A 144,179-nucleotide genomic window follows, 5' to 3' on the forward strand; every position below is an offset into this window, starting at 1 on the left:
CCGAGTATTTTCCCGCACTAGGGGACACAGCACAAGGCCTGACAGGGTGAAGCAGGTGCAGTAGAGTGCGCGGTTGGCGGCCATGCAAGAGTTCAGAAGGTCTGCGATCACCCGGAGGCGTGAAGCAATAAGAACTCAGAAATTGCAGCAGAGCATCATCTGTGGAAAAATCGCTAAGGAATTTTTTCATCTGGCTTTTGAAAGTGCGGACAAGGCGCTCGACCTCCCTGTTCGATTGCGGATGGAAGGGCGGTGCTGTAACATGATGAATCCCTTGTCCAGTACTAAAATCATGGAAGGCCTGCGAAGAGTACTGAGGGCCATTGTCCGTGATGATCGTGGATGGAAGACCTTCTAGCGCAAAGATTTTGGACAAAGCCAGCATCGTCGCCACAGTGGTGGGCGACGGACATTGAACAACAAACGGAAACTTCGAGAAGGCGTCAATCAACAGTAGCCAATAAGTACCGAGGAAGGGGCCGACAAAGTCAGCGTGCACCTGTACCCATGGCTGCGCCAGATCAGGCCACGGAGAGGGCATTGTATGAGGTGCAGCCAGTTGTTGAGCACACTGACCACACGCAGCAACCATGTGGGCAATGTCCGAATCAATACCGGGCCAATAAACGTCCCTGCGGGCCAGGGACTTAGTCCGAGAAATACCCCAATGGCCTCCATGCAACAGTTTGAGAACATCTTTGCAAAGAGAGGCTGGCACCACGACCCGTGGAGATGCGCCATCCGTGGCCAGAAGAACAACACCATCACGAACAGACAGATGAAGGCACAAGGCATGGTAGTTGCGAAGGGGATCTGATGCCCGGCCCTTGGTCCTGTCCGGCCAACCCCGTTGAACAAAACCAATCACCTGACGCAGGACCGGGTCCCGCGCAGTAGCCGACGCGACCTGCGAACCTGTAAGTGGAAAACCCTCGACCGCACGATGTTCTTCCTCATCAATGTGGAAACAGAGTAGTTCATCACGATTGAAAACCGGGTCGGGACCCATCGGTAATCGCAACAATGCTTCAGCGTTGGCGTGCTGGGCCGTGGGGTGATAGTGAATCTCATAGTGAAAACGAGACAAGTATAAGACCCAACGTTGCCGGCGGTGAGTGGCCTTATCCAGAACCGACGCCGATGGGCTGAACAGAGAGACCAGCTGCTTGTGGTCGGTGATGAGGTGAAACTTAGAACCATACAAAAAAAACGCTGAACTTTTTTAGAGTATAAATGATAGCGAGTGCCTCCTTTTCGATTTGAGAGTAACGCCGTTGTGCATCGTTGAGGGTCTTGGAAGCATAGGTGATGGGTCGTTCCGACCCATCCTCATACCGATGGGCGAGAACAGCCCCTAGGCCATACTGTGACGCGTCAGTCGCCAGAACCAAGTGATGACCCAGACGGAATGTGGCAAGACAAGGCGCCGACTGCAAATGAGCCTTAAGGTGGACAAAAACCTGCTCACACTCGTTGGACCAACAGAAAGGGACGTTTTTGCATAACAGCTGATGCAGAGGATGAGCTACCGCCGCCGCAGATGGAATGAATTTGTGATAATAAGCAATCTTGCCTAGAAACGCCTGAAGTTATTTGACTGTAGACGGCCGGGGTAGAGCGTTAATGGCCGCAACGTGCTGACGTAGAGGATGTATACCCTTATGGGACAAGTGGAAACCAAGATACACAATGGAGGGTTGGAAGAACTGTGACTTGTCCAGATTGCACCTCAACCCAGCCGAATGCAAAACCCAAAACAGTGAATGCAAATTGCAAAGGTGCTCCTCAGTGGAGGCCCCCGTGACAACAATGTCATCCAGATAGTTTATGCAGCCGGGAACGGAAGCCGTGAGCTGTTCCAAAAACTGCTGAAAAATGGCCGGCGTGCTAGCGACGCCAAATGGTAACTGCTGGTACTGATACAACCCACAAGGAGTGTTGATGACAAGAAATTCCTTGGAAGAAGCATCCAACGGCAACTGATGGTATGCCTCCGATAAGTCAAGTTTGGAAAAGAACTGGCCCCCAGTGAGCTTGGTAAATAACTCCTCAGGACGGGGAAGAGGATAAGTGTCAATGAGGCACTGAGCGTTGACAGTGGCTTTAAAATCACTACACAATCGCAGACTCCCGTTTGGTTTAGAAACCACCACAATTGGCGATGCTGATTCGCTGGAGGTAACAGGAAGGAGAATCCCTGAAGCTGTTAACCTGTCTATCTCAGCCTTGACAGGTGCATGCAACGCCACCGGAATAGGGCGTGCCCGGAAAAACTTAGGGCGAGCTGTAGGTTTAAGAGTAATGTGGGCTTCAAAATCCTTGGCACGACGCAGACCAGCAGAGAACACGGACAACAATTCAGAACACAATCCATCCAGCTGTTGATATGGAATATCCTCAGATATGAGGTGCACATCATCATTAATGGAGAACCCGAACAACTGGAAAGCATCATAACCGAACAGGTTTCCAGTGCCCGCATGATCCACCACATAAAACGTGAGGGGCCTAACAACAGACTTGTAGGCCGTGGAAGCATCAAACTGGCCAATGATAAGAATTTTCTGTTTATTATAAGTTCTCAGATTTCGCGTAACTGGAGACAAGGGAGGGGAGCCCAACTCCAAATACGTGTGAGAAGTAATGAGAGTTACTGCAGAGCCAGTGTCCACTTGCATGCGAATGTCTTTATCCAGAACACGAACAGTAACAAACAACTTATTTGTTTGAGAAAGCACACAGTTAACATCCATGTCCGATGCCTTGTCCTCGTCGACAGGAACTTTAGGGGACTGACACACAGAAGCAATGTGGCCCTTTCTTCTACATGAATTACACGTGGCCCAACGTATTGGACACACGGCCCTGTCATGCTGTACAAAACAACGTGGACAAGAAGGAAGTGCGGAACGAACCTCCTTCTGTGGATGCTGTTTTTGCTGCGAGCGTTGCGGCCCAATGCGACATTGTTTATGTGAGTGAATTGCTGCCACATCTTCGTTCTCCTGTGAAACAGGCAAATTGTCCGTGTCGAAAGTTGACTGGACAGCGCCTACATCACACCACGCATCTATTTGTGCGCCAGCAGCGTGAGACACTACAAAGGATTGAGCGATGCTTAGAACTTCTGACAACGACGGGTTTGGCAGTTGTAGGGCACATTGCCGAACTTCTTTATCAGGAGCAAGCCGTAGAAAAACATCCCTAACCATTGAATCAGCATAAGACTCATGATGAGTGTCCGTGACAAACTGACATTTCCTACTCAGAGCATGTAGTTCCGCCACCCAAGTCCGGTAAGATTGATGGGGCTGTTTACGGCACCGGTAAAACGCCACACGGGTGGCAATGACGTGGGTGTTTTTTCGGTAATAGGTAGACAATAAGTCACACATTTCTTGGAAGGACAGAGAGGCAGGTTCCCACAGAAGGGCTAACTGAGATAGCAGCTGATAGATCCGTGGGGAAATCCAAGATAGAAATAATGGCTTACACACAGAAGCGTCGACAACGCCGAAAGCCAAGAAGTGTTGCTGCAAACGCTTCTCATAATCATCCCAGTCTTCAGCAGCCTCATCGTAAGGAGGGAATGGAGGTGGAGAAGAGGAAGACCGACGATGAGTAAGTGACGTCGACAACGCCTGAATAGCAGCCGTCAGCTGTATTTGTTGTTCAATGAGCGCTTGCATAAGCCCAGTCACGAACACACAAAACCACAACGCAGTGTAAATATCCGACCTTGTCGCCAAAAAGTGTTATAACCTTTAATCACCAATAATTGCGTGGATATTCAAACACACTCACTTAGAAACAATAGCTGGTTACATGATAACAACTCAGTATCTCTTATTCGACTGCCGTGCCGTGACATGCGGCCGGCGCCGTTTGTAGCTAGGTGGCACTCCCGCACTCAGCCGAGTTGCGGAGTGCCTCTACCGCCGTTTGCGCGTACTGTCGTGGCGGCACTGTTAACTGTCGTGGCACTGTCACAACAGATAGCAATTACTATGAATCACTATCCTATTCTCTTTCTTGCAGCTCACTCAGTGCAGTTGTTGCAGCATATCACAGCAAACAATTTGTTGATATTTGTTACATCATATATGGTGATCATTCTGAGTCTATTCAGTTCTGCAAACACCTGTCACTAATAAAAAATGATTGAGATTGGCAGATATGAGCAGCTAAATGTACACAGTTTTTGTGCCCATGTGTGAAATGATGGCTGCACCATAGTATTAACAGATTTCCCCAATTAAACTTACTTTCTCAATGCTTCATTTTACTTAATGACTAGATTTAATGTGTACAAGAACACTTAAGTGAAACTGTAAAGTGTTTACTTAAACTGTGTTCCCTCAGTTTTCTAGCAGCTATATATAATGCTTTATTACTTCTTACTGTACTGTAGTATTTCATTTCGTTAGCAGATTAAGTTGTGATTTTTACCTACTCAGTTAGTAATTCATGGACTTTGCTTAAATGTTTAATACCCTTACATGGATAGAAATAGTCAGGCCCCAGAGGTGACCTATACAAAAGGAGTACGAGTATTTTTACATTTGACAGTGCGAAGTGACACGTCTCTGTGGTCCAGATTGTAGTTCTTTATTTTCCCCAGAATCAGTAGCAAAGCAATGCCTCATATGCGAGTCATCAGGAACTTAGTGTGTGAAGTATAGGAAACAAATTCCTCTTGACTAAGAACATTGTCCTTGGTGCACACTGTTGTGTTGGTATTCATTCTCAATTCTTTTTGTCAACTAGTACACTGCCCCTACATCAAAATTTAAATTATACTTTGAACATTGAAATATACAGTTCAGTGGTATTGGTGCAACAAACTGAAGCTATAATGAGACCAACATTATTTGATTACTGACCATCGATTCGGATGTTATTTTTCCATTATATGCCTTAATCACACAGGATGATATTTCCTCACATAAAAAGTGATCCCTCTCTTTCTTTGCTTATCTGACCTTTCATTCTATAATAAACATTCTGTTATGTAATCATAATCTGTGCTGGAACAAAAGTAACCATAGAATCCTCACATTTTTGCAGAAAAAAAGTGACATTATTGAAGAAATGATCTACATCTACATCTACATGATTACTCTGCAATTCACATTTAAGTGCTTGGCAGAGACAGACAATCATACTATCTCTCTACCATTCCACTCCCGAACAGCGCGCGGGAAAAACGAACACTAAACCTTTCTGTTCAAGCTCTGATTTCTCTTATTTTATTTTGATGATCATTCCCACCTATGTAGGTTGGGCTCAACAAAATATTTTCGCATTCGGAAGAGAAAGTTGGTGACTGAAATTTCGTAAATAGATCTCGCCGTGATGAAAAACGTCTTTGCTTTAATGACTTCCATCCCAACTCACGTATCATATCTGCCACACTCTCTCCCCTATTATGTGATAATACTAAACGAGCTGCTCTTTTTTGCACCCTTTCGATGTCCTCCGTCAATCCCACCTGGTAAGGATCCCACACCGCGCAGCAATATTCTAAGAGAGGACAAACGAGTTTAGTGTAAGCTGTCTCTTTAGTGGACTTGTTGCATCTTCTAAGTGTCCTGCCAATGAAACACAACCCTTGGCTCGTCTTCCCCACAATATTATCTATGTGGTCTTTCCAACTGAAGATGTTCGTAATTTTAACACCCAGGTACTTAGTTGAATTGACAGCATTGAGAATTGTACTATTTATCGAGTAATCGAATTCCAACGGATTTCTTTTGGAACTCATGTGGATCACCTCACACTTCTCATTATTTAGCATCAACTGCCACCTGCCACACCATACGGCAATCTTTTCTAAATCGCTTTGCAACTGATACTGGTCTTCGGATGACCTTACTAGATGGTAAATTACAGCATCATCTGCGAACAACCTAAGAGAACTGCTCAGATTGCCACCCAGGTCATTTATATAGATCAAGAACAGCAGAGGTCCCAGGACGCTTCCCTGGGGAACACCTGATATCACTTCAATTTTACTCGATGATTTGCCATCTATTACTACAAACTGCGACCTTCCTGACAGGAAAACACGAATCCAGTCCCACAACTGAGACAATACCCTATAGGCCCGCAGCTTGATTAGAAGTCGCTTGTGAGGAACAGTGTCAAAAGCTTTCCAGAAATCTAGAAATATGGAATCAACTTGAGATCCTCTGTTGATAGCGGCCATTACTTCGTGCGAATAAAAAGCTAGCTGCATTGCACAAGAACAATGTTTTCTGAAACCATGTTGATTATGTATCAATAGGTCGTTCCCTTCGAGGTGATTCATAATGTTTGAATATAGTATATGCTCCAAAACCCTACTGCAAACCGAAGTCAATGATATAGATCTGTAGTTCGATGGATTACTCCTACTACCCTACTTAAACACTGGTGCGACCTGCGCAATTTTCCAATCTGTAGGTACAGATCTATCGGTGAGCGAGTGGTTGTATATGATTGCTAAGTAGGGAGCTATTGCATCAGCGTAATCTGAAAGGAACCTAATTGGTATACAATCTGGACCTGAAGACTTGCCCGTATCAAGCGATTTGAGTTGCTTCGCAACCCCTATGGTATCTACTTCTAAGAAACTCATGCTAGCAGCTGTTCGTGTTTCAAATTCTGGAATATTCCATTCATCTTCCCTGGTGAAGGAATTTTGGAAAACTGCGTTCAATAACTCCGCTTTAGCGGCACAGTCGTCAGTAACAGCACCATCGGCACTGCGCAGCAAATCTATTGACTGCATCTTGGTGCTTGTGTACTTTACATACAACCAGAATTTCTTCAGATTTTCTACCAAATTTAGAGACAATGTTTCGTTGTGGAACCTATTAAAGGCATCTCGCATTGAAGTCCGTGCCAAATTTCGTGCGTCTGTAAATTTTAGCCAATCTTCGGGATTTCGCGTTCTTCTGAACTTCGCATGCTTTTTCTGTTGCCTCTGCAACAGCGTTCGGGCCTGTTTTGTGTACCATGGGGAATCAGTTCCATCTCTTACTAATTTATGAGGTATGAATCTCTCAATTGCTGTTGCTACTATATCTTTGAATTTGAGACACATCTCGTCTACATTTGCAGATGGAGATTGTCTCTTAGGAAGGCTTCTAGTGACACTTTATCAACTTTTTAAATAAAATTATTTTGCATTTGTTTTTGGTGGATTTGGAAGAAACGGTATTGAATGCTATTGTTCCAATGTTACATTATTTCTCAGTTTATCAGTGTTTTGCTCTTTTGAGATGCAAGAAGGTGGAGAAAAAAATTTATCTGTTGAAGTATCTAGGATACCTCTCATGGCATTTTGCCTTTGTAATTATGGTACTACACAGAACTGAATCTGTTTCTATATTTTCTTCAGTGATAGGTTCTTAATTTTATCCTTTCGAAATCACTATTATCTGTTCCAAGTCTGTTTGGACAAAAAAAATGAAGGACGTACAAGAACCCACAGAATAATAATAAGTTTGTGATAGGCAGGCTGAGGTTGTGGATTCACAATATTTTTTGTTTAAACTCAGTTTTCATAACAAGTAAGGGAGTAACATATATGGGTTGTATTGAGATGTTTAACATATTTCATTACTCATGTGTGCTATCAATTCTATTAGTAGTTATAAAAGCCAGGATGCTTGTTGTTGTTAATGGAATTTGATGAGTTGAAGTAAAAGTAGCCATTTAGAAAAACATCTGAAGTATAATCTACAGTATCAGGGAAAAGTTCTTGCAGTACATTATGATATGTTTCCTGTTGATTATTATTGGGTGTTTTGAAAAATATCAGGCTGCTTTCAGTTAAAATTAATCACCACAACTAATATCTATCTCCCTCCAGCCAAATTTTCCTTTAGAATAATTCTAACTAATATTTGTGTTCCTCAAGCCATATTTTCCACGAGAGAAAGAGAAAATGTAAAAGAAAAACTAACAAACCTGTTATATGTAATAGTTAAATAAAAACTTTATCCATCAGTAGAAAATGGAAATAGATAGTTTCCAGAATAATTCTTTCACTTTATTACTCCATGCAAGTGAAAGGTGACAGTCTGGGTTTAAATGCTAGCCTAATACATAGTTTTAATATTTCATAAATATGAATAAAACATTCAGAATTGATCCAGAACACCTGAAACTCAACAAGAGGGAAATTCTTCAGGAAATTTGGTAATCAAATGCAATGAATTGGGAGGAACTTTCAGAAGTACTGAAAAACACTATGAGATTACACAAACCCCCAAGAAAGAGAAAACATGGGTGGTGGTATAGGGCGTGTGATCAAGCACTAGAAGAGAGGATACAAGCATGGAAAACTTTCAGTAGCAAAAAAATTCTACAGAAATGGCAGAAATGTTTGAAAACACAGAAAAGTTCATCTAAGGCAATACAAAGAGAAAAGCGTAGACGTGGTATAAACTGGCTCAAAGATATTGAACAAGAGTTTATCAAGAACAACACTAGAATTTCTTACAAAATTTTCAGAGGAAACCTGACAGGATATCAACCATCTAACCTGTGCTTTCACTGGCCTTATGGTTCACTGGAAATCAACACAACAAATAACTATCAAAATGTAACTAAGAATTTTCACTCACTTCTCAACTGTGAGCCTCCAATGTTGTTGTTGTGGTCTTCAGTCCTGAGACTGGTTTGATGCAGCTCTCCATACTACTCTATCCTGTGCAAGCTTCTTCATCTCCCAGTAACTACTGCAACCTACATCCTTCTGAATCTGCGTAGTGTATTCATCTCTTGGTCTCCCTCTACGATTTTTACCCTCCAATACTAAATTGGTGATCCCTTGATGCCTCAGAACATGTCCTACCAACCGATCCCTTCTTCTAGTCAAGTTGTGCCACAAACTTCTCTTCTCCCCAATCCTATTCAATACCTCCTCATTAGTTATGTGATCTACCCATCTAATCTTCAGCATTCTTCTGTAGCACCACATTTCAAAAGCTTCTATTCTCTTCTTGTCCAAACTATTTATCGTCCATGTTTCATTTCCATACATGGCTACACTCCATACAAATACTTTCAAAAACGACTTCCTGGCACTGAAATCTGTACTCGATGTTAACAAATTTCTCTTCCTCAGAAACGATTTCCTTGCCATTGCCAGTCTACATTTTATATCCTCTCTACTTTGACCATCATCAGTTATTTTGCTCCCCAAATAGCAAAACTCCTTTACTACTTTAAGAGTCTCATTTCCTAATCTAATTCCCTCAGCATCACTCAATTTAATTCGACTACATTCCATTATCCTCGTTTTGCTTTTGTTGATGTTCATCTTATATCCTCCTTTCAAGACACTATCCATTCCGTTCAACTGCTCTTCCAAGTCCTTTACTGTCTCTGACAGAATTACAATGTCATCAGTAAACCTCAAAGTTTTTATTTCTTCTCCATGGATTTTAATACCTAATCCAAATTTTTCTTTTGTTTCCTTCACTGCTTGCTCAATATACAGATTGAATAACATCGGGGAGAGGCTACAATCCTGTCTCACTCCCTTCCCAACCACTGCTTCCCTTTCGTGTCCCTCGATTCTTATAACTGCCATCTGGTGTCTGTACAAATTGTAAATAGGCTTTCGCCCCCTGTATTTTACCCCTGCCACCTTCAGAATTTAAAAGAGAGTATTCCAGTCAACACTGTCAAAAGCTTTCTCTAAGTCTACAAATGCTAGAAACGTAGGTTTGCCTTTCCTTAATCTAGCTTCTAAGATAAGTCGTAGGGTCAGTATTGCCTCACGTGTTCCAATATTTCTACGGAATCCAAACTGATCTTCCCCGAGGTCAGTTTCTACTAGTTTTCCATTCGTCTGTATAGAATTCGTGTTAGTATTTTGCAGCTGTGACTTATTAAACTGATAATTCGGTAATTCAAAACCACAGTCTCTTAAAGAAGTAATGGAAATAATCAACTCTTTGAAGAACAACACATCTCCCGGGGAAGACAGGATCATAGCAGAAATATGGAAATTAAATAACAATAACCTCACACAAGAAACTGGCAGAATCATATCAAACATTTGGGAAACTGAACAAATACCTGCAGAGTGGAAATGGGCATTAATTTTGCCTTTCCACAAAAAATAAATAAATAAATAAATAAATAAATAAATAAATAAAAAATAAAAAAATGAAAACCAATCCAAATAATAACAGGGGAAAATCACTGCTCCCTGCAGTACACAAAATTCTTTCAAAATCCCTGTTAAGTTGACTAGAAGAACAGACAGACCAAGTAATAGGAGAGTATAAAGCAGGGTTTTGCAAATGTCTATCTTGCATTGAACAGATATGGAACCTAAAGACAGTCTTGCAAATGAGTTGATGTAGAAATACTGTGGTACCTTTTGTTGACCTTAGAAAGCCTTCTGATTCAATAAATAGGCAAACATTATTCCTCATTTTAGAGGAATTCAAAATTGACAGAAAAACGAGGTCAGTTATCCAACAGGCATCAAACCTCCAAAGTCAAATTCATGGGACAAATGCCAGAAGTATTTCATATTCATACTGGTGTTTTCCAAGGAGATGGCCTCTCATCCCTTCTTTTTATTATGGTTCTGGAAAAATTGTGAGGATATGGGAAAAGGAAATATAGGGAATTCAACTTGGGATTAAAAAAGAGCAGAGAATCAATGTGAAGTGTCTGGCTTTCACGGACGATCCTTCTATTTTAACCAACAATAGAGAAGAAGGCAAACTTGCACTGTAGAAGCTTCACACAAGCCTGCAGATAGTCTACCCATTACAACTCAGTATGGGAAAGTGGCACAAGTTGTGCACTTCAAAGATATATGTGAGATACTCCAACTATCGAGACTAAACTCCACAGCAAGCCAAGAAAGAATCTCTAAATTACAGAAAGCATATAAGCTCACTAGAATCATTAGAATGAAAAATCTATTTTTGTCAATACAAAACTAAGGCATTACAATGCAGTCATTCTACCAGAAGCTATCTAGGCTGCAGAAACTACACTGATTCGTGGCCAAACCAAAATCAGAGAGATTAAAAAACAAGAAAGAAAAATTCTGAGGAAAGTATTTGGACCAGTGTTTCGTTAAGGAATTTGGATAAAGTGACCAACAAGAGATACCTGCAAAGATATAGAAACAATAACAAATACTTTAGAAAGATAAGGATGAAGTTTTGTGGACATATCAGCAGGATGGACAAGAACGGGCTCACAGAGCAAATCTTTTGTGTAGCAAACACTAGCAAGAACAAGACAAAGTGGATCTCTAAAACAGAAGAGGCCAATAAGGAACTCAGAACCACATAAGACAACATAAACAACTGAGAACAGTTCAGGGACATCATAAAGACACACACACTTAAACAAAAATGTACTGAGAAAAGAACAGGAAATAAATGGTCAGAGGAACACAAGAGAGAGGACAGCAAGTGTATGAAGAGAATTTGGAAAGAATGAAGGAAGAAGAAGAAGAAATCATGACTACTGAAATTAAGTCACTCTCTTAAAAGGGAATAATTGATGCACCCACCCACCCACACACACACACACACAAATACAAACACAAAAAGTTAAGCATGTCTTGAATTGAGATAGATGTCTTATGCTGCATATTTTAATAATACAGAATACTATGCAAAAGAAAACTGCACTATATGCTGTCTTTAAATTGATTATGAAATGAAAAAGGAACATTATTTGAAAAAACAAACAATATTTCAATGTCCCACAACATCAAAAAACATGAAATGGTGTGTTCAGTGCACTGTTCAGTAACATTTAGGTCCTCCATGAACCTTCAGGCACTCTTGAATGTGATGGGGCATGCTAAGTACCAACTCATTGCAGACCTCTTGAGACATACTGACCCACTCCTCAATGGCAGTATTCATAGAATATGTTGATGACTAGAAATCACTCTTTTGAACAAGCTCCATGCATGCTCTATGCAATTCATATTCGGTGAATGTGTGTCAGTATCTGACAGGAACACACGTCCTGTCAGATACTGACACACACTGCGAGCATGATGAGGTTGGGCATTATAATCCTGTAGTGTGAACCATGCCCCTACAGTCTCTGCAAAATCACTAACTACGGGTCAAAGAATGTTGTTTTCAACCACAGCAGCAGTCTGGTTGCCTTCAATTGGAATGAGTGGTGTGCTGTGGCCATACGTGATAGCTGCCCAGAATACGATTGAGGCATTCTATTGTTAGTGAAATTCAACAGTCATTGAGGGATGCGTGCATTCCCCTGTTTGCCTCCATATGCAAACAGAGTTTACATCAGGGTTCAAGCCTATTCGCACTTCGTCTGCAAACAACATTTTGGTCCATTGGTCTTGTAGCCAATGTTCATGTGCTCTAGTCCATCTTACACGAGCATCCTTCTGTTGTGGATGGAGTGTTGGAGTCTTGAGAGGTATTCAGCTCTACAACCCCCCATCATGAAATCTGTTGTAAACAGTTTGGGTTCTTATGTTAACTCCTGTGTCTTCTCAAAGCTCATGGCACAGAGTAGTCACTGTCTTTGTAGGGTGTTTCCATGCAGATATCATTACATACTGGTCCTGAGCTGCTGTAGTTTTGCGTGGATGGCCTTCCATGATGTTGATCTGCTATTGAATGCATTTCCTGGAACTTTTTCCACAGCCTGGAGACAACACTGTGATTAACGCAGACAATGTTTGAAATATCAACTTGTCTCTCATTTTGTCCCATTCATGTGATGATTTTGATACAGTCTGCCATGAAAAGCCTGTTCTGAGGAACTCTGCTGCTCATGGGCAACTGTGCATCCACAGGAACCCAGCTCTGATGTATTGTGTTTGTTAACGAGCCGTGATTGCTCAGCTCCTGATGAGGCAGAGTGACAACAATGAACAAGTTCACATTATGTACACTACCATATTTCTATGTAAACACAAAAGGAATGTTCATAGCTACTATTGGTGGGTAATTTGGAAATATGCTTCTGTGGCTGAATCATTATCATGTATGTCATTTTCCCTTCTAGTCAAGTAATGTATACTGGAGAGCCTCTGTGATATTTAAAACATAAGAGAAAGTCACTTGTACTTTGAAACTTTAAAGTAATCTTTAAAGTATGCCAGAATGGTCAATCAGGGTGGATTAATGACCACAAATGGCATGGCTACTAATTGCAGCTCAGGTGAAGCACACTGCTTTACTTTGGCAGGAACTTTTGTCATGGTGATACAGTTTTTAATAATGGACTAAATCACTAAATCACATTTAGGAGTGTAATGTTAGTTTTCAGAGTCATGACACGTTATTAATTATAATAATTGAAGAATATGCTGGCAAGATGAAAAAGCAGATTGTGTACAACTGAGTGCCAGTAATGAAAATAATATAAATTTCTTTGTAAAGATGTAAAAAGCTTTTGTATCTCCTAAAAATATGAAAACATGTGAACATGGAATACTTTCTTCACTCTGTATTTGATAATGACAGCTATTATCCGACTGTGTAACACAATATATCTGTCATTTTTTGTCACTGTTCTTATCTTTTCACATCGTCCCTTTCGTTATATACCTTCACATTCTGCTCCTTCTTCTTTCTCATTTTAGTCAGTTTGTTCCCTTTTAGTATCTGAATAAAGGACTTTTGTTCTGAAAAAACAGACTTCTTAGGCCAATTACTGATAACTGATGTGTGGTGTCTATTGGTGGTGGGATTCCAACTACATTTAACTATCTTGAGACATGTTTCTACTTCTATTTCATGTGATGCAAATGATGCATTTTGTTGCTGGGAATAACACCATACTGATTACAACCACAGAATCACATATGTTAATAATCTCTAACTTGTACTGAAAATTTTGTTCACAACTTTTTCTCTTAGCAGTAAAACACTGATGTCTTTGACTATCCGTAATGATGTGACCAAGAATTTTTTAAAGAATTTATGCTTCATAAAGAAGTCTGTGCATTTTGCATGGTTCTTTATGGATAATAATGTATGGTTTATTGTGATATTGTATCATGGACATGTTTGAAAAATGTAGGATTGATTACTTACCTTAAATGCAATGTTCCAGTTTATATCACATTTATTTTTATGATCAGAGCTATTTTATTTTGAGCTGTATTTATTACTTTCATTTTGTTTTTTAGTGCTCGTCCTTTTTTTTTTTACTCCTCTCAGTACTATCCACATCAATTTTTTAATTACTACAGTAAATTTCCAGCTATTTATGAATTTTGTAGCACAATGTTGTTAACTGTTTGCTCATTTCTAATTGGCGAGCTACAATTTAAATACAGAATGACATAAGTGTATTGAGTTTTGTGAGTTCAGATTTCATAGGCAGCGTATATAATTACTAACATAAATAATATATCCATTATATTGTATCCAATAGCCACAAAATAATTATACTGCAAGCAGTGATAATTTCAAAACAAACAAAGATATAGTATTAGCAGTACCTGTATTGTAATATTTGTATTTTTACTATTTGAATTATCCTTTGCCATTACTGAGTAATGAACAAATTAAGATTTCACATGTAGCCTACCACAGTTTAGTACACAGATCCTAAATCATCAGTTAATTAAAACATTTATTTACATATCACTTAAATATTACTGCTTGTCTCCACACATGTAGGTATTTGGAAACATTGATCTGGACCCTGAAACTTCCATCACCCGGCATAACAACTTCCGCAGCTTTGTTCAGGGTCTAATGCTGCTTTTCAGGCAAGTTAATTCATATTTTCTATCAGTTTACTGTTTTGGAAATTTTACTGAAAGGAATGTTTCAGTGAAACTGTGGTGTTCAACAACCATTTATATATTAAATGTGAACTAAATCTACGGCCATTAATGTGAAAATATCATGCCTGAAAGCAGAGAAAAGGGGCATTAGTAAGCTCCTGAATCCATTCAGCAATCTTTTATTTGTTGCTACAGTAGATGCGCTTGGCTCGCATAACATTTGTATTGCTAAATTAGTTCCCCTTAAGAAATTTAAATTGTATGTTTTTTGTTGATAGTTGTTTTGCTTTATAAATCTTTGCTGTATCAGTCAGTATATAGTTCATCTGATTGTTTGTGCCTAAGATATTTTTTTTGCAATACTTATTGCTGTAAAGTGATCATAGCAATTCTTGTTATCTGTGTACCCAGTTTATTATGAATGTTATAAAGTAATTAGGAATACATGCTATAACATTTTCACCAGCATTTTGAAGCAGCTTTAAGTCAAACTATGGAAAACAAGATCTGAGTGCTCCTCTAATATGTAAGTCATCATCTTGTTGGTGGAAATTTTGACCATCACCGAGAAGACTAGAGACAACTGTTTGATTTAAAATGATTACAAAAACAAGTAATACAGTTATTGAGTTTTGTAGAAATAGTACAGACTTTGGCTTTCAGGCAGTAAAATTTAATTGAAACTTTGGAGTGGAGTAAATGTCCACAAAGAAATTTGGTGATATCACTGTAGTTGAGCATGCCCTGTTCTTTGCTTGGGATGAAACTTGAGTCATACTTAAGATACGGGAAGCAAACAACAGATTCTTTTAAAAAATAAGAAACAAGACCTTTTCTTCTCAAGAATCGCTTTTGAAAGCAACTTGAAATTGGGAAGGAAATGGGATTTTTTTTTTATATTTTTTTTTTATAGGACAAAGAGACTTTTCTTTTCAAGGAGCACTTTTATAATAATTTTATAACTTTAGATATAAAATAAACAAGCATATGTTTATGGTGTATACACTGTCTTTGAACGGAAGTTCCACATTGCCGGGTGAGTATAATCTGGTGAATCAGTCTGTGTCTGCATTTCGCCACTAAATATTGTTGCATGTCATTGTGCATGTCTGGTAGTTTCTGTTCAAATGTGTGCTCATCTAAAGTTGCAAGTGTTACTCCAATTTTTTTATACCTCCATTGCATTACTTTGTAATCATTTGACCAAAAAGTTATTTGGTGTAGACTTTCTGTGTATCATCAAGATTCCTTATTTGTGTCAGTTACATAAAAATATTTTCCCAACAACATTAATAGTTTTGTTTTATTCATAAGCAATATCACTTGTCTTCATTTCATGTGAGACTCACATATACACTCTGCCAATCATGTTTTTGTATTAACAGTTATTCTTTACACTGAATGTCTGCAACTATTAAGCATAGTAATGTTCTCAAAACATAATTTGGAATTTAGTTTATTTTTGTCAAATTGTTACATACTGTGAATATAGAAAACAACATTTGTCAAATTATCTCCAAGAGTATCTGTCATCTTAGTATTTATATCAGCAATTTTTCTCACTGTGCATTGTCAATAACTCTTCAGATATATGTTTTCCGTAATTGTTGTTATTTTCTTAACATAAAATTAGAACTTCATAAATATGCAAAGAAAAAACCTTGGTGTGTTTGCAGACAATACATTTCTGTTGCCATTTGCATTTGTTACAGCATGAGGTCATGCATTCATGAAATTTTGTTTTTTTATTTAGTTGAGAAATATGTGATGGATGTCACTATCTTGCTGGAATCACATGTCATCTAGATAAGAGTCATCAAATTGACTCAGTTCAAATGGCTCTGAGCACTATGGGACTTAACTTCTGAGGTCATCAGTCCCCTAGAACTTAGAACGACTTAAATCTAACTAACCTAAGGACATCACACACATCCATGCCCGAGGCAGGATTCAAACCTGCGAGCGTAGCGGTCACGTAGTTCCAGACTGTAGCGCCTAGAACTGCTCGACCACCCCAGCCGGTGACTCAGTAATAATAATAATCTTTATTTGTCTATTACAACTTAACAGTCTTGGACAACTTCATTTTTTGTATATTTACGTCAGTCATATCATGCCATAAATACACTGAACATTTACAACAAGGAGCACATTAGATACTGTTATGTAAACATTTACCATTACTAATAAACTGAAACAAAAATAGATCTGTCAACACTGAAGTTCAGAAATCTTGGCGTGAGCAATAAACATCTTTCAATTACAACTGTTCCAGTTTACCCTTAAAAAGATTTCCATTGAGTTGTTTTATACACATATCAGAAAAAGTTTTGCATCACCTTGGTTCCGAGAGTTCCAGAACCTGTACAGAAAATTGGAATAGAGATCAACATAAACATCATTTCCGCCCTTTTTATTGCTCATGAAAACCACACATTGCATGTTGTACCACCATACAGCGAGACCATCAGAGTTGGTGATCCAGATTGCTGTACACACTGGTACCTCTAATACTCAGTAGCATGTCCTCTTGCATTGATGCATGTCTGTATTCGTTGTCACATACTATCCACAAGTTGATCAAGGCACTGTTGGTCCAGATTGTCCCACTCCTCAATGGTGTTTCGGCATAGATCCTTCAGACTGGTTGGTGGGTCACATCGTCCATAAACAGCCCTTTTCAATCTATCTCAGGCATGTTTGATAGGGTTCATGTCTGGAGAAAATGCTGGCCATTCTAGTCGAGCATTGTCATTAGCCTGAAAGAAGTCATTCACAAGATGTGCACAATGGGGGTGCAAGTTGTCATCCATGAAGACGAATGCCTCACCAATATGCTGCCAATATGGTTGCACTATCTGTCGGAGGATGGCATTCACGTATCGTACAGCTATTATGGTGCTTTCCATGACCACCAACATTGTAAATCGGCCCCACATAATGCCACCCCAAAAATCAGGTATCCTCCACCTTGCTGCATTTGCTGGACAGTGTGTCTAAGGCATTCAGCCTGACTGGGTTGCCTCCAAACAGGTCTCCGACGATTGTTTGGTTGAAGACATATGCGGCACTCATTGGTGAAGAGAATGTGATGCCAATTCTGAGCAGTCCATTCAGCATGTTGTTGGGTCCATCTGTACCACCCTGCATGGTGTCGTGGTTGCAAAGATGGACCTCGCTATGGATGTCGGGAGTGCACATCATGCAGCCTATTAAGCACAATTTGTGTCATAACACAACATCCTGTGGCTGCACAAAATGAATTATTCAACATGGCGGCATTGCTGTCAGGGTTCCTCTGAGCCATAAGCCATAGGTAATGGTCATCCACTACAGCAGTAGCCCTTGGGTGGCCTGAGCGAAGCATGTCATCAAAAGTTCCTGTCTCTCTGTATCTCTTCCATGTCCAAGCAACATCGCTTTGGTTCACTCCAAAATGCCTGGACACTTCCCCTTTTGAGAGCCCTTCCTGGCACAAAGTAGCAACACAGACATGATTGAACTGCGGTATTGACCAGCTAGACATGGTTGACCCACAGACAATAGGAGCTGTGTTCCTCCTTCTTGGTGGAATGACTGAAACTGATCGGCTGTTGGACCCCCTCTGTCTATTAGGCGCTGCTCATGCATGGTTGTTTGTATCTTTGAGCGAGTTTAGTGACATCTCTGAACAGTCAAAGGGACTGTGTCTGTGATACAATATCCACAGTCAATGTCTATCTTCAGGAGTTCTCGGAACCAGGGTGATGCAAAACTTTTTTTGATTTATGTATTTTTTTGGCAACCTTGATATAGATTTTTCTTCCAGCTGCTAGTGGACTTCAGTTTTCAATTCTTTGATTAGACCATATCCTATGATACTCACCTCTTGTTGTACTGTGTAATTACAAATGTCTCTATTTATAACCCTTAGTTCTTCATTCTCTTTCATAAACATAGTTGTCTTAAGGACATACAACGAGTATGCAGTCAGTAAATTATACTTGATGAAGTAACTCCTACAGGACTGGTGTTTGCTTGTATTAGCAATTGTTCTAACTGCCATCTTCTGTAGCCCAAATGTCCTCACTGTGTAGACATTTCAATCCCATATTTATTTATATATTATGAATTCCATGAATCCATATTGTGATGAATCGCAAGAAGTGGATTAATCTCTAGCATTCTTGTTTAAGGTCAGGAGGAGTTATTATTTTATGAGACATTTTTGTGCAGTAAGTAAATGTTGCAGCTAATCATTTTACAGATGTAGTTGATATGTTCTTTCCATGTAACATGTTCATCAGCCATCAGTTGTGGACAGTGATTCAGTATTTATGTTCTCTTGTGATTGGCTATAATTTAACAATAAGTCCACCACAACAGCCTTGTCCTTATTCTGTGTAAGTTTATCCATAACAAGGTATTCTCTGATGAGGTCAGAGTTGTGTTTCTTGGTTTGCACTGCTATCTGTTCAGTATAGCCCCAGCTAGTAAATAATGTATTGTCAGGGTAATTCTCTAGCCTTTAGTTTTGTGGCTATGTCATTAATATATACAAAAAAAGTCCCAAGAATACTTCCCTGGAGGACTCTTGCATGTTGGTGCTACTGTTAAGATCTTGCCTTCATTCTTATAACATGTCAAGTAAAACAACCTCTCTTCTATCTTGCAGTTAAGAATTTAAGAAATTTACTTCCAATCCTCCTATATGAAAGTTTGTAATTTTGATAAAAATGCTATATAATTCACAGAATCAAAGGTGTTAAACAAATCTAGAAAAAGACTTGGTTTTCCTTAATCTAGTTTGTTTAGCAGTTCATGAAAGAAAATTACCACTGGTGTTATTATTTATCACACTTTTTGGGATCAATTTTGTGAGTTGTTTATTGAGGTTTATTCATAGAAAAAAGATTCCATTTGGTCTATGATTACTCTTTCAAGTAACTTTGCTAAGTGTTGAAGTCAATGAAATTGACCTGTAATTGTTTCTACCTCTGGTTGATTCATTTGTATACACTCATTATGTGTCTCAAATTTTCAAAAAGTCAGGAAGTGTTAGTAGTTTTATTAATTCATTTCTGCATTCTTTAAGTAATATAGATCATATATCATTGTAACCACTAGATTTTTAATTTTAATATTGAGATTGTTTGTGTTACATCTCATTTTGTAACACTCCTTGGGAAAAATGAATTACTCATTGTAATGGACTTCATTTGTAGTGTTGATTCATCAGTTTCTTCTCTGCATGATTTACTAAACATTCTATGAATGCCTCATATACTGTCTTTTGCTCACTCACCAACGTTTCATTTTCTCCTGGTGCTATATTACTGCAATCAGAATACTCTCTACATTCACATTCTTTGTTTACAACATTCCAGGCTGTTTTACTAACATTACTGGATTCTCTTATCTTTTCAGCATAATAATGTGTTTTTAGAGATTTTTTGGGATTCCTTGTATATTTATGTGCTGCTTTCGTACTTTGTTAAGATGTCCTGCAATTTGGTGTCCCTGAACAGCACATATAAGTTTTTCATATTTTCCTTTAATTTGTGGATGTATGAAGTAATTTTAAGAATGTTCCTATAACGCAGTAAATATTATAAATAATAAATATTCAAATAATAAATTACAATCATATTCTTTTTAACAGGACATGACCAAATGTCACTTTTTCCAAAATTCTGCAAATTAAAATTACAATAACATTTAGGTTTGCTAGGTGTACATAACAGCCATCAAAATTACATTTTTTATTCAAACAGTCAAAAAATTACTTCCCTTGCACTTTACATTAGAATGAACAAGTATGCAAGAGTCCTCACATAATTTTCTTTTCTACAATTATATTGTTTTTAATTGAAGATGTTGGAGACAAGTTTTATCTACATAAACATATGAAGCATGACCAAATAAAGTTGTCACTGATAATTTTTGGACATGTACTCATGCACTTCTAATGTAACTAAAAGTAGCATTTGACACAGAGTATTCATTTTACTACTCATTTTTGACATTTCTTACATGATGCACTGTTTAGTTTCAACACTTTTGTGAGTGTTGTGTCCCAACACTGCTCATCAGACACCATCCAGAACCTATAAGGGTAAGAGGACTCGGTGAGCAGGCAGAATGGAAGATGATTGTCTAAGAACAGTGTAGACTAGGATACGTGCATCAGTGAAGCTAAAGTGAGAAGCAGAAGGAGGAAGGGGAAGGAGCCGAATTTGGAATGTGAATAGGACTGAGATAAATGAAGATATGAACTGGTGTTGAATGAGATAAGTACATCTGTCTGACTAAAGGATGCATTGGTGGGTCAGTTTCAAATTGTGCAATTCAGAGTATTTCTTAGAAAGAAGGGATGTCCGGTATTTGAGATGTCCTGACATTATTTTCAACCAAATCAAAAACTTGAAAGTGAGTGTCACAGGGCTTTTTATGGACTGCTTGTCAGTCTTTGTGATAAGAATTGCTTCTGCAGATGTCCATGACAAAAATTTATCCTGTTGTTTCTCAAAAATTGTAATAGACTGATTTGCATTCCACAGCACTCCACAAACAGGAAATAAAATGCATTGTTTCCAGGTGATTCCATGTCTTTGCAGATTCTGGTACATAAATGTATGGTAAATACCACTGAATAAGAAGCTTTGGCTGCTACTGTTTTATCTCCTATTATTCCTTGAAGCATGAAACCACTGGGAGGAAGGAAAGCAAGAACAATGTTTTGCAGTGAAACATCTTTCAGATAATCAGCACAGTTATCTACAAGAAGCACAATCATGCAGCTTTCTTTGATCATTTTGTGATCAAATGTTTGCAGACATGTGGCAAATTTTACTTTTATCATTCAGCCTCATTGCTGTTTTATGTAGGTGAATGGTAGTTTATACATGATTCTGAAGCAATGGAAATTTACTGGTTTACTGATGTTCAGTTTCTCTGTCAGTCAGCACTGGCACAGTTGAGTGCTGATAGTATGTTGCATTATACCAACTTTCATTTTGTCAGATATGAGTCTGAAAAGCATCCCAAATTTTTCTGCATGAAATATGTCACACTTTTCATACTGTGCTGTCAGTATTGTTAAGACATCATTTTCCCTGGCAGCAACATCATCTTCAAACACGGAATCAGCCTCAGGACTGAGTTTTCAATAAACAATTAGAACATGCTCCTTAAACCTTCAAACCAGCCCATAAATGCAGTGAAATGTTGTATTTGCAATTTCTAGAGCATTAAATTCAATTACTGGTCCACTTAGACAGACTGATGAAGTCCTAACTTGGAGTATCCATTGAATTAAAATATGTTTTAGCTCATCATACCTTTCAGCTCTCACTTTCTTGCCCTTCTTTACCCCTGCACAAGTAATTTGTTGAAGCATTTTTCCTTTCCTAACAATGTCTCACAAAGCAAAGATGGCATTCCAGGATACTGCACAAATCTTTTATGTGAAGATGTTTTGGTCTTGATGTACTTCCATATTGTAGAATGGAAGGAGAGTTGACTGATACAGAATCAATATTCACAACATAAATTAAGAATAAGGACTCGAAATGAAATACTGGAATGGAGCAGCATTGGAAAAGGGTTACAGGCATGTCTGAGAGAACAGAGACTGTTGACAATCCACGGCTGTACGAAATACTTCGAAATTAATTCACGGACTGTGAATTTCTTGATATCAGCTGTATTAGGTATAGAACTACCACCTAATAGTGAAAATTTGTGTGGGACTGAGACTCAAATTCAGATTTCTGCTTATCGCAAATAGTCATCTTAACCAATCTGGCTATCCATGCATACTCCCTGGAACGACTGAAAATTCAGTGTGTCACTCAGTCTACATCCTTATATTGTAGTCCACTAAATTCATCACCCAATGCTCACATTATTTGGATTGCCACAATAGGGAGAATGGGACAAAGATGAATCCAGACGAATGTGCAGTCCATTCGAATACAACTGATTTCAAGGAATTCGCAGTTAGTTATTTAATTTCGAAGTATTTCATACAGCTGTAGACTGTCATCAGAGTCTGTTCTTCCAGGCACACATGTAATTGGAAGAGGAGATTAGTGGTTAACGTCCTTTCGACAATGAGGTCATTGGAAACGGAGCACAAGCTCGGATTAGGGAAAGATTGGGAAGGAAACTGGCCATGCCCTTTCAATGGAACCATCCCGGCACTTGCCTGAAACAATTTAGAAAAATCACAGAAAACCTAAATTAGGGTGTCTGGAGATGGGTTTGAACCGTCATCCTCCCGAATGTGAGTCCAGTGCTCTAACCACTGCGCCACCCTGCTCGGTCACATGTAAGTGCTCCAAATCTATATGACCACATGATATACGTCATTGTCTCATTCTCCTTGTTGCAGGAACCAAGTAATGTTATGAACATTAGGTGACAAATTTAGGGGACTATGTTATTAGGATGTAGACAGTGTGGCATATGGAAGCTGTGGTCAGTCCAGGGAACATGCATGGTTAGCCAAATTGGTTACAGTGACTACTCACAATTATTGAGAAATCCAGGTTGCCCATATGTCACTGTTGGGTAGTAGATCTATACCTAATACAACCAATATCAAGGAATTTGCAGTCAGTGAATTAATTCTGAAGTATTGCAGGAGGCATTAGACAAGTTTGTCTCCTCTCCACTTTTTTGTTCAACTTATACCTGGAAGAGATTACTTTCAAAGGCTTCAATGGAAATGGGGAGTATGTATTGGTGGGAAGAAAACAGAGTGTATAAGATTTGCTGGTGGCATGATGTTAGTGGCAGAAAGTGAACAAACTGTAAATAAAATGCTAAAAGATCTAAATTATACTTGGTGGAATGTGAGATGAGAAACAGTACAACAGAAACTAAGGTTGGTAACTGGCACAGGAAGGAGACTGTCAAATATTAGGAGAGGAAAAGTTATTATTAGCCAAGTAAGATCATTTAAATACCTTGGAATAATTATCACTGAAGGCTTGAGATGGCATCACGAGGTGAAAACTCACATTGCTATAGTGAAAGAGGTGTTCAGTAGAAAGAGGAAATTATTATGTGGCTCACTAGATAAAGGCCTGAGGAAAAGGCATGGTAAGGGTTTTATCTTGAGTGTGGCTCTCTATTGGGCAGAAACGTGGAGATGAGAGCATGAAAGAGTCTAGAAGAATTTGAGATGAGGATATGGAGGAGAATTGAGAGGATAAGCAGGATGGAAAGACTGAGTAATGAAAGAGTGTTGGAAATGGATGGTGAGGGAGAAGTCTGCAGCTGGTTATAAAAGAAAAGAGACCTTGACAGGACATTTATTGAAATGGAAGTGCTCACTAACAGACACCCTGAAGGAACTAGCTTGTGGAAGGAGGTTGAAAGGAAGGAGGAAATACAAGATGACTGACAACATAAAGGGCAGCAGAAATTATGTATACCTGAAGAGGATGACAGAAGAACATAGAAAGTCACTATGTAAAAACATGCCTTTGGATGGAACACTGATGATGATGATGTATGATTTGCAGTTTCTTGACCACTGAAAGTGCTCACTTTTTATACTAAACAGCCATTGTGTGAAATTCGAAACACTTTACTCTAACAGAAGTGAAAACTGTGCTCGTTCGCAAAACTTAAAGATGATGTGTCACTGTCAACTAACATAGCTTGATGATACTTGAACTATACATAGAAAGATTTGCTGTGGTATAGCATGGTATAGCATAGTATACTATAATATAGTATAGAAGGTAACTGAAGAAAATATGCAATAAGATGAGGAGGAATGACACTTTTATTCAAAGACAATAACTGCACTGAAGTCACTGTGATTTATTATGGTCCCGTGCAGATTACAAAAGATGAGACATGGTTCTTAATATGATGTGTGATCACCACAGACAGAAATTCAAGTTGTGCAACATGCTTCCATGCTGCCCACAAGGTTGGGAAGGACTTGTTGTGGCTAGGCATTCCTTTTCTCCACCAGCACAGTTGATAACTTCTGCATGTGGACATGTTGGCAATACATCTCTCCAATGGATCCCACACATGATCAATGGGGTTTAAGTCAGGGGAATGAGCAGGCCAGCCCATTCACTGAATCTCCTCTCATTCCAAGAGCTCTTCCACCTGTGCTGTTTGATGTGGTCACACACTGTCATCCATAAAAATGAAGTCAAGGCTGAATGCGCCCCTGAAAAGACACACATGGAGAAGAAATACAGTGTCACAATAACATTGGCCAGTGAGCGTACCTTGGAGGTCAGTACGCCCATGTACCATTATAACTCTCCAGACCATAACACCTGGACCAACAAAGTGATTGTATAAGTACCAAGTTATTTGAAGAGGTCTATGCACTGTGTTCTGTAACATATTTCTGTATTCTGTAAATACTGTTTTTGTAAGCTGAATATTACCAAAAACTGTTTCCATAAAACATTAATACATGTAAATTGCAAAATCAAATAGTTCCTTCAGTTTTGAACCACCTATACCAGAAACTATGTGCACTGCAAATGTAGCTGTAGTGATGTACTTAATTAATCCTGGGTTGTGGATTATCTAATTAAAGTTGTCATTTTCTGCAGTTAAAAATGCTTAAATCATCTACTTCTTGTACATCTTGTTTGAACTGACCATTTTTGTAATTTGATGAGTTCTGTGGGAAGTACTGAACTGTACTTACTGGGCCTTGTCTAAGTGCAATAAAAATCTGTTTGCTTAGAAGTTTTCAAATGTTTCAACAGCTGCCTTTTGTGCAAGAGGACTGGTATTACCTTTTGTTCCTATATTTGTGTCATCTACAGAAAATGACTAAAATTACATCTGCTGGTAATACAAGCTGAAGACCATTTATGTCTATCAGAGACAATAAAGGATCCATAACACAAACCTGTGGTATGCCTTGTCTGATGCTTCAAATTATGATTGTCAGTTGCCGTGAGGTTGGCATGGAACTGATACAGTGTTGCTCCCTGTCATGCAAATAAGATAAAATACACAAACTAGCCTGTATCAATAACTTAATAATTTTTTAACTTTTACATGAGGGTGTCATGGTTCACATAATCAATAGCCTGTGCCTTGTCACAAAATATTTCCAACAGTTATAATTTTTTGATGTATTGAGTCTATTGTATCATCTGGCAAAGAAAATACAATCTGTTAAGTTAAGAGTTCTTTCTGAAATCCAAACTGGTCCCTACTGCGAGGTTATTACTCAAATCAGGACACAATGAAGTGTAACCAGAGGCCTGATGCAGTGTATAGATTATCTCTTCCTTTCTGGGAGGGATGCTGGGTCATATCTTTGTGGCTAATATGCAAATATGATTTTCTATGCAGGATGCCAGACAACATGACACATGGTATGTGTTTTCTGTTTAACACAACAGACTCATTCTCCATAACTGGCAGAACTGTAGAAGGGGGACTTATTATATGGAATTGGTGGAACTGATAAAAGTGAGGGGATTCATGATGGCTCGTATGCTTGGTGAGGATTCTCAGTTTCTAGGGCTATCACAAAAGTGGAGATTGATTTGCAGGAAGATGACTTATTAAGCCAAAGGTGGCCAAGTGAAATAGACTGAAGAGAAGGTACTGATATTGTTTATGAATCAGAATAAAGGATTTTAGCTAAAGGTCTGGTTCATGAAGACATTATCAGTCAATATGAATGACAGAGTGTTTTAAGGTCTTGGGCACATTGGAAGGATTCTAATGAACAAATGGGCCATGCACAAACTGGCCCACTAGTGTGCCACGCAAGTGTTCACAGCTGTATTGTATGTTAATTTATGTATATCCCCATGAAAGCATAAGAAATTGCAGTGGAAAATATGGTTGTTAGTGTGTATAAGGAATAAGGTGATGTGGATACAGCCAGATGCTCAAGAAGACAATATTGAAGAGTGATAAGGCCATGGACTTGTGACAAAACACAGATAAGCTGGGACACTTATTGTGATTGTGTAGGAACCATGGAGAAACAATGCAGGAAATGGTAGGTGATAAGAGGGTAATTTGAACTGTTGTTCTGCTGAATGTGAGTCCAGTGTGCTAACCACTCCACTGCTTTGCTCAGTGAACTGCAGGTCATTCTTCTAGAGACTTTGACCAACAGGCCAGAAATCTCTTCCGTGGGGACACAGTAATAAGGTGCAATATAATGGGCCTCTGAGATAACTAACTCTGTAGATTTTGAAAAACATATGCAGTCAGCTAGTGAAGGTAAGGGAGGATGTGAATTCAGTTGAGAGAGAGAGAGAGAGAGAGAGAGAGATTTTATCATGTATGGAAAGCATGTTGGACTACTATATTGTAATACTTGCTGCAAATGCATCAAACTACTGATGGATATTTCTGCATGACTATCACTCTGGTTCATGAAGAGAGTGGTGGAGTTGATGTCTGCATACAGATGGCTGTTTGGAACAATCATTACATTGCAAGTGGGTTCACTTTTATTGGTCATGAAACTGATGTCATTTACAAAGGAAGATATGCAAGAAAAATGAGAGATATTTGTAGGTGAGGAATTACTGGAAGGTTATCATGGAGTAACTGAGTGTGAGTGAAAGTGGAAGATGAGTGTGCTTTAGGTTCCTTGTAATCAGTAAGATGGATGCAACACATATGCTTTCACTGTTGAGGACAAGTGAAGGAGAGCAAATGTTTACCTTGTCCTGTGCAGATGATTTGTGTTTATGGTTGAAGGTCTGGTGTTTCAGTAAGAGTAAGCTTATGAAGGATTGGTTACTCACTGTGTTACAGGTCCTTTCAGGTTTCATGTCCTGTAAGTTGTTGGGAGTGAATTTTTCATGTAGTGATACATGAATTAGGTTTACAGAAAATGATCTGAAGACAATGAGGGGCTAGTGGTTGAGAGAGATAGAGAGTTCTATGCTAAGATTTGAGTAAAATGTCAAAAGATTGGATAATTGCATCAGATGGAGTTTAAAATATTGCTCAAATCAATAAATGTCAGGTAGTTCAATTAAAAGCTGAGATATTTGAATTCAGGATCATGTAGATGTATCTTGTTTAGATGGTTTAAAGGTATCTTTGCCATTATAATCAGTTTCTGCATGACAAGGTTGATGATGGAGAGTTAATTCCTGAATTTCAAAACTTGAAACTTTGCGGAAGGTTGAGTGACATGTGGACATAGGAACTTTCGTGGTCAGGGTATCAAGGAAGATTCCATGGAATCAGCAGCACATCTACACATTAACCGTAGCTATTCCATCCAAAACACTCATTTGTCCCAGTCAGGCCATAGTTTCAGGAGCAGCACATGTGTGCATATCCACAGCTTGACACCTCCTCTGCTCAGTTGCTAATTGTCTTTATACATTCTATGTTCCACACATGTGTTATGGTAATATCATACATACTTTTAAATCTTCCTTGGCATGTTTTTAATCTGATATTGATTAAGAGACAGATATTATGTCTTGTTTCTTATGTTTGTTTTGTTTTGCTTTATTTTTAAGTAGTTCACTTTCAAACACAAGTATGAGTAACAAAATGAAGCAAAGTCTGTACCTCTCACAGAGTGCAGCACTGTGCTATATTGTGCTATGGAGCACTGTTAGTATGGTCTTGGCAGTTTAAAAATTAAATACTATGTATTTACTTGGCCAGAAGATTACCAAACATATTTCAACATATATTACACAGTTTATGACAAATGATTTTTAGTACCTACTATAAAAATCATTCTGGTAAGAATTTGAACCAGTGTTGATCCAAACTCCATTTTGTTTAAAATAATGTGTGTACTGCCAATTTAGTTTAATTGTAACACTCAAAAATTGTGTATGCATACAGAAGTGACTCATTAAATCAATAGAATTAAATTAATTTTTACTTTCTCACACACCAGCTTTATTATTTATGTAAGGAACTGCAAACAGAATGTGGCACAATAAATATCTTATTACATATTTATTTGTACATTTAGGTTTAATTTTTATGTTTATCTCCTTCCAGGTGTGCAACGGGGGAAGCCTGGCCTTCAATAATGTTGTCCTGCATCAGTGGCAGACCATGTGATAAGCTTGCTCGGAAACCAGGATCTGAATGTGGCTCCAACCTAGCTTATGCCTATTTTGTTTCTTTTATATTTTTCTGCTCTTTTCTTGTAAGTTGACATCACAGTGCTCATGCAGTTTCTTGCTAATATTGCTAATATAAATTACAATAAATCTGTGTAGTGTCTATGTAATGAATATTTGGAGAGAGAGAGAGAGAGAGAGAGTTCAGTTGGCTATTTCTATTACATCTTTGGCCATTTCATCAACAATCACAAAGTTCTAATTTGATAAATTTACTTACCTCAGCTCAGTACAGCCGATAGATACACAAAAAACAGAACCGAAAATTTACGTTCCTAGCTTTCGGAACAAATGTTCCTTCATCAGGGAGGAGAGAGGGGAAAGAAAGGGAAGAAGGGAAAGTGGATTCAGTTACTCACAACCCAGGTTATGAAGCAACAGGGAAAGGAAAACAGGGAGGGTAGCAAGGATGGAGGCATGGTTGTCAGGGGGAAGCCAAAGATATTCTACTGTAAGTACTGTGCCAGCTCCAAACCAAAGAGGATGCATACAGAAGTAAAGAGGTATACAGTATAAAGATAAACACAACTATGTAGGATGAAAAGATGCGTGAATGGCTAAAGACGAAAGGGAAAGAGGAGAAGACTGAAGAGTAAATGGGAGTGAGGTTGTTTAACATAGGTTCAGTCCAGGGGGATGGCGGGATGAAAGGATGTGTTGGAGTGCAAGTTCCCATCTCCACAGTTCAGAGGGACTGGTGTTGGGTGGGAGAAGCCAAATGGCAGATACGGTGTAGCAGGTTCCTAGGTCCCTAGAATTATGCTGGAGGGCATGCTCTTTCCTTTCCCTGTTGCTTCATAACCTGGGTTGTGAGTAACTGAATCCACTTTCCCTTCTTCCCTTTCTTTCCCCTCTCTCCTCCCTGATGAAGGAACATTTGTTCCGAAAGCTAGGAACGTAAATTTTCGGTTCTGTTTTGTGTGTATCTATCGGCTGTACTGAGCTGAGGTAAGTACTGGCCAGCCCCTCTATCTCTTTGTTAGTACTTGTTTCACATCTTTATATGAGATTTTCCATTAATCATTTTAATTTGATAAATTGTACTATTTCACAACACCACAGCTAAATTTCATTTGCACATTTTATAGTTTCTGTTTATGAGCCAAACTACTCTGATCACAAAACTGCATCTTTTCGTAAGTGGACATTCCATTAATGATAGCAATTTTATCTTGCAAGTTACCATGGTTCTGTGTGATTCAGAGTACTGAGTGACACTTGCATTCTGATAATCCAACATTCTGAATTAGAAATGGACATTGATGTTAGAGCACTTTTCACCTTTGGCTGAAGTGCTGAGTTGTTGGGGGACGTATATAATGATGAAATGTGTGCTTGCTGCAGTGTTTCAATACCTTCTTTATCAAAACTGAAAGCTTTACTATGTTATGGCATAAATAGCTTGATTGTCAAAGCAAATAAGAGTTGAAAAAGAAAAAAGTGTGTTGAATGGAAGATAACAGAAAGTCATTGGGGCACTGAGAAAGAGGAAAGGTACTGAAGGGCATTGAGAATGCAAGGACAGCTTTCATGGACAAATGAAAGTAGACAGCTGATCCATCTCAGTAAGAGAATTCAGGGAGGAGAGAGGTAGCCAAGAAACAATAAGTAAGGAAAGAAAAAATGAGCATAAAGAATAAGATATACATTTTTTGGGTGAAATAAGTAAAAAAAAATTTTTTTAATAGCAAGATAAAAGGAAATTATTGAGTTTTGAATGCTGCTTGAGAAAGAAGTGGATAAGGAGCAGGAAAGGAAGTGAATGTTTGAATGCAGGGCCTGAAGAGCAGAGAGATAGCTATAGTAGGTGCCAGGAATCAGCTATGATGTTTCAGACCAGCAGACATGCAGGATCAATAGAGCATGGGTATATATCCAGGAGTGTAAACTATGATAAACATAACTGATAAAAAATTAGTCATCACCCAGAGACATCATCTTAATAACCTTGTTAACACTTTGAGGGCCAGCCGGTTGGAGACATTCTGGGACTGAAAAATTGGCTATTTATTGCATTTTTTTAAAAATGACATTGGCAGGATTGTGTTTGACGTATCTTAAAGAGAGCTACATGTTATGTGAGTACAATCTTTATTTTACACATTTATGTTAGTTCTATATTTGTTAGCAACATTATTAATAACAAAAAGATGAAGCATTTTTTTTTCTAAATAAAAATAATTTTCAGTCTTTGCACACTGTCACAAATAATAGGCATTGGTGTAAAAGATTCTGAAGAATGCCAGCATCCAGATCATCAGCTCATTTCCTTGATACCTGCTTTTCTATTAGATTCTTTCATCTTCTTCAAACAAACTTTCCACACTCTTGTTGAATGCACCTTCTTCTCAATAGGTGGGATTTTTTTCCTGGGAAGTATCATCCTAGATTTCTAGTGAGTAAGTCCTTCACCAATTTATCACAGAAAGTTATAAAAATGGGAGCTGTTCCATTGATTTGGATTTTGTGTTTCTTGGTACAAAACAAAAACATTTGTTGCAGTTATGATGAGTAGGTGGAAGAACAGTTTCTTCCACCAGTTCATCTGTTTTCTCCTGAATGCATTTTACATCATTTGATCACGTCAATCGACCTCTGTTTTCTAGATATTGTAGTTAAGAGTGGTACGCAGTTTTGATCTTAGCTTGATAACATTCTTTGTACAAACAGAAAAATTGGAAATTGTTATTTTGTGTACTGAGGCCAAGTATAGCACATCTCTTGTGTCTTTACACTTCAAACAAAAAAGGCAATTCTTCCTCATTAACAAAGATAATGCATTTTCAGTTTCTTTTGGCAAGTCTTTATGGTGAAGCATGCTTCTTTCTATAATTTCTATAAAACTGCATTGTAAACAGTGCCTTCTCCCAAGTGATCAGTAAGCAACCTGTGAAATTGTGGTATTGTGGAGTTGACTGGTAACCCTTTACCAGGTGATGATCCATTTCAGGTGAAATCCAACAATCAAACCCATCGTGAAATTGCAGACAATAAACATCTTCATTTCATATTTATCACACTGGTTTTTTATTTACACATGAAATACCATTCTTCCATGAAAGCCATAAATACCTTATTCAGTGGTGTGGTTTTATTCTGGATAATATGATTTTTCAAATTTTAATAAGTGAACAGAAGAACCTGATTTTATTCATGGAGTCATTCTGAGACTGATTTTTAAGAATGTAGTTGGAACTGTCTTTCAATTGTAAATTGACAGTATTGCCTTGAAACCATTTCTGCTCAATACTGATTCTAGGAAAAGGACCAAGACAAAACTGTTAGCAGACAAGTAGTCTGTCAATTTTTAATTCCTTGTGAGACAATTGTGACTAAATATTAAAAAAAAAGCTTTATTCCCATTCATGAATTCTGGGCACTTTGAGACTTCAGCTTGGATGCCATTTTCAGTTTATAATAAACTGATTGCCAGACCTTTTTGCTTCTGATTTTATATGTTTCACCACAAACTAAAGAAGAAAAGTTGAAAATATTTTCACAGACAGTAGAATTCTCATCAACTACTGTTCTTATTCCACTTTTCTCTAAAGACTCTGGCACAGTAGGGTGATTGGCACAGTAGGGTGATGGTCAGCAAATGTTCAGCATAATTCAGCATTATTTGTGCCTCTTTCTTAGATATGGAACAACTGTGTTACAGAGGGACAAAACAAAAATGAATAAGTTGTATGCTAACCAAAACACCATCAAAAAGGTTCAGCAATAACAGTGTAGCAAAATTCTACATACCATTCACAGACAGATATTACTCCCACCAATCCATAATCATTCAACTCTTCCATAGCTTCTAAAAAATTTTGTCCACTCAAAAAAACATGACTCATTTGAGAGAAGGATTAGTGGAACAACAAAAACTAACAAGAACCACATGAATCACACAATGAGACAAGATCACAATGCTCCAGTCACTGTAGCAGTTCTGCATCACTTATTGCATAGCAAGTAGAAGAGAGACTCACTTGGCATTTATTTTGAAGCACTTCTATAACCAGGACACAGAGAGCAGCACCAGCCATGGAGGAGGTAAGTGGATGATGTGCAAAAGCCTCTGGTTTCCAGTCCTTACCTGGCTTATGTGTCATGCATAAACATGGCCTGAACTAACGTGGGCACTGTCTTTTCAAAGCAGTTTTACAACCCGAGCTACATTTGGACTTGGTCATGAATGTTAGTGGCATCAGTTGAGTGTGGAACAGAGTCCAAAAATTTCTTCAGGTATGCCACAACCAAATGAAACCACCCATCACTCATTAGATACTGTAGAGCTACCAAAGTGTAGGAATGCTGATTGCTACATTTCACCCACTGATGCAAATACTGCCATGTAGTTTCATGCGATTAAGATCAGATGCTTTGACAACCAATTCATGGTGCAGTATGCCTGCAGCCCTATGATTATGGCTGTTGTCATTTTGGAAGATGAGCATGTCTACAACACACTCATCATGAGGATGTAGACGAAAGGTCAATTGATTGGTCACTACAAATGTTGAAGTAAACGCCTGGTTTGTGTTCACAGTAACCTACATGAGTGGTCCCAAGGCATGGTGCAGATAACAGCCACATTTTCAGTCACACTACACCCTCCACCAACTACAATTAAATGCCACATTGGGTTGTCAGTGCACTTGATGCCTTGCACCTACATCTTCATCTCTATACATACTCTGCAAGCCACTGTAAGATATGTGGCACGGGGTACCCTGTACCACTACTAGTCATTTTATTATCTGTTCCACTTGCAAATAGAGCAAGGGAAAACAATTGTTTGCATGCCTCTGTAGAAGCCCTACTCTCTCTAATCTTATCTTCATTGTCAATATGCAAAATGTGTGTTGCCAGCAGTAGAATTGCTCTACAGTCAGCAACAAAGGCCAGTTCTCTAAATTTTTTCAGTAGTGCTCTTTGAAAAGAATGTCACGCTTCCACCAGCGATTCCCATTTGAGTTCTCAAAGTATCTCCATATTACTTGCATGTTGACTGAAACTACCAGTATCAAATCTAGCAGCCCACCTCTGAATTGCTTCAGTGTCTTCCTTTAACCCGACCTGATGTGGATCCCAAACACTTGAACAGTACTCAACAATGGGTCACATTAGTTTCCTGTATGTGGTTTCCTTTACAGATGAACCACGCTTTCCCAAAATTCTCCCAAAGAACTAGAGTTGACCATTCACCTTGCCCACTGCAGTCCTTACATATTCATTCCATTTCATATTGCTTTACAGTGTTATTCCTAGATATTTAATCAGCATGACTGTGTCAAGCAGCACACTACTAATACTGTATTCAAACATTATGATTTTGTTTTTCCTACTCATCCACATTAACTTACATTTTTCTACACCTAGAGCTAGCTGCCATTCATCTGACCAACTAGGAATTCTGTCTAACTCATCTTGTATCCTCCTACAGTCACTCAACGATGGCACATTCCCATACAATATACCAGCATCAGTATGCAGTACTGCTGCTTATCCTGTCTGCCATATCTTTTATATACATTTAAAATAACAGTGGTCCTATCATACTCCCCTAGCTCACTCATGATGATACTCTTGTCTCTGAAGAACACTCACTGTAGAGAACAACATACTGGTTTCTGTCACTTAAGAAGTTTTCAAGCCACATACATATCTGTGAACCTATACTGTATGCTTGTAACTCTGTCAACAATTGGCAATGTGTTACTGTGCCAAATGCTTTATGGAAATTTAGGAATATAGAATCCACTTGCTAATCTTCATGCATGATTCACACGATCTCATGTGAGAAAAGGGAAAGCTGAGTTTCGCATGAGTGATGGTTTCTAAAGCATTACTGATTTGTGGGCAGTAGCTTTTCCTTCTCAAGGAAATTTATTATATTTGAACTGAGAATATATTCAAGAATTTTGCAGCTAACCAATGTTAAAAATATTATCCTTTAATTTTACGAGTCCATTATTTTACCCTTCCTGTATATAGGAGTCACCTGCACCTTTTTCAATCACTGGGTGAGTGATTTATGATAAAAGCAATGTATATAAGGGGCCAATCCTGTAGAGTACCCTTTGCAAAACTGAATTGGAATCCCACCAGGACCTGGTGACTTATTTGCTTTCCACTCTTTCAGTTGTTTCTCTACGCCAGCAATGTTTGTTACTGTGTTGTCCATTTGATGGAGGTCTGTGTGGTGGTCAAACAATGGTATGTTTGTATGGTTAATGTGCGTGAACAATTTCTTAAATCCAAAACTTAAAATTTCAGCTTTACTTTTGATATCTTCTACTGCCACACAAGACTGGTCAATGAGTCACTGGATAGTAGCATTACAACTACTTATTGATTTTACACAGGACCAGAATTTTCTCAGGTTCTTGGTAAGATATGTTGCCAAGTTATGATGGTGGTAGTTCTAAGATTCACCCATTGCTCTTTTTACAGACACACACATTTCTGTTAACTTTTTACTGTCAATCATTTGCATGTTCTGTTTTGAACCACTTACACCATTTGAAAAAGATGAAATCATGGCTCAGTCCTCTCTATGTGCCTCTAGTTTTCAGTCATGTACCATTCAGTTTCTGTGTTGTCTGATCTGTTGAAGAAATGCAGCTTTATGTGATGCTGTAAGCATGGCCTTTTGTAAGGTACCTTCACAGTGATCACTTGGAATCTGCTTGAGACAGACTGCATTCACTGACAGTGGTAATTCCTGTCAGGTTTGAAACCAACTGTTATTGACAGCATGTGGCACTCATTACCAAGCCCTGTCAGCTATGATCTTTATACAGCCACTGTTTCAGGGCTGTGAGTGGCACACTATTCCATATGACCATTATAAGATTAATATTTAGGTTGACTTCCTCAGTAGCACCATAAACCCATAGTCTCTTGCTGAAAATTGCTTGGACTTTTATGAAAGTTCAGCAATAACAGACACAACACCACTGACTTACAGTATTCTGATTAAGTCACAGATAACCAATGACCAGTATTTTGTATAGTTCTGCATTAGATTAGCTGTATGTTAATGGGAATTCCACTACTAATCTTTGTGTAATAAGTGCAGTTTCCTCCATAATAATATTAATAATCAGTGAAGTTAGTGGTCCTACATACTGATACAAGACAGTGGTATGATACTCCAGTGGCAGCTTTTGAACAAGCTCATTGCTGATGTCTTTCTTTATATCAGTCTCACATAATGCTAATTGAGTGTCCACTGAATTCACATCATAATAATGTCTGTATAAATACTCACACATACGAGTTCATGAGCTATTCATTATATACATAATAGTTTTCTCAGACGAGAGTTCACAAAGAAGACACAAAAGAGTAGAGGGAATTCTTGTACATAAATGTCCAATTATTTGTAGCTAATCCCATTGACATGAGTGACACAGAAATGTTGCTTAAAAGAATTCTGCCCATGTATTTCAACATAGAGATGCTAATTGATGGGTATTTGAACAGGTACATTTTATGCATAAATGTGGACACTGCAGTAGGCATGTAAGCAGACTGAAAATCAGGTTCTGACTGCCAACTTATAGTATATACAGACAAGTGTATGAATGTTTTGAGAAGTTGGTAGTTACATTTTAGTTTATAATACTGTAAGAGTCGTATTTAAGATTGGTTACAACCTACTGAGTCCAACAGTAATTTTTTTTAGTGTATGATAGATAATTAGAAAAGCTCAGGGTACTATTTGACTGATACACTGTACCAATGTGGTGGCTTATCAATTTTCATGTAAAATTTTCAGGTTTCTAATGTAGGTAATTTATTCAAATTCTTGATTAGTGGCTTGTTTGCATAAACAAATGCATTATCTGATTCAACTGCATTATCTGATTATAACAAAAGTATAGTGTCAAACCTGGGAAATAAGCAAGCTTAAGGTTTCAAATAATGAAAGTATTTTTGGGTGGACCAAAACTTTAAAGTTATTAGCTCATACTATTTTTACAATTGCATGCTGTTGCAACAATTGTAGTTATGAATTGCACTTAATTAACAGAGTTTTAAGCAAAACCAAATATACCAATAGAATCAGCAGATTTTACATTATAAGCCAGATAATAAGATTATCTAAAATACAGCATGAATAATAATTTGGCAATTTTATATACACACAGCATACACATTACATGTGTAAGTAGAATCACTTGCCAGACAAAAAAAAGTTAGTTATTAAGTTAGGTATTTAGGTAGTAGTAGTGCAGAAAATGGAGTAGTCATGCTTCTGTTGGACAATCTGCATTGGGACACCAAGACATTGGGCAGATTCATTTCTGGTGTGGTCCAACAGCATACTCTGTGCTGCTAGTCAATCATGTCTTTACATCAACCCATATTACTGCACTGATTATATATAACCTGTTGAGGGCTGTATAACTGCAACACCAGTACACTTTGTACAGTGCTCCAAATCACACAGTGTGCTGGAGCTGCAGGAAGTTTATTAGGATGTATGTTCCTGTTTTTGACGTGATACAAAGTAACGAAAGTCTAGGGCAGTACTTTGTGACAAGGGTAGTGCTTAGTTTTGTCTCATTGTGGTGTGTAGAGAGTGAAACAATATAACCTGAGTATTAATGTATACTCAATTCACTCTATGTCTACTAAAATTTGATTTAAGAAGAGCATAGTGAAGTATATTATTTTTTCCTTCAATGTTACTTCTGTTAATGTCTCTGCTGTTCTACAGTTAATGAGAATATTTTATAATAATATTATGAGAAGGAAAGTTGCTATGCACCATATAGCAGAGATGCTGAGTCACAGATAGGCACAACAAAACTTTCACAATTAAAGCTTTCAGCCATTGGCCTTCATCAACAAGACACACACACACACACACACACACACACACACACACACACACACGACTGCAGTCTCAGGCAACTGAAACCACATTGCGAGCAGCAGCACCAATGCATGATGGGACTGGCAACTGTGAGGGGGTATGGAGGAGGCTGGGGTGGGGAGGGGGGGAGGGATAGTTTGGTACGGGTGGCAGACAGTGAAGTGCTGCAGATTATACAGAGGACAGGGGTGAAGTGGGGGGGGGGGGGGGGGGGGAAGTAGCAGAACAGGAGAGAAATAAAAAGACTGGGTGTGGTGGTGGAATGACAGCTGTGTAGTGCTGGAATGGGAACAGGGGAGAGGCTGGATGGATTAGGACACTGACTAACGAAGGTTGAGGCCAGGAGGGTTACGGGAACGTAGGATGCATTGCAGGGAAAGTTCTCATCTCTGCAATTCAGAAAAGCTGGTGTTGGTGGGAAGGATCTATATGGCACAATCTGTGAAGCAGTCATTGAAATGAAGGATATCATGTTTGGCAATGTGTTCAGTGACAGGGTGGTCCACCTGTTTCTTGACCACAATTTGTTGGTGGCCATTCATGTGCACAGACAGCTTGTTGGTTGTCATGCCTACATGGAATGCAGCAAAGTTGTTGCAGCTTAGCTTGTAGACCACACGACTGGTTTCACAGGGGATGTGATAGGTGATGTTAGTGACCGTACTGGAGTAGCTGGTGGTGGGAGGATGTATGGGACAGGTCTTGCATCCAGGTCTATTACAGGGGTATGAGCTATGAGCGAAGGGATTGGGAGCAGGGGTTGTGTAAGAATGGAGGAATATATTGTGTAGGTTAGGTGGATGGCGGAATGCCACTGTGGGAGAGGTCGGAAGGATAGTGGGCAGGACATTTCTCGTTTCAGGGCACAATGAGAGGTAATTGAAGCCCTGGCTGAGAATGTAATTCCTTTGCTCCAGTGCTGGGTGGTACTGAGTTATGAGGGGAATGCTCCTCTGTCATTGTTGGTGGGACTTAGGGAGGTGGTGGGAGACTGGAAAGATAAGGCATGGGAGATTTGTTTTTGTACAAGGTTGGGAGGATAATTACGGTCAGTGAAGGCTTCAGTGAGACCCTCAGTATATTTCGAGAGGGACTACTTGTCACTGCAGATGCAATGATCGTGGGCGGCTAGGCTGTACAGAAGGGACTTCTTGGTATGGAACAGGTGGCAGCTGTTGAAGTGGAGGTATTGCTGGTGGTTAGTAGGTTTCATATGGATGGAGATACTGATGTAGCCATCTTTGAGATGGAGGTCAACATCTAGGAAGGTGGCTTGTTGGGTTGAGTATGACCAGGTGAAGCAAATGGGGGAGAAGTTGTTGAGGTTCTGGAGGAAAGTGGATAGGGTGTCCTCATCTATGATCCAGATAGCAAATATGTCATCAATGAATCTCAACCAGGAGAGGGATTTAGGATTCTGGGTTTTTAGGAAGGATTCCTCTAGATGGCCCATGAATAGGTTGGCATAGGACGGTGCCATGCGGGTGCCCATAGCCGTACCCTGGGTTTGTTTGTAGGTAATGCCTTCAAAGGATAAGTAATTGTGAGTGAGGATATAGTTGGTCATAGCGACTATGAAGGAGGTTGTTGGTTTGGAATCCGTCGAGCACTGGGAAAGGTAGTGTTCAATACTGGTAAGACCATGGGCATTAGGGATGTTAGTGTAGAGGGAGGTGGCACCAATAGTGACGAGCAGGGCAGCATATGGTAAAGGGACAGGAACTGTGGAGAGTTGGTGGAACAAATGGTTGGTATCTTTTATATAGGAGGGCAGGTTTTGGGTAATAGGTTGAAAGTGTTGGTCTAAAAGAGCAGAGATTCTCTCAGTGGGGTCACAGTAACTGGCCACAGTGGGGTGTCCCGGGTGATTACGTTTATGGATTTTAGGAAGCATGTAGAAGGTAGGAGTACGGGGAGTGGTAGGGGTGAAAAGAGAGATGGACTCCGGGGAGAGTCTCTGGGATGGGCCTGAGGATTTGAGTAGTGACTAGAGGTCCTGCTGGATTACTGGAATGGGGTCACTGTGGCAAGGGTTGTAGGTGGAAGTATCCAACAGCTGGCGGAGTCCTTCTGCCGGGTAATCCTTGCAGTTCAAAACAGCAGTGGTGGAGCCTTTGTCCACAGGTAGGATTATAAGGTCAGGAATTAAACTGCAGTGTGGTGGTTGTTAGTTTTTCCAGAACCAAAGTTGGTAAAATCTATATTCACATTTCTTTCATATAATTCTAATTATACACTTATTTCAAATTAATTATTATTCTTTTGATGTAAAATTAGTTCAACATCAGCTTCAGGACACCCTTGTATCAAAACACACAAAATTCGTTAAAATTATTGTTTTGTACATCTACAAAATTGGGATTTATTCTTATAAAAAGAGAACTGAGTAATTTTAAATCGCCAGAATCTGTCTCATCCACCTTAAATTCTCGTGAATAAACATACACAAAATAAAATGGTTGTTGTTCAAATAATACGGGATAAGCAGAGGATCCATAAGCGAGATGAACTATGTAGAGAACCTGGTTCACATATTGAAGAAATATGTACTTCATTTAAAAAAAAGAACATTATATAATATTTCAATTTACTGTTTGCATTTCACCTTTCTTTTCAGATGTTGAATCTTTTTGTAGCAGTTATAATGGATAACTTTGACTATTTAACTAGAGATTCGTCCATATTGGGCGCACATCATTTAGATGAATTTGTTAGAATATGGGCTGAATATGACCCAAATGCTACGTAAGTACTCAAAAGGTTGTATTTGAATTTTTTAATCTTTTAATTTTAATACCTTCTAATAAGACATTATTTTAATGATGTGCAGGGGTAAAATACATTATACTGAAATGTATGACATGTTGAAAAATATGGATCCTCCTCTGGGATTTGGCAATAAGTGCCCTAATCGCCTTGCATACAAGAAGCTCATAAGAATGAATATGCCAGTTGATGAAGATGGAAAGGTCAATTTCACCACCACATTATTTGCACTTATACGAGAAAACCTTAGCATCAAAGTCAGAAGTGGTAAGTTATGACAAGACATAAAATATTGAGTTAATACGTTATATTTTATATGATTTTTCTGTTGGTCTTGAGTGGATGATATATAACATGTCAGTATCAGCTGTTCTGAATTTCTTTTAGTTTTATTTTTCAATCATTCTACATCAGATCACTTAATGTAACTAAATCATGTGAACAGTTATTTGAAGAATTTTCCTTAAACAAATGTGATGCAGAATGTTGGAATATCTAATATACAATGAGACGTAATTTTGTGTATATGTATGTATCACACGTGAAGCAAATTGAATAATTTCCATCAACAATACGATCATTGGTATAGAAATCATAATTTGGTTTTCTTTAATGGGTTCACTGTTCATTCGTACTCAAGTAGCCATATTTTTCTTCCATCACTTTCATTTGTGTACATAACAAAATTCAGGCTTCTAGTAGGAATAGAGAGAAGTGCCAGGTAAGCAAGAGCCATTACATTACTTATGCTGCCATTGACATTCAAGAACAAGTGCTGAATCTATGTTTGAAATTAAGGCAGTATAAATATAATGCATGGCTCTTTGTTGCCACAATTCCAGACATAAATAAGGGGAGTTGAGGAGGCTGCACTTACAAGAAAAACTGCAAATTGAATGTTGCAAAAAACAAAGCAAAAAACTAGTGTACAGTGCATCAGAAGAAGTCATAGTCAGCAGCATAGGTGCTATTGAACAGCAGTGAAATTAAAAAAGCCAAAATGAAAAAAATTAAAGTAACAAACATAACAAAACATCAAACAATTAACCAGTAGTTACGAAGAGAGAAAAATTACTAAAGGAATGATAACAGGAATTTTCTTTGTTTATTGAATTTTGTTGAATTGGTTCTATGTGTCAGTGACAGGACATAGATTACATTGCATCATATGTAGAAAATTTTAAAAGACAACAAAATATAACTATAAAATACATAATTATGAAATATCTTTATGAAAGTAATACTGCAAACAATAACATCAATAGTAATAAACATACAGGAGAATGTTCTACTTTGTTTTTCAATGCTTAGTAATGGGAAGGAAAAGGGAAGGTGTCAGCCATAGACTATTAGTACAAACCATCATGGCATTCACTAAAAATGATTTGGAGAAACCTCTGGAAACCCAAATCTGTATGACTGGATCAATTAAACAAACCCATGTTCACCACATGCGAGTAGGGGAATACAAATACAAAGACACCTGACAGTGAAGAAGCTGTGAATGGAGTAGCAAACAAATTACAGAAATTAAAGTCTGTGAGCAATGTATCATTTGTACTTGTATAAAAAATATTATAAATCATAGTGAGATGGCTAGTGCATACCAGAGGAAGTATATCCAAACAATAATTTTAGAAAGATGAAACAACAATGAAAATTTGTGCTGTAGAATAAAACAAGAGTTAAAAAGGTAAGAGGTACTGTTCAAAAACAGTCAGCTCTCTTTATTTATATCTTACCTGCCACCATACTTATGTTTCTTGCCTATGAGACCAAGATACCAAACAGTGAAATCAGTGAAGCTGAATGCATGTGAATTATTGTTTAATTTATCAGACAGTAACAGTCTCACATAAATGCCAATAAAATGTGAATGTTCACTGCTATCTGTCTCTAACAATGTTTACAAAGGTGAATACCATTAAAATTTTAAATAGGTATTTTTAAATCTCAGTTTTTCTTGAAATGGTCCAGATGGATTAGTTTTCTAAAATTTTTTCTCCTCCACTAGTGGAAGAATTTCCTCATTGACGAAGTGTGTATATCAGGTTACCTTCCATTTAGAAAAAAAAGTGTGTATACTTATGTAAAAAAGTGATTTAATATATGTGATGACACATGCACTATGCAACATTTGTTTAAATTGAAAGAATATCGTCCTTTCCTGATGCCTATTTGAATGGCTGAAAAAATTGAATCATCAGCAAAATCAGGGGATCATGATGTCTGCTGTATGTGATGGATGGTAAAAACAATGAAAGTGTGCCAATGTGGTGTCCTCCGGAGTCACAGCATTATATCTGAACACAGAAAATTTCAAATGGCTCTGAAATTACAACACTCATAAACTTCTTGATAAATTGTCATCAGTAAATAATATATTTCATCTTATTCATATCTCAAATTCATCATATTTCACACTTTTAGATTTCAAAAAGCAAATAATAAGAAGCTGCTGAAGCAAGGTGCAATTTTCAAATAAAGCAAGCATCTTAACTTTGAAACTGTGATGGATCATGTGTGTTTGCATCTCTTACCTTCAGAAAGATGTACTTTTTGTAATTTATAACAATATTTTCAGCTTGCAGTGTAATGGAACTTAAGAATTTAATTTGACACATCCTAATATTTCCTGATAATGTGAACCATCCATTTTTGCATGAGTAAAGTAACTGAATATAATGTCAGAAAAATGGTAGTAAATTTTCTTTTTATTGCATCCATGAAATGAATGATTCACTAAAGTATACTAAAAATGAGTCTCTAAAATAACAAAATGTCTGAGCTGAGAATATGAAATTTATTACGAATTTGCACCAACAATCTCAAAGTATTTATACTTGCCTTTGAGTAAAAATTTGAAGTTCTTTGTGTAGATATTGCGCATTGAAATATTGTATGATAAATATTTCTGAAGTTGAAATATGCAATTATTAGCTATGTCAGGAAGTGAGAATAAAAGTAGGCCAGTTCATCATCAGTTGTCAATAGAGTTAATATCTTTGGCCACAGTAATTTGCTCAACTCTCTGAAGTGCGAATGGATATGTTTGTGTATTGAGAAATGGTGTCCTAGCATGGTAAGTGCATAAAAGATACTGTTTATAAATGTGCATGGGAGAGCTCATTTAATCAAATTACCAATACACTACACTGATGGAATGGATGGGTTGCTACTCATCACATAGAGGAGGCACTGAGGTGCAGACAGGCACAATGAAGTAGACTGCTAAAGTATTTAATTGTAAGCTTGCAGACAGAGTCCTTCTTCTGATGTCAAATGCAGACACATTGACATAAACTCAGCTCACTCACACATGACCTTGTCTCAAGGCACCGGGGCCCAACTGTGGTGAGGCAGGCTTATTTGATTATTAGGTCTCAAATTCCCCAACAGGGTTTTTCAGAGATTCCCATTTAAGTTCCCTGATGAAAGCTGTTAATCAATTTCTATTACACTTTCTTCTGTGTTATACGAAGCTGTCATGATACTAGCAGCATATGTCTTGATCTGTTCAGACTCTGCTGTCATGCCTACTAGATAAGGATACCAAACACTGGAGCAATAGCATAGAATCTGTTGCACTTTTCCAGAAATCTTCCAACAAACCTGTCTTCCAAGCACCTTCCATATCTAATTTTACATGTTTGTCCCATGTAATATTTTGCTTACAAAGGGAGGTCACGACATTGGGATCAGGGATTTACTTCAAACTTTGTACACCTTTAGTAGGCTATTAATGCAATATAATGTGCAAGTAGTAAGGTGCTCTACTCTGGCAACTCATAGAAAATCGCAAGAAAAATCTTACACATCTATTATGTAACTGATGTATCTGTGCTTGTAGGTGCCAGACGTCAGAGTTCGTGGTGGTCAAGTGGTTAGCAATTGAGCTTTGTAAGATGAACATGTAAGAGGCGACGGTTCGACTCTTACTCAAACCTTTGTTTTTGTAGTGCAAGTGTAAATTCTGTGATATTAAAAAAATTTGCATCTACATTATTTTTTCTTGCTACATTAGTAACGTCTCACTGCTACACAGGTTAACTACCAAATGGGGCCTGCCTCTGTGTTTACAGCTCAAAGCATCGAGGCGCAAAGTAGTTCCGGGTACCTTAACAGCTTCACGAATAAGGGATTTCGCAAATCTTGAGAGGCATAAATTTTCTGGAAAACTCTGTGTTTCTTCATTTACTTGTCAATAGTTATAAATAAGTTTGTTCTAATAATTAAATTTAATTAAAAATAGTAAGTAGTCAAATAACATATAATTCCCTGAAACATAATGCAAATATATGTGGTTTTCTAAATTATATTACCTCTCAAATGTCATATAAATTAAATAATATGACCAATAATGAAAAAAATTGAGATTAAAAATTAAATAAGAGCTGGAGTCAAACCATCGCCTCATACACATTCGGCTTATGAAGCTCGAATGCTAACCACTTGACCACCATGAACTATAACATTGAGCACCTATGCACAGATGTATCAGTTACATAATAGATGTGTAAAACTTCTCTTGTGATTTTCTCAGAATTGCCAGAGTAGTGCCCCTTACTACTTGCACATTGTTGTTTTAATGGCCTACGAAAGGCGTACAAAGTTTGAAGTAAATCTGTGATGCAAACATTGTGGTCTCCCCTTGTTAGGTATTCACCACTAACCTAACAATCAGATAATATTGGAGTCTTTTTATTTGTTATAAGCATTATCTTGAATTTATGTGTGTTTAAAGGGACCTGCCATTCATTAAACAAAGTGGAAATTTTGTGCAAATTTTACTGCCTCTCCTTACTAATGTCCAATGATATTACATTTCTGTACCTAACAGCATTATCAGGTACTAAAGTGATGCTGCTGCAGACACTATCTGACAAATTGTGTATATATACTGAGAACATTACACTGAGGTGACAAAAGTCATGGGATATCTCCTAATGTTGTGTTGGACTTCCTGTAGTGTAGTACAGCAACTCGACATGGCATGGATTCAACAAGTTGTTGGAAGTCTCCTGAGTCAAGCTTCCTCTTTAGTTGTCCATGATTGTGAAAGTATTGCCAGTGCAGGATTCTGTGTACAAACTGACCTCTCGGTTAAGTCCCATAAATTTTCAGTGGAATTCATGTTGAGCGATCTGGTTGGCCAAATCATTTGCTCGAATTGTCCAGAATGTTCTTCAAATCAGTCATGAGCAATTGTGGCCTGTTGACATGTCACACTGTCATCTATAAAAATTCCATCGTTACTTTGGAACATGAAGTTCATGACTTATTGGAAATGGTCTCCAGGTAGCTGAACATAACCATTTCCAGTGAATGAACAGTTCAGTTGGACCAAAGGACCCAGTTTATTCTGTGTAAATACATCCCACACCATTATGGATCCACCAGCAGCTTGCACAGTGCCTTTTTGACAAGTTGGGTTTGTGGCTTTGAAGATTCTATACCACACTCAAATGCTACCATCTGCTCTTACCAACTGAAATTGAGACACATCTGGCCAAGCCACAGTTTCCCAGTCATCTAGGGTGGAAGCAATATGGCTACAAACCCAGCAGAGGTGCTGCATGTGATGTCATATTGTTAGCAAAGGTATTTGTGTTGGTCATCTGCTGCCATAGCCCATTAAAGCCAGATTTCGCCACACTGTCCTAATGGATACATTTGACGTATGTCCTACATTGATTTCTGCCATTATTTCATGCAGTGTTGCTTGCTGTTAGTACTAACAACTTTACACAAATGCTGCTGCTCTCAGTCATTAAGTGAAGGCTGTCGGCCACTGCTTCGTACGTGGTGAGAGGTAATGCCTGTAATTTGGTATTATCGGTACACTCTTGAGACTGTGGATTATGGAATATTGAACTGCCTTACTATTTACAAAATGGAATGTCCCATGCATCTAGTTCCAACTACCATTTCACATTCAAAGTCTATTAATTGCCATTTTGTGGCCATAATTATGTTGGAAACCTTTTCACATAAATCACCTCAATACAGGTGACAGCTCTGCCAATGCACTGCCCTCGTGTACATGATACTACCACCAACACCTCTGAGAAAACAAGGCCACCCAGCAGTGTTAGTGACATCACACTAAGCGACCCGTAGCCAACGCAGCAGTCCACGGACCCCTCCGTATAGACGCACCTGATGCTAACGATCTTCTGTCCGTCATACAGAAAGGAGCAAACTAATCGATAATTCGAACCAAAGACCAAATTATATATATTCTTGTAAACAGCATAAAGATTCATAATGAAATACCAATTACATATATGGACAGGAATAAGTTTAATCAATTGAGGAACTTTGCCATTATTTTATAATTGTCAGAACACTATTTAGCTTTAAAACTTGCATACAGGTGGTGAAAAATGCTAACTGACAGCAGGGCTTAACATTTTCAAGCCATTACACTGCAAGTAAATTATCTTAAACACTGTCATACGTAGCAAAACCCTCACAACTTTCGTTTACAATAAGGTAACAAGAGTTTGCTTTATCTCATAAAACACCTGACCATTGTGAATTTACTCATTTGTTCATGGTGACAGCTCTTTTCAAGAATTTTTACAAGTGTATCCCCAGTAATAAAGAATGGAAACAAAGGATTGACATCAAATATTTTCCTTTTTAACATAGACATCACTGAACACAAGATTCTGTCTTGCACTATGATACTAAGGGACTGCTCTTTCCTTTAAGAAAAGCTTGACAATTTGAAGTTCATTCTGCTATTGAAGATACACTTCTAGAAACAATATTAAAAAATGTTATGAAAGGTAATATTAGTAGGAAATGAAAAACAAGCAAGTGCATTACATGTAAGAATGTGAGCAAAAGGCTGAGGCTCTCTTTACTTACCATTTTCAATCTCTCTACAGGTTACTTCCTTTGTCACATAGAAATCACCAACTACATGTTTCATTACTGCTGTCTGGTACTAACAAAGTGCTTTTCTATTTAGAAAACCTGACAATTTGATGTTCATTCTGGTACTGAAGATAAACAATTTTCAAAGGAGTTCTAGAAGTAGCAATATATCACATATAGTAAGAAATGTTGAACAACCAAGACCACCTGATGTGTTACTAAACTATTAAGCCTTTCTTTGCCTGTCGTAGCAATGTACTGAAGTAGCAAAACATTGGATGTTAGAATATGACATCTGTGCGCTCTAGACAATGGAGTTTTCTTAGCAATCAATGACAACAGAAGCCAGCAATGTATGTTAAAACTGGTACATCTGTTTCAACATTTTTTTTGATCATCATCACTGACACATATCACAAAATGAAGCACCATCAACATACACATTGCTGGATTCTCATTATCACCATTCATCTGTACAATTTTCAGTTTCCTATCTGGGTGCACATTTAATTCTAAGATACTCATAAGTATTAAATTCTTTTCTGATTCTAACAACTACCTACATGATATATGATACTGACTTCCACATAATCGCCAGTAAAGTTCAAATCAAGCTACCAGTATCTAGTGAGTCAGTTTGAAATTTACCTTGCAGGATATATGACATATTTAGTTATAAAATAAGATGTTCAAGCTGTGCCAAGAAGACTCAGTTTTGTTTCTTACAATTTTCAGGAAACTGTAGAGCACATACATTTGGTTTAACACTTGAAAGAGCATAACATCATTCATTTAGACATCGAAATAAGTGTCCAAGGAATAGAAAAGCAACTGAAATCACTCAACAGAGGAAAATCCACTGGATCTGATGGGATACCAATTCAATTCTACACAGAGTATGCGAAAGAACTTGCCCCCCTTCTAACAAACATATACCGCAAGTCCCTAGAGGAACAGAAGGCTCCAAATGATTGGAAAAGAGCACAGGTAGTCCCAGTTTTCAAGAAGGGTCATCGGGCAGATGCGAAAAACTATAGGCCTATATATCTGACATTGATCTGTTGTAGAATTTTAGAGCATGCTTTTTGCTTGCGTATCATGTCATTTCTAGAAACCCAGAATCTACTCTGTAGGAATCAACATGGATTCGGGAAACAGCGATCGTGTGTGACCCAACTTGCTTTATTTGTTCATGAGACCCAGAAAATATTAGATACAGGCTCCCAGGATGATGCCATTTTCCTTGACTTCTGGAAGGTGTTCGATACAGTTCCGCACTGTCACCTGATAAACAAAGTAAGAGCCTATGGAATATCAGAACAGCTGTGTGGCTGGATTGAAGAGTTTTTAGCAAACAGAACACAGCATGTTGTTTTCAATGGAGAGACATCTACCATTATGTTATAGGACCATTGCTTTTCACAATATATATAAATGACCCAGTAGATAGTGTCGGAAGTTCCATACGGCTTTTCGCAGATGATGCTGTAGTATACAGAGAAGTTGCAGCATTAGAAAATTGCAGCGAAATGCAGGAAGATCTGCAGCGGATAGGCACTTGGTGCAGGGAGTGGCAACTGACCCTTAACATAGACAAATGTAATGTATTGCGAATACATAGAAAGAACAATCCTTTATTGTATGATTACATGATAGTGGAACAAACACTGGTAGCAGTTACATCTGTAAAATATCTGGGAGTATGCATACGGAACGATCTGAAGTGGAATGATCATATAAAATTAATTGTTGGTAAGGCGGATGCAAGGTTGAGATTCATTGGGAGAGTCCTTAGAAAATGTAGTCCATCAACAAAGGAGGTGGCTTACAAAACACTCGTTCGGCCTAAACTTGAGTATTGCTCATCAGTATGCGATCCGTACCAGGTCGGGTTGACGGAGGAGATAGAGAAGATCCGAAGAAGAGCAGCGCGTTTTGTCACAGAGTTATTTGGTAAGCATGATAGTGTTACGGAGATGTTTAGCAAACTCAAGTGGCAGACTCTGCAAGAGAGGCGCTCTGCATCGCGGTGTAGCTTGCTCGCCAGGTTTCGAGAGGGTGTGTTTCTGGATGAGGTATCGAATATATTGCTTTCCCCTACTTATACCTCCCGAGGAGATCACGAATGTAAAATTAGAGAGATTTGTTTGCGCATGGAGGCTTTCCGGCAGTCGTTCTTCACACGAACCATACATGAGTGGAACAGGAAAGGGAGGTAATGACAGTGGCACGTAAAGTGCCGTCCGCCACACACCGTTGGGTGGCTTGTGGAGTATAAATGTAGATGTAGATGTAGATGAAAAGCGGTTTACTTATCTGGAGGTTAGTGACAGGGAGCGAGCAATGTATTTTAAGCAATATTACAAAAATGTTGTGGAATTGTGGCCATTAAGAAGTAGATTTTTGATTCTTAGTACTTTGAAGACACTGTACAACACTTGCATTTGATTTTACACAAAGCACATTTCATCAATGAGTAAAACATTTTGTGTTGGGGACTTCAGAAGTTCAGTAGGAGGTAGCAATAAAATACAGATTAAAGATATTAAATTTAAAAAAAAAGTTTATTTCAAATTGGGGCATAGCGTTAGAAGTTTCCTGTTCTTAGAACTTTGGAGAGACTGCACAGAAGTTTCATCATTTTTCTTTTTACAAAAATTATTTAGTACTATATTTACAGTGGTCCATATAATTTTCTTACACATTTCTGATACAGTGTGCTGAGGACAAGAACTTTCGCACAACAGATCAGCAGCCATAACTATTTTCCAAATTAGTTCAGCTGCTAGTGCTCTTTGATTCAGCAGCTTCAGGAATGATGATGTTGCCAACAACTTTTGTAGAGTCAAGTAACTGTACATAACTACCGTCACAGGAAATTCACATGCGAATTTCAAACTTCCTCTGTCCAATTGTCTAATTAAATTAAACTGTTTCTCATTTGTCATTGACCTATCCAGTATCAAAAAATCTGTGCAGTCACTGCACTGAAGTTTCCTAATCAATGAGTGGCAACAGAAACCAGCAATGTAAGTTAAAACTGGCAGTTCAGATTCAACATTTTTTTAAATCATCTTCACTGATATTGACATTAAAGGTATATTCACTATCATTCACACTGCTGTCAGTACTTTCATCACAACTATGCAGCTCTACAATTCTCAGCTTCTCTTGTGAGTGAACATTGAGTTCTAAAACGGTCATGAGTCTTAACTTCTTTTCAGTTTCTAACAACTGCCTAAGTGAGATATGATACTGACATCCTGATAACTGTCTATATAGACCAAACCTTGCTTCCAGAGAATCAGTCTGGAACTTACTTGGCAGAATATATGACATATTTAGTTCCTTGCAACAGTATTCAGTTACTTGCATTAAGCCATGTGTTGTGAGTCGAAGGGCTGTGTGTGTTTCCACAGACAATTTACCATTCCGTGACTCTAAACTTCTCCATTTATCTAACCAAGTAAGAAATTTATCAAGAAAACTGTAATGTATGTCTCCTGCTTTATTGGTCAGAGGCTTCTGCATTCCTTCCTTATGGTGAAGTCCCTTCAAAGGTGTATTAACATTGACAATCCCCCACCAAGTCCTAATAAGATTTATAAATTTAGCAGTACCTTCCCAGTTTTCTACATTATGAACTGGCCCCAACTCAACCATGCTACTTTCTACATAATCACTGAATATTTGAGTCATCAGCTTAACATTTTGCGTTTCTAAAGACAAAGGCCACAGGCCTTTCACAGACAACACATAACCATATTTTAACAGATTTTGGCTTTCTAAGTCATGTACTTCTCTAACTGCAGCAAAAGATGCATACCTAACAATATCAGAATTATCAAAATCTGGATAACAAAATGTTTGCCTGTGGTTTTTCAGATTTATCCAATTGTTCCTTATGCACTTAAAAATATGGACAGTGTCATGCAGAAAAAACATTGGTCATTTACTATCTGTAGGAGATGAGTATACAAAACTGGCTTGTGGTGGATTTGCAAAGTATGTAACACATTTTCTGTTAATGGCATTATTATCTGTAACAAGTGAAACAACCTGAAAGCCAGCTGCTTCTATACCTAATACTAAAGTTCTTACTACATTAAACAAGCTCTCTGCATTAATTTTTTTCACAGGCAATACATGTACATCAGTTTTGAAAGGAGAAAGAATACTCTTATGGGTTTAGTGTGGTAGGGTTGCCGAATCCAATGATGCACGCTACACCACGTGTAATAAACACCATTTTTATTTCTCGTAAGCACACATATACAGTTGTTTACATTCTCAATTCTCGGTACACGTCCGTACACTTTCATGCGCGACCACAGACTGGGCAAAGAGCTTGCCAAAAACAAAGATATTACCCGCGACTTGGTCGATAGTCGCCACATTAGCCCCCCCCCCCCCCCCCCCCTAGAGTGTGGAGCACAAACATAAATATTGGGGCATACATGTAAAGGGAACACCCAGGGGGGAGGGAGAGGGTGTTTAATCAGAAACCATACCTTACATTACATTACATTAGTAATTGAAGTCTTCGAGCCAGCGAGGGGGGCGGATGGTCCTGCCTGACTGGGTGAATCCTCGTACAGCAGTTGAGGGATCTGGGGAGGGGATGGTGGGTTGTGAGGGGCCAGGATAGCGGATCTGAATGCCTGTGGCGGTACGTAGGACTTTGACCGTTGATGGGTCAGTACCAACAGGCAAGGGGACGGACTGGAGGAGATGAATGTGAGTTAAGTTGTCACTGGGGAAGCTGGCTTGTTCGTAGAAGATGTACACATTACCCGGCTGCATAACAAAAAACACATTAGAGCTGCGAATAAGATCTGTGTTGACATTCACTACCACTTCCTTATACGGGTTGACAGAATCTCCACACGAGTCGTCATCGGTGACATCACACGCTCTGAGGCTGGTCCCTGATACATCACTGAATCCTAACAGGGGAGAGGCGAGGGGCTGCCTGTAGGAGGGTAAGTCATCACACGCATCACTCTGCATAGGAATGTCACACGCACCTGTAGCACTGTCACACGACTGGGAGTGGGGAACGTCACACGTGTGGGAATGGGCGTCGCTCATCCATGGACTGTCGGTAGGTGCCTCATGCGAGGTGGGTGCAGCAGGGGATGGGGTCTGACTGGGTGGGGTATCGGGCAGTTCTCCCAGAGTCCATGCAGGTTTGAGGCGGCAGACGGATACCGTTTGAGGCGTGCTGTTAATGAGCACTTCGAACGTGTTGGTACGCCGTGATATGACTCTGTGCGGGCCCGTATATGGAGGTCTGAGTGCCGGTCGGATGGTGTTATCACGCACCATGACATGAGTGCACGACGCCAAGTCCTTATGCAGAAATACGGGAGGGGGCGTGTGTGGTCGAGGAGGCGGCACGCGGATGTTAGCAATTAGCTCCTTGACCTGCCCGACGAATGTCGAGTCGCAGATTTGATCTGGAGGAAGTGAAGGCTCGACTAACTCTGCTGGGAGTGTGAGGGGTTCTCCATACAGTACCTCTGCCAGGGATGCGCCAAGGTCCTCTTTGTACGCGGCCCGAACGCCTAACATTACCCATGGTAAGGCATCGGCCCACTCACCTCCGTGGCACATCAGGGAAGCTTTAAGCGTTCGGTGCCAGCGTTCCACAAGCCCATTGCTCTGGGGGTGGTATGCTGTAGTCCTAAATCGTTTCACCCCACACAGTTCACAAAGCTGTCGGAAGAGGGCAGACTCGAACTGGCGGCCCTGGTCGGTGGTGACAGAGACTGGGCAGCCGAAGCGCGAGATCCACATTAACAGCAGGGCTCGGGCCACTGCATCGGCTGTGATAGTAGTGAGAGGAATTACCTCTACCCAGCGGGTAAACCTTTCAATTGCGGACAGTATGTAACGGAAGGGGCCTGAGGGGGGTAAGGGCCCGACGATATCGATGTGTATGTGCTGGAATCTTCTTTTTGCCACATCGAACGTACCCATGGGGGGCTGTGCATGACGTCCTACTTTTGCGCGCTGACAAGCCACACATGCTCGTGCCCAACTGCGACACTGTTTTATCACCCCGGGCCAAACAAAACGTTCAGATACCAGACGTGCGGAGGCGCGAATGCCAGGATGTGCCAAGTCGTGGATACTATTAAATATGTCCCTGCGGAGAGGTGCAGGAATCACCGGGCGTATGCGTCCTGTTGAAATGTCGCACCAGATGGGTGATGAAAACCCAGGAAGTGTCCGTAACTCTAGTTTGAGTCCTGTTTTGATATCGGAACGCAATGCTGCGAGTTCAGTATCCTCTGTCTGCAATTTAGGGAGCTCACTGAGGTCCAGTTGTGAAGATAAAACCGACACCCGAGACAGAAAATCAGCGACGACATTGTCTGCGCCTCTGACGTAACGTATGTCATTCATAAACTGACATATAAGGTCCATATGCCTAAAACATCTCTGGGATGAGTCCTTACCTGGGTTACGGAAAGCGTAAACCAATGGCTCGTGGTCGGTAAATACCACGAGATGGCGACCTTCGATGTCGTCTTGGAAATATTTGATAGCAGCGTAAATAGCAAACAGTTCCCGGTCGAAGGTCGACCATTTACGTTGGGAAGCGGTCAGTTTGTGGGAGAAAAATCTGAGCGGCTGTACAACAGAACCCACGGATTGCTGAAGTACTGCCCCCACTGCTGTATCACTTGCGTCTGTAGTAAGCGAGATGGGAGCATCAGGAATGGGGTGAGCAAGCGTAACAGCTGTCTGTAAGGCTGACTTTAGATTATCAAATGCGCGACGCATATCTGGAGTCCACGTGACCGCCCGAGACCCTGATGTGTTTTTTCCTGCGAGGGCATCCGTCAGTGGGGCTTGTATGTCGGCGGCGCGGGGAATATGTTTACGGTAGTAATTTACCATTCCAAGGAAGCGGCAGAGGCCCTGAAAATCTTTGGGCAAAGGCACCGTACTAATGGCCTCCACCCGTTCAGTTAGGGGGCGGATGCCGTCGCCAGAAACTCTGTGGCCCAGAAAAGTGACACTGGTGCGGCGGAGTTGTGACTTAGTATTGTTCACTGCGATACCGTTTGCTTTTAATAGTTGGAACACTGTATTTAAATGTTGTTCATGTTCCTCGAGGGAGGAAGAAAAAATTAACAAGTCGTCCAGGTACGCATATGCAAAGTCCAGTTTTCCAACCAGCGAGTCGATGAACCGTTGCCACATCTGTGCAGCATTTTTAAGGCCGAATGGCATAAACAAATACTCGAACAACCCGAACGGGGTGATGATAGCGGTCTTTTCAACGTCCTCAGGTGCCATTGGCAGTTGGTGGTACGCCTTATGACAATCGACTACACTGAAAATTTGTGTCCCATGTAGCTGGGAAGCAAAGTCTTGAATATTTGGGACGGGATAATTATCTAAAATTGTTCTGGCGTTAAGCGCCCGATAGTCACCGCAGAGGCGGAAAGTGTCATCTTTCTTGGGCACCAAATGAATGGGTGACGACCAACAACTAGAAGAAGGGCGGATAGTCTTATTATCTAAAAGTTCCTGAACAATAGCTTTAGCGTGTTTAAGTTTTTCCGGATTTAAATGCCTAGCCTTTGCACGTACCGGTGGGCCTTCTGTGGTATTTATTCTGTGGACAGTACCGTTATTGATCGCGAACACCGATGGGGATGCTGGACCAGCACCCGTTGCACTGTGACTAACCTGTAATGCACACGTGTGTGTGTCCAAGGCCTGCAGTTCAGCAGCAGTGGCGGTGATCCACTGGTAGTCCTTGTCGAAGAGCTCGGTGGGGTACCTGGTAGCGTCGCGGGTACAGCTTCCGTCCGGCAGTAGAAATGTCACGCGGCGTCGGCTGCAGGTGCGAGTAAGTGGTCGGGGGGTTGGGGGCGTGGCCGTGTGCGACAGCTGGGCGGTCTGCTTACGCGCGTCTGTGAGCTTGGCTTGCACAGCGGCGATGCGTAAGCGGAGGGCCCCATTGCTGTCCCGAAGTTCGTCGTTGTGTGATCTAAGAGAAAGCACTGCAACAGCAGTTTCTGCTAGCTCACACAGCAGAATGGCGCTTTCGGATGAGAGGGGTAAGATATCTGAACCGGTGGTACGGTCTCCCGAGTTAAAGGTTAGTGTACCTCATTGTAGGTTGGCTGACAGTGCGTGGGCTAAGAGAAAATCTACCCCAAGCACGGGTTCATCCACATCCGCGATAACGAAAGTCCACTGTAAGGGCGTATTAATGTCCTGCAGTTTAAGGCTTAAATTCGTTATTCCATGAGAGCGGTTCAGGGAATTATTGGCGGCTCGAAGCGGGGGGCAAGGCTGAAGCTCGAATTTAATACCTGCGGACAAAGGTATCACACTAACCTCGGCCCCCGTGTCGACTAGAAATGAAAGGCAAGACACTGCATCTTTCACGTTTAAGCGTCCTGGCGCGTGAGGAGAAGAAGTATTTAGTGATAGGCGTCTGTGCGGTGCAACGCGGCCCATAGCGCCTGAATTGGGTCGCGTTATTAATTTGGGAACGCGCATGGAGAACGACATTTCTTAGCCGCGTCGCCAAAGCGGGAGTGGAAATAACACCAAGCGGGGCGGCGCGTGGCGTCGCCCGTCGCGCTGGTTGAGGTCGAAGCGGCAGTGGAGGGGGACTTGTTTGTAGTTCCCTCCGATGGCGACGCTGCAGTAGTCCTGGTAGGAGAGGAGTTACTGCGGCGGTTGCCAGGCGGCGTTGGCTCCGCGCGCATGCGTGGAGCGAGTCGTGCACACTCTGTACTTAGCGTTCTCGCTTCCCGAGCACGGGGTCCCGGGTTCGATTCCCGGCGGGGTCAGGGATTTTCACCTGCCTCGAGATGACTGGGTGTTTGTGTTGTCCTCATCATTTCATCATCATCCAGGAAAGTGGCGAAATTGGACTGAGCAAAGATTAGATAATTGTACGGGCGCTGATAACCACGCAGTTGAGCGCCCCACAAACCTAACATCATCATCATCACACTCTGTACTGCAGGATGGGAACTGCCGCGCAGGTGTGCCAACCCCTGAGGCCTGAGGGCACCCTGGGGGGGTATGCGGGGGGGGGGCAGAATGTTGTAAACCTGGTCTGCGATCTTCAGTTTGGCATCTAGTGGGGCCGAAGTTACATGTAGAAGGTGAAGTTGAACTTGCGGGGGAAGTTTCAGCAACCAGATGGTCCAAAGTGTAATGTCCGGCATGTGATGCGTGTCAATCATAGCGCGGAGATGACGCCAGAGTTGCGACGGGGACCTGGATCCCAGCGATTCCTGACTGATGAGGCGGATAGCTTCCTCTGTCGATGTGGATAGTCGCTCGAGGATGGTGCGTCGGGCGAACGCATATTTGTCCGTAGCGGGGGGCGAAGCCACAATGTCGCAGATCAGATCCAGTTCGTCATGGAGGTGACACAGTAAGCATAGGAACTTCGAATTATCGTCGGCGACGCCGTGTAGCTGCAGGACGTGGTCGACCAAGGCAAACCATGTGCTCCGCGCGCATGCGTGGAGCGAGTCGTGCACACTCTGTACTGCAGGATGGGAACTGCCGCGTTGGTGTGCCAACCCCTGAGGCCTGAGGGCACCCTGGGGGGGTATGCGGGGGGGGGGGGGGGGCAGAATGTTGTAAACCTGGTCTGCGATCTTCAGTTTGGCATCTAGTGGGGCCGAAGTTACATGTAGAAGGTGAAGTTGAACTTGCGGGGGAAGTTTCAGCAACCAGATGGTCCAAAGTGTAATGTCCGGCATGTGATGCGTGTCAATCATAGCGCGGAGATGACGCCAGAGTTGCGACGGGGACCTGGATCCCAGCGATTCCTGACTGATGAGGCGGATAGCTTCCTCTGTCGATGTGGATAGTCGCTCGAGGATGGTGCGTCGGGCGAACGCATATTTGTCCGTAGCGGGGGGCGAAGCCACAATGTCGCAGATCAGATCCAGTTCGTCATGGAGGTGACACAGTAAGCATAGGAACTTCGAATTGTCGTCGGCGACGCCGTGTAGCTGCAGGACGTGGTCGACCAAGGCAAACCATGTGCGTGGGTGATCCTTGCGAAGGGGTGGTAGCTTCGGCCAACGGGTGGGAAAGTCTTGACATAAATGTTTATCAGAAACTGTCTCTCCCTGTCCATAGTTCTGCAACGTAATTGTCTCAGGTGCAGTAGCGGTGCACCAGCTTCCGCCACTGTCAGTGGCACGCGGCACGGTAGGCGTGGCTGGCTCGACCTTGCTCGAGAAATCAACGAATCGAGCGGTCGACGGAGTAACGCCGACGGGCGTAGAATGGACCGGCGCGGTAGAATCGACCGTAGTCGACCGATGTGCGGCGAACGACGGAATACGGTTTCCGGGCCCCTCCCCTACAGGTGCATTAAAATAGTTAAAATCCTCTAATGTTTGTGGAACACACGCGGCAGGAACGGCGTGTGCCGTCGGAAACACTCATAAAGCGGACGCTGGTGGTGTAGGGGGGGTTGGTGCAAAATCCGGAGTTCCGGCAGAAATATGAACTCTCCTGTCTTGAGCGTCCGGCTCGATTTGTACAGTCACTGATTCGGGTGGAAAATTCACACTTGCACTTGGGAAACGTGTAAACATAGTCACTGGGGTTTGAGCACATTGCGTCGGCTGTTGAGCACTCGGAACACGTGGCTGTGGAATTGTATAAACACTGTCCTGTTGAGTGCAGCTAGTCGATGTGTTCGGAAACTGCGTAGAACTATTGCGGACGCCCGGTGGATAATTGTAAAACCATGCCGAAGCGTCCGTTGGAACACTTAGTTGGCACGTGTTCGGTGTAGCAGGCGGCCAGCGATCCATTGTGTACTGCTCGATGGTATAAGATTTTGTTGTAGCACTCGCGAACAAAATTCGGGGTCACCAGTATGGGTTTAGCGTGGTAGGGTTGCCGAATCCAATGATGCACGCTACACCATGTGTAATAAACACCATTTTTATTTCTCGTAAGCACACATATACAGTTGTTTACATTCTCAATTCTTGGTACACGTCCGTACACTTTCACGCGCGACCACAGACTGGGCAAAGAGCTTGCCAAAAACAAAGATATTACCCGCGACTTGGTCGATAGTCGCCACACTCTGAATCATGAATACATGTGCACTGGTTGCTATTTCAGCAGTATCCAAAGTCATTCCAGTAATATTCCCCCCTTTATAATCTACATATGGTTTGATGTGGATCTCATCTAGCATAAAGGTAACAAACAGTTCATGTGGTTCCAAACATGAAACTTCATCTTTCAAATGACTTAAAAAATTTGGATTACTTGGGTTCACATTTATATTACAACTAAGCTTTCTTAATGTCTTTGGACATGGTAGAATGATCAAAACCTCTGGATAAAATTTATGGTGTGTCTTGGATTGAAGACATAATGCACATTGTGACAGAATGAAACAACCTTCCTCTTACCTTCTTTCACTGGTAATGCTTCAAGAAGGGAGTGAATAATGGACATGTGTAAATCACTTTCCCTGCCACTAATATAGTCTGTACACAGCTTAATCACATTTTCTACTTCAGTTACACTGCAAAATTTCTCTGGAAGTGTGCTGGCAACAATCTCAACACCATTTACATACAATTTAACACTGAGGTTTCTACAATCTGTTAAATACATGATATCATATGGAGTTTTCTCAAAGTTAAGGCAGAGGAACAACATACAGTCTTCTTTCAGAACTTTACTCCACTGTTGATTTAATGTAACATTCTTACTTTTTTTCAAAAATTCACTATAATCTTGAAAACTGTCATTTTTCCTTTGTCCAGAAGCTGTCTCTATACTTTCAGATATAGCTTTACTTAAGGCATCTGCTTCTAGCCGTTGTCTTCTTTGACTTGGGAGCTCTCGTTGAACATCTTGTCTTGAGCTTAAATAACTGGGACAGTTTGGCAGGACACATGGCGCTGCATTTTCTTTCAGTCTTGGTTTTTCTAGAGGCAATGTCAAAGATCTCCCTGTTTTGCAGTCAACTGCTGTGCTTTGAAGAATCAGATCACTCTGACTGCAGTGTTCTTGACAAACCTGGAAAGGAAATGAAAAGAAAATTGTTCCATAATAATTTTGAAATTAATTAATTGTACTTAAGATATAAGGATTTCACATTAGTGAAAGTATGCTGCACATCTTTGACACAATGTGAGATAAGTACTTAACATTACCTTAAAATGTTTTGTTGTTAGTAATGCAAAAATGCTACTCATCAAATGAAAAAACTTTAGGGCCAGGGCATTTGGTAGCCTGACTTGCATTTGTAACTGCTAGCCTAAATCAAATATACTGCTTACATTGTTATCTATAGTTTTACGTTAACTTACACACTTTACAGTTAATACATACTGAAACATTCTAAATCGGAACAATAAAAATCATTTAAACAATACTTTCAATGAAAGTAAACAGTGGAGTCTTTGTAGTTGTAATTTATTCTTACGAAATTAGCTTCGGTTTTTTGTTAATAATGCAACTTGTTACTGCTTACCACCGAATGTTCAGAGGGAGTGAAGTTCTGCTGTCGAATAGTATGTGTCCACTTCTTCCTCAGTTCAGCGTCCTTTGGAAATCTGAACACAGATATCTTTTTCCCAGTCTGGTAGGTGGCAGTACATCTCGGTACACAGCACTTATTCACCATAGTGTAACGGACAAGTACTTTGTGGTGGTGAAAGAGGTATCAAAATAACAACAGTTTCAGCAAGTCACAGCTCGACACTCGAAAGCAATCCACTCACAGGAATATACTATCGCCATATTGGGCCACTTGTCGTGACGTCATGGTGACATAGTAACCCTTGTTGGTTGGCCTTGTTTTCTCGGATGTGTCGCTACCACCATCTACATATGTACATATCCCTATCTCATGACTTATGTCACCTCAGTGTATTATTACACCTCCTTTGGACATGTCCATTTTTGCTTAAAAAATCACCATCCTGTGTAATGAAGTACTCAGATAGTTGTGAAGATATTTGATATGATCATATCCCAGCTATTACTGAAGAATGTGGTCTAGTGTCAGATGTCTTTTAGAAATTAAGGAAGTTGGAATTTACCTGTTCATTTGCATCTACTGTTTGCTAAATAACGAGTGCAAATAAAAAAAGCTGTGTTTCACACTAGTAGTTTTTCCTGAATTCCTGCTGATACTTTTAGAGAAGCTTCTTTTCCTGCAGGAATGTCATAATGTTTGAAAATAATGGTCTGTATTTGTGTGCATCTGTTCGTGTAGCCTGCTGGAAAACAAGGAGTGATGTGCTCTTAGGCAGCAATGTGGAACTGTCGGGTGCACTTGAGATGCTCATTAAATGTGAACAAGAAAAAGGACAAGTTTCCTTAACGTATATAATGTAAAATCAAATTTTATTTCTGTCAGATCCCAATGCCTTGTTTGCTTTAAATAGTCTTAATTGTTTTCCATTTCCAGGAGTTATTATATCAATATCCCTCATTAATACCTTTTTAATAGCTGAATGTCATGTTTTAGTTTTCTGTAAACTGTCTTCTGTTTAAACATAAGATGAATTCATGAGAGATTGAATGAGACATTTGGATCCATTCACTGATAGTACATATGACCAGAATGTCCTAGAATTTTGTGTTATATATTTTACCAGAGATGATTGTATGTTTCATGCAAAGCCCTGCTTGAGATTTTCACTCTGCAGTGGAGTGTGCACTGATATGAAACTTCCTGGGAGATTAAAACTGTGTGCCGGACCGAGACTTGAACTTGAGACCTTTGCCTTTCATGGGCAAGTGCTCTGTCAAGCAAAAGCTTCTGTAAAGTTTTGAAGGTGGGAGACGAGGTTCTGGCAGAAGTAAAGCTGCGAGGACGGGTCGTGAGTCGTGCTTGGGTAGCTCAGTTGGTAGAGCACTTGCCCGCGAAAGGCAAAGGTCCCAAGTTTGAGTCTCGGTTCAGCACACAGTTTTAATCTGCCAGGAAGTTTCAAAGCCCTGCTTATTTATGGCTTCATGATCTGCTAATAAGTGTTCTCTCATCAGTTTCTGTGCAGCGCTTTTGTTACAAGTGTATAGTAGAATCTGTTTTTGCAACATTCTCCAAATGGAATAATTAAACCAAGGTTTTTGTTGTCTTTTATTACTTTGCTTGGTATATATTGATCTAGACCACAGTTAATAATGCATTTGAGCTGTAACCACAATTGTCATGTGTGTGTGTGTGTGTGTGTGTGTGTGTGTGTGTGTGTGTGTGTGTGTGTGTGTCGGGTTTGAGGTCAATTGACTCAGTTCATAATTCAAATAGTAAGATGATCTTTATCCTTTTAATGATCATCATTCCAGGATGTCTAAAATATTTCTTTTGCATGTGCACTGTCAGTATAGTTGTTCAAGACAGTTATCTGAAAATATATTAACTATTACTTTGCAGAGTTGACTGTCATTACTGCTGGTAATGTCTACATAATATTCCCAGTTGATACTGAGTATGTTAAAATGATCACATAATACTACTGTAAATTCAGGATACTTCTGTGCCAATGAGTTTAGGCTGTCTTTGAATGACTCTGAGACCAATATTTCTGAATCTTGTGGCCAGTGGAAGCATTCAGTTATGAATCTAACAAAGAAACACCACTAACTTGACCTCATATTTTAAGAAGGAAAAAGCACACGTGAGATATCAGCCCAAGAAATGGAACCTGTTTGAAATTTTTGGCCTTAATTCAAATAGTACGCAGTTATGGACTTCTGAACATACATCTTTTAAACATGTAGGTGCATTGATTACCAACTGCTCTGAACTTTAAATTACTCCTCTCCAGAAATATTTCATGCAAATAAGACAACTTATAAATTCATGAACATGCTTTTTGTAAGCTTCTTACATCTACTCCAGTGTCACATCAGGAAGAAGGTACTCAGTATCAAAAGGTTCTCTTTGGTAGACTGACTTGTATTTAATTATTTGAAGAATCAAATTGCTAGCAATTCTTTTTATTACTGTGACTGGTTTCAATAGATCTTGTAACATTATTGTTTGTACATGCTTGTTACAATACTGAAAGTCATATATTGAAGTTGCATCATTTAAAATGTGGCAGGGAACATCACCTTGTCACAAGTAAGATAACACACAATTAAAACATACAGCCTGTTGTGCTGACATCCCCAGTATACTGAGAACCTTCCACTCTATGGTGTAGTACACATTATTTTGAAACTTCCTGACAGATGAATACAGGTCTTGAACTCTGTACCTTGCCTTTCATGTATATTAAACATAATGGCTCAGCTATTCAGAAATGATTCACAAAACCCATCCTCACAAATTTCAATTCTACTCGCACCTCTCCTCTACTTCAGAGAACCTCTGCTACATACTTAGCTGAGTCAGCATCCATGGAGGATAATATATCATGAAGAAATGGCTTAGCTATGGTTTAGGTGTTGTTTTCAGACTGAATCATTCAATTTGTTATAGGTTGTGTATAGTTTTGAAACCTCATACAGATTAGAACTGTATACGTGACTGAGAATCAAGCCCAAATCCATGCTTTTCATGGGCAATGAATTTCAACAATCCTAAACTTGGAAAAAGAAGAAAGGGATGTAACTGAAATACTTTCATTTTGTTGATGGTACCTATAGTACACATGAAGTTATAGAAAAATTCCATACAGAAAATTTAAAAGTAAAACTCAAAATCAATTATAAAGAGACTAAAATAATATATAATCAGTGCAGTAGAAGAACTTCACATGTAAATTTTAAATTTAATGCTCAAAATCATTTGTAATAAGACTGAACTAATATAAAATCAATGCACTGAAAAGGAAATTGTATGAATTAATAATGTATTCATGAAAATAGTTGAAGAGATTTGAATGTAAGATTGTTAAAGGGCATGGCATAATGGACAGCAAAAGAACTAAATGGAATAGTCAAGTGTCTTGGACACTTTCTGCCAATTAAATAGAGTTTCAAAAATAAGTTTCTGAAGTTTAGATGTTGTGTGTATTACTAGTTTTGATGTGTGGAAGTAGACATCAAATTTTAACGTGAATACCATTCAAAAACTAAAGGTTGCTTAAATGGAGTGAAAGATGTAATTATGACTGTCATGAATACAAAATTGAGTTTGTGGGCTTTGTAACCAGGAACTGATTATAAACGCACCAAAATATTTAATTGCTATGTATTTGAAGAGATAACAAAACAACCAATTTGAAGACCTTATGGCAGGTGCATAACTGTCATTAGAAAACATGCCACAGTGAAATGAATTCATATGACTGAAAACCATAATGTACAGAGAAGTCTAGATGAGGGTTTCTCCAGTAGAGGATGTCACATAACTGATGCTCATGCTATATAAGCACTTTTTTCAGTACACGTTCTTCTAAAAGTGATGATTTTACTGTGTGTTTTTCCAGAAAGCAATGGACCATCAATACACACTTATTAACCTATTGAAAAGACCTTGTCCTCATGATTCATTTCTTCAGAAATTTAATAATACAATTTTCTGCTAGGGCTTTATTTCTTTGAGTGAAAGTGGCAGTCACTCTCAAAGTTAGGTTGGTTCTTTTTGCACAAGTTAAAACAGTGTTTAGATATTACACCCAAAGGATCAGTTGAAAAATGTAATTTATGTGGTATGGTTCATTTCTGCAGCATTTGATGTAATTATTTGAACCATGGGTATATCCACTTATGAGGTATAGGTCATTTCTACAGAATTTGATCTATAAGGGGTGTTCAAAAAGAAATGAGCCGGAGTCTGGAATGTGCAAACCAGTGACAGGAGGGTAATATTGTGATGTGTGTAATGAGATGTGGTTCCGACCAGGGTGTGAAAGTTCACAGCCCATTGCTATAGGGCAGGCGTGCATGTCACATGACTCTACAGAGCTAGCAGCAGCATGCATCAATCATCCAATGCTGCCAGTCACATTGCAGATAGTGACATGGAGGCATCAACAGAAGAGCAAAGAGGTGTTGTTCATTTTCTGACAGTGGAAGTAGTAGGAGGAATGGATATTCATTGACGAATGCCACAAGTGCACGGTGAGCAATGCATGTCCCTTGCAAGGGTCAAGGTGTGGTACAAGCACTTCAGGGAAGGACAGGTGTTGTTAGCTGATGATGCATGGTCTGGAGCCTCACACTGCATTACCGATGACATCATCCAGCTGGTGGATGCTCTCACTACCCAGGACTGCTGGGTGACAGTGAAAGCGATAGCCAACGTAGTCAGATTGAGCATCAGAAGTGTTCACACCATCATGAAGGAACGACTGCACATGAGCAAAGTGTGTGCCCAATGGGTGCCCCACAGTCTTCAAGCACATCAGGAAGCATGTCAAATGGCCCACTGTCTTGCTCATCTGCAGTGCTATGCTCAGGAAGGGAATGCGTTGCTGGTATGAGTGGTGGTTGGAGATGAGTCATGGTGCCATCACTTTGAACCAGAATCAAAACAACAAGTTCTCCAGTGGAAGAATTCAGGGTAAAAAAAAAAAAAAAAAAAAAAAATCCAAGGCCATCCGCATGAGTGCAGGAAAAGTTATGCTGATGTTCTTCTTTGATCAAGATGGCCCCCTTCTGATACACTTCCTGCAGCAGAGGACATCAGTGAATGACCAGTGTTACTCACAAACCTTGACCATCCTTCACCAAGCAATCAAATCCAAATGACCAGGCAGTCTCACCTGTGGGGTCATTCTGCTCCACAGCAATGCAAAGCCTCATATGGCAAACACAGTCATGGCACTCCTGCAGAAATTGAAATGGAAGGTTCTTGGCCACCCTCCATACAGTCTGGACCTCTCTTTCTGTGATTATGCCATTTTTGGTCCCCTTAGAAAGGCTCTGAGGGGCAAACGATTCACTTCAGACAACGACATCCAGCAGTATGTGCAGAACTGGTTAACATCACAGCCCCGGGAATTTTATGAGACAGCCCCACCTTGCGTCACAGTGGGACAAGTGTCTCAACAGCCAGGGTCAATACTTCTAACATACAGGTATTGGTGTCTGTAATTATGCTTCTGGCTTGTTTCTTTTTGAATGCTCCTTATATTATCTGAACTGTAGGTACATTCCTTGAGTAATTATACAAAATTTTACAGTGTACACGTGTCAGTCAAGAGAACAATTTTGTACATTATACAAGTATATCTTTCTCATCCACATTCATACAGACTTTTTTTTATGTCATTAGTTATGAAATTTCCCACCAGAATTGCATAAGAGATGAGTGCCTAAATAGAGAAAATTTTCATTGTAATGAAATATTTTAAAATGTTGTTTTCTGCTTATTCATAAACAGACTCTATTCAGTTACCAATCATTCACCATGTGGGAAAAATGCCAATTGTTACCAAGGTCACTGATTAGTGATTAATTTCATGATAGGCACCTTTAGGTGGAACCAGCAGCGTATCAGATGGGTGGCTATGTATAATGCTCTACATTTAAAGTTTAATTTCAGTGCATTAATTAATAAATATCTCTTCAACTTAGACATTGTCTACCACATAAAAACAATAAAATGTGGTATCAGAGCAGAGGAGAATAAATGTTTGCCAAACTTGTGAAGCAGAGTTAACAAATTCAAAACCTAAGCTGAAACAACTGAAATAAAGTGGGAACTCGATTACAGAATAGGATGATTTAGTTATTAAAGAAAATGGCCAAATGATACAGGCATTACATATGCTTTTTAAAAGCAAACACTTGCACATAATGAATAACATTTTAAGCAAAATGTAAACTACCTATTTATTGGCATAGAGGCTGTACAGCAGATATCAACAATTTTACCACCAGCACCACTGTTAAATTATGTGTGTGTAATTTTTGAAAGGGTAATATGGTCAGTAATGAGCAGTCAATTGCATATAAGGTTGTAGATAATGAATTTCTATTCACAACTGGCTTGAACTACATAAAGATCATCTGCACTACAGAAGACTGCCTAAAAGCAGAGTTGTATAGTTAGTTGCATTCTGCACCTGGCCTTACATTAGGATCTCATTATTGCAGAGATAGTCAGAATGGTGGACGTACTGCCATATCTCATAAAAATTGGGTAAAATATGGGGGTTTGACTTAGTTATTGAAATAAAGGTAATGATTTCAAACTTGAAGTTCTAGAAACCAATATATTTATTCCCTACCTTTATTGTTTTGCAACTGGCAGTATTAACATATTGTACAAAAATCTTGGAATAGTTACAAATAAATTTCACCAAAACAAAGACATTCTTTTTTTATATTAACTTCAATGTTGATTTTCAAACTTCAAGTAATGTGAGAGAATCTCTGTTGTCTCTCACAAGATTGTGCAGTCTGAAAGATACTGTAACATTTCCCATGAGATGCAAAAACCATTCCAAAAACAACTTTAGACTAAATATTTTATGTAGCTGTTTGTTTTCTGGGATGGCACAGAATTATCCAACTAAATTTACTTGCTAATAACAGTATTTTGTTATTTCGATAAACATCCCTAATGATTGTCACATAAGCAGTGACATAAAGGTAGAAAATTCATGTTTTTGAATCCAGAAAGCTCTATGCAACGGAAACTGCAGATCTTTTCGCCATTTTCATTGTGAAATTGCCGGCTTATTCATGTCTGGGGTAGTAACAGAGGGCTGTTTGCCTGAGTTTCCTGCTAGCATAGTGAAAGGTGTTTGCTACTGCAAGGGAGGTCTTGTTTGTTTTCTAATCTCGATGGAGGCAGATAGAGTATCAGTAACACAATTTTAAGAAATTCTTGCTCCACCAATTTGTTTTATTGCTACCTTTATTCTATACTGGCGCCCTGTGGATGTCAATATGAAACTCTTGTAGAATTTCATACTTGTTACTGTCTACCTTTTTCCACTTCTGTCAATAATTGAATTGACCTAAGTGTGGTACTGAACGATTTTTAACTGAATTTCATTATGAATCTTCACGCACTAGTAAATTTGCACACTTTCATCGTAGGTCAGCACAGGGAAACCGGTATGACTGGTCTGAACTTTGAAACAGATGGCCAAATGCGGATAAAATTTTCCTAATTTGTAATGATATGGGGTACTTTGTCTTACTAAAAGAGTTATATTATCTGGATAAGCTGAAATTCATTTTTATTAGTACAGTGCATACTAATTAGCGTTTCTTCGTTCATATATATCTTATATTTATGTGTTGTGTTTAACACACTAATCAGCATTAATATCATCTTACACATGATTGAAAACAGTCTGACAAAGTCTGGATGGTTTTTCAATTTCACGTCTGTGCATAGTATGTTGGTAGCACTTTGTTGCCTTACCTGTTATGCTGTGTAGCAGACTTTATCGCTGTGTGGATCAGCATAATGAAAAGGCGAGGGGTCTCGCTCTTTTTGTCCATGACTGTACCATTAATTTTTGATAGAGGTACAGTTACTGAATGTCTGTAAGTTGACAAAGTTATTCCACTCTTTAAAAAAAGGTGGGAAAAATAATATAGGAAATTAAAGACCTATATCATTGTTACCTGTGGTCTTTTATTTGTGTGGGTTCACAGCCACTATGCATTTCTTCAGGGAAGTCATTTTCCTGTCTCAACCATTTTATTTTGAGATAACCTTTTTATTTCATTATTTAGTGAATAGCTGATTTCACCCCCTTCAGTATTATCAAACTACTATCTCATACATGAAATTTGTGTGTAAATAGGAAAGGAAAGTTACCCTCTTGTGTGTTTTGCCCCTGTGGCAGCATGCAACACATCAATGTGTATTAGTGTAATTATTTAAAATGGAAATTACCCATGGTATGGTCACAATCTTAAAATCAAATGGAGTGTGTATTATGACATAGTGACAAAGCTTTGTGTGGTCCCATTTTTTTCCATTTTCCATATGGATTTCATGTTTGAGATATTAGCTTGGTAAAGCACAAGAGAGAAAAAATTAGCTAGCAGCTAAATAATGAGATAAAGTGGTTATTTAAAAAAGAAACAGCCTTTGCAGGAAAATGACTTCCTTCAAGAAATTGCTACCTGTGTATGGTAAACTTCTGGAATGATTAACTGATTTTCTTGAAAGAAACCAAATCCTATCTAATGCTCAACATGACTTCAGGAAGAATAAATCTGCAATAAGTGCTATAAAAGAGTTCATACACTGTACCCTAGTTGCTCTTGTCAACAAATAAAACAAAACAAAACACCTGGAATCTTCATAGATCTATAAAAAGCATTACATGTCAACAACAGCAGAATTTTATTAGAGAAATTGTAGTACTATGGCATCAGAGACATCCTTTTGAACTGGTGTAGGTCACATCTTAGAAACAGGAAACAGGAAATGGCAATAGAACGCAATTAACAAGGGTGTGTTGGAACTTTCGCCTCTTATTATTGAAATATTACATAAAGTGTGCTCCAGGGTTTAATTCTGGGACCAGTGCTGCTCTTTTGATATGAAAAAAGTACCACTGAGTATAACTGCTACTATCAGTACACTCTTTGTGGATGATACCATTATCCTCTTTAGTAACAAAAATGATCATAATCTTCAAGAGACCATAAACAAGAAACAAGTGATTTTGGTGATTAATTTAAATGAAACAACTGTATAACCACCATACAAAAAAACTGCCTTGCTGTACTTTCATCTAAGAACCGAGAAAATTATGCCCCATATGAAAATTAATGTCTCTGAAATTCCCCCACATCAGAAACAATGGTGGTTCCAGAACTGAAAGTATATCAACAAAAATTACATTTTGAAACTTTCAGAATTTGTATTTAGAAGAGCCTTTTCACTAAACATGCCATGTATGTTTTCACCAACCATGTAAGAAATTAATTTAAATGATGAAATATGGCCAATAGTACTTTACTTTGTCCTAAGGCAAATCACAACATTCTGTAGGGGAAACATACTTTATGGTGCTGAATGTGCAATTTTTACTTCAGTTGCTTCATATTTAACTAAGAAAAAGTTGAGTATCATGAGAAGCTTTTTCATTTGTTCAGTGAGGAAATGTGTGACCAAAGATTATAACACCTGATACAAGGTCCACATCTGTTTTTTCTTCTGTTGCATACTGATAAACCAGAGTGCTTCTCTGTGCTGATCTGAATACTGCCATCTAGAATAAAAGAAATTCACAAACTGAAAGAATTACAGAAGACAAAATATATGCAGTTTTATACAATGCAATGTTTGACTTCATAGATAGCAATGCAGCCTTATGGAAAGGGAATATGTTAAACAAGGTGTGTGGTTATAATTTATCTGTAATGCTAAAAACATGTATTATAAGTCACATATTACACTCCTTTTCAACACTAAAATTCCATGAGTTTTCAGCTGTGTGTGTTTTCTGCATTTGGTGTCAAGTACAGTGCCATTAAAAGCAGCAGACACACACAGATGAAAACTTACAGAATTATTGAATTTCAGTGTCAAGTACAATGCCATCATGACCCCCCTCCCTTTCAACCACAAACATTTCCGACTTGGGGCTGTTTGCCTGCCTCTCTGATATGATAGCGTACTGCAAATGCAATCACAATGGAGTGGGTATAGCAGTCTGGATGATTGACCGATGTTGCCTTGTAACATCAGCCAACGTGGGTGTACTGTGCTGTCAGTGCAACTGGCCGAAAGCAAAGGGTAACTGCAGCTCTTTCTTTTTCTGAGGTCCTGCAGCTGTAGTTTATGGTTAAATGATGATACCTTCCTCTCAGGTAAAATATTCGAGTTAAAATACACCCCATTTGGATCTCTGAGCAGACACTACTCAAGAGAATGTCATCTTCTGGAAAAACAAAATGGGCATTCTACGTGTTGGACTGTGGAATGTTAGATCTTTTAATGGGTAGGTAGATTAGAAAATTTAAAAAGAGAAATCAATTGGTGGGATTTAGATATAGTGGGAATTAGTGAAGTTCAGTGTCAGGATGCACCTAACTTCTGGTAATGTGAATACTGGGTTATAAATACAAAATCAAGTTGCGGTAATGCAGGACTGGAATTCGATAGTAGGAAAAGGAAGTGAAGCAAAACTAGTAGGAGAATAGGTAATGGAAGAAAGGAATTAAAGAGGAAGCTACATGGTAGAATTTTACACAGATGATTATTTAATCATTGCAAACATGGTCTAAGAATCATGAAAGAAGGTCTATATGTGGAAGAGATCTGGAGAAACTGAAATGTTTCAGATTGACTATATAATTGTAAGACAGAGATTTCAGAACAATTTTAAACTGTAGGACATTTCTATAGACTGGTGTGGACTCTGACCATAATTTATTGGTTATGAGCTGTAGATTAAAAGTTAAGAAATTGCAAAATGGTAGGAAAATAAGAAGATGGGACTTGAATAAATTAAAAGAACCAGAGTTTTCTGAGAGGTCTAAAGGGAGCATTAGACAACAATTGAAACAGGGGAAAGGAATACAGCAGAAGATAAATGGGTAGCTTTGAGAGATGAAATAGTGATGGCAGCAGAGGATCAAATAATTAGAAAGGCAACACCTTGTAGAAATCCTTGGATATCCCAGGGGGTATTGAATTTAATTGATGAAAGCAGGAAATATAAAACTCCAGTAAATGAAGCAGGTGAAAAGGAAAGCAGATGTCTAAAAATGAGATTGACAGGAATTGCAAAATTGTAAAGCAGGCATGGCTAGAGGACAAATGCAAGACTCCAGAAGAATGTATAATGAGGGGAATGATAGATACTGCTTATAGTAAAATTAAAGAGGCCTTAGAAACAAAACAAGCAGCTGTGTGACTTTCAAGAGCTCAGATGGGAAACCAGTACTAAGAAAAGAAGGGAAAGCTGAAAGATGAAAGGAATATAAAGAGAGAGGTATACAAGGTAAGTGAACTTGAAAGCAGTTTTATAGAAAGGAAAGATGAAATGAATCTGAAGGAACTTTTAAACACCAAGATCGCTAGTAAAGCATTTATTAGATGTAGGTAACTGTTTTTAGTATACAATGTTGCCATTTTTGGATCTTAAGCCTTATAACAGCCAAAGATGGCAAATAGTCTTTGCTGAAACCAGTTACCTAAATCTGATAAATACTTTACTAGCAGTCTTGGCATCTGAATGTTCAGAGTCTACACTATTGCAGATCGCCCCCACACTGATTCAGGGAATGTAGAAGTAGATGAAGGTGAGATACAAGATATGATACTGTGAGAAGAATGTGACAGAACACTGAAAGACCAAAGCTGAAGTAATGCCCCGGGTGTAGACAAAATTCTGTCAGAACTACCAATATCTTTGGGGCAGCCAGTCATGAAAAAACTATTCCATTTGGTGTGCAAAATACCCTCAGACCCCAAGAAGAACGTAATAATTTCAGTTCCATTGAAACCAGATTCTGACAGGTGTGAATATTACAAAACTATAGGTAATGACTGGAAAATAATGACAGGAATTCCTTATAGAAGAATGGAAAAGCTGGTAGAAGCTGACCTTGGGGGAGATCAGTATGGGTTCTGAAGGTCTATAGGAACATGTGAGGCAATATTTGCCCTATGATTTATCTTAAAAGATAGATGAAAGAGTGGTGAATCTGTATTTGTAGCATTTGTAGACTTACTGTAAGCTTTTCATAATGTTGAAATTTGAAAGGTAGAAGGGTTAAAATACAGGGCACAAAAAATCTTATATACAACTTCTACAGAAACTAGATGACAGTTATATAAGAGTTGAAGGGCATGCAAGAAAAGCAGTAGTTGAGAAGGAAGTGAGGCAAGGTTGTAGTCTATCTCTGATATTATTTAATCCGTACATTTAGCAAGCGGTGAAGGAAAGCAAAACAAAATTTGGAGAAGGAATTAAAGTTCAGTGAGAGCAAATAAAATTTTTGAGGTTTTCCAGTGACTCTGTAGTTCTGTCAAAGACAGCAAAGGACTCTGAAGAACAGTTGAATGGCATGAACAGTGTCTTGAAAGGAGGTTATAAGAACAACATCAACAAAAGCAAAACAGGAGTAATAGGATGCGGCCAAATTAAATTAGGGAAAGCTGAGGAAATTAGATTAAGAAATAAGAAACTATTAGTAGTAGATATTATTTGCTATTTGGGCATTAAAATAACTGATGATGGCCAAAGTAGTGAGGATATAAAATGCAGTCAGGGAATTACAAGAGCTGTGTTTCTGTAGAAGGAAAATTTGTTAACATCTGATATAAATTTGAATGTTAGGGAGTCTGCAGTGTAACTATGTCCAAAACTGAAATGTGGGTCATAAGCAGTTCAGTCAAGAAGAGAACAGAAGTTTTGAAATGTGATGCTATAGAGGAGTGCTGAAGATTAGATGTGTAGATCATGTAACTAATGAGGACGACTCGGAGAAATGCATGATACACACTGTGCTGTCTTACAATATGTTTATTCACAACTGGTTTCGATCATGGACCATCTTTACAGTGTAAAAATATCTATTGTGGCAACTTCATGTGTCATACATGCTATTTAACCAGAAAAGTATACACCATAAGTGACTTGCAAGTGTGAGAAAAAGATACTTAATATCAAAATACTGGCTGAAACATTGAAAATATGTAACAGCAGTAAGTACGCAATGCCATTGCTCAGACACTGCTAGCCACTTGGGATTAGCCGAGCGGTCTGAGGCACTGCAGTCATGGATGGTGTGGCTGGTCCCGGCGGAGGTTTGAGTCCTCCCTCAGGCATGGGTGTGTGTGTTTGTCCTTTGTTTAGGTTAAGTAGTGTGTAAGCTTAGGGACTGAGGACTTAGCAGTTAAGTCCCATAAGATTTCACACACATTTGAACTTTTTTTTTTTTTTTTCAGACACTGCTGTTACATGTTTTCTAGTTTTCAATGTTTCCTGCTTGCTTAAGCCAGTATTATGGCGTTAAGTATCTTTTCCTGACATTTGCAAGTCAGTTATCGCATATACCTTTCTGGTTAAATAGCATATAGGACATGTGAAGTTGTCACAGTAGATACTTTTCCATTGTGAGTGTGGTTCATGATCAAAACCGGCTGTGAATAAATATATTGTAAAGCAGCACAGTGTGTATCATGTATTTCTCCAAGTATATCGATGCTGTTGGTGATCACAGTTAAGTATTGGACAGAAGTGTGTGTGTGTGTGTGTGTGTGAGAGTGTGTGTGTGTGTGTGTTTGGTGGGGGGGGGGGGGGGGCGAAGGAAGGGAGGTAAAATAGTCATTTGGAGATGAAGAGCCTTACACAGGATAGTGCAGCATAGAGAGCTGCAGCAATCAGTTTTCGGACTGAAGACAAAAAAATAAACACACACAGTGCCATTAGTACACTTATCACAAAGTATCACAAAAAAGCAGTAGGGATAATATATATCGTGTGCATTTTCAGACTACATATAAACAACTGCACTAGCTTTCAAGAGTTGAGCATAATCAAGAGAACATAACATATTTAATGCCAGACGAATTACAGAACAGAGTAAAACTTAGTTGCAAGGAATTTGAAATAAAACAGTATCTGAAACAAATAATTAGAAAAGTTCTCTAATTGAAGATATCTATTTAAGAAAAGTAATGATACAAACAATACTAAACCAGTTACATGTGGTACTGTTCCCCATAGCTGGAACACACGATAGACAATAATAGCATGCTCTCTTTGATACCAAATGTTTCGAGAGCTATTGTCTCATTCCTGTCATAACAATAAGTTATGAGGATGCATGAAAGAGCTCTTCATGGTACTTGATAGTATGTAATTTGACTTCCCAATACATCTCAGACATGATCAAAAGGAGTTAGGCTTGACCTTTCATTCATGTGGTGTATGTTTTCAACTGCACGAAATTCATCATCCACCAGAGCTGTTCAAAGCATACAGATATTATTGCCTATGAAGAAGTTGTACATGTGACTGCAGTACTTCATCCCTATCAGAAGCTTGCATCTGACTACCAAAGAAACAGTGAATATCTGAATGCCGAGGTAATGGAACTGGTGCCCTCACTAGGACTCCCTGATGACAAAATTGTTTTCCTTACATTATGTACTGGCTCCTACTGTCTTCCCAGACAAATGTGGAATTAATGGTGTTCATCTGAGGAAGACACATTCATTCTTGCCAAAATAAAGCAAACAGGCCCTTCTCTGTAATGCCCTGGATGGTAGAGAACATTTTTCACATCTGGGATGTAAATCAACTGTTCTGAACTCAAATACATACATTAATCCTTGTTCCACAGATCATGAATATGACATTTTGTAATGATGTGGAACGTGTCACTTTAACATAAGTTTTCTTTACACAAAATATATTTTTTTTTTCAGTTACTACTTCATTTCTAAAAATTCATCTACTGACTAGAAGGTGTCGTCATTCAGAAATTCTTTTAATTTGCTTTTAAATCTTGGTTGGCTATCTGTCAGACTTTTAATGCTATTTGGCAAATGACCAAAGATCTTTGTGGCAGCATAATTCACCCCTTTCTGTGCCAAAGTGAGACTTAATCCAGAATGGTGAAGATAATCCTTTTGCCTAGTATTGTAGGTATGCACTTTGCTGTTATTTTCGAATTGGGATGGGTTATTAATAACAAATTTCATAAGTGAATATATGTACTGCAAATGTACTGTGAACATCCTGAGTTCCTTAAATAAATGTCTGAAAGGTGATGGTGGATTGGCTCCAGCTATTATTTTGATTACAAGTTTTTGTGCTATGAATACTTTCTCTCTTAATGATGAATAGCCCCAAAATATGATGCCATATGAAAGCAGTGAATGAAAATAGGCATAGCAGGCTAATTTACTGATATGTTTATCACCAAAATTTGCAAAAACTGTAATAGCATAAGTAGCTGAACCTAACCATTTCAGCAGATCATTGATGTGTTTCTTCCAATTCAATTTTTCATCAATGCACACACCTAGAAATTTGAATATTCTGCCTCAGCAACAGACTTCTGTTTATAGTCTATATTTATCAATGGTGTTATGCTATTTACTGTACAAAATGGTATAAACTGTTTTTTCTCAAAATTTAGTGAGAGTCCATTTGCTGAGAACCACTAAATAATTTTCTGAAAGACATTTGCCTGTTGAGTGTGATTACTATACTTGTATCATGAGCAAAAAGAACTAGCTTTACATCTTCATGAATATAGAGTGGAAAGTCATTAATATATATTAAGAAAATAAGGAACCCAAGACTGAACCCTGTGGGACACCATTCTTGATACCTCCCCAGTTAGAGGACTCTGCTGATTTTTGTAGGATATCTGTACTGATAATTTCAACCTTCTGCATTCTTCCAGTTAAGTATCAAGTAAACCATTTCTGCACTGCCCCACTCATACCATAAAAATTCAGCTTATCTAGAAGAATTTCAGGGTTCACTCAATCAAAAGCCAATGAGAGATCACAAAATATCCCAGTGAGTAATGTTCAGTTATTCAATGCATTCAATATTTGATCAGTGAAAGCATATATAGCATTTTCTGTTGAAAAGCCTTTCTGAATATCAAACTGACATTTTGTTAGTAATTCATTTTTACAAACATGTGATGCTACCCTTGAATACATTACTTTTTCAAGAATTTTGGATACAGCTGTCAGAAGTGAGGTAGGGCAGTAATTGTTAGCATCAGACCTGTCCCCTTTTTTATGCAATGGTTTAACAATAGTGTATTTCAGTCTATCTGAGAAAATGCTGTTTCAGTGAGCTACTACATGTGACTGAGAGTTCTTTCTTTCCAAGCATTAATCCCAACTTTGCGGGGTCAACCAGATGTGGCATGTTAATTTGAAGGGGTGGCCAGATGCCCTTCCTGTCACCAATGTGACTGAGAATCCTACGTATTAAAAGCTTTTAGTGCTCTGTTGGAAATGCCATCAATTCCATGTGAGCTTTTACTTTTCAGTTAATTTATTATATTCCTAATTTCAGTAGGAGGGGTGGGTTGACTTACAGTTTTATCAGATTGCATAGGTATTGCCTCTTCCATATACTGCCTTGCATTTTATAATGATTAGCTGGATCCTGTTTTCTCTACTACACTTAAAAATGATTGTTAAAAATGTTTACTACTTCTGACTTCTTGTTAACAAACTTCTCATTGACTCTGATAGAAATATGGTCTTCCTGTGCTCTAGTTTGCCCTGTTTCCCCTCTAATAATATTCCAAATTGTTTTAATTTTATTACCAGATGTGCTAATCTCAGACATAGTGCACATACTTCTGGACTTTTTAATAACTTTTCTTAATACAGTGCAGTAGCTTTTATAATGTTTCACTGCTTCGGAATCAGTACTCCTCCTAATACAAGATCCATTTCCCTTTTCTGTTTACAAGATATTTTTATCCCTTTAGTAATCCATGGCTTTTTACATAGTTTCTTACAATTATATATCAGTGTTTCCTTAGGGAAATTGTTTGCAAATATTCTCACAAAGGTATCATGAAATAGGTGAAATTTTAAATTAGCATCAGGTTCCCTATACACTTCATCCCAGTCCAACTGTTGCAAGCTTTCCCTAAAATTTTCAATTGTTAAATCATTAATTGAACACTCTATTTTAGATGACTGTTTTGCATTACTGTATGGAGCAATATTATGTACTGTAACTAGCTGTGCATTATGACAGACCTTTCTTTACAGAAAAGTTTTTATTTCATTAAATTTATCATGATCTATGAAAAAATTATCAGTGTGCTGCTTTCCTATACCACCCGAGTGGGAAAATCGATAACTGATGTCAAATTGAAAGAACCAAGAAATACTTCAAGGTCAAGCTTTCTATCAGACTCTTTCAGAAAATCTACATTGAAATCCCCACAAACAATAATTTGCTTTCCTCTATATGACAAATAGCACAACAGAGAATCCAAGTTTTTAAAAAATTGTTGAAAACTTCCCAATGGGGACCTATACATGGCTAAAATTATAAAAGTGCCATTATTTAGTTTAAGCTCACACACACATTCTATATGTTGCTCTACGCAAAATTTTTTAGTTTCCAAATTTTTCACAGTGTGGCAGATTTTAACATATATGGCAACTCCTCCCCTGTCGATAGTATCTCTACTTACATGACCTGAAAGCTTATATCCACCTACATTTACCATTTCCATTCATGTGACTACATGATATCAAACATGCACCCAGTCAAGAAACTGCAACTCTTGAGATAGCTGTGTAGACTATTATATGCCAGTTATTTGTCCTGATTGTTTGGCCTGACATTGGCTTCAAATCATAATTTTTCATGCATTAGAGCTCTCATCAAAGCCTTGAAATGCCATTTTGTGATACATTCAGTGCCTTTGAGTTTTGAGTATGTTTTGGAAGAAATGCAAGACATGCAAGAATATCACCAAGCATAAGAGCATGCCGATTGGGTCTTTGTGGTACTGTATAGTATGTTACACCAAGAGATTGTATTCTGGTCACAGCAAAAATGCAGGTATCACTTACACACTGTGTGTCCAACACACTTTTTTGTTCTCTTTGTTGAAATATGTAATATTGTTTTCTTATACAGGTGGTACAGTTCTGTTTTGTAGAGACACTGCTTGTAGAGACAGTGTTTGCTCACCTTTTCTCTTTCTGTTTTCATTTTATTTTCCCAGTTATGCTTAATTTTTTGACTCGGGTGCATTTAATCAAGTATACGTGATGATGACAATTTTTCTGTATGTTTACTCATCTGAACATGTATTATTAACTGGTAACAATTTCAGAACAACAGCAACACTCACAAATATATGCATAAATAAAAAGACTTTTCACTATGTGTGTGTGTGTGTGTGTGTGTGTGTGTGTGTGTGTGTGTAGACACATGCATGTATATGCAAGTGTGCATACATTAATAAACTGAAATCTTGATTTATAGCATGAATATGCATAATTATATCGGGATATTCATTGCACTTGAAATCTTTCAGCTGATGAAATGGACCAGGCAGATGAAGAGCTGAGAGAAACAATACAGAATATTTGGCCTCTTCAAGCAAAGAAGATGCTAGATCTTCTGATACCTAGGAAAGAAGGTGAGTAATGGGTGTGAATTTTACACGTGGATAAGAAAGCAGACATGTTATACAATAAAATAGTGTACATATATCCTCTCTCAAATTCGAAGCCTCACAATTTTTATGATTACCACAGGTCAAAAGGTTTTTTTATGTTCCATGGATGCAAGTTGTGGGTATATCACTAGGATGCAGAACAATCAAATTAATGGATAGTTTTTCCCCTAAAAGCCAACTATTTACATCTATGTTAGCTTAAGCAGTAAAAAATATTTTTGATAATTTTGTCTTGAGCAAAATGCTATTTTTTTCTTGGTCATTATTGCCCATACATGTTTGAGTGCTATTACACCATCCTCAGCATGTTTCTATTTCATTAGAAAAAAATATAAATATTACAAAAAATTTGATTGTTGGCATCACTATTAGGCTGTTTGGATTACAGATGATATATTAATACTGTTTGTTGTTTCCAACTCAGTAATTATTTTTTTAGTATATTCAAGTTTTCATATAGTATATTCTCTTGGTAGCACTTAAATTTCATCACAATTCAAAGTCTTTATGCACTATCCAAAATTTCCTGTAAAAAGTGGAAAGACTTACCGAGAAAAAAAATGTTTAACTATATATTAAATTTAGTAAGTCCACCGAAAGCTGATCGGACATAGACTGATATTGCATTGTATACCTCTATGCATGAATATTGCACTTCTGTCAGTAATCAGGTTGAAAGTTTCGACTTATGTGTGTAACTCATGTTTATGTGGTGCATCATGAACATGGTATACAATGTCCATTTGTGTATAGAGTAATTCTTGGCAGTGGATCACATAAAAGCAAATATGTATCAATGTGACATCGTCAGTATCCTGAGATAATTGAATAAGTCCCTACAGGAGAATGTAGCATAACCCTGCTCATGATTCTTTATTTTCTTGTGATTACTTTCCTCAGAATATTATAGCATATAGCACAAGTGGCTGCGAATAACCTATGTAAGCAAATTTTTTGTGTTGAACTTAAATCATTCATAATTTTTTGTATGAGGGATTGAAAACATTGCACTCTCAATATTTCTTGGTCTCTACATGATATAATATGCTTAAACTCGGTAAGTAAATGTGCATATATATTACGATGTACAGCTTACAAATATATTCAGTCACAGCTTCAACTATGCCTACATACATACTCCACAAGCCACCATGCCATTCATGGCGAGGGGTACCTTGTACCACCCTCTCCTGTTTCAGTCACAAACGCAGCAGGGGAAAAATGACTATCTACATGCCTCCATATGATCCCTAATTTATCTTGTCTTCATAGTACTTACACAGAATGTACATTGGTGACAGCAAAATGACTGCAGTGAGCTGCAAATGATAGTTCTCTAAATATTCTCAGTAATGTTCCACATTGTCTTTCATACAGGGATTCCTATTTGAGTTCATGAAACATCTCTGTCAGTAATAAATCTGGCAACACACCTCTGAACTGCTTAAATGTCGTCCTTTAGTTTAATCTAGTGAGGGTCCCAAACATTTCAGCAGTACTCAAGAAAGAGTCACACTTGTGCAGGAGTTCCCAAACTTTTCCTCTGATGGAACACTTTGAGAATCCTGTTACTTTGTATGAAAACCTTGTTCATTTTGAAGGTTAATAAAAATTTTAAAAAATGGGAACAAGTTTAGTTTTAAATTGTAATTAATAACACAGACATCATTAAAAAATGTAAAAAATAAGGAAAAAATGTCAAAAAATGCCATGTTATTAATAATTTTTCAGAGAGCACTTATTCACTTCCTGCAGAATGCTAGTGTTCTGCAGAACACAGTTTGGGAAACCCTGCACTGGTGTCCTATCTGCAATTCTTATAGATGAGCTACACTTTCCTGAAATACTCCCAGTGAATCAAAATCTGACAATTGCCTACACTACTACTGAACTTTATATCACTTTGAAATGATATGCCTAGATATTTCATCCAGGCTGTGTCAAGCAGCACACTACCAACATTGTATTCAAACATTATAGGATTGTTTTCCTTGTGCTCTGAATAAACTTATATTTTTCTACATGCAGAGCAGCTGCCATTCGTAACACCACATGAACATTCTCTCTAAGTTATTGTGTATCCTCCTGCAGAAACACAAGGCTTACACTTTCCCATACACTATGGCATCGTCAGCAAACAATCACAGATTGCTGCTCACCTTATCCATCAGATCATTTATGTTAGTATAGATCAAGAGCAGTCCTATCACACTTTTCTAAGGCACTCCTGGTGATTCACATGTCTCTGATAAACATTTGATGTGCAGGTTAGAGCCACCCACATGTGTGGGAAATTGTTGTGTATGCTCAGACCTTCATTAACGGTCTGCAGTGGGGCTCTGTGTCAAACACCTTCCAGAAATGTATGGTTATGGAATATGCCTATTTCACTTCAGCCATGGTTTGCAGGATATCATGTGAGAAAAAGACAAGCTGAGATTTGGATGAATGATGCTTTCTCAATCCTTCCTGATTAAAATTTAGGATATGCTCAAGAATTCAGGAGCAAACCAATGCTAAGAATATTTGTCTGTAAATTTCTTTTACTCTTCTTATATACAGGTATCACCTACGCTTTTTTCCCAATCATTGGAACTATGTGCTGGATGTAAGAATTGATAAATCTGGGCTAAGTAATGGGCTGATGCTGAAGAGTACTCATGTAAAACTCTACTGGGATTCCATCTAGATATGACAACTTATTTATTTTCAATTCTTTCCAGTAGCTTTTCAACAGCAGGGAAGCTTATTTGTGTGTCCTCCATATGGGAGTCTTTGCAATGGTCAAACAGTGGTGTGTCTGTATAATCCTCCCACATGAATGATTTTTTTTAAAGTGAAATTTAAAACTTCAGCTTTCCATTTGCTGTCTTTTATTGCCCTACCAGATAGTCAATGTGTGACTGAATAGAAGCCTTTGGCCTGCTCAGCGATTTTATGCGGGACCAGTATCTTCCACATTTCATGGTGCCCTAGAATGAAGAACATTCCTAAAATCTTTCCAACCTCTTCTAGGGTGGTATTTCCCATGCAATTTATAAAATATCATAGTCCATCCATGAGCCTTATCTTCACTCAACCCAATGTCGCGTGGGTCAAAATCCTGTGGAAAGTTCAGCTTCAAGGCTTATCCTACACAACCACCCAGCACATCATATTGAAGTCACATTGCAGGCATATCCTATATCAACAGTAGGTACCATCTGGGATAGCAATGATGTCATATACCATCTCTGCTGTAACATGTGTGCAGTCTCATGCTGCTGTAGGATATGGGGCTCATATCTGATGGAACAAACTGAGGACATTAAGCGTTATCTTTAACATTCTGTGTATAAATCATGTAGATATCAAAGGATAAAAATAGATTACACAACTCCCAGGGAGACTTGTAAGTAATCATACTTTCCACATTCCCACATTCTGTGTGTGAATGGAACAGGAAGAAACCATCATATAATGAAATGTCAGTCTGCTATTATTTTCAGAGTCTAGTTTTAAATGTAGATGAGTTGCTTAACATTTTAACAAGTGATTTTGTGATGTCACAATGTCTATTCTCGATGATGCTGCATAAATAGTTATTTAACAATCCTGATCACATTACTGAGTAACTATTTGCTACTGCATATTTGTGCATGGCTGTTTAAATTAATCAGTGTAATGTCATTGGATGAGCATTTTACTACAGAGGTGTTCATGTGCTTGCCCTAAAATGCTATGTATTAGTACAAATGTCAAATGAATTAGACTGATTTTATTTTCTGTGTGGTTGTACCTGAGCATCATTGTTTTTTGTTTACCTGCAGTGTGCAAGAAGAAACATTTACTAAACTGTTCATCCATTGCAGCTGAGTTTATTCACTTTGATGATACTTGTCACATCATAAAAACAGTTAAAGATTGGAAAAACCATTGCACACTTGTATGCCACAGCTAATAGTTCCTTAGTAATCAAGCATCCTCTTCTTTCTGTGTTAACTATTATTTTGTCATTTTATGATTTCATTCACAGATGGTAAAATATATATATCTTTTTGAATCTATGGTTTAAGAACTCAGAATTCATATGGCTTCTCTTCTTTAAGGAACTCAGGTATAAAAATTAAAAGGAGACCTTTCTGTACATGCAGTTACCTTGTTTCATCAGACATTCATACTGATGATAGTTATCAGAATGACTTCTCAAGACTTCACTGAAATAGAGAAAATGTTGCTTCTGTTGTTTTAACTGAGTACACTTACTCCTGCTTATAATTTGACAAGATTTGTGAAACTCTCATTTTAAAAGATTTTGTGCTTGCAATTTTTTTCAAAACTTTTTTATTATTTTGTGTAAATGATCTGAGAGACCAAGGCCTGCTTAAATAACATAATGCACAGCTCACTAGTTTTGGTCCTGTATTAAATGATGGCATGATACATGGGCCAATCAGGTGTGGGTTCTAGCTAATTGCCATGTTCATTGAGGCATATGCAAGGTTGATTCACAGTCTCTGCCTGAGAACACAACTAAAATATGATAATATGCATAAGAAACTTTTTATGATTCATAGGCGAATGAAAGTCGTATATTTCCTCCCTTAAGTTAACTGATAACTACAGTATTGGGAAGGGAATCTGGTAACAGAGTTTTAAAAAATGTCAAGTCATGAAATACAAGTGTACCCAATGGCCATGGGTACCCAAGCACTGGGAAGAAAAGATCTGAGAGATGAAGATCTTAAACAAATACAGAACATTTGTCTCCATTCACATTTGTAACTTCTTAGTGTATTACTTATGAAGAAGTTGTAGATGCCTTTGTTGGGAAGTTGACAATTATATGATGCCAAAATTTTCTCAAGTTGTGTAAAAATGCTATTGATCTCTTCTACAGTGCTTCTGTTTGTATTTATGTCTCAACACTAAATGATGCTATGTTTGACCAGAACATTACTTAATTTTTTAATATTGTATCCTAACGTTATACCCTCTGTGTTCAGTTGCCATCTTTGAAACTTTATTATTTTTATGAGCCTAATACATCATCCTCCACCCTTTAAGGAAAACTTAGAGTGTAGCCTGCTTGTTTTTATGAGAAAGTATTTTGCCTTTGAGAGATTTAACTTTTTATTTTGTGCAGAACGAAACTAGCCAAAGATTTTTCTAAGTATTGTGATTTCATCATTTTACAAGAACAATTTTCCGTTATTCTGAATGACAAACAGTAACAGCATATCTAAATAATCAATAGAAATGTCTTCATTTGGGATCATTCTTTGTGCTTCTGCTTCTACAAAATGAGCTATTGTGGTTGGTGATATCATATTTGAAATACTTGAAGGGCATTTGGGAGAAATGGTGTTCAAATACCCATCCAGACATTCCGATTTACATTTTTTGTGATGTCCTGAAGCTGATCGATGAAATGTTCAAATGGTTCTTTTTGAAAGGACATCTATGATTTTCTTTCCCAGTCTTGCTGTGACTCACCTCACTCTCTCTTTCAAATGACCATGTTAACCCATGATTTTCCTTCCCTTTCCTTCCAAACAAACCTGTGGAGTAATAACAAATAATGAGTGCCTGTGGACTAAATATTGTTGAAAATCAAGCTATGTTATCATTTCACACTATGGAAGTCAGTCAGAAAAGTATTTCATTTTCAACTTGAATAAATCTTATTTATCTTGCCTGTAATTTTGAAGAGGATATTAAAAATGAAAATTTGTCACAGGCTTAATTTACTAAAGATGAAAACCAGATTTAGTCATATATATTCATACATTAAATAAATTTTTCAGGTTATCATAAGTAGAGAATTTAGAAAGGGTACGCACGCACATTTAACATAAAATCGAAAATTCTAAATAGAAAATTTTCATAGCTGCATCAGTTATCAGAAGTTCACGTTTCTCAAAGTAGCTGCTCTATCACAATAGAATGTGTGATTGGCTGAGGGAGGGTGCTAAGGTGTCATCATGGTACATCTACACTTTTTTTTTCCTCTAAATTCTTCTGCAGTTCTACTATATTTTCTGTTGTCTCCTGCCACTCAACTCCAATGTGTATTTTCATCATTTCTTTGTTCATCCCCTTTATGAAAGTGATGATGATGATGATGATGATGATGATGATGATTAATATTGGTTTAAAGAGACTAAAATCAGTCTCTTATTCATCCCAGAAGATGGAACCCTATCTATGTGCACCTAGAGTAGATCTCATGTGCAGGTGTGCAAACATTTACGTAGTGGGTTGTGGGAAACCCCTAAAAATGACATTCAGGCTGGCCAGCTAACCAGCTATTGTCATTAGTCTTAAAGATGAATTTGGTCTTGTCAGGCTAACTCCTCGATTCCAAACATGGCATGTTAATGAGATTGGTTATCCAGGCAGGTTTCATCCCCTTCTTCCATTATTTTTATGTCTTTACTACATGGTGTCCTCTCCTTTTACCCTCTGACTTTCCATTAGAAAATAGTTAACAGTTGTTTTTTCAGAACACTGTATTCAGTGGAGCATAGTCATAACTGAAATACATTTGTACACTATTTCTCTCTAATGAAACTTACATTTTGTACAGATTAATGTGGCCAATAATGTTCTATACTGACCTTAAGCATAAAGAGACTCAGTGCATTGTCTAAAATTACTTTCATAAATAAGTAACTTCACCTCTCTTCCCAGCCAGCAGCGGCTACAATTTCATAAATTGTTCCCATTTCTTTGAAACTTTTGAAAGTTTCTTTTGTTTCTGAGGTTAATTTTGATTCATAGTACACTATTTTTGCACCAGTTTGCTAGTTTAAAAAAAGTAAGACTGTGGTAACTGACAGTGTCAGTGCTGCTATATTGGTCAGAATGGGAGGTCAGTCTGTAGTAGGCTCAGAGAATATAATAGAAGCTGGAGATTACAGAAGCCAGATTCATCCTATGCTGAAAATTGCTTAAATGAAAACCACAAATATGTAATTGATGTGGAAGTCCTACAGATAGAAGAAAAGTGTGTAAATCTCACTCACTCAGTCAAACATACTGTAAATTAATAAATAAATGTGTGTATCACCACATTTATCATTAAATGAGCAAACTCAGTTCAATTACTCACCTCTTTTAGTCAATGTTACAACCTCTATATAGGAGAAGAACCTTGGTGCCTCCATTCACAAGTAGATAATTACACAAATTCCCTTTGCTGTATACACAGATTTACTCTAATGTATGTTTATTGACAGTTATTGCCTCCATAACGATTTTTTTAAAAAAGACTTATGTAAGTCTATCAAAAGTGTCAACATAGGTAACTTTTCTAGTTTTAGTCAAGAATCGATAGGTTAAGAAATTGACGTGTTCATCTGTGGTTTGTTTCAATTTTAGGGATAAGTTGGGTACTAGGAAATGGGCTTATAACCTGAAACCTAGGTCATACAATAATAATAAAGTTTGTGAAACAAGACTAAAAAAATGTTTTGTTCAGCTAATACAATTATCAAACGATATTGCATTTTCTGTAGTGAGTTATATTCAGAAAACTGAATAGTCATGGCATTTGTAAATAAAGTCAAAGACCCTAAGGCTGTTTTCCAAACCAGCACACAACTTTATCCACCAAAAATTAGTTTTTAAAAATTTATATATTGAAATAACTGTTGAAATTAGTGATAGCTTCCTTTCTTGTTAGACAAATCAAAAGGAATGGAAGAATAACTATTCAGAAATGATGAAGCTAGTATACATCAATTAGAAGTTAGAGTAAGAGAGAATCTGAAATAAATGTTTCTTTACCCATGAGTGTTTCTATGTGAATAGTTTACTGTATACAGTTCTGTAATGTTTTTAACTTAAGGTTTGCTACATCCCCTTCCTTAATTTCTTGCAAGTCCTTCTTAAATTTTAAAAGAAGACTTTTGCTATGAACATTCAAAATTGAGACATCATTTGTCCTTTTTTTATCCTTTTCCTTCATATTTATAAACTATGCATTCTGAGTAAACAAAACTATTTCTTTTCCTCCAGCCATTGCCAGACAGAAAGGGCAATTAGAACTTACCAGCTATCACAAAGACTGCTAACCCTTTGACTACTGACAATATATAAGATGCTACTGATGTCTTATCGCATGCTGCCTGCCTTTCTCTCAGTCTCATGAATGTAAATACTCTCACTGCAGGGTCAAACCCTGAATGCTGTGGATCCATTTAAATTTCATGTGGTTCAGGTACCTCTGTGCTGTGGACTTTCTTAACAAACACAGCTGTATTTCTGTCTCATTCACACAGTAGCTCTTCAAAGTTTGGACTGTTTAATTGGAGTATTTGTGTATGTGTGCTGTTGGGGCTGCATGTTGTCATGTTTGTGACTCTTCATTATTATTGGCCTTGCAATCTTGTTCTATACATTACTCTTATTTATGCAAGTGGAATGCATTTCAGGTTTGCTAAGAACATGGCATAATGACAATAATCTCCCAACTGCACCTAGTTGCTGTACCCTTTCCCATGTTATCCCTGTATGCTCCCACAAGCAGAATTTCACCATCTCTCACCTCACCCTGCTATCCCTTCCTCTCCATGCCCCAGCCTGCTTCTTACCCCCACCATCTAGATGACTTCTCCCATCATGCCCTGTTACTTGCAGTCTGGCCTCAGCAGCCGGAGACAGTGGTCATGTATGTGTGAGTTGTGTTTGCATGAATGTGTTTGTGGGTATGTTGTCTAATTCAGAAGAAGGCCGTCTTGTGTCCGACTGTGACTCATTGTCTCCACTACATATTTTGTTCTTTATATCTTCCAAGCTGTCATATCAAATTTTATATGTATACATTAATATGTGTATTATTATTATGTATTGTTTATATTTTTGTATATTAACATAGCCACTGTGTGTTTTGACACAATATTTGTGCAGAATTTTAGTGTCTACTTTCATTAATTAATCATCTAAGGCAAAAGGTACTTTACTGTTGTAAATACCCAACTTTTTTGCTGTTGCAAGTGTACTATCTTCATGTCAATAATTTTACTATATATTTAACAATTTAACATCATCACCCCCATATTTCTGTGGTACCTGAATATAAAATTAATGTCCTTCAGTTAACTAATAAATCATAATCATACATTTTTCTTCACAGAACTTGGTAAAGGGAAGCTTACAGTTGGCAAGATCTATGCTGGCCTGCTGATTTTGGAAAGCTGGAGAACAACAAGGTTTGGACAGATCGAATCAGCTGGTGTGCCGGTAAGTAAAATTCTGTTTTATTAAAGCATACTTTTTTCCAGTGTCATGTACTTTGGCAAATGAATTCTTATTATCTGTATTTATATAGGGAATATCCAGTCAGTACAACTTGAAATAATACATATGAAGTAAAATGAGACAACTGTTAATGTACTTTCCTAGACATTATTACTGATAGTTAAAATCCTACTACATTTCCTGCAATAGCTACATTTGAATAGACAGAATGAGACTAAATGTTATACCTTTGAAATAAGACATTTTTAATTATTTGTAAATAAATTTCTCTTACTGATTCTTAAGTTAATTTCAGCATTCACAGTGTACCATCAGAAAGTGCCATAGTATAATAAGTCAGTGTATGAAACTAAAACTGAATTGGTGGTATATACTGGACTTCTGTCAAATATTTTCCACTTGGAGATTCAGTGTAGGATTAGGAAAACTTATGTTTTATTTGTTTATATCCCTCTTTGATTTTTTAAATACTGTATTTTGTCATAAAATCTGTTTTATACCAGATTAATGGATACACACTATATACAGAGCCTATACAAGACAATATCACCAACTGTGACTGGCTGTACTTATTATGATGTCATCAGTTCTTTTACATACAGTTGTTTACCTCATAAGCCTCAATGGCAATTTATAGTTTTGTCAGTGACTTCATTCTCCTTGATTATTGAAAAGAACATATTGCCTGCACAGTGGTTGTTAATTTAATTTGGCGTACCTGAGATGCCCCCTGACAATTTGTTGAGCTGCAATCTCCATTCCCCTAACCTGCATTTGAGATGACACTGTTTCATTAATTGAATATCTTAATAATGTGGCCGAGAGGTTATAGGCACATCAGTCTGGAACCGCGCGACCGATACGGTCACAGGTTCGAATCCTGCGTCGGGCATGGATGTGTGTGATGTCCTTAGGTTAGTTAGGTTTAAGTAGTTGTAAGTTCTAGGGGACTGATGACCTCAGATGTTAAGTCCCATAGTGCTCAGAGCCATTTGAACCATTTGAATATCTTAATATCAGGTGTATTTTAGTTACTGCTGACAGGAACAGAAAAAAAAAAATAGATTTGAACACTCCTACCTTCTGGAACAAAACATTCATTCTTCAGGACTGGTTGAGGGTGGTCAGACAGTGTGGCAGTGGGATGTAAGTCACCCAAAAAAGGCAGTGGGATGCAAGCCACCTCCCACTGCCTCCCCCCCCCCCCCCTCACCCACCCACACACACACACACACACACACACACACACACACACACACACACAAATCTAATAGGGAGCCAGAGCTACCTGGTAGGAGGAGTAAGAGAGACAAAGAACTTTGTCGCTCTTTCTTCTTCCATTGCTGTCAATGTGACACATTAATATACATCACAGCACTCCAGGTTTTAGGAATTATGGAGGAAGAGCAACAAAGTTCTTTGTCTCTCTTACTCCGGAATTCCTAAAACTAGGAGTGTTGTGATGTGTCACATTGGCAGCAACGGAAGTTGAGCTTTCTGGAGATAAATAGTCCCCATCATTTCTGTATTTTTGTGAGTTTGATGATTTTATAGATTTTGTTTTCCCATTTTTACTGTCATCATCATTATTATTATATAGAAAAGGGCTGCAATAATACTCAGAGATAATTTATTCTTGATAATATTTGTTCCCACCTCTATGCCACTACGCTGTTTATGAGATTTTATAAAATAATGTAGTACTGATTTGAATTCCTCTGGGGTATTGAGGTGTCTTGGAATTTGTTGAAGTGACAGGTTGGTAGGGAAGGAAAGGAATCCTAACAGAAGGCTGTAATAAATCTTCAGTGTGTTTATTAAAGTAGCCAAGTAATTAAATAAAGTAATTAAAACTGTATACACATTGTGTTTAAGTGATTTAGTATCACTGCCATTGGATATCGAAATGGAAGCAGATGAGCTGGCATGGTTATCACAGCAGAATAGTGCACAATGCTGCCACAGTGTGTGTGAGTGAGACATTGCCTGGGCAGAGCCACAGACCCAGATGTTTACCTTCTGACACTAATAGGCCTGGCCTGGCAGTTAATATGTGGACATCAACTACCTCAGAGCTGGCCTTTGCCTCATGCCAGGCTCTGTTTTCCATGTAGTAATTTATTCTGTCATTTGTACCAGTTGCATTTCGTTTGCTCCATGCTTGTTCATATGCAGTGCTCTCTGTTCCCCCGTAGACTGACTCAAATACTGAGTTTAATTTCCTCTTCCTGGTTTAAGCTCCAAAGGTTTGTAGTCAAGCTACTGTCAGCATGTATAGTAATATTTTGTGCTGATAGTGAAGGTTCATGATGTTGGCATGCCTGTGCAGATACAAAAAGTAATAATTTTCAATCTTCTGGATGAATGCCACAAGTGTAATGATACACACCAATGGTCCTAAGCATGTGGAGGCCATTAGTCAGTCGATGTTTCTCCATGGCTGTGCTTTTATGTTTCATCATCCTAATGAATCACTGTTTTTGCTGCTGAACTCCTTGCAGACCCTGTCACACCATAGAGCATAAGTAACATGACTGGAAGGCTAATAATGTAATTTTATACATTTCACTTTGATAAATGTGGACCATTTGACAACTGCAGCATTGAGGAAGCCCACTCTGCACTTGCAAAAACATGCATACTATTTGTCTTTCATCAGGATATGAGTTAATGATGGAATGCAGGAAAATGTGGGAACTGACAAATTTGTCAAAGAAAGATAACACGGCTGCATACAGACCGTATGTTCCACTCTCTTGTGCAGCACTGTCCCATTGTTGAGATAAATAGTTATCATGTCAGGAGCAAAACAGGATAGTTGGAGCTAAACATTTAATATCATGTTAACACTGAGGTCATTCCAGATGGTTGTTTTGGCAGAGAATTAGAAAATGAAACCCTATGTGAAACATAGTATTGTGTATCTGTTGAAGCCATTGATGTGGTGATGTAGTAGATCTATCTAACCATTTAGATGAGATTAATTTGTGATTTTTTTCCTCTACACAAAGGTAACTGTCAATCAATGCACTTCTATGAAATGGCATTGGTACTAAACATTAATGTATGGCATATTGGTTTAGTGCATGACATTTTTAACTTAAAGAAATTATATTTCCAAACAGCAGAACAACTACTGAATTATTTTGGACTTAAGTTCTACTTTAAATTACAACATAATTTAGATTTAGGACCTCTCTGGAAACTTTCAGTTAATACATTGAATTCATATTCTTGAGGAGTAGAATTTGAATCCTTGTCTGACCAGACAGGCGTGTGTATTACTCATAATTTCATTAAATCACTTTAGGTGAGTGCCAGAATGGTTTCTTTGTAAAAGACCCCAGCTAGAATTTTCTGCAGCATTGTTGCTCATTATTAGTCATCATTGTTGCTCATTATTAGCTTGTATTCCAACTCTAAGTACCTCAGAATGGACGTAGTGTTCAACCCAAATCTTCCTTCTGTCATCCTTCATCTTGTGAATTCAGGTTAAAGAAATTCACTAAATATCATAAATCTAATATCTGAATAGCTTTAACCTCTCACTTCATGTTGTTATGACTGTTAATAATGGTCTTCTACAACTTTGTGTATGGTGAATATGCTAACATGATATTAATTTATAGTATTTATAATGCAAGTGTGGTTGCTGCTCCTAAAGAATACTGATTCTGCATCAAAACAAGATATGAAGGATGATGATTGTCTGTACAGTTTGAATGTAAGAAAGAGATATTCTCTGATGAAAGCTTTGAGTCAGGTCCCAGGCCATGCTTTGATAGTTCAGTTGGTAAAAGTACCGTGAAAGGCAAATATCTGACAATGAGACCTGGACTAGCATACAATTGTAATCTGCTAGAAGCTTTTAAGGAACAGTTGTTTAAAAGAGTGCAAAACAACTTCTAGTTTTCATTGATAATGAAGCAATATTAGGGGGTTTCATTTTATTTTTCGTATTAAATATATTTCAGCTGATTTGTCTACATTTTTTCATTTGCCTTTCCATTTGATTCATGCTATGTAGCATTCCAACTGGAGTGTAAAAAAAAGTCTCTTAACTTCAAAAGCTTCATGAGCAACAAAGTGTAGGTCCACTATTTATTTATACTGATTTCACTTCTTAGAAAAGTGGATTGTTCATTTCTGTAGCTATTACTGACAGCCATGAAAGTACATCAGTGAATACGTCACTGAATTTGAAGCTCTGTCATAGACCATTTTCCTTCAATACCAAACAATTTTAGTGATATTGCCTTGGGGAAGAAATACAGTTTCACTGGAATATAATGTTATTGAACCTACATCTTAGAATTATGAGAATGAAATGAAACCTGCAATCAACAACCACATCTTAATATTCTAAATTTTACTTAGTGTTTACTCTTAAAATTCCAATGAGGACAGGTGTATGTTCTTTGCATAGGGGTGTAGAACAATTTACCATTTAAGTTGGTCAATTGGGCATATGAGAATTCTTGGTAATGCAATTAAGATGTGGAATATTGTTGAACAATGTGCTAGCCAGCTGTCACCAACATCAATAATGTAAAAGATAATATAGCCATAGGAGGTTTTATGGGTCATGTAACCTTGCAGTTAGCTTTTGACCATTTTGTAATTTGTGTGGAATTTCAGTAGTGGGATTTCTGTTGCATTAAACTTCATCATTTCAGAAATTGCTAATTAGGTGGATCAATATTGTCACATCAAAGAAAAATGCATGCCAGTTGTATGTATATCTGTTACAAGCTATTTATTTTGAACAAATAAAATAGTTTGTAAGAAATTACCTGGATACATACAGTGACTTAGTGATTCTTAATGCATTTATGGAGACCACAGTAGATTACAGGTTTCAAAGTCTTTGGCTGCTGGAGAAAAATACATCAAATGCCTTTATAATTCTGGGCTTACAATCAGAAGGAAATGTAAACAATAGGAGGAGATGTTTCTGTCAATAAGCATTCTGATGAATTGCGTGGAGTATACCATGGAAAAAAGATCTGTACAACGTAAAATGCTTTATTTAGTAAACCATAATAAAATAAGTGCTACATATATGAATAATAATTATGATACAAGTTGTATGAAGTGCAATCTGGGACATTACATCGCATAAATGACTGAATCTTACACCTGCATCATCCTACATATTGACAATTCAGAAAAAACCCTTAACTGATCAACAGTTAGTCAACTTCAACCAATTTCAAGTTGCTCTGTATTATTATCTATTTCACAAAGGTTGATCCATGGATTTGAGCTCCTATTCTGGCTACAGTAAATTATGAACATTGGTGTATTGTACCTCTGTGGGATTGTGAAAATGTCTACCTTTTTTCGTATGTGCACAAGATATTTCGGTTGAGAAAAGATAATGTATGTGGAAATATTTACAAGATAAAGTGTTTTATGATCATTTTTTTAAGTGTTAACATTGAAGAGATGTAGAACCTTGCTAATAATTATGTGAATAGTTTCATTAGCACAAAGTAAAGATACAGTCATTCTTTAATTACAGGTGGATTTTAATTGTTGTCTGATTAGTAATTTCAGCACAATAATGTCAGCAGCATGATGCTGCAATTGAGACTATTTTAGCAGAGAAAACATGGGAGTACTGCTTGAAGTATAATTGGCAACATCATACATCATTACTAACAAGTAATCTTCATTATTGTCAGTTAAGAGTTTTAAAAGCAGTTGCATTAATAGCTGTACTCTATGCACAACTGTGCTGGAGTGTAGTTACCATAGAAATGCTCTGCCACTGTTGTAATGTGTGATATGTGGTAACTCCACCAATGAAGTGTACAACTTTGTTTTTGTGTTCAAATACAACATTGCAGTGCTCAGTGGCTGTTGCATGTGGAAGGCAAAATTGTTCTTGATGCAAAATGGCATGAATTACTATGAGACTTAAAAGGATAGTGACAACTTTATTCAAGTGAAAATGTATAAGCTTATTTTGAATACTTTAATCTGGACATCACGTTTTTTTTACATTTGGGGTTAACATGAACAAATACATACTACCTGAAAAAGAAAATGTAGCACCCAGAATGGTAGGAGGAAAGGAAATGAAACTTAATAGTTTGGCTGGGAAGAGTGTCATAAATCCATTGCATCATCTCCTAAGGCAAGCTGACCTACAATGTTGTAACTGTTCCTCGATATTATGGATACTGGTTCCAGGACAGAGATAATGTCTGAGATGGACACAAACATGTCCTATCAGGGACAGATCTGAGGCTCTTGCTGGCTGTGGAAGTGCCTTAAGATCACGCAGACAGTTTATAGAGACAAATGCTGTGTGTGGATGGGCATTGTCCTGCTGAAAAATGATACCACAGTACTGTCACATGAGACATAACAGATGAGGATGCAGAATTTCTGTGGCATGCCATTGTGCCAACAGAGGTACCTCAGTCACAACCAGCTATGACTTGAAGCCATACCGAATGGCTCCCCACACCAAGACATCCGGTGTAATGCTGCTGAGCCACTTCTAAATTTTGGAAAAATGGGACCTCTCCCCAGGTTGTCACCATACTTGCCTATGATGTTGAACCAGAGAAGTACTGAACTGTGATTCCTCATATCTACATCTACATCTACATCTGTACTCCACAAGTCCCTGACTAATGGTGCTGGATGGTGCAGGATGTTGCAAAATCTGTTTATTGCAGGATTCAACAATCTGGCCAAATGGAGACCCATGATGAGGCCTCCTTTGAAACACTGTCAGGTGTGACAGCGATCGCTCAACATCTGAAGCTGTTAATGCCCTTATATACCATACCAGACCTGCTAACAATTGGATGTTAGACTTTTTGTTGGGCAGTGTAAATAACTATCAGGCAGAAGGATGACTGTCCACTGTTAAATTGTGAAAATTGAATTTGTACCCTTCTGCACTGCAGCTCTCAGTAAATGAGCAATGAATTATGTTATCGATTAGTAATAGTAAATGGAAACTCAATCAATGATGTGCAGGAATCAGCTGGAATAAATTTTCCAGGACGGAATGGTCAGTTAGAAACATAAAACTACCTTAATCATTTTTTCTGCTAGCGTAGGTCTCACTGGTATCAGAGTTGTCTACTTGAATCAGCCGTGTTTCTCTTACCATGTTGAAACAATGAGCTCTTTATCCATACACATAAATTTGAATTACTGAATTCCTCTAGACTACTTGTGGATCATTTTGTAAAGTGGGTGGCATAGCTGTAGAGGATCATGTACCTCAAAAGTCTTGTTTTATCTTGTTCTTGATAATGGCTCAAATACATAAGATGAGGTCGATTTTGCTTTGCAGTGTGCCTCAGGCAACTGCAAAAGTTCAATTTCTTTGTCTAGTGAGTGCAATGTACTCTCCAAAAGAATTCTTGTGACCTAAAGTTCCTGTTAAACTGTAAATTCCTCCAAGATGTTGTATTAGATCAAAGTTTTATGTTACTGTTTTTGAGACATTCTATAATAGAATTATTTTTCCTTTTCATAGACACCTGGCCATTAAAATTCTCCAAACATACTTCTGTTATGTACCAGACCTCTTTTGTTAGTTATGCAGAACTTGAAGATGCTCCACATTCTCTTGAAATACGATTACTGCATGTTAACTAATACTGAGTAATAATCAGTTCTCTTTACTGGCTGTGAAATGGAACTGTTGATGCCCTGTTCTATTTCAGCCTAACAATAAACATACTTTCTGATAAGCATGGGCCTCTCTCACTTCAATAAGTGATGTATGGCCTCACACAAGTATAAAGCAACAAAATGTACCATTGGTGACTACTTCACACAGCTAAAAAACAACAAATGTTACTTATCTGGTAAGAATGGCGCATATTATTTTTCTGACTGGAAAAAAAAAAAATCTCAGGGTGTTCCAAAAGGCTCCACATTAGGCCCAGTCCTATTTCTCTTCTATGTTAATGACTTACCATTAAATATCAACACCTCATCAGTTCTGTTCGCAGATGATACTGCTGTCTTAGTTGAAGATCAGGATTTGGAAAAAATTCCCAAATCTGTGATCAGTACCCTCAGTACCTTAGAAACTTGGTTTCAGCTAAATGGGTTGAATCTAAACATTTCTAAGACTCACATAATGCAGTTCAAAACCAAACAGTCAAAATGTGAGCATATTAAGATTGTACACAACAACCAAGATATAGAAGAAGTTGACTCAGTCAAATTTTTAAGTTTAAATGTAGATAAAAATTTGAGCTGGCAGGCACACATTGAATACCTGGCAAACAAACTGAGCAGCTTTGTATTTGCAGTGCAAATATTATCAACTGCAACCAACATGGACATTCAAAAGGTAGCATATACAAGCTGCTTTGAATCCATTATTAGGTATGGTACTGTTTTTTGGGGTAACTCAACAAACAGTGCGGATACTAGAAATACTGAAAAAAATCATTCGAAATATGTGCACTGCAAATCACAAAGAATCATGTTGACCATTATTTAGAAAACTTAAAATATCAACTCTGCCATCCCTATACTTATACAAAATTATTATATTTTTGTACACTAGACGTGAATTATTTGAGGAAAACCATTTTGTCCATTCTATTGATACTAGAAACAAAGAAAATTTTATGCTCCCCACCCACTGCCTCAGACTGTTTGTCCAGGGACCTCAATACATCGGAATAAAAATTTGTAATAAATTAAAAGGGAACAAGTTGATGCAGATGAATTTAGGTTCACTTAAAAGAAAGCTATATGAGGTACTGACACTGAGGTGTTATTACTCAGTGGATGAATTCATGCAGGACAAACCGGAATTTTTAGCTGGATACAATGTGTTACATATTCCAAGAAATATCCTTATACTGTTATTATTTATTGTGGTGCTATTATTTAATGATGTAAAAATCATTGTGACTGTATTATAAATTTTTGACATGTCTTCTGTATGCAAACCAAATGGATTGCAAATGTATGTCATGAGATGAATAAAACACAATTCACAATTCACAAAGAATCCCCCAAGTAAATACAACATAAATCACAGGTGAAATGTAGCTCAGATGTCTGCATGGAGATGCAAAAACAAAATAAATTAAGCACATGAGATTAACACTTAGAATAAGCTGTATTATATTAATTAAAATATTAAGGCTGTGTAAAACAACAGCAGGAATTGCATTTCCACTTTTTGTCTGGTCCATGTGTTTCGCCATAGGACAGACTGCAACAATCTACATCTGCTATTATTTTTCTAAAACAACTAACTGGAAAGCAATAAACCTCCACCAATAACATATAATTTTTATGTCCTAAGCAGTGCACAGGAGATTATTCTTGAAAGTACAGTCTCACAATGGCGCCCCTTTAAAGTACACTTCTACATTAATATTTCCATGTATATTGCCTTGTTTCTGACCAAAATAGGATATTTACACATCATATGAAAGAAGACATTTTTGCACTTTAGGAAAGGGGCAACACATTAATGCTCATTAGAAGAGGATCTTGAAGACATGAATCAATCATTAAGAAATGGGTAATAGTTCTATACTGGCTAAATAAACCGCAGAACAATATTCTGAAGAAAAAATATACCCTTTATTATGATAGACCTTTTCATATCAATATCAAACTATGTGAAAGATGAATAGTGTTGAGGGATAATATGTAACTAACAGCTGGGGTAAGTTCTGTTGTGTTGCTGCACAATGTAAAAGTCAAGTTGTTTAGAGCAGAATTTATCCACACAAAAATCACAAATTTTATGGTACTTAATGTCAGCATTTCTGTATTGTCAAAAACAAGGGCATGTGTGTACATGTTTGCTTGCTTTTGAATCACTTTTTAAAGTCAATTGATACATTGATTTCATAATGTAACTCTATCTTTGATTAAACTTGAATTGAATGTGAACTCTCCTATTTAAACTGTGTAAATGTGTGCATAATCCAGTGTGTTGTCTTTGTTTTTACGCATATCTGCACATGCCCAGATATTGTGTGTTAGTGGCAGATAGCTCATTTAGCCTGTAGAGCTTAGAATGATTAATGAGATATTAGTGGAAATTAGGAAACTGCATGAGTACTCACTCTGTATCGTTTTACCACATTAGGATGTTGAATACTGAGATTTCATGTGTTTCACATACTTATTTGTGTTTCTCAAATCCTGCTCTTCCTCTCTTGTTTTAAGATGGTGTATTGTGTGGAATGTTATTTAGTTGCATAGATAGATTCAGAGAGATTTTAACCATGTTATTATCCTTTTATACTGAATGGAAAATGAGACGTTTCAATCAGAAAGTATTGTATGGTGAGTTTATGCTTTGGAATAGCTCACAATACCACCTACTTCCTCTAAGTCATATGTAAATTTGGATTGCTATACATGAGAGACCAGTAAACACAGCAGCTGAGCTATGTAACTCAGGAAATCATAAAACAGTCATCATGTTGTTTTTTTATAGGTTTCTTTCAGATTAAATAACCAGTTACATGTATCCTAACATATTTTCACAGTGAATATGTGCTGTTTAAGAAAATATGGAGAATTAATTCCAACACCTCTAAGTAATCCTAACCATTTTGTTATGTTAATTCAGTTTGATAACTTACTCTTTACAAAATTAACTTTCCAATACTAATTTAGTATGCATGTTTTACTGAATTTATTTCAGATTAATTTATAGTTCCTAATTTTGGCTTGGTATTTGTTAACTATAGAAGTCTGCTGTGGTATGTGGATTGTTATTCAGGTTAGCAATCCAATAATATGTGTGTTTGGTTTCAGGGATTTGGTGGTCATAGTCCTTCCAATAATGAGGCGGTAGTATTCTTTCAATAGACCTTTTATTCCAGTCTTTTGTAGATAAAATTGCAGTTATTTCAATTTTCCATTAATTTTTCTAGCTATATTCAATTTGCATGATTTTGTAAACCACAGATCTGATTTTAAATTTTTTAAAATTATTTTTCACAAGTACCTATGCACATTATTTCACTTATAGTATAGTTTAGAATTTCGGCACACAGTTTGGGGAAGTAAACTGATTTTTTTATTATAAACATCACCTTTTGATTAATTTCATTCAGTTGCAAGTACTTTTGTTTTGCTTTTATTTCTTCTATAACATTTTGGTAAGCCTAAGATAGCAAAGACTGGAAACTGCCTCCAAAAGCCATTGTTTTAACGCAGAATAACACCTTATTAGGAATCATATTAGTATTAAAAAAGTCTTAGATCCACACTAGTTAAATATCCTTTATTCTTCTCACCTATTAATGAACAAAACTTGGAAAATCGATTTTCAGCACTGAATAGTGATTAATTTAAATTTTGATAAGACATCCGAACATACTTACGTTTCTAAAGTGCCAAACTGTGGTCAGTGTTGTTGATTAGGCACTTTAGTGCTAAATATTAAGTTTAGTATAGCTATGCCATCTATGTAATGATATAGGTCCCTATGTATTGATTTGATTGGCAGTTTGATATAGCTGTAGACACTTTTCCAGTTGATCGCCTCTGGCTGCAGTTACTTGAAGAGTGACTTCAACATAAACAGACCAGTCACAAATTGACTAATGAACAACTCAGAAGTTCATTCTGTATGTAACTAACTGTAGATCATGTTATGAACCTCAGTTTTATGTTTTGTTTAAGGCCTGTTGGAAGTGTATTAATGTGTTATTACTTTACATTAATACTGAAAATTTTTGCCCCATCCAGCTTTGAGAAGAACTAACATAGCTTAAGAAGGTGATTTTAATTATTTGAAAACAACATGAATGAGACACTTCAACAAAATTTGTAGTGAGCTTGGGCTTGTAGTGGTCGTTAATGAAATTATGGAGGGAAGAAGTTATTAGGTCCAGAGTCATTGCCTGAAGCCACATGATGTTTAAAGTGCTACACTGTAGAGATGGCTTTTGAATTTTGTCACAAGAGTATACTGAAAAGAAGTAAATGGCTAACTGAAACTAATAGCACCATTGATTTCGTTAGTAAAAATCAGACTTGTATCCGAATAGGCTTCTTCATTATTTGAGAAAATGAGAAACAATTTGTATCCTTAACACAAAAGTCTGTCAGAATTGTGTTAAATATGATTGCAGCAATTAACAGTAAAATTTGATTTCTTCATACTGTTTGTTCTTGCACTGTCTTTATTATATCATTACACATTAAACACATATCGGAAGATTAAATCTTTAATTTTGATTAAAAATTAACTTTTATTTATTATGTAGTGAGAAGAAAAATAGCTGTTCCATGATGGGGCATGGCCTGTACCCATACTGCATACCTCCATTTTCAAAACACACTAAACTCATAGCATTGCAGTAGTTAACAGTGGTTGCCATGAATATCAGTGACTGGAAATGATCATTCAGTACCCTCAGAACATTGTCTTCATTAGATTCTTGTCAGAACATACTCTCTCTATGGATACAGTGTAGTTATTACTTCCCTGCCTAATTAAAATTAAATTAAAATGTACAACTTTCACCCCTTTCTTCTCACTTACACATCCACTTTGTGTCACACATTATGTGATGCTCATTCTCCCTTCTTTACAGTATGTTTGCATTTTTGTCAGACTTCTACAAAAATTTTTCCAGTTTTAAGCAGTAAACACTTTGCCAGATTTTAATGTCTGCCAAAGAGTACTTATTTTTTTAATCTTCCACCTGAAGTGTCTTTAACAAGATGAAATTCTATTGCTCATTTTGCATGTTTGATCCACCATTTGCCAAAGTTCATTTATTAACAGTGTTGCTGTAATTCACATGCTTTTCAATACAGCCAGTGTTGCTTAAATTATCCTGTGACAGTAAATATATATTGTCACACCATAAGCACAATAAACTTTTCCTTTATGAACACTTCTGATGTTTGCATTAAAACAAAGGTATGATTGATATATCGCTTCTGTATCCACATATAGTTTGACAAAACAAGCTAACAGTAACTTCTAATTAGAGTTGTTCTGCATTCAGTAGTCATGTAATTATTTATGTACAAATTGGAATACTCTATGTTGTACAAAGGCATACACATCTATATTTTCAAGTCATAAATCATTGTGAATTAATTAATAATGATGGAGACACTCATAATACATAGAGCTGTAATTGAATATCTCATTCCTATCTTGAAAAACATGAATAAATCATGCCTCAAACTCTCACCCCTTCTAATTCATCTTTTTAATTTTCCTCTCTCTGATGAATTGCTTCTGCATTTTACATCATTTAATGAATAAATTTTTGCTGCTATTCTCATTATTCAAATTTTCTGAAGAGAAACAAAACAATGTGTTATGTTATGAATTATTTTAACAATGCTTGAGCTCTGTTTCTCAAAAGTTAAGAAAAATTTTAATTATATAAGTTCTACTTATTACAGCACATCACTGTTGGTATTATTAAAGCTAAATACTCCACCACTGTAAATAAGTTGCACACAAAGCATTTATTGTTCCAGATATTTAGTTGTCTCAGTAGTTAAAAAGCATGACTGCATGCTGTTTAACAAGTGAAGTTGGCTAAAAGTAGTTTTGTTGATAAATAATTTCTCTTTCATGGAATTGTTTTGCAGCTATAAGCCTTCTTGTTTAAAATTTTCATTAAATGCATTGCTTGAGCTCATTAATTGACTGCACAGCTTCTGCACCATTGATACGTAACATGATTTCACTACTATCATCTGCGAATAAATCTATAATCTTGGTGATAATAATTTCAGTACGGTGTAGTTTATGGTCCAATTCGTGCTAATTTCTTACTAATCTTTTTTTAAAATAATGAATAGGAAATAACTACTATTACTATCATATGGTCAGAACAACATGCGGAGCCTATTCATGTTTTCTGATCTTATAGTTTATCAAACAACGAAGTTAAAAACCTACATATTTATTAGCAAAATAATCTTAATTTCTTCTGTACATTAATTTAGTAAATCCAGTATAGCACTTTCTCTCTCTCTCTCTCTCTCTCTCTCTCTCTCTCTCTCTCTCTCTCTCTATCTCTATCTATCTCTCACTCATTGTGTGTGAGCGTGTGTGTGTGTGTGTGTGTGTGTGTGTGTGTGTGTGTCTGTGTGTGTGTGTTTGTGTGTGCATTATGTTACAACTGTGTTAGTAGCCTGTATTGTTAAGTAATGTAGTGCAAAAACTCTGCTCTGGAAATATGAGAGATATTTTGCATTGTGTATGTGAATACAGTTTATGCAAAATTTGTATGAAACTTTCCTATGTGTTTACCCTCTCTGAATTCTGTTTTACAATTGTTGTCTAGTATTTGTTTCAAATCAGATACACAAACATTTGTAAAATCACTGCAGATCTTTAATTGTTAAGTAAAATGTAGTGTTTAACACAGACAAATTTAAATAATTATATTTGATTGGACGAACCATGCACAGTAAAATGTAGGCTTTTCTCACATTATGGAGTTGTTTTATGGACAGAGGGCATCATTTTTTAACTGCCTGATGGACATGGCTGGCCAATGGACGGGCACATCTCGAACTGGCAGTCTGGAGCCTGAATTAGCTGAAGAAACAGGCCTCCTCTCCAGAAGAAACACTCATCGCAAGAGCATCAGGTATGTTTAAATCAGTCTCTCATACTGTCCTGCTTGAATGCATAAATGACATACAGACAGGAAATGTGGCAAACCTCAAGATTCATATTTATTAGATATGAAAAGAATCATCTTCTGTATCATTATCTGCTTCAACATGAGAAAATTGTGCCAGTTCTTTTCATTTCAGATATTGCCGTACAAGTCTTAGCTAATCTCCATTGCACTTTTTCAATAATCACATTATGTAATATGCATAAATGTACAAATACTCATATGGATCTGAGTGATAGTGTTGGTGAACAGCTGGGTGCTGGGAGAAAACCTCATGTTCATTGACTATTTTTTTGTCCCTCCTCATTTTTTTCAACAGGACTGCTTATGCTATTTCATGTTTACTACAGTCTACATCATTTTATGCTACCCAACTACTAAGGAATAGTTTTAAATGTTATATTCTCTAAGTCAGCCAGTAGTGTTCCATTAAGTCAAGGAGGTCTCTGAATCAAAACACACTAACTTTTATGCACAGTGTAAAAAATGGCACATATGCAAAATTTTAGTGCTTAAAGGAGATAAGAGGAAACACAGTTTTATTTGATAAAAAGGTCAACAGATCCACCATTTCTCTGATAGAGGCCCATGAACATTTGGACACTACTGATTTTCAGAGATGATGTATGAACTGTAGTGAGATGAACATTGTTTTAGAGATGTTGCTGGTAAAAGCCATAGGACTGAGGTTAGGAGAACATGGTGGCCCTGGTACTGCCCGCTCTCCCCACCCCCAAGTCTTCCAATGCAACAACTGTAGTAAACATTGTCTAAATGCTTTTTGACATCAGCAGCGAAGTACAGTGGGCCCCATTTTCAGAAAGATGCACATCATGCTGAAAGATATGGTAATTTCCTTCACTGAGCATGTCATACAGAAGATAAGGCCCTGTCGGACTGTTGCAAATGATACCAGCCCATACACTTGTCGATGGTGGAACACACGCATTGCCTTAGGGCTTTCCAACTCCCAGACATGGCTTTTGTGTCTGTTGAACATTCCATCCCTTATGAAGGCAGCTTTGTCAATAAACAGAATGCCTTTTTAGAGGTCAAGGAATTTTACAAATTGGTGTAGATATCATCGATGGAAATTGATGTGCTGGAGAAAGTCATCAACTGACAGGTCTTGTACCTTCTGGTACTTGGATGAGAGCATGCCTGTATTACTTAAGACATTTGACACATTGATGTTGGAGGTATTTAGTTCCTTGTCTAGAGATCATGTTATGGTACTGGAGTTGCCCTCAGTGTGCTGTAGCACAGCTTCCTCAGTCTGAACAGTTCACTGCAAGTTCTTATCTAAGGGACCCTGTTTCATTAAGATGACCATCAATTTTTGGAAATGTGACATAGTTTGATTATCTCTACTCTGGAAATCATTCAGTATGCAGGCACCTTGAGATGCATGCCAGCTAATTCAGTTAGAGTGTAATTAGCCATTAAGAATCTTTAAACCCAAGTAGACACTTACATTTAAACACAACATAACATAAAGAATAATAATGTAATTGCTTATCAGTGGATGTGGACACTCTTAGTAGTAATGAAAGCTTACCCTCCTTATCTGTAAGATGTAAATTGTGTTGCAAATCAGACTCCAGTGTCAACATATTGATAAAAAGCAGTCAAAACAACCATGAATGTTAGTCTAAGAGAGGTAAAGTATCAAACCCCTCAAGGATCCCTAGTGGAGAAATGATGTGCTAGTGACATATGTGTCAGGTAACAAACACAATTATTTTTATCTCCTCTGATATCCCTAAAAGTTTGCATATGTAGTTTTTTGTGCCTTGTATAGCCTTTTCATACAGTTATTTTAGTGATGTTCAAATAAAAAGTTGGCTACTTGATGCATTCTGTGCCAAGAGACCCCGAGAATTCTATGTGGCAATGCCAGTGTGCTCTGTGTCTCTGTCCCCTGGCACATGGCACACGACACTCTCTCCAACCATTGTCTACCCTTGTAACTGGCAGTGCCAATGTGAGCAGCACATTCTGTTTCATCTGACACTCCCTACAAGTTTCATATGCTTGGGAAACTACTGCTGCCACTTCTTAACCCTTTTGCTGCTACAGATGAGCTCTTTGCATACCATGCTGAGACTGTCTTTGCTACGGCTGTACTGCTTGCTAAATGCTAGTGCCTGTGCTGAGATATGGTGTTCTGGCTGATATGAAATACTCCTCATCCAATTTTTTGAAAACTAGTAGGTGAAAAAAATTGATTTTTGCACATTTTACAGTCTGATGTTATCACTTGATAAACAATTTCTCCCCCCCCCCCCCCCCCCCCCGATTATCTGTCACACTTACTGCACTGCGTCAAATTAAGTAAAACATTGCTCCAACTTTTAAAGAGTTCACAGAGGTAAAAACACATTGTGTAAACTTTGCAGATAGTTGATATTAGCTGATACATTGCAGTGAATGAAATGTAGATAAGATATCAAACTTCATTTAAAATTCAGAACAGAATGATAATTCATTTTGTTCTTGAGTTGTTAGGTTAATATCTGACGGATGTTCGGGTGCAATGTGCAGTTCCTTCCGTGCAGACTTGCCGGTTGCTAAGAAATACATATTATCCATTTTTAAGAAAACTATTTGGCAAAAAAATTAGATTTTTGCACATCTAACTGCCTGATATCTTCACTTGATAAAGGACTGAATTTCTTTTTGTTATATGCCATAGTTACTGTGCTGCATCAAATTAAGTAAAACATTGTGCAGTATTTTAAAGATTTTACAGAGGTAAAAACACATTGTGTAAATTTTTTGTATGGTTGATTTTAGCTGATACATTGCAGGTGATGACATTTAGATAAGACATCGAAATGTTATTAAAAATTGAGATCAGGACAAAATCTCATTTGTTATTTGGTTTTATATCCAAAGGATAGTTGTGTGTGATACACCCATTCACATCCTTGCTCATCACAAATCATCTGATCATAATGAATGTCATATACTGTAAATGATTAAAGATATTGAAAGAGGATTTTCTCCAAATGGTAGCACACAATGAGGCAAATATGTTGTATGATAAATACTCAAAATGGTTTTATTCATTGAGATATGGAAGTTACTCATCTGCAGCAGTGAGAGCTTGGTGACTCAGGATACATTCAGACATCTATAACACTGTAGGAAAATGCAAGTGGCTCATGTATACTCACCCACAACACCTGGGGAATGCCATAGCAGGATGTGTATACATGCCCACAGCAGTGAAAGGGTTAATGTAATAGTTGTTGTGTTTGGTTTATGCCAGCCATAATGAAGACTGCAGTGCTAAGTACCCCCAGGATAACTAAACTAGTATGTAAACAGTATCTTTTTTAGTCTGTAGTCACAATTTTTTATTTTGCCGGTTGTGTACCAGTTTCAGTGTGTAGTACCATACTTCGGCCATCTTCTGACATGCAATCATCATGCTCACTTCCCAAGTAGGTGTATCAAATACTTACACATACTAGGGAAATGAATATGACAGATGCATGCCAGGGTATTACCTGAGGATGGTACTGCATATCAAAACTGGTAGTCAGTAGGCAAAATAAAAAATTATGACTATAGACTAAAATAAATAGTTTTTCTGTGTTGGTCACTGTTCCAACCAACTGTATGTTGGGAATATGTAATATGTAAACCAGTGCTGAAAATTCTATGCACACCACCTGAAATGTGCACTACAGACAGACAAGGTAGGATGACACTGTTGGCTGGACCATCATGTAATACACAGTTCTTTGCCACTGAACATCACTCCACCACCCACCTCCTTATGTGCATACCACTTTAGTAAAAGTAGACATTGCAATTAAACCTAAATTTCTGGCTCTGCTCACCACCATCGAAAACCAAATCCTAAAAACTCATTGAGTTCATAACCGGAAAATGTCAGCCATCACATTGATTCAGCTTCTACCTCTATCATCATCTCCATCATTTACAAGGACACAATCTCCCCTAAGTAAGTCCTTCTGGTTACTTTGTTTGACCTGGTTGTTGATGAGAAATTATTCCTTAATCTTTCTTTCTTTCTATCTGTTTGTGTGTGTTTGGATTTCTGATGTATGAAAGTTATAACAATATTGCCTTTAGCCTTAACTAACTTCTGTGCAATAATTTTATTACTGCATACCAAATGCCACAGTGCTAGTGGCTAACTAGTGTCTGGTAAAATATTACTTCATGCCCTCTTGTGCTGAAATGAAAAATTATATTAATTCCCTGAAGATAATTCCCTGAAGATAATAGTTTTCTCTATCATTATCATGTATATGTGTATACAAGGTGTTTAACTGGTGCTCCAATTTCATTTTGGTATAATGTAAAAAAACATGACACATAATATCTCCCCTGCTCCAATAAAGTACTTGGATGTCACCCTTGTACTAACTGATATTTGAGGCTCCACATTATTTCAACCTCAGTACTTAATTGTTGCATAAGATCATTTGGATCCCCTTTGAAACAGGCAAAACATTGCTGAGAAATTTGCATTCACATTTGGGTTTTGTCAATATTGAACAAATGCAGCTCTCATTTTGTTCAGTCTTTCAAATAGCTAATTATTAACTAATATTCTGTATAATTTCTTCTGACTTTTCTATGAAATAAGCTATTTTATCTATTTTTGATTGCTGATAATCCAACATTGTGTTTCGAATCTTCTTAAAGTGTTACTGGGTTTGGAGTTTGGGGACATCCTTCACATGAATCATCTTCTGGAGAATTACTTCCATATTTGAATTGAGGCATCTATTTTCTTAGTTATCCAGGTGAAGAACTCAAATTATCCATTTGAATGTATTATGACTTTTAATTAATGTTTATGCCAAATAAGCAATGAAGAAAGTGAAAGAAAATTTTGCAAGATGAACAAGGCTCCTTGGGGAAGAAATGCCCATGCCAAGGTTTCAGGAACATATAGCTCTTCTGATCAGAAGTAAGGATGACTTGTAAGACCTGTTCAGTATAATGGACAGCACACTCAACACAAAATATTGCCTCATGGTAAACACAGCTAAGACAAAGTTGATGAATTAATAGAAGTAAGAGAAGGGACATGATTAAATAAAAAATTAAGAATCAAACAACAGCAGTAGAAGTGAATGAATTCTCCTATACAGGAACTGACATTACAAATAATGGGAAAAGCAAAAAACATATCATAAGTAGGACACTTAGCATGTTTGGGGTTTTTGTAATTGAATGTGTGTTTTTAATACCACTGTTAATGGACTGATTCTTATGACAGTTATGACCAAACATGAAGAAAAATTAGATGTGGTACCTACACAGTGACCAGTAACCTGAGTAATTCGGTGCCTTACTGCTTATCTGCCACTGTAGGCTGCATGCCAGCAGTATTATTACATACTATTAGCACCTTAAGCACCGACAACATACAACTTGCTGTTATCATTGAATCCAAGAGTAGCCCTGCTACTCTGCTGTCATTGTTACATGCTGTAATGACCCTGTTTCACATCTTATGAAGAGGTGGCCAAGGACAGAGGGGTTTAGTCACTAAAATAATATTGCTGAGACTATAATGAAGTGGGTATTTATTGTTGAGGCTCATTCACTTCTCATGATTGGAAGTAAACAAGATACTTGATATGGTAATAAAATCATGTTCAGCACCTAGAAATTTACAAGAGTTCAAGAAAGACATTGATCTCACACGCTTTAATGAGATGGCCATTAGTCTTGCTTACACTCAAAATTTGTGAATGTAAATACTTACTAAGGAATAAAAATCAAAATATTAGCAAAACATGATAAAAAGTAATCTCTACCAGAATTTAGAATTGAAGATACACATAGGACTCTCATATTGATAACACTAGAAATAAGAAATGCACTGCCATACAGATCATTTGATTGTTCTTTAAAATCTAAAATTTGAATTAAGCTTCACACTGCACTACTTGGTCAGCACATATCCTCTAAGCACTTCCCCATGACAGTGTCATTCTGAGAATTTCCCACAGTATGGAAAGTCTGTATGTACTATGAACCTTATAGAACATTTGCACAGAAACTTTTGCCCATGCACAATATATTCTACCCATTCTGACCACATGTGTTTGTGATAGCCTCGCCACTCCGTAGTGGCTTATTGTCTTCTCTTATTATTGTTCTGTGTATGCCTGAATACTGCTAATTACTGTGCTCTGTGCAACCACACTTATTGAAAGATATCAGTTTACAATGAATAGGTGAATCATGCACCATACCGAGCGAGCTGGCGCAGTGGTTAGACACTGGACTCGCATTCGGGAGGACGATGGTTCAATCTCGCGTCCCGCCATCCTGATTTAGGTTTTCCGTGATTTCCCTAAATCACTCCAGGCAAATGCCGGGATGGTTCCTCTGAAAGGGCACGGCCGACTTCCTTCCCTAATCCAATGAGACTGATGACCACGCTGTCTGGTCTCCTTCGCCAAACAACCAACCAACCATGCACCATATGCAAAGTGTGATTATTTCTGTAAAAAGAGAGTTACTGAGGTTCTGGAAGGTACCAACAGGGATGTGAAGCCATGCTGATTCCAGTGCCATGGTCACCTACATTAGATCTCTCAGTTGAGGATCCTTTGTGCCTTCTAGAATGACAAGATCATCCAGAGGATGCCACAAAAACATTCCCCAGGCCTTAATGCTCTCTCCCCCGTTCTGGACTCTGCAAACGATCCGACGACCATTTATGCTATAGAGCATAAAACATGATTTATCTGAAAAGGCCATCTTTTGCCATTCAGTGGACATCCAGATGCAGTATTGGTGTGCAAGTTCCAGCCTCCATCACCAATGAACAGCAGACAGGTACATGAACCAGGTGCCTGCCACCCATATGCAGCAACATTCACAGAATGATCATTGAGGAGACACTGTTAGTAGCCCCTTGGGTCATATGGGTGGTCATTTGCTCAACAGTTGAACATCTATTCACCTGTACACATCTTTGTAGCCATTGTTCACACCCGTTACCTGCAGTTTGTGGTGCACCACAGTTGCCTTGGCGTCAGTTTCGAATAGCGCCATTTTGCCATGCATCGTGACCAATTTACAAACTTAGCCACTTCAGAAGTGCTTCTACATTTGGTCTGAAAGCCTATGATCAGTTTCTTTTGGATTTCAGATACATCACTCCATTTCCACATTATGACAATGACTGCACTGTTTTCCACGTCCCCTGGACAAACTTTATATACTCTGCATTGCTAATGGTACCACTTACCACCTGTGAGTGATTATTGTACATTGACGTTGAACATAGGTGGTGGTCACATTAATGTGAGGTGGCACAGTGGTTAGCATACTGGACTCGTATTCTGGAGGACGATGGTTCAAACCCCTGTCCTGTCCCATCCTGATTTAGGTTTTCTGTGATTTCCCTAAATCACTTCAGGCAAATGCTGGGATGGTTCCTTTGAATGGGCATGGCCGACTTCCTTCTCCAGCCTTCCCTAATCCAGTGGGACCAATGACCTTGCTGTTTGGTACCCTCCCCCACATCAACCAACCAACCAACAACACTAATGTGATTGAGCTGTATGATACTATTCACTGTTACTGTGCTGCAATCCACATGAGCAAAGAAAGCTCTATCCAATGAAAGAACTTCTTGGTATCATATATTAATATGGGGTTGTTGTTAAAATTTGTGTTTCAAGCACAGAACTGCATGCAACTGAGATGTGGAGCATGGAAGAGAAGAATTTCGTGACTGGCTTGGAATACCTGCATCTGGGCCTATACATTGGTTGTAGATTTTTGCAGTCACTGTGTTCTTTAGAATAACTCACCATGTCATGTTTATTCCTATTTGTATCTGTGCCAACAGCTGTTCCACTATTCACTTGAAAATGTATTCAAAACACTTAGTTTCTTGAGGATGGTGATAAATGCAAATTAGTTGAGGTAAAATTGTGGAAGTGTTACAGAGAAATAAGATTGAGAATGTGAAACATGATGTAATAAGGATGACAGACAGTGCGAAAGAAGCAGCCAAGAAGTACAGCAGTATTAGGAAAGAAAGGGAAAATTGAAAAGATAGAGTAACTTGTGAAATGTTGGCATCCCTTCTAAGAGTCACCATGCACATTTTCTCTGGTGTTTTGATAGATATTTGCAATTTCATTTTTGCAATACATTGCTCAAGCCAGCCCAAACACAATACTGTTTATCATGTCTTTCATGTGATGCCCAGTGGTGACAGAAAGTGTCAATTTGTTTTTGTGCAAAATTTTATGTGCACATTCAATAGAGCAGTCTCAGATTAGTTGTTTTTTTATGTGTATTAACAGGAACAGTAAAATGTGAAGAATAACCAGGACTCCAGTGGCAACTGAGCAGTGCTGCTGCATGGCAGTTGCAATCAGTGTGGGCCAAAGTGGTGCTGTTGCTGCTGGATTACTGGTTATTCTTCATGTTTTATTGTCCTGTTAATACATATCAATAAAATAAGTATCATAATAGACTATTTTTGGACTGCTCTCTTGAATGGACATGTAAAATTCTGCTTTAAATATCATTTAGTGTGCAATGGGAAAGAAAGCAACACTTTCACTTGACACTGGGTGTGGCATGACATATGTGAAGAGCAGTAAGTATTTTTGCTGACTCCAGCTGCACATAGCAAAAATGAAATTGCAGATATCTGCTGGAACACCAGAGAAAATGTACCTGATGACTCTAAGGAGTAACACCCTGTATAATGAACTTAGATGTGACACAGTAAAATCAAAAGAAAAATGAATGAAGAATAATGTGTGGATAAATAGAGAAAGTAGAAAACCAAAGGAATTAAGAAATTGTCTAATGGAATGGTAGGGAGATTAATTTTTGAAGACATGAATAGTGATATTCATTGAATGCTAATTACATGTAAAAAGATAATTATCATCACTGAACAACAAGAATCCTTGTGAAGATGGAAAGGTAGTTTGAAGTGCTGCTTGAGATGAAATGTAGAGAAAAATGCATACACACTCTAAGAAACAAGTGTGAGATGGAAATGAGAAAAGCTACTACATTCTGAAAGGAGAGGTAGCAAAGAATCTAAATGAATAGCAGAGTACATGAGCTACCACCAGAATTAATTAAGGGTCTTAGAAGTAAGGGAATGATAATGAACATATACTTACGTAATGAAATATATAGGACAAGTTATTATTAAGGAAAAAATTAATTAATTACATGATATTTGCTGAGAGTCTATGCACTCATTTCATATGTTTTCTGTTGTTATATATCAATACGTCCCTTCATAAACATTTTTTGACCTTCTATAACACTAAAAATTGTGTAGGGTAAAAGTTGGTGACTGGGTTAAGTGAAGAATAATTTTCAAGCTCAGATTGTTCGTTTTTTACCTTGACAATATCCAGTATGTGAGAAAGTGCATTGTGTGTGTGTGCAAGTTCAATTTTACGTATACTGACATTTGTTGCTTCTGTCTCATCTTGTTACACAAATAATCCAATAACATCACATTGTAAGAGCCAGTTAGTGTTTTATCATTTTTCAAATAGTCAACAATAATGCTACAATGTTAGTGCCAAAAAATTATCACCGTAACTTTTACCAATGTAAAAATAGTTTACACTTCATTTTTCGTACTTTCGACATAAGCAACCCAATATTTTACTTGCAGCTTTGTGCCTGGGATGTACTGGTTGTTCCGTGTTTTGCCTAAAGTCTAATAACAATTCCTGGCATTATTATATTATTCTTCAACTACTCCAGATACTATTTAGAAATGCTTTTCCTTCAGTTTGTTTGCTCAGGAGTCAACAAAGACAGGAAATGTTGTACACAGTGCATGGAGAATTTTCTACAGGATATGATGTTCCTCTTAATGGGAGATGCTTACCATCTTAATAATTTAACATATATTTATTCAGTAACCTTTTATCTCTGTACCATGAATCTTGATGCTGAGTGCTGGTTTAATATTAGCCTCAATTCAATTTGTATGTGTGCTGCAGTCCACATTTTCAACCAAAAGACTTTTTGAAATAGTTCAATTTCACAGACTTTGTTGGTCTCATACAGATGCAATTTTATGTTTCTGTTTTTGTGTAAGGGGGAATTTGAAGTAGACTGGAGTGGCAGTGAGAATTTGAATCAAGGAGGGAGCCATGCGAGGGTATTCCGTACATGGTAGCGAAGCGTGTTCGGTCAGAGGGTTAGCTACTCTTTGCAATAAAAAAACTGAGTGAATGGATCAACAATGATCTTGAATGAATACAACGAACAAAATTAGTAAAAAAAACAAACACAAAAAGTGGTTAGAGCACTTGCCTAGTAAGCAGGAGACCTGGGTGCGATTCCTGCCCTTTATAAAAATTTTTGCTGACTGCTTCAGTCTATACACATAAAAACATTTTTTTCATTTCACCATACCAGCTCTTATTCTCTCCCATGAAATGTGTGAAACACTGATCATTTAATGCGACAACTGAAAAACAATTCCATACATATATATGATAGAAATTTAAGACACTAATGAAACTGCCATCATATGATCATATAACTCACTTTGCTTAAGAAAAGAAATGTAATTCAGCAAACAACATATCTTAGCCTTATCAAAAATTCATCATCCCAGCTTAGATCAACAGCAACGGTCAGTTCACATAACAGCATTATCTCTCAGAGAACTATTTTCTTCTCTAATGTGTGGTTGGTTTAATGGAGAATATGATATGCAAACCACATATTTTTGAACTGTAATATTTACTGAGTGATTTTGCCACATTTTTGTTTGTAACTTCGTTAATAAACAAAAGTGCTTGTCATGTTACATTTTGTAATATAAATACACTACTATTATATTTAAGTAATCATATAATTCACGGCTTTTGCTTCAGTTACATTTTTAATGCAGTGCTATTTTATAACTATGAAAAATAGGGAAGCGTAGGGTGGGTTAAGTATTGGTTGGTATCATTATGTACCTGGAGTAGGGTTCCCATCTAGCAACACCTGTAAATAATAATGAGGAACATATCAGTTGTATCAGCTTAAGTACTAAGTTATGGTCACCCTCACCCATCCATGCAGCAGCTGTAAATCATAGTCTGGCATATACTGGTTACATCTACTGAAGAGCAAGTCTAGATTACCCATCCAAGCAGCAGCTCTAAATAATAATGAGAAACATACAGCTTATATCAACTGAAGTATTTATTTATTTACATGTGTAGTTCCGTAGGTCCAAATTGAGGAGCAAATCTGTGAGGTCATGGAACGTGTTGGTACATGAAATTACAACATAAAAGTAATAACAGATAAAACAAAATATTTATGAATCCAAAAAAAGTCAAGCCATAAGTTTAAGTAAACACAATCAACAATATAACATAAGAATGAGCTTAATTTTACAAGGAACTCTTCAACAGAATAGAAGAAGTGACCCATGAGGAAACTCTTTAGTTTCCATTTGAAATCACATGGATTACTGCTAAGAGTTTTGAATCCTTGTGGCAGCTTATAGAAAACGAATGCAGCTGTATACTGCACACCTTTCTGCACATGAGTTAAGGATTTCTGCTGCGTATTAACTGAGTGAAAGCTGCTAAGTCTTGGGAATAAGCTCATGTTGTTAACAAAAAATGACAGTAAAGAATACATATATTGAGAGGCCAATATCAATATACACAGCCTAGCAAACAGGGGTTGACAAGAGGTTCACAAACTTACGCCAGTTATTGCCCGAACTGCCCATTTCTGAATCAAAAATGTCCTTTTAGAATGGGAAGAGTTACCCCAAAATATAATACCATATGACATAAGTGAATGAAAATAAGCAAAATAGACTAATTTTTGTGTCAATTGATCACTTACTTCAGAAATCGTTTGAATAGTAAAAAGGGCAGCATTAAATCCTTGAACAAGACCCTGAACATGGGCATTCCATGACAATTTACCATCTATCTGAACACCTAGAAATCTGAACTGTTCAGTTTCACTAATCATATGCCAATTCTGTGAAATTAAAACTTTGGGTTTTGTTGAATTGTGTGTTAGAAACTGTCAAGACTGAGTCCTATTGTTATTTAGTGTTAGTTTATTTTTTACAAGCTGGGAACTTATGCCATGAACTGCACTATTTGAAGCAGAGCCATTGTTCCACATAACATCCTTTACTGCCAAGCTAGTGTCATATTTTACAATTTCCCTTAATACTAGAGGGTATATCATTTATATAAATAAGGACCAGGAGCGGCCCGAAGACTGATCCTTGGGGCACACCCCCCCCCCCCCCCCACCCACCCCCCATTTGACCATACCCCACTCAGACCCACATCACAGCCATTCTCAACATTGTGAATAATGACCATTTGCCATCTGTTGTTAAAGCAAGAAGTAAACAATTGTGAGTTACTCCTCATATTCTATAATGGTCCAACTTCCGGAGCAATATTTTGTGATCAACACAGTCAAATGCCTTACTTAAACCAAAAAATACACGTAGCATTTGAATCATTTTGTTTAATCACAGAGAATATAGAATATAGCATTTTCAGTTGTTAAACAACTTCTAAAGCCATACTGTACATTTGATAGCAAATTATGTGTTGTAAAATGATCAATTATCCTTATGCACACAGCCTTTTCAATAACTTTAGCAAACACTGATGTTGTAGAAATAAGTCTAAAATTCTCTACATTATCACTTTCTCCCTTTTTATGAAGCAGCTTTACTACTAAGTGTTTTAATCATTCAGGAAACTGACCATTCTTAAGGGGAAAATTACAAATATGGCTAAGTATAGGGCCAATATGTGCAGTGCGGCACTTTAATATCCTGCTAGTCACTCCATCATATCCATGAGAGTCCTTAGTATTCAGTGATTTAATTATTGACTCAATCTCCCCCTTCTCAGTATCACAGGGGAGTATTTCAGGCATCAGTCTTGGAAAGGCATTTGCCAAGAGAGTTGTATGATTCCCTGTAGAAACTAAATTTTTATTTCATTCACCAGCAATGCTCAGAATATGATTGTTAAATACTGTGCACATATCTGACTTATCAGTAACAGAAATATTTTTACTACTATGAACTGACTTTATATTGTTGACCTTGTGCTGCTGATCAGACACTTCCTTCACAACTGACTGTATGGTTTTAATTTTATTCTGTGAATTAGCTATTCAGTTTGCATAGCACATACTCTTCGCCTTAGTGATAATATTTTTAAGTACCTTACAATACTGTTTGTAATGGCATACTGAAGCTTGATTTTGACTACTACTAACATCTTCATATAATTGCCACTTTGTTCTACATGCCACCCAGATTGCCTTTTACTGCTAGCACCTAATTTTGAATGTTCTAATGGAAAGCAAGTCTCAAAGAGCATGAGAAATGTATTAAGGAAAACATTATATTCGTCATCTATGTTATTGGCACTATAAACATCCTGTCACTCTTGTTCCTTAACAAGGTTTAAAAAACTCTCTATTGCCATTGGCTTATTTTTCCTACATCATTTCTAATTTATGTGACATTTGTTTGAGTATAAAGCCTTTGAGTGTTAAAATTTGTGCATCATGGTCAGAAAGGCCATTACCTCTTTTACTAACAGAATGCCCATTTAGTAATGAAGAATGAATAAAAATATCGTCTGTGGCTGTGCTACTGTTCCCCTGTGCCCTAGTTGGAAAAACCACAGTCTGCATTAGATCATATGAGTTTAGGTGGTCTACCAACATGCTTTTTCTTGCAGTCATATACAAAATTAATACTGGAGTCACCACAAATAACTAGTTTTGGTACTTCCTTTAAAGTGAACTAAGAACCCTCTCTAACTTGAGCAGAAATGATCTGAAGTCAGAGTTAGCGGACCTATAAACAACAACATTTAGAAGTTTAGTTTCACTAAATTCAAATGCTCCTGCGCAACATTCAAATATCTATTCAGTGCAGTGCCGTGATATGTCTATGGACTAAAAGAGAATACTGTTTTTTACATACATGGCCACTCCCACACTCCACAAGGAACTCCTTGAGAAACAGCCAGCTAATCTGTATCTTGGTACAGGAAGCCTCTGAACTGTTAAATTATTTAAGTGGTGCTCAGATACATCAATACTGTCAGTCAACATCTATAAGCAGTTCACTAACTTTATCTCTAATACCTCTTGTATTTTGATGAAATATGCTAATTCCTTCTCTACATGGTTGCCTGACCTCCTCTGAAGGTGATTCCTAAGTTAGAGGGACTTCCTTTAAGCAGGTATACCTATCAGCTGACTTCAATCTAAAAATCGTGCAGCTCTAACACTAACTACTACAGAAATTTTTCCATGAGTGATCCCACCACCACCCACTACACTGTCATCTACAAGCTTTGCCAGCCTTCCCTTTGAATACCTATTAAGATACAGGCCATGCCTAGTGAACCCCGATCTACTGATAAACCCAACTGACAACACCACTGCAGTGTAACTCATGCCTCTGCCATTAGTGTCTTCTCCAGCTCCATATTAACACACCTAACAGCAGCAATATGACAAGGTCAATCATGGCACTGAAACAGTTGCATGAAATGCAAATGCAGTTTGGGTAGCTATCCGGTTGAGTTTAAGAATATCAATCCAAATGTTGGTCCATAATTACAATTCTCACAGTAAATAATTGACAAGATAGGGGGGACAATACAGTTACATATTTAAGAGAGACTTATAATGGAAGAAGTAAATATAACCAACCATCATATATAGTTATAATAGAGGGAAACATTCCATGGAGGAAATATATATCTAAAAACAAAGATGATGTGAATTACCAAATGAAAGTGCTGGCAGCTCGACAGACACACAAACAAACACAAACATACAAACAAAATTCAAGCTTTCGCAACAAACTGTTGCCTCATCAGGAAAGAGGGAAGGAGAGGGAAAGACGAAATGATGTGGGTTTTAAGGGAGAGGGTAAGGAGTCATTCCAATCCCGGAAGCGGAAAGAAATATGTCTGCTTGTGTCTGTATATATGTGGATGGATATGTGTGTGTGCGAGTGTATACCCGTCCTTTTTTCCCCCTAAGGTAAGTCTTTCCGCTCCCGGGATTGGAATGACTCCTTACCCTCTCCCTTAAAACCCACATTCTTTCGTCTTTCCCTCTCCTTCCCTCTTTCCTGATGAGGCAACAGTTTGTTGCGAAAGCTTGAATTTTGTGTGTATGTTTGTGTTTGTTTGTGTGTCTGTCGACCTGCCAGCACTTTCATTTGGTAAGTCACATCATCTTTGTTTTTAGATATATACAACCATCATATATGTTACTTTATCCATGTTGAATCTTGTGAACTCCATGCCCCTTCAAATTTATAATACAATTGAGCTTTTGAGTGGCTGTCAGACATTTAAACAAGACTAAATATGTTGCTCAACTTCCAAACCATATCCCTCTTCAGAGCTACAGAGTGCAGTGCCACAACAGCGTGGCCCTCTGCACGGCCATTTGTGTGTGTGTGTGTGTGTGTGTGTGTGTGTGTGTGTGTGTGTGTGTCTGCTGTGTGTGTACATGTGTGTGCACATGTGTACGTGCATGTGTGTTTTATCAGTTAATTCTGAAGCACAGTGTCTGAAAGTTCCATAATATTTCCAGTCTTATTTAAGTGCCTGTCCACTGCTCAATACCTCAACTGTGGTGCATGGTTACCTTAACTCTTTGCATTGTAACAGAGACTTAGATTTACCCAGGGATACTATCACAGAAAAAATAAACTTTTTTGGTGCATTATTCTGGTCCATGGACAGTACCAAATAATGTAGGCCACAGGCTAAAACATCTTCACTTTTAACATGAGGAACTGTTTCTGAATTCTATTATGGTCATTCAGATGTACATCTCATTCATTAATTCAAAACTGCACTTTTAGGTATTATTGTCTTGTTAACCAAGGTATTTGGCTGTCTGACTCATAATATTCTCCTTGATAAACTGAAGGTTTATTGTGTTCATAGTATAAACAACCTATGGATAATGTAATGTCTAACCAAAAGTATGCATAAAATTATGCTTAGTAATTTAACCAACGTAGTCACGGGACATTATTGTGGGTGTGGATGAGTAATGTGTGGGGTTCCTGAAGGCTCACTCTCAGCACCACTATTGTTCCTCATATATCTAAATGATCTTCTGTCTAATATACAACAAACAGAATAAGTTCGTTTTGCAAGTTGCACTACAACTGTAACTAAGCCAAGCATACATACAGCAACAGAAGAAATGGTAAACAAGGTTCTCAGAAGTATCTTTGATGAGTTCTCTTTGAATGATCCCATCCTCAATATTAAAAAGACACAATTTATTGAGTTCTCACATCTAAGTTTACTACCCCAAGGATACGAGTAGCACATGTTAAGGAAAAAACAGTGGAACCTTCAAAATTCTTAGATGTGCATGTTGATGGGAATTTAAATTGGTAAAATCACATTTTGGAACTTCTAAAACAGCTTAGTTCAGCCACATTACATGTAGAAGCATTGTAAATCTTGGGGAGGGACAAATCAGTACGTTGATGTATTTTACATATTTTCATGCAATAATGTCATATGGAATAATGTTCAGTGGTAACTCATCCTGAAGAAAGAAAGTCTTTATTGTTAAAAAATGTGCTACTCACCCATGATCATCTTGTCAACATCTGTTTAAAGAGTTGGGCATTCTGACCACTGCATCACAATATATTTATCCCCTCATGAAGTTTTTTTTTTAAATAATCCACTTCAGTCGAAAAGGAACAATGATGTACATAACTACAATACCAGAAGCAAAAAAGTGACATGCATTACTTGACTTTAAGGTTGTCTGTAGCACAAAAAGAGGGGCACAATGCCTGAAAAAGTTTCACCTTGGCAGCTCCTTGTGTTTGGTAAAGAAATTTCTGTTATTGTAATGTGTATAAGGTGGTGGGTAGGAATTACTAACTTACAATTGTATATTTAATAATAACAATAAAAACAAAACAAAAAACTTATAAATGTCCAGCATGTAGTGATATTTACAAAGTAATTTGCGATGTGAACGTGAAATGAGTCATTCCACATAATTTTTGTCATTCAAATGATCCATTGAACAGGAAACTAACTAAATGTGATATTATTCTGGACATAGTACTTCCTTGGTACTGTTGCTGATAGTATTTGTTTTACTGCTATTAAACTTCTGTAACTCAGCTTACTGCAGTGGAATATTGTGTTTCATATGGACTGTATGGTTTATGTCTACATTGTTATAGCATTTCATTTTTTTCACAACAAATAATCTTTTGAAAATATTGACTCATTTTTCATACTTTTATCCACTGATTATTATGTTCATTCAAAGAATTATTTACCTGTGAATAATGTGTATTTCAGTGAAGTGATTTGAATTTTTTTCTGTCTTTACAGGAACAAAAAGGTGAACTGTGATATCATGGTGTTTGGTGATGTATTGGGATGTACTTAGCTTTTTCTGTGTCTCCTGTGGTATAGTTCCTATCCTTTTCCATTAATGTGGGTTATACACTGTTAACAGTGAATTCCTAGCAATATTTACTAAGGCATAAGAAACACCTCTGAGTTTTTTCATTGGTCAAGAAGCAAGCTAAATTATGTCCTTAAATTATACAGTGTCTGCCATGTGGACTTTAGTTTCAGATTTAGTATACATTGGAAGTAGGGGAAGTAAATTAATAACAAGGCTTTATTTGTACCTCGATTTACATTTGGCCACATATTCTGCAGACTTTTTTGTACTCCCTAAAAAGAATTATTCTAATATAAATTTTCAATTCCTTTGAAACACAGTGTCTATATTTTATTATGTCATAGATTAATCAAAAAATTTACATTAGTATTTACTTCTCTGAGGATGTAATGAAATTTAGGCCAATGCTCTTAATTTAGCAATAAAGATAATATATGAGTTTTTGTGCTATGATGTGTAAAAACTGGTTCACACTATTCACATAGTCACCAAACAGGGTGCTTTCAGCTGGTGCTTGAGTTTATGAATGAGAGTGACCAGTATGGTGACCTCTAATTTTAATAACGATCTCCAAAAATTTTATCAACATTTTAATGGAAATACTTTTCAGGAATGAAAGATATAATTATCCAAGTTGTTTTAATTCTAATATTTCTGTGTAGATGCTTGGAAGACAATTAAATAATGCATATAATAGATTGTATTTTGTGCTTTAGGGTCATGCAGAAATACTCTGCTTTATGATCATTTGTTTTTATTGAAGAAATTTTTAGATATATCTTCTCACAATATAGGAGATAGATTAAGATATTGGAAATGAATCCAGAATTTGCAGCGGGTCAGTATTGGTCATCTACTTTCTCTCATCATTTATCAGATCTCCACTTACCTCGATATTCCTTCCTTCACTCTGTAGTTGCAGATACGTGCTAGGCAGTGTAAAGCAGCATTGATATTCCGTCATCTGAATCGTTTGTTGCACCATAACTTTCCCACGGTTCGTTTGTACAAGCTCTTACATACACTCTCTCAATCATTCTAGTGCACTCACTCAGCAAAATTATAAACAAAGAATAATTTTAAGTGATTTTTTTAATATGTGATATAAAGTAACTAAAGTTTTGAAAAGAAAATTCTGATCAATTGGTTTTATGCACTGATAACTTTGTAATGGCTTCAGATGATAATGAAAGTCAATTTGTTATTGTTCCTAACTGGGTTTTAAAACATAAGTGTTGGTTTTAGGACTTTTAGGTAATTTTCATTACATCCGGAACTATAATAAATAAAAATTTGAAATTTTGACAGCATCATTCCATTAACATCAAAAGGCTGTGTACCAAATTTGAACAAAATTTAATAATAACTAATATGGATTATTTAGATTTGTAAAGGGTATGAACTTTCGTACCGACTGAATGTTACTCTATGCAGTTCTCACGGCAGGCAGCGTCAGCTGCACTGTGAGCAAAGCGAAAAAAACCGTAGCCATCCTGCAGCCAACATACCAAATGGCTGTGTGCCTTGTTGCAATGAATGTCATCTTCTAATAACTTGCTACGTTACAAATTGTAGGGATTCATGTTTTCCCCTGGGCATCTAGATTGGGTTTTTCTTCGGTTTTCATAAATCATCTTAGGCAAATGCCACAATGGTCTTCTGAACTGGCTGCAGTTGATGTCTTTTGCTATCTTTACCAATTTAGTTAATGCATTTAGTTAACATATACATCAGCAACCAGGTGACACAGAAGCATTAGAAGCCGAGGTGAATGGAATAATGATGCTGTGATGCATACTTAGGCCACTCTTTGCTAGACCTCACTATCAGGATGTGAGAGCAACTCTCTGCTCAGTTTCAACCAGTTATTAGAGAATTTTATTAACAAGCATCACACTGCTGAGAGAGAAACTTCATTCATATAGTTCCTTTGGCTGTAGTAATGGTATTCTTGGCAGTGTTCTTTTTCTGTGTCATAGGTGCACAGATTTCTAGGACGGCACATATGAAGTTTAAGACAGTGGGAAAATGAAAATTGGAGATAAAAGCTGTAATTAAGTCTTTCATACAAGTTCAGATAGCTTCGTGGGCAAAGTTATGCGAACTTAATATATACAACTGGACCCAGTCTTTGTTTCAGAACTAGCTTTCAATGCAATCACGTCAGCAAATATTAAATTACTCATCAGTTAAATTCATTTGTCTTCATCTAAATATACATTTCGACTCTGCAAGTAATCATTTTACTAGGTTTCACTGGTCCTTGCCCTGTCCTTTGTGGATACTGTATGTGGTAAATTACCATCTTTTTTGCATCTCTGTGATTCTGTCACTACAGGCTTCATCTGATATGTGCTACGTTCTTACAACTTTTCACAAAATTTGTTCATCATTTTAAGGAAAAATAATGACTATTCCTTCCACATTCACAACATTAACTTAAACTAACCTGTCTTCAATTGTAGATGTGCCAAAGCTCCTCAGACGAAACCTATAGCAAGACCTAGTAAGCAACATTGAACACCATGTTTGTCTTCAGCAGACACACAACTCCTCTACTTTAGAGTGATTTTTGTTGTTGCCAAATAATGACTACCAGGTACAGTATGTTTAGGAAATCATGAAGATCCTTCAAAACACAAATTCATGGCTACAAATTCTTTAGCGACAGAGTACTCAGATAAAAAGTTCTTGGTCAACTTGCCACATCAAGTTCCCCAAGAATTTTCTGTCTGCATGAATGCATATTTGTGTGTTGCTCTTCCTATTTTAAATAATGTAATTCATTCATCATCAGTGGATGCTCTTCCCAGAGCCTTTGCATTTCTTTGTGAAGAAGGAATTTTCATTGTCACTGGTTGGTGGTATTGTGGAATGAGCCCATTGTGAGAGATTATATTTTGTATCAAAAGCATTTTCCAAGCTTCTCTTACTGGTCATTAGTGGAGTGATTTTCAATATACATCTTTCAGTACCTATAAACTTTTAAGACTGATGCCACTACTAAGTTTGTTAAAAATGTCCTCCTGAGTCTTCAACCTTTAATTGCACTTTCCATTTCCTATTACTCTCCAAGTAGCATGCCACCACAGTGAAAACTTCTGTGTTTTTAAACTCTGTTATACAACCTTTTCTGCTCAAGCATTGCTGATATAATCACCTGTTATATATTGTTTTGTTGTTTACATTCTGTGATGCCTTCATGTATTTTCTATTCATTCCAACATAAATTTTTCATGGGTGCCTTATATTCTCTATAAATCTAGGTAGGCTCCCTTAGTACACCATATATCACATCTCCAAAACATATGTTTGAATCTGTGCAAACAATCTGGATATATATGGCAAAAACATCAGATTTTGTCTTTCTATATTTAGTTTTACCAGTAACATCAAATTTGTTTCTTTGACTCTGTGGTTTTAGTGAGATGTAGTAATTACTATGCTAGATGCACAGAGGGGTCATAGAAATTTTGTTTCATGGATACATATAAACAGTTTGCCTTGCTGACCTTGTTTGAGTTTGTAACAGCTTTCTGACTCATTAAAGTCTCTGATGAGGCCTCCAGCAGTGAAAGACAAAACATTAGGCAAAGAATTATGCCTTAAACCATGACCTTAAGCCCATTTATTTTATTTATTTTTATTTATTTATTTATTTATTTATCTCTTGTTCTGGTGATCCATGTTGTGATGCTATCACAGGATATGGAACATGTCAATTTTACAAGCTTTTGGCCAGAATTTATGGTAATACATAAAACAAAACAAAAACAGTAAACAGTAACTTTGGTCCCACTACAAAAAATACATTTTAGAGGTAGATAGAGATTACAAAACAAATACAGTAAATGGTAACTTAGGTCCCACTACAAAAAATATATTTTGGAGACAGATAAAGATTACAAAATAATAAGTGTTACAGAGAAATAAATATTGCAAAATATATGTTTACAATAAAAATATTCGGTATTACAAATACAAATTTGGGCATACATTTGCAATTTACAATACAAGAAATGTTAAACACTGTAGTTCAGGAACTCTTCTATTGTATAAAATGATACTTGCAATAGGAACTGCCTTAAGGTTGTTTTAAACAAGAGATCATCATCCACCAAACACTTAATTCTTGAAGGGAGGGCATTAAAAATCTTACAGGCACTGAAATGGACTCCTTTCTGCACCATACCTAGATTTGGTTGTTCATAGTGGATATCATGTTTCCTTCTAGTATTGTGACTGTGATATGCACTATTCAGCTTAAAGATGGATTTTTCTTTCCTTATGAAGCACATCAAAGAGAATATATATTGCACAGTGGATGTAAGTATTTCAAGCTTCTTAAAAAGATTCCTACATGTGGCTCTAGGATGGACTCCACACATGATCCTTATGGCTCTTTTTTGTACACAAAGTACTTTTTTAGCCAGTGGCTGATTTCCCCAAAATATAATTCCAAATGCCATAATTGCATGAAAGTAACCATAATACGCTGACTTCATGGTTTCCATATTTCTATAAGAAGAAACAATACGCAATACGTATGTTGCTGAACTTAGTCTTTTGCATAGATCCAGGATGTGTTTTGACCCATTCAGTTTGCTATCAATATTCAAGCCTAGGTATTTGAGGAATCTACCCTGGTTATTGTCTGCTCACCTATTTTTACTACTATTTCCTCATCTTTGGATGTTGTGTGGAACAGTAATTTAATTTTACAGTAATTTAAAGAAAGAAGAAAGACCATTAATGTTAAACCAGTTCACCATTTCATTTAAAACCTTGTTTGCTGTTACCTCAAGTTTATCTACCGAATTATCAATAAGTAGTGTAGTGTCATCAGTGAAAATGGTGAATCTACAATATTCTGTACAGAGAAGGAGATCATTTATAAATATAATAAAAAGTAGGGGGCCCAGAACTGAGCCCTGTGGCACTCCACATGTGATGGTACCCCATTCTGAAGATAATGGGACACCATCTAGACTATCTACTACAACTTTTTGTTTCCTTTTTGACAGATATGAATCAAGGCATTTCCCTGCTGCACCACTTATACCAAGATGTGCAGCTTTTTGTAAAAGAATTTGGTGATTTACACAGTCAAATGCTTTTGTTAGGTCACAAAAATGGCAATTACTTTCAGTTTTTTGTTGATAGATTCCAAGAGTTTGCCAGTAAATGCAAATATTGCATCTTCTGTTGACAAACGTTTCTGAAATCCAAACTGACTTTTGCTGACAATATTGTGTTCATTGAGATGATTAACTATCCTGGCATTTATTAGTTTCTCTAAAACCTTTGAATAGCTTGTCAGTAGTGATATTAGACTATAGTTAGCAGTATCCATCTTATCCCCCTTCTTATACAGCGGTTTTACAACTGCTTACTTAAGCCTCTCAGGAACTATTCCTTGCTTAAGTGACACATCAGAAATGTGGCAAAGGACTTTACTTACATGGCTGGAGCAGTGTTTTAATAATTTGTTAGAAATGTTGTCAATTCTGGCAGAGTTTTTACTTTTCAGGGATTTAATAACTCTTTCAATTTCTTGAACAGTGACTGTTTTTACCTTCATGTGTTGTACTGAACCAGGTACTCTAGCTTTCAAATATCAGCAATATCATCCATATTTGCCAAGTGTGTAAAACAATCCAGGTAGCTTGATTAGATTTATGGTGAACTTATCTCCTCATGTTATTAGAGTCTAATCTGAAAAGAATTCACCAGATACTAATGAATTTTACCAGTTTTCCATCAAACAACCCTGTTGCTATTGGTCCCACTTCAGATGTACTTTTTTGTACATGTCTGTTGTGTAGCTGCTCCATAGATATTCTCTAAACTAATTCCTGCCTATCTAACTCCTTTCCAAAACTGATTGTGGTTGACTTCAAGTAATGATTTACAGGGTTCATTGCAATGTTATCATCTAATTACCCAGTGTTATGTATGCACCCTTTCTTTCTACTGACTCCAGGATAATTAGTGTGCTGTTTTATGCACCAACAAGATTCAGTGCTGAAGACCGATGCTTTTTATGAGCAGTTGCTTGATGTATTTGATCAAATATGCTGTCATGATCTTGTACTTCTCATGAGTGATATGAATGCACTACTTAGCAATGATCATAATGGCTTTCAGCATGTTGTTGGACCCTTTGTGAAAGCACAAAGCATAAATGATAATGGTGAACATTACAGTTTATCCTGTAGCCCCTATGGGCCCTGCTTAGGCAACAGTTTCTTTCAACATAAAATATACATAAGAAGACCTGGTGTTTACCTGATGGAAATACTCTAAATGAAACTGATTATGTTTATATAAATAGCTGATGGGAGTCATCTTTGTGAGCTACAGGAATCTATCATGCTGTGGATGTTAAATTTCTTGATCTGAGTGAACTTGAATGTGAAGTACAAACTGCAGCAGTGCCACCAATCTAAGCAACCATTTGATGGGCAAATCTAGAAGACAAGGAAGTAGAACATTCATTCATAATCAGTCTTAAAAATCAATCCCAGTCACTTCAAGATGTATCTGATGAAACTGAAGTGCAATTATTGAAATTACAGGAATCTATGAGCACATACACTGAAGAGACAATTGGATGATGGAAGGGAACACAGAAAGAGGGATTCAAGGCCAAACTTGGCAGCTCATAGATGAAAGAAAGATGGTAAAGTAAAAGTGTATGCAAGATCAATAAGAGCTTCAAATAACTAGACAAAAATATGGAAAAGTAGACCACCAAGTCAAAAGCACTTGTAGAGCTGACAAAAAGAATCGTTTTAACAGAAATGTGGAGAGATATGAAATACTGCCTCTCAGAATGACATCAGGGCATTATGCTATATCGTTTAAGAACTTACTGGAGCTGATAGATTTTCAAAAAGTCCCATGAAGGATAAAAATGGCAAACTTCTGTTTAAAAAAATGGTGAACAAGCTGCCCAATGGGTTGAATACTTCAAAGAAACCCAACACAATTAATGTTAACAACTTTGAAAATGAGCCAGAAATGTAATGGCTAATGGTAAAAATAGGTAGTAGCACAGAAGCAGAGTTGTGTGCAGCAATCAAAGCACTTAAAAACAATAAAGCAGTTAGTTTGGATAAAATCTCAGCTGAAATTCTGAAATGTAAATGTCTGCACTTAATTTGCCACATTACTAAACTATGCAATACCTATTGGCAAACAAGGCAAGAGCCTGAAGACTGGCAGCATAGCATAATTGTTAAGCTAACATAGAAAGGAATTCTAACGAAATGTACAAATTGGAGAGGAATCAAGCTTCACTTGGTGCCAGGAAAAGTCTTTTGCCTCTTTCTTTTAAAAAGGATGTGAGAAGTAGCAGACTGTTGATGATGAGAGGAGAAGGCTGGCTTTCAAATTGGGAAATCCTGTTTTGTTAAAAGTAATAGAACAATGCATGTAATTCAACTGTTCACTATATGTACACTTAATTGATTTTAAAAAAGCATTTGACAGTATACAGTGGGAATCATTGTGGTATATTGTATACTAATATGGAATTCCTGGGCACCTTATTGACATTTTCAGAAAACTGTATCAAAAATTCAAATTGGTGTGCAAGAACAGAAGATGGCAATACCCCTTACTTTAGTATTATGGCAGGCATCAGACAAGAGTACATTTCATCACAATCCCTCCTCATATTAGTTATAGATTTCATATTGAGACAAACTGTGGAAAACTCCAACATTGGCATGTATTTGAATGAGCAAATTAGGCTTACAGATCTGGATTTTGTTGATGACATCATTCTTCTGGAAAAAAACTGCACAAAGTACTAATGAATACCAAGATGTTTGGAATGACCAGTTCAGTAGGGCTAAAAGTAAATAATGATAAAACAAAAACAATATGCGTAAAAAGTGAAAATGTATCTACTCAAATTATAGTGGAACAGAACGTGTTACAAGACGTTGACCAAATTCCAAAACTTAGCTGGCTTATCTGTTATAATGGGGACATAGATGTAGACATCACAAGCAGAACTGGGAAAGCTTCTGCAGTCTTCGAATGAATGCAATGCATATTCCAATTCAAGGGGTTGGCGGAAGATTGATTACAATTACAGTGATGACTTTATTTTCTGTGTTATTGAATATGTCACATGTTAGTTACTTGTAGTTTCACATGTTGTGTTAGAAAGCAAAATTGTCTTGTGGGTTAGCACTTTTTTCTGCTGACCCATTAAATTAGACTCTATTATTATATCCACAAAGCTTTGGGTTTACTTCTCTATCATCCCACTGATGGCTCTATATGCATGTGAGATCTGGAAAAGTCAGTAAAATCAGCACACAGTTTCACTGTTTACCACTGATGGTACTTGAGGCAAATTTTGAAAATCACCTGCTGCAACCTCATTTCATATGATGATGAGCTGAGAAGAAGTGACCTACAAAGCCTGCACAAAATCATTGTGAGTGAAGCTTGTGGGGCATGTTCCACACATGAAAGAAGGAAGAATCCAAAATCAGTACTGTTGTGGAAACCAACAGATGGATACAGAAGTAGAGGAAGATCTAGTAACACTTGGAAATGAACTTTTGCAAAGGATCTTTACTGCATGGGCATGAACCCGGAGGAAGCTGGAAACCTTGCAATTGACCAAGTTCTCTAGAGGAGACTTGTTGCTCAATATGCTACCTAGTGTTGAAGGAACTAAGTCTAATTCTAAGGCACGACATTGTTCACATAGTTCTTCATTGTTGATTTCAAGTATAACTAATCATGCACGATCTTTTCACATTCTGGAGAATCTACATTGACAGTTATACAAAATTATTTGCTGCTTTAATTTTGTGCTGATTTCAAAATCCAAAACATATTGATTTGTTTTTACCAATTTATTGCACCTGACTGCTGGCACATTTAATGACATGAATGATGCAAATTTATATAAAGTTGAATGAATACATCAAATCAGTCTTTTGGAGGATAAATGGAGGACAATTTGTTGAGATAATTCAGGGCAGCTGCAGTACACCTGCAAAGGAGGCTACATATAATTGCACCACGAGACCTTTTTGAGTATTGCTTCAGTATTTGGTATCTTAAGTGTGTCATCCTGAAGAGTGGCTATGGCTGCAACTGGCTGATTTAGTTATGTATGTGTTTCAGATATGATTAGGAAACTTAAATGTGAAAAGGCAATGGTTTTTGACTGAAGTTTGTAATTGTGAGAAATGAAAAGGAGTGATCTGTATGTACTTTAAAGAAATTTTTAAAGCCAAGATCAAATTGAAACATGTTTTTTACTCACTACTTTTGACAGGTAAGTGTGTCATCTTCAGATATTTAAAAATGTTTTTGGTAGCGTATTATGTTCCACTGTGCTTTCATTACTCATATCATGTAAACATGTTAGTGGAGAGTATATTGCAATATGTGCAATATATAGTCTTACCTGTCAAAAATGGTCACTGCAAAACATGTTTGAACGTGATCTTGGCTATAAAAAGTTTCTTTAATGCAATGTTTCTTTCCATAGTTCTCTTGGGTAAATTTAGGGGACCACTATTTTTATTTTATACTTACAGTCAAAACTCAGAATATTTAATGTTGGCAACAGAAAGTTTTACAGTTATTTTATCTTTGTTGTTTATATGGATGGAACAGGAAATATTCTAACTCAGAAGATGTGACATATGCAGCAGTTATTACAAAATGATATTAGTGTCTGACATTGTGTAAGTATTAATAATGTTATGAAGTACCCTCAGTCATGTACACCTTACTGATATACCAAGTTTTTATTTTGATAAACACTAATAGAGCAAAAACCTGTCAATATCACTACCTGAAATTTTGTAGTAGAAGTTTCTGCTTATTGTCATCTCAGTTTGCTTTCAGGATGTTGGTCCAGGAAGTCAGTTTGTATTGTTGTAAATGTTGTTGGTGTTTTCATGGGTTTTACTGTAGTACATTTCTATGACATTTAAGATACACTTACAACACAATAATCAGTTTTGCTTATTTTTGGTTGTCCTCATACCATCTTCAAATTTAAACTCATTTTTGTGAAGTCCAGTTTTGATGGAATTATTTACTGTTTTATTCCAGTATTTAATGTTAATTCATGGAAAATAGTTCCTGAATATGTTTATTCTCTTACCAGACGTTGTAATGTATTGCGAATACATAGAAAGAAGGATCCTTTATTGTATGATTATATGACAGCGGAACAAACACTGGTAGCAGTTACTTCTGTAAAATATCTGGGAGTATGCGTGCAGAACGATTTGAAGTGGAATGATCATATTAAATTAATTGTTGGTAAGGCGGGTACCAGCTTGAGATTCATTGGGAGAGTGCTTAGAAAATGTAGTCCATCAACAAAGGAGGTGGCTTACAAAACACTCGTTCGACCTATACTTGAGTATTGCTCATCAGTGTGGGATCCGTACCAGATCGGTCTGACGGAGGAGATAGAGAAGATCCAAAGAAGAGCAGCGCGTTTCATCACAGGGTTATTTGGTAACCGTGATAGCGTTACGGAGATGTTTAATAAACTCAAGTGGCAGACTCTGCAAGAGAGGCGCTCTGCATTGCGGTGTAGCTTGCTCGCCAGGTTTCGAGAGGTTGCGTTTCTGGATGAGGTATCGAATATATTGCTTCCCCCTACTTATACTTCCCGAGGAGATCACGAATGTAAAATTAGAGAGATTAGGGCGCGCACGGAGGCTTTCAGGCAGTCGTTCTTCCCGCGAACCATACGCGACTGGAACAGGAAAGGGAGGTAATGACAGTGGCACGTAAAGTGCCCTCCGCCACACACCGTTGGGTGGCTTGCAGAGTATAAATGTAGTTGTAGATGTGGATGTAGATTTCTTAAGCCCATCATCATTCAAATCTTGATAACCTGCATATTTAGTTCCTTGAAGAACAAAGTTGAAGCTGTTTCCATTTTGTTTTGCTGTATTTTATCTCTTACAATGAGACGTATATTTTTTCAACTGTGCTACAGACAGATAATAGAATTTGGATTTTCAGGGGAATTTATTCAAATAAGATTCTGATATGTGATTTTAGTCTCCCATTGGTTTTATTTTATATATCTCCTGCCATTATCCACTCAGATTAGCTTTAAGCCAACCACAGAGCACTGGCTTTATTGGTCACTCTGTAGTTAAGAGTGAAAATTTTGTCTCAGTCTATGTAATGGATGGAAAAGAACCAGTAGAATATCAAATGTGAAATGACAAAAGCAACATGTAGAATGTGATCATTCGATAGTAAACTTGTATCAGAAGGTATTATAAGCAAATGATAAGACTAATAGCGTGCCTAAGGAGGTGAGTAGGAGGTTATCAACACAAAATCTAAAAAATGGTAATGCAGCAGTATGTCTAACAATGCATAAAAAATAGGAAATCATGTGAGCTACTGTAAAAAAAATAGTGAATGCAAAGCAACTCTGTGAATATCAAGAGCTCAAATGCCAAGCCAGTATTAAGCAAAGAAGACAAATGTGAAAGGTGGAAGAAATCTATAAAAGGCTATACATGGGAAATGAATATGAAGACAAAATGATAGAAACAGAAGTGGAAGTATATGAAGATGAGATGGGAGATATGACCCAGTGAGAAAAATTTGACAAAGCACTTGATGTAATATGATTCAAGGCTCATGGGTTAGGCAACATTCACTTAGAATTATTGAGATCCAAGGGAGAGCCAGCCAAGCCAAAACTGTTCCAAGTGGTATGTGAAGCATATAGGACTTTAAGAAGAATGCAATAATTCCAGTTCTAAAGGAATTGGCACTGACATTACTAAACTATCAGTTTAAAAAGTCATGGTTCCAAAATACTGATGTGAACTGTTTACAGAAGAATAGAATGACTGGCAGAAGCTGACATTGAGGAAGATTAGTTTGGGTTCCAGAGAAATGTAGGAACATGTGCGGCATGTATCTTAGAAAATAGTTGAAGAAAGGAAAACAAGTTCATAACATGTGCAGATTTAGAGAATGCTTTTGACGAATTTAGAGAATACTTATGATGATGTTGGATGGAATACACTCTTTGAAATTTTGAAGGTGGCAGGAATAAAGTACAGAATGCAGAAGTGGAAGATCAGTTCGAGTTCTGGAGAAATGTAGGATCATACAAAACAATTCAGACCCTACCAATTACCTTAAAAGATAGAGTAAAGAAACATAAACCTATATTTATAGCATTTGAAGATTTAAAGACAACTTTGGAAACTGTTGTCTGGAATACATTCTTTGGAATTCTGAACATACCAGGTATAAAAGACATGGAGAAAAAGGTGATCTACAGCTCACCCAGAAACCACACTGCACTTACAACAGTCAAGGAACATGAAAGGGAAGAAAATGTTGAGAAGTGAGTGAGAAATATTTGTAGTTTATCCCCCATAATATTCAGTCTGTACAGTGAGTAAACACTAAATAAAATGATTAAGTAATTTGAAAAGGGAATCAATGCATAGGGGAGAAAATGAAAACTTTGATGTTTGCAAATGACATTGTAATTGTCAAACCCAGCAAATTACTTGGAAGTTGAATTCAACACAATGGGTACGGAGTTGAAATGAAGTTGTAGGGTGAATATCAATAAGAAATAAAATTAGGATTATGGAAGGTAGACAAATTAAATCACATTATGCTGAGGGAATTATATTTAAAAATGAGACACTCGAAGCAGTAAGTGAGTTTTGCTATTTGGGCAACAAAATAACTGACAGTTGCTGAAGTAGAGAGAATGTAAAAAGTAGACTGGCAGCAGCAAGAAAAGCTTTTCTGAGGAAGAAAAATTTGTTAACACTGAATATATAGCTAAGTATCAGGAACTAATTTTTGAATGTATTTGTCTCTAGTATAGGCTTATGCATAAGTGAAACATTCAGATAAGAAGAGAACAGAACATTACAAAATGCGGTGCTGTTGAAGAATACTGGGGATTTGATGGGTACACTGGATTACAAACAAAGAGGCACGCAGTCATACTGACAAGAAAACAAGAAAACAAACTAATGGCACAACTTGAGTAAGACATTGGTTTCAAAGATACATCTTGAGCCATCAAGGAACTATTGAATTTGTAATCGAGGAAAGTTTGGTGTGTGTGGGAGGGAGGGTACCAGTTGTAGAAGGAGACAAGGAGGCTTAAATGGCTGTGGGTTGTGACAATTATGCAGATATGAAGAGACTTACACAGGATAGATTAGTGTGTAGAGGTGCATCAGACTAGTCTTTGACTAATGTCTGCAACAACAACAACAACAACATGAAAACTCTTTCTGTAACTCACAATGTCCCCATAAAATACTAGTTTTCCATTATTAGTGTTTTTCTGTTGTACTGAAAATTTATTTTTATAATTTTCTTGTGTGTAAGATGAGTCTGTCATGGTACTTGAAGTTTTCATAAACATAACTGTAGGCCATTTATTGAGAAAGATAACTATTTTTCTGTTCATAGTTTTCATTTGCACATGATGAATTTTTCTTTGAGCTCACACTTACATTTATGTGACCAAGAGTTGATAAGAAGTCCTGCATATGGATCATAATTTCAGTATTTTGGAAGAAAGGAACTCAGTTAGTTAGAAGAAAGGAACTCAGTTAATACATTAGTGTGTACTGCATATTTTTTCAGCCAGTAGCACCAAATTATTTTTCCAGTCCTATATAAATTGTGCTGTGATGAATTTCATATGCAGACTCGACTCAAGTACACTAGAGCACTACTATCTGGTGACTATGTAACACAGACATATATTTAATTTTTAGGGATTCTCGTAATTGTCTTTCATGTTCTTATTACATGACTACTTTCCTTCCACAACTATGAAGATCATGGCAATCTATATCAAAAAAGTCCATGTACATTCTCAAAATTTTGCTCCATCAGGTGGTCAGGAGGGTCATTCTCTTCTTGGTACTGCCTATGTAAATCTTGATTTCCTGTGAGAATAAGGTTTTACTTTTATTCAGGATGACTGAAATGTAGTACCAAAGATACAGTATCAAGTTTAGTTAATGTCTTGGTGATTTTCAAATAATAGTAAATTGTATGATATGATGGAGACAATGTCCTAGGTATCCAAATAGAGATGTCATTCAACTGATCCCAAAGTGGCTATGTGTTAATGGAAACAGCTGTCTTGACACTTGATAGGACATGCTGGACATTGAAAATGGCGATTCTTAGTTTCTTAACATTGTGATAATGGAGACGAGTCATGAGTATATGGGTATGTGACAAACATTAATCACAGTCACTGCAGTGGGAGAACTTTGTGTTCTGAAGGCTAAAACATGTAGAAAACAGAATCAAAGTGATACTAAGTTTCATCTTTGATGATTGTGGAACTATCCACTGGAAATATCCACCAGAAGGGGAAAAGTGACAAAAATGAACTGTTAAGTAAGTCTCCAACATCCATTTGTCACATTTTAGTATGAGAGACCAAAATTCTGGAAAGTAAATACTGGCCTTGCAGTTTATACATCATACATCAGCCATGCTTTCTGCTTAAAATGTGGAACTGCAGTGCTTTCCACGCTCCCTGCGACCCCCTCATCACTGCCACCTCCCCCCCCCCCCCCCTCCCACACACACACACACACAGACAGACTTGTGGCTATTGGTTATTTCTCAAATTAAAGACACCATTGCAAGAATTATGTTTTGAGAATAAAGAGGAGATGGTGCAGTGTGTAGCATTGGAGCTGCAGGCCATTCCAAAAGATGACATCCAAAGCTGTTTTCAGTTATAAATGGATAGGGTCAGTGCTCCACAGGTATGAAACATGTTTTTGGCATGCAAAGGGAAAATACTTTTTATAGCTTTATTTCTCATATCTTATCTTTGTGTCCTGAATTAAGAGCAGTAATACAAAATGCATTATGTACTCCTGAAATAATGTATTAAGCATTGTCCACATGCTATCATTAATATTAGATGTGTTACATACTTTTGTGGTTGTTTAAGAGTTTCTTTTTTTAAAATACAGCCTGCAATTATATTTACTTCCTTATACTCTTTTGTAGGAAATACAGTAGTGTTTATGAGTCACATTTTGATTAGATGTCCAGTCTTCCAGTAAAAATAGACAGACTTTAGTTAGGGACTTAGTAATGAGAGGGCCTAAGTACAAAAGTTGGAGGATGGTGTTTAAGTAATTTGGTGCCAGCATGTGTTTGTTGGAAAAATTGTGATACCAGTACTGCTTTGCTGTAAAAATTGATACAATGTGTAGTTGCAAACAGTGTGTTACTCTCCAGACGCATCAACACCTGGTGTCATCAGAGACTCTGCAAAATTATGAAAACTGTAATAGATGTGTTGTTTGTAATTAGGTCCTGTAGCAGGTTAGTCCATATAAAAAAATAATTTGTGCAAACATAGTCTTAGGATATAGTCAAATAAGTATTAGGACAACATTTAGTGACTAATAGAAAGATATACCCCATAATTCATTGTTGGTAACCCTTAAGTTCTTTTACCTATTTTATTACATAGATGTGACATCAGATTAATTCACTTATCCATTTGTGAAGCTTATGTAAGTTCTAGAAGTATATTTTTGTTTTCCATTGAAATAGTTGATAAAATGTTTGACGTTTTGAAAATGAATGTCACAATAAGCCACTTTGTATGTGAAACAGCAGGTGTGTGTGTGTGTGTGTGTGTGTGTGTGTGTGTATGTGTGAGTGAGTGAGTGTGTGTGTGTGTGTGTGTGTGTGTGTGTGTGTGTGTGTGTGTGTGTGTTTATCAGTAATGTGTAGTAAAAGTCATATTAGAAATAAATGTTTCTTAGAATCATAATCTGTTTTACATATTCACTTAGAGAATGTTGCACAGAATATAAACACACTTTAATTTAGATAATGTGGATTTGAAAAAAGCTTTAACAGCTTAAATCAAGATAAAGTGTGTTGCAGTTGTTTCTTGTAAATTTTTTTCATTAAGTCAAATTTTGGGGTCCAATATATTTAATGGTAATTGAAAATATAGAATTTTTAAAATTTGTTCGAGGTAATAATAATAGTTATTATTGCAGAGAAGATGGGCCACCTCTTGCATAATACTGTTTTTGCAAGCAATGAACCAAATAGCATGGTAAACTGTATGAGAAGGTGCTAGTTCATTAAGTATTACAACACCAGATGGTTTTGGAGTGCCATTACTCATTCAAGAGGGCACAGAAGTACTGTACCTAAATAAAAACATTTTTATTCCCATGCTCTTTTTTTAAAATATAGAAGTCCTGAAGCACATTTTCTGCTCCTGTGATGTACATTATTCTGATCAGTCAATGAAACCCATTTCTTATGACTATTTTGATCACACCAATAAATACACCACCTGTTTGTGTTGCTTTATCTTTGATGATGACCTTTTCCTCGTGTCAGATCTATTTCATTATCATATGTATTCAGTATAGGTCAGTGATTAATCACCACTGAAAAGTGTCCTAAAACATTGGCACATCTCATCTTTTGTTTATTCACTCTCACAAACTATGCTAACATCTTCTTCTACAGATGATTTTCTTATTTTGTATCTGTCCCACCCACTCTGGGAATACTAGCCTTTTGTTGCTCCCATTATCCACCTGAAAGTTACACATGATTCAATTCAATTTTTTTTTCTTGTGCTTCATGACCAGTGTTAGATTTTATTTCTGGTCATTGTACAGCAAACTAATGAATGTTATCTTATCTTCAGTTTTACAATAATAATTTGCTCCCTCATCATTCCTTTTATTTATTTTATTTATTGTTTTGAGCAGTTTCATTTCATACATTTTCTATTTACTGATTATTTTGCCAACAGATTTGGCGACAGAGCATATGTCCAAATTTTGCACCTCTGTTTTCCTGTACTGTTCCTATGTCACATCTTTAGTGTTTCATAATAACCAGATTTTATATCTGATGGCACTAGGCTTGACGAACTGCCTACAAGAAGTCTTTTTATCAGAAATTACGTAGTAGTATACCAATCTCCTTATTTTCTGTTCTGTAGTCATTAGACTCATGACATCTTCAAATTCTGTGTTACCCATACTAATCATATAATTAAGATATCTTCTTACCCAATTGCTGTTTCATTTACATATATGAATATATAGAATCTTAGCAGGTGTGTTTGTGTTAATTTCACAGTAAATGATGAAACAGTTTTGAGATTTCATTCTAAATGGCTATGGGTGCACTTTCTACTGGTCAGTATTCCTTACATGTTGTCACTTTCTTCAGATGGGAACTATATTGACATATCTCTCTGTTTGGTGAGACACAATGTGAGTTTGATTTCTGTGAATTTATATCTAGAGGTGATGGTGGAGAGAAACTGCACTCCCCTGCCCATCTCTGGGTATGTCCTTGTTTTTATCCTCTACTAGTTCTTCAAGGCTGGCATTTTCCATTCTTGGCTACTGTCTGGATGCAGCATGTAAATCATAATGATACTCAGACTCCTGAGGGTGTTCATATGGGAACTCTAGTACAGAGTTTGCTTACCTAAACTGTATCTAGACATAGCTATGATTTTCTTGTTGAATACAAATATTCACAATCCCTTTTGTCCTCTTTATTCTGATGTTGCATGCATTTTTTGTGTATCTTTACTCTTTTCCGGTTTTCTGTATATCAAAATTAATTTCTTAATATTTCTTTTGCGTGTAATATTTACATGTTTCTCAAATTTAAAAGCAACTTCAATTATTTCTACAACTGCTAGTTCTGATTTAATTCTTCCAGTTTTATTCATTTTGGAATTCTGTTTATCATACACATAGAGTTTCATAATTCATACCTTTTTTTTTTTTTTTTTTGCAAAGTATGGTGTCTCAGTTTGGCAATTCTCTTGTATTTTAGGCTCACTTTAGAGCTGAAGGTACCTGATTGTTCTTTCCATTCTACTTTTATAAATCTTAATACAATGGATGCATTGTGCCAGTTCAGTTTCTTAAGCACAAGCTCTTATTACCTGGTTAAGCAAGTAGGCAAGAAGCACTACTTGTTCAGCACTTTTGGAGCTGGCATGTGGGATTTAGATGCATGATATTGACCAAGCTGTCAATTTTCCCTTGAGATAAAAAAGGCAGTAGACACAAGCTTTGCCACTTAGGTATTGAAATAACTAAAAGAAAATTCACTGACATATAAAAACAAGCTTGTGTATCATAAAAAGAAACACATGTATCAAAATGTGGCAAAATTCCCTTTTGAAACATGACAGAAATGAATAAAAAAAGAAAGAAAAATGGTGACTATGACTACATTTTTATAGGAAAAATGCAAAAGCTAACTGTGAAGTCCCTGTATTTTGACAGTATTTCAGTTACGATCTTTGCATCTTTTTGGGAATGTTACTTCATGCACAGTATAAAGCCATAAGAGGAATTACATTTGAATTTAGTAGTGCCTGAATAATTGAATAAATGTCAGTTGCAACTGTTTAATGTATTGCCTTCAATGAGATCTTGATAGTATAAATCTGGGGATCTTGGTATTCGCTATGGAGACGCTTGTTACTTAGTGTGTTCTTTCAGAAAATCAATATTCTTGCAGCTGAGGTGAGATAAGGAAATTATATCCAGAAACTGCTGATCACACTTTCATAGATCTTTCATCTAGTAAACAGAAAACACACTTTTTCAAACAAGTCTCTACAATTATGTCACTTCAGATGATTTCACTCACTGTTAAGCACCTAAAACAATATTTTAATAAATCTTTTTAAAAAAAGCTGCCTCTTCTGGCAAACTAAAGATAAAATAAGTTTTTCTGTGAGTTTTTCCTGGATGTTTAACATTCTGTCATAAGGGGAAAGGCATTGATAGCAGTTGATAGTAATCTTGTTGTGTTAGGATGATTTGTCTTGTTCCAGTGAAGAAAACGGTTTTTCATTTATACTAAGTAACAGGTCATATGCATGCTCTGTCTGAACCTTTTATTTATTACTGAGATTACATCTGTGTCTTTGTTCAAAATCTCACAGGAATTGTACTTGAAATGAACATTACATGTCATATGCTATTTCCAGTATTTCTCCTTTGAATGAACAACGTGATCCATTGGTAAGCCACTGAACTTGTTCTTAGGAGGTCTAGTGTTCAAATCCACATGTGTCATCTGGTTTACATTTTCAGTAGTTTCTCTACATTGCTTGTTGTGAATGTCTTCAACAAGGGCACTGCTTATTTTACATCTTCCATTTAGGTGCAGTGAAGTCATTTCTCCATTTCTAATGATACAAATGTAGATACTACTTTACACTAAAACTGTGAATCTTTTCAGTGATATTTGTAGCCAGTGTACACACTGACAGCACTAAAGAAACTTGTTTATCAAATCAGGTAATAGCTTCAAAAATTTAGTCCATTTGGAAGCCTTCTTATACAATATCTTTCTCAGTAAGTGTGATGAACAGTTCTACTGTTTCCTTCCAACAGCCAAGGTGAAAATATGCAAAACCTGCATATGTAGACAAAATCTGCCTAGTGCATCACAGTTAGTAGAATGTGATACCCATGGTGCAAATTCAATAACAACTCAGGCCAGGAAGGAAAGCTATAGTGTGTGCCATACACTATTGTGTGTAAATTCATATGCAGTTATTTTCCTTTGGATATTCCCTGGTATTGGCAGTATGTTGGTGTGGTAAATTCTGAGACGAGAAGTTGCAAACGCCTCTCTGGAGAGACAATATAACAAGTATAATATGACAATATGTGATTTACCTTCAGTTATTATGTAGTGGATATTGTTCATAGGATCACCTTATGTCTGACTTATATTAAGTTTCATGATATTATTGATAAGCATAATTAGGATTTCCACCATTTAAAACATGCAGACTTCGAAGTTGTGCATTGTCATCTGAGATTATCAAATAGAAATTGTGGTTTCTTGCTATAACCTGATGATTCTGTTTCCACTAGCGAATAATTTTTGGAAAAGAGATTTTCACAGCCACTTTTTTTTACCATCTTTATATGATCATCTACTGAAACACAGGTTTTATATAAAATAATGATATTTTATAAATATAGTCTTTATTATAGATATTTAAATTCAAAATCCATGACTGATCTGTGTTGGAACAGTAGTTAGTTAACACAGTAGAAAGCTCTATTAACTTAGTAGGAGGATCAACTGTTATACAAAAATTTGATGCCATTTTAATACTATAGTTTTCATAGCCAAATAATTTTCTTCTGTGAGTAATATGTGCTGTGCAAAAGTATTAATTCACTTTCAAGTGAAATGATTGTATGTCCTGAATTTTTAAAGTATAGTAGTCTAAATTTTCTAGGTCCAGAAATTTGGAAAGGTTTGTGTTAGACTGCCATTTCTAGAAATTTTTTCTTTCTATTTGTGAAGTATGGCATATACAGACATATGTTCAGGTTTCATGTGAGGTAGACTATAAAAATTACAGCAGACTATACAAATTACAGCTTCACTATGTAAATTACAGAGATCAGTGGAAGAAAGTTGGTAATATTTCTCCCAGTAGGTATGACAGATTCATTTTCAATATTAACTAGATTTGTACATGCATTATTGAGGTTTTGTAAGGCCAAATATTAACAGGAAAAGGGCATAACAACTGTAGTGACCATGAAGCCTCAGTAATGTCTAGACACTAGTGTGGCAACTGTGACTGGTACTCAGAAATCTAAAATATGTACAATGAAAGTGGAACCAGAGACAGTTATAAGGAACAAATTACTTCTCATGCTGTCTGAAATATGCTCCTCCATTGTTCATAACTTTAATAGCCTGATTATTAAATTAGTAGCTAACTCAGGACCTGTAGTACGACAGCTAGTCACCTAAAACTGCTTGTCTCCATAAGCACACACACATATTTACTTCATCATAATTTCATAATTTTGAAGTTTGCATTGCAATTTGCATATTTCAGGAACAGGAATCTCTCATTTCATTTATAATTTCAGTGTATTTTATTTAAAAGACATAACAGTTAAATTTATGGTAACAGATGGTGCAAACTTTGTGCCATTAAAGATAGTGCTTTTTCAAAGGTTTTATGAAATATCCTGTCCTGGTGGTTTTACATGTGTTGACTATAGACTGAATTTAATTTAATTGTCTATTGGTTTTCTTTTTTGCGTGTGATAGATATTTAAAAATATAGTGTTCTCAGGAGCTGTCTTATAGCATTACTGATGAACTTTGCTTAGAATTTGCACTACATGTGCTAACTTCAGATTGTTTCACAAATATTTTGTGCATCATTCTAAAATTTAAGATAGCTAATTACTATTTTTCTTACCGAGGAAACGTAATGTAGTAAAGTGAATCTGAGCATGAAATTGACTGCTTGTACCTAAGCACTAAATGTTATTGCATGTGAATGCTGAAGAAGGACTTGTTTTGACTCATCTGCACTTACATTTTATAATTTTCTCTGCATGTTTATGCAAAATTTGCATGTATCCAGAGAAAGTACTTTAAAGAATTACTTTTCTTGTATTATATCATGTGTTTTGTTTAATGTCATGAACATGAAAAGATTTTTATTTATGAAGATAGCAAAGGTCTAACACTTGATAATGATAAAATCTATTTGACAGACTTATGTTTTCTGGTTTTAAATTAAAGGTAAACAAACATTGTCATGTATAGATTTGTCTCTTGAATATAGAAACTTTCATACATTAATTTACAAAAATAACATATTTTCTTGTATCTAAATTTATCATAAAGTCAGATTTGTGGTAAGAAATTCCTTGAACATTTTCCAGAAAAAAGAGAATTAGAATTATGTTAAAACTATAAATTTGCAAGTTACCTTAACAAGAAAGTGACTCATTACTATATCAGCACTTAATAATGCAGGTGTTGGAACTTCAGGATGTGGCTGTTGCCTCACGACATGCATCACTCGATTCCCTCCCAGATCAACATCTGCATCCATCAAGTTATGCACCACACAGGACAACTGCAACTTCACGATCACCAAGTCCCAGGTAAATGGCACTGTTTATAGCTGTATTAACCTTACATGTTCTTAGAAATTAGTTTTCTAATGCATTGTATTAGGCAGACATATGTGTGTCTAATCACACTGACACGCTTCTTTGGTCATGTTTAATGTGCGCTGGTATACTTTAAGTAATTCTCTTCCTTCATTTCAGAAAATTGATACACTATAAGGTAATGAAAACCTTTTATTTCTTCTACTGCTGTATTATTAAATTCATTTATCTCAAGTGAGCTTTCAGACACATGATGTTCCTGTATCAGCACCATGTATTAATCATATTATTCAGCTTTGAATAATTAATACTTCATTATGATTTAAACTAATACACCAAAGTAATAAAAAATCCTTACTTCAGTATGTGTGGTGACATGTATTTCTGAAACTATTTACTATAGTAATTTGAGAAATTTCAAAATAAAATTTCTTATTGGAATTATTAAATTGATTATGTGAAAGTATGCTGGTCAATGTACCTTAATACTGATCTTTATAGTGCTTGCCTGGGTTTCTAAGCAATTAACTATAACAGAGCATAACCAAAAATATAAAATTAATTATGGCTCATAAGGGTTAAATAATTAGAAATCTGTGCAGCATAATAGGTAAAAATAATAGTCTTTCTTGCTTACAGGCAGATAATATTTATGATCTCCATTATGGAGTGACTAATTAAATCATTTTCCCTAGTGATGGAAAGCAGCCATACATCATGTTTTTTGTGTGAAATAATTCTTACTTTATGTACTAAGGTCCAATTCCTTTGACTTGTAGTATGACCAAGCAGCTTGTAATAATTTCCCAATTTGCCAATTAATGAAAGAGGGTACATTATCCACATATCCAGAAGTATAACGCTTATAAATTTACTAATGACTGGAGGCACTAAGAAATCATGATTCTACATGTAACAGTAAATTAGTTATGGCTCATAAAGGTTAAATAATTAGAAATTTGTGTAGCATAGTAGGTAAAAATAATAGCGCTTCTTGCTTACAGCGAGAAAATCTATGATCTCCATTATATGGAGTGACTCATTAAACCATTTACCCTAGTGATGAAAAGCAGCCATACATCATGTTTTGCGTGTGAAATAATTCTTACTTTATGCATGAAGGTCCAATTCCTTTGGCTTGTAGCATGACCAAGCAGCTTGTAATATTTTCTTGGTGTTACAATTAATGAAACAGGGTACGTTATTCACCTATCTTGCAGTGAAACATAACTTTAGTAATGACTGGTGGCACTAAGAACTCATTATTCTACTTGTTAATGAAACATTGTTGATGATCTTAATTGACACTGTATGGATCAGGTAAAGCTATCATAAACCAAAGTTGTTTACTATGCATGTTTCTTTAGGAGTTGGTGTGCTGTTGCTTTCCTCTTATCTTTGAAATAATTTATGCAGCCAGTTGTAGGGGGGCCTACAGTTTAATGAAGACTCCAAACCGCTGTGGAGCTTCCCATTTTTCTCCTAACAAATAATTTAACCATAGCTGCTGTCATCTTGCTAGACAGGAGTGCTCACAGTATAGTCATAATGAAGATGTAGGAGAAAGTACAACAATCTGTCACTGAGAATGTCAAAATAAATGTCCTAGTATATGTTTACAGTATCCTGAATGAGTGGGCTCAAAAAGTGATACTAAAAACACCCCATAACATCTCCCGTGTGCACTGTTATTAAATGCATTGTTGGGCTATTAGTGTGCTCAGCTCCTCACATCATTTGAAAAGAGGCAATATTGTGACTAGTTGGATCGTCAGACCACACTACATATCTTCCTTCAATATCTTATTCCTTTTTGCTGAGTCTCAAGATCCAAGTTCAAACTGTTGCCACAGTATGTGAAGTATGTTGTTGCACAAAATATTTTGTAAACACCTATTTTTATTTTCCTAGAACCAGATTACTAATTATCTGATATCAGACCAAGAAAACAAGTCTAGGCTGTCGCATTCCCTTCACTGAATTTCACTGACTCAACAACATATTCAGGTAAATTTAATTCATCTGACATCTATACAAAGTTCAGACATTCCCATTAGCATGCAACTTAATATTCTGTGACTCGCACTCTGTAATACCTTAATCCAGTGCTCAACAGACCAAACCACTTTAAACACCATCATGAAATTTTCTTGGGATGAATGTCTTCTAGACAGCACCGTGCACATGGAAACAAGGCCCTCTAACCCCTTGACAGATTGTTCTGGCACTGGCCTCTGTACTTGAGATGCAACCCAAATTCCCTGAAATTAATTGTCAAGAATATCTGATGAT

General features: G+C 37.3%; 1 protein-coding gene across 1 annotated transcript; it reads left to right on the forward strand.

Moving 5' to 3' along the window:
* The first annotated feature begins 14,026 nt into the window (after nt 1-14,026).
* LOC126471042 (voltage-dependent calcium channel type A subunit alpha-1-like) lies at nt 14,027-88,426 on the forward strand. The gene is made up of 10 exons (XM_050099109.1): nt 14,027-14,045; nt 14,159-14,220; nt 14,407-14,475; nt 14,655-14,746; nt 28,751-28,901; nt 40,374-40,501; nt 40,587-40,789; nt 78,332-78,436; nt 87,594-87,700; nt 88,247-88,426. Exons 1-10 carry the CDS (start codon nt 14,027-14,029, stop codon nt 88,424-88,426), a joined length of 1,116 nt encoding a protein of 371 aa, XP_049955066.1.
* Nucleotides 88,427-144,179: the final 55,753 nt, after the last annotated feature.

The sequence above is a fragment of the Schistocerca serialis genome, chromosome 3 (assembly GCF_023864345.2).
Source record: "Schistocerca serialis cubense isolate TAMUIC-IGC-003099 chromosome 3, iqSchSeri2.2, whole genome shotgun sequence".
NCBI lineage: Eukaryota > Metazoa > Arthropoda > Insecta > Orthoptera > Acrididae > Schistocerca > Schistocerca serialis.

Bases quoted from the DNA above. Each gene is read 5' to 3' on its own strand.
- LOC126471042 (XM_050099109.1), top strand. The intron at 14,221-14,406 runs GTAAATTTCCAG...TGTATCCAATAG, and splicing joins TCAATTTTTTAATTACTACA to CCACAAAATAATTATACTGC. The intron at 87,701-88,246 runs GTAAGTAAAATT...CACTATATACAG, and splicing joins TCGAATCAGCTGGTGTGCCG to AGCCTATACAAGACAATATC.